General features: G+C 37.7%; 1 protein-coding gene across 2 annotated transcripts; it reads left to right on the top strand.

The window, feature by feature from the left end:
* Window positions 1–47,742: 47,742 nt before the first annotated feature.
* Window positions 47,743–102,089, top strand: GALNT3 (polypeptide N-acetylgalactosaminyltransferase 3). Of its 2 annotated transcripts, XM_053597914.1 has the most exons (12): window positions 47,743–47,879; window positions 64,565–64,621; window positions 77,668–78,290; window positions 82,989–83,161; window positions 87,328–87,477; window positions 90,148–90,382; window positions 90,854–90,971; window positions 92,459–92,659; window positions 95,158–95,289; window positions 95,495–95,596; window positions 100,082–100,234; window positions 100,970–102,089. In XM_053597914.1, exons 3-12 carry the CDS (start codon window positions 77,776–77,778, stop codon window positions 101,090–101,092), a joined length of 1,902 nt encoding a protein of 633 aa, XP_053453889.1. In that variant the 5' UTR covers window positions 47,743–47,879; window positions 64,565–64,621; window positions 77,668–77,775; the 3' UTR covers window positions 101,093–102,089. The 2 variants fall into 2 exon arrangements, with proteins under 2 accessions (XP_053453889.1, XP_053453890.1); XM_053597915.1 differs by lacking the exons at window positions 64,565–64,621; window positions 77,668–78,290 and having other exon boundaries at window positions 47,754–47,879.
* The last annotated feature ends 27,480 nt before the right edge of the window (window positions 102,090–129,569 follow it).

The following is a 129,569-nucleotide window of genomic DNA, read 5'->3' as shown; positions in this document are numbered from 1 at the left end:
TCTCTGAAAATTCTGAAGTTAGAAGAGAGAAAAGAACAAAGAATCTTCTTTTGAACTCACTAGTAAAAGCCAGCACCTGCAAAATAAAACAGGTCCTGGGAATTCTCTCTGGGGCTTCTGGTGGATGACCTTGTAGAATGGAGTGAACTACAAACCCCAAGTGGAACACATAGAACCATTAGTAGGCAGGAAAATCCTAAGAAAAACCTTGATGCTTTACTTAAAATAATTTTGAACAGAAGGATTCCTTACTCGGAGTATCATTGAGTTTTGGGGAGTTCCCTTGGAGTAGATACATATACCCTGAAGTAAGGAGGAAGTAACTTATCTACATGGTTTTCATCAAACACCTGGGTGTTTTTTGCCCACAGAAAAGGACATGACTGTGGTAGGCATGGAAGGCATGAGGATAGCCAAAAGAACAATTATGGTAAAAAGAAGTAGAGAAACAGAGAAAAAAATACCAATAAAAGGCAGACCAGGTTTCTAAATATGTGGAAGTTCAGGGTTATTTGCATAATGCCAGGGCCTCCTGCTACAGTGACCCTTGTAGACATTACTGTTTTGTGGCCCATTACAATAGTTAATGGCTACCTGGGGATTTTATGTCTAGTTGCTTCCTAATGGCTAGATAAACTAGAAAATTCTATTGAAAGCATTTGAATAATTTTAAAGAGGGGATGGACTAAAAAGAAGTAGCCACCAGGCTAAGGGATGAATCACTTACCATGTGTATGAAATACCTCATCAACCTTCAAAAGTACTGATAGATCACTCACCTTGTAATTTTTTTCATTTTCCTCCATCTATCTGACACTTATTAAAATAGACAAAATTCATTTTCAGCCAAATGAAACACTTATTATTGGACATACTTCCTCAAATTTTGTAGTCAAGAGTGATAATTACTTTAGGGTCAGGGCCTGTGCCCTAGAGTTTCTGCTTTGTTTGGCTTGCTTTCATTTGTTTATTTATTTATTCATTTATTTCTGTATAATTTACAACTTCCTAAGTGAGCTCTAAAACACCGGACTGAAAATATATACCAGACCCCATGTCTAAAAATGTTCAAGCTATGTGATTATTTGGAGAAGGAATATGCCAGCTATTCCTAGTAATTTCTTCTTTGTGAAATCAAACTGACCAGGGTAAAAGAACGATTCCTCTGGTGTACTTGCCGTGTTGAGATCAAGGTCCCCGTCCACTGGAGTGTGCAGGTGCCGCAGCTCTTGGTTAGCGAGTGTAAAGAAGGATCCGGGTCCGAACCCAGGCAGACAGGCTCTTTTTGGCTGTTTATGCATAGCATGATGATCTACCACAAGATTTTTCTACTCAAATGCAAAGATTTTGTCAAATGGACTCTCTTCCATTAAGACAAACCTATTGCACAGTTCTAACACGTAGCCAAAACATTTGCCATTGTGCTTTCTCCAAGTACAAATCTAAGAAATTAATTATTTTATTTTATTTATTTATTTATTTTGCAGTTTTTGGCCGGGGCTGGGTTTAAAGCCGCCACCTCCCGCATATGGGGCCAGCACCCTACTCCTTTGAGCCACATGCGCCGCCCAATTAATTCTTTTATTACTAGAAAAAGTTTTTCTATGTTCCCCCCAGCATTTTAGAGTGCATTTGCATAAAATAGCTTTGTTTCCCAATAAAAAATTTGGTACATGTATATTTTCTTAATTCAAGTATTTCAGGTCAGCCTAAGCTCTTTAGTGAATAACAATAGAGCTTCATTCGCAGCATTATCAGTTATATTTGGGGAGACTTCAAGTGCCAAAAGATGAATTAGTCACACTTTTCTAATTCTAAGCAGTCTCTAGACCACTCTTTTAGGAAGACAGAGCAAAACTCTTTAATTCTCTATGCTTCAGTTCCTTCATCTGTAAAATGGGTTGGGATTGATGATCTCTAATCATTAATCAATGAGTCTATAAGATTGGCCAACGATTTCTAATCATTAACCAATGAAAGCTATAAGTCTATAGGATTGAGAATAGCTTGTCATGTTAACAAAAATAGTGCTGCTGTAAAACACTTCAGATGAGATCCCAGTCTAGTCTGTTAGCCAGTCCAGGCAAGACCCCTCCCCCCCAACAAGGCTTTTATCTGAATTATAAAAAGGCCCCCTCTTGGTAGACACATCATAAAAAAGACATTCCTCATTCAAGGCAAAAAGCTTTTCAAGAGCTGTGCTGGATTGGTTTCAGGTTCCCAGATGCCCTTGTACAGAGCAGAAAAAAAGTACCTGATGGTGCGGAAGTCAGTGTTATTTCTTGTCCATTTGTGACCATTCACGTTTTCAGCTTCATAAGAAACCAGACATGTTCTAGCAGAGGACCAGGTGATGATTTTTCCACTGTAACTACTACCTAAAATGAATGCAAATTTCTGAACACTCCACGTTAGGAAATAAGGTGCTCTTGGATTTTTTTTTAACACCATTTACCAGGGCTCCTAACATTTTTGAAGGCAGAGTTGTGTTTGAATAAAAAAATAAAAATCTATTTAGACGTTTTCCTTATCCAGTATTTCTTCAGGCTTTGGTATAACTACATTTAAGATGCTTTGAAAGGGCAAAATGATCAGATGTACAGGTGAAGGCCATTGTCTACCAATGTAGATTTACTACTTGACCCTTCTGGGTGAAGGCTTCTGCTGACAGCATTTCCTTCCCTTCTTGGGACCCCACATATCCGTCTTCATTCCTCCCAAGGGCTTACTACTCCCCACCAAACCCTGTGATTCATCTTCCGGTGGGTGGAGGACACCACTGGTTACCTGCTGGCTGTTTAGGACTCATTATAGCTATTTAAATCCCTACTGGTTTCAAAGGCTCCAAGAAGATGAGTTCCTCCCATTGGCAGTCTTTCTTTCTGATAGAGCTAATTTAGGCTCTTAAATGCCCTAGAAGCTAAATACCTCCTTGGTGCTGCCTTGCTAGCAGATAGATAAATGTCTGTGTTATTTGTCCAGTTTTGGCACTGACCTGGGTAATCATGGGCCGAGCAGATACTGGAGAGAACCACCTGTGTCTGACAGTCCTTCCAGGACCCAGCACCCACCTCCACCATATGACGGATCTCATGTGGGGACTTTCAAGTGAAAGAATGAAATTGAGACTTGTATATATATTGTGTAAATATGAATATATAAGAAACTACTTCTCTAACAACAACAAAAACCCTTATTGATACTGAGCCCAGAGAGATAGTCAAATTTAATCATCATTACCAAAATCAAAGTGGTTAGATTTTATTTATTAATTATTCACTCCAGGACAAGCTTTCACAAAACATTTTCCTGAATTATTTAATTAAATTCTCACAATTCTCAGTTATTATCTACTATTATTTTACTTTCGGGGCTGACTCCTTTATTTTACAAAGAATTTCACAATAATTAATTAGTAAAAATATTTAAATGACTTCCTAGAAGGTAAAAAATGAGATCGATGAATATGTATTTACAAGGAAAGTGTCCAGGGGATATTTTAAATTGAGAAATAAACCAAACCCATGCAACAACAACAACAAAAGCTATTGCAAATGTTTCTTTTTGTTAGTTTTGAACTTTCGGTAAAAATGATCCTTTTTTTGTTCTTTGAAAAGAGAAAAGACATATTATACATTTATATAACTCATTACAAAAAGTACCTTATTAATACATTCATGAGTTGATGGGGACTTGGCTTGATTCCACCTTGGACTGATTCCATTCCATCTTTGTAATGCTGCAATAAGCACTGAAGTGCAAGTGTGTTTTTGATAGAAAGACTTCATTTTCCTCTGGGTAAATACCAAGTAATGGGATTGGTGGATCGTATGGTAGGTTTACTTTTAGTTCTGTAAGGAATGTCCAGACTGTTTTCCATAGAGTTGTACTGATTTGCAGTCTCACCAGCAGTGTCTAAGTGTGCCTTCCTCTTTGAATCCATGCCTTTTGGGACTTTTCAATAAAAGCCATTCTAACTCGATAGTGTGATATTTCATTGTGGTTTTAATTTGCATTTCTCTGATGATTAGTGATGTTGAGCATTTTAAAAAATTTATTGGCTATTTGTCTATCTTGTTTTGAAGAGCTTCAGTTTGTGTATTTTGCCCACTTTTTAATGGGTTTGTTTCTTTATGATTTGCTTGAGTTCTTTGTGGATTCTTGTTTTTAGCCCTTTATCAGATGTATAGCTTGCAAATATTTTCCCTTATTCTGTAGGTTGTCTATTTGCTCTATTAGTTGTTTTCCTTAGCTGTGCAGAGGTTTTTAGTGGTATATGTATATCATGGAATACTATTCAGCCATAAAAGATGAATTATTATCTTTTGTAACAATTTGGATGTAACTGAAGACGGTTCTCCTAGGCAGCAGTTCTCAACCTGTGGGTCGCAACCCCTTTGTTCAACTGGTAACAACGCAGGCATTAGGAAGGTTGAGAACCACTGTCCTAAGGGAAGTATCTCAAGATTGGAAGAAAAACGCCGCATATACTCATGATTAAATTGGGACTAACTGAGGAGCACACAGATGCACAGAGGGAAGGAAAACTCCGTGGAAATCAAGCCGAGGTGAGGGGAGGAAGAGTAGTCACCTCCCTCATGTGTACAGTGAACACTATGGGTGACGGGCACACCTATAGCCATGACTCCAGCATGACAAAAGTGATCCATGTAACCGAAAACATTTGTACCCCCTTACTATTTTGAAACTTAGAAGCTATTTACATTCAATGAATTATTCATTATATTGTTAATACAGTTAATTAAATTGTTAATATGATTAAATGTAAAGAATGAGATGGAATAGAAAAGAAAATGGATAAACTCCCCTCTTTGACTCAAGTCTTTATAATTATTATTTATTAATTGATTGATTGATTGAGACAGAGTCTAACTCTACTGTCCTGGCTGGCATGCAGGGCGCCATCATAGCTCACTGTCCTGCCTCAGTCCTCTCTCGTAACTATGACTATAGGGTGTGCCACCACACCCAAGTGATTTTTCTTATTTTTTGTTGAAATGAGAGCTTATTATGCTGCTCAGGTTCATCTTGACTGCCTTCAAGCAATCCTCCTGGGGTGGCTTTCCAAAGCGCTGGGATTACAGATATCATCCCGGTGAGTTACCCCACCCAGCCAATTATAGTTTATTTTAACTACAAACACTACATCGATTTTTGTAATAAAGAATTTTTTAAGGTGAAGGTAAATGAATAACAGATGTCCTAGCCTCATCAAGTACTAAGCATTTTCTTTATATTGATCAAATGAGTGCTTCACCTAGCTTTAAAGCATCAATGTCATGACAAGCCTACGAACATCCAGAGTTGACGAAAGCTATGTAAACCTAGAAAATAAAGCCATCTATAGCTATGTTTTAATTAACCTAAATAGATTAATCCAAGTAGAATATGATGGCAGTTAGCTTACTCCTTATAACAATTGAATGATGGTGATAATGATGGCCAACATTCACATAGTGATTTTCAGATTTACAGATTAAGAAGCGTGCTCACTTAGAGTTTCTATTGGACCCTCATCATAATAGTAAGCCCCTGCATTCCCATATGCCAGGCACTATACCAAGTACACTACCCGTGCTATACAATTTAATCCTTAAAACAATCCCATGGAATAAGCATGTATTACAATCAGCAGCAAATTACAGAAAGTAAACAACAATGGCTCAAACAAAGGAGAAATGCATTTCTCTTTTCTCCAAAAGTCTAAGTAAATGACATAGGGCTTTTTTTTTTTTTCTGCAGTTTTTGGCAGGGGCCAGATTTGAACCCACCACCTCCAGTATATGGGGCCGGTGCCCTACTCCTTTGAGACATAGGCACCGCCTGGTGTAGGGCTTTTATGGCAATTTTAGATCATGAAGGACCTGCTCCCGCTCTGCTGCTGTCCTCACGCTTTGCATCTCATAGTTCTGGTGGCTGCTCCAGCTGCACTGTCATAGTTGAATTCCAGCTACCATGCAGGAGAAAAAAGGAAAAAAATGGCATCGTCCCTCCCTCTTTCATGAGTACATTCTGGAAGTTGCAGGTACCACTTCTGTTTTTACCCCTGTGGCCAGAAATTAACCACAAAACACACCTAGCAGCCTGGAAGCCTGGAAACAGGGAGTTTTTTCTGGGCATCTGTATCTTGCTAAATTTTAAGGGTATTTTACTGCCAAAGAAGGGGAGAATAGCTAATGGGGCAAAACTAGTAGTCTTGGTCATAATGCTATGATCCTTATTCTACAAGTGAGAAGTTAAACATGTCGGTGTTATATCACTAATAAGTAGCCGTGTTAATGTTTGTTTGACTCTGAAGCTCATGCCTTTTCCACGGTAGTAAATTGTTTTCTGCCCTCTTCATCTCTTTCCTTAGATAGTTATAGTTCACCTAACAGATACGAAACACTTTTTAACCGAAAGCCTAAATAGCAAAGTTGCTTTCAGGCTGAGTATCTGTTTGCTGCTTTATCTGTTCTGCTACTAGAAATAAACAGACATCCCCTGTATGTGTACTTTTTGGTCAATACATAATTTTTTTTTCTTTTTTTGTAGAGACAGAATCTCACTGTACTGCCCTCGGGTAGAGTGCCATGATGTACTTTTTGGTCAATACATAATTTTTTTTTTTTCTGTAGAGACAGAGTCTCACTGTACGGCCCTTGGGTAGAGTGCCATGACGTCACAGGACTCACAGCAACCTCTAACTCCTGGGCTTAGGCGATTCTCTTGCCTCAGCCTCCCGAGCAGCTGGAACTACAGGGGCCCTCCACAACGCCCTGCTATTTTTTTTGTTGTAGTTTGGTGGGGGCTGGGTTTGAACCTGCCACCCTCGGCATATGGGGCTGGCACCCTACTCACTGAGCCACAGGCACCGCCCTATCAAAGAAGTATTTTCTAGGACTAATTACAATATTTCCACAATTATTAGTTAATTTAGTTAAAACTCTTTGAAAAACCATCCCATTCCCTTTTAAAAGGAGGGGAGAGAAGGAAGGCCAGAGAAAAACTTCTGATACTAATTTGATTTCTTAGCTCATCCCGTAGAGGAAGGCACATCCGGGGGAAGAGACAAATGCACTGTGGTTATTGGGAGGAGTATGTCCCGCTGGAAGTAAACACATTGATCTTGAATCAATTGTTATACTTCTTTAGCTGCAATTAACAGAAAAACTGGCTTAAACAATGAGGAAACATATTGTTTCAACATTAATGCAGAGATAAAGCAGGTTTCTGCTTTATTTCTCTGCAGGTTTGTCAAGCTCAGCTTTGGTGGTTGGGGGTGGGTGTTATTTACCTTATTTTCAAATTATGTTTAATAACAGTGAATTAGTGGCTTCATTTCTTCGTATTATTCTGTATAATTCTTACCACATTCTTCATCATTAAAACTTCCCCAAATGTAAGCCCAGAAATCATTTCACAGACTTTTGTTGGCATTCGTTTATTACTTCTTCATGAAAATATTTCTTAAGCACCTACGGTTTGACGGACACATCCAAGTTCTTGCCCTTGTGGAGAGGTTGTCTCTCTTTTCTAAGGTACAATAGGCAAATGCATACAAATTATATCTTCAAGTTTCTCAAAATGCTAAGGCTCCTCAACAGACCTAAGGTCTACCTGTGACGAAGTGCATCTCTGAACGCTTATGTTTTCAGACCCAGTGGCCAGCTTGTGAGGGAGAGCCAGCCTGGTCAGTCCACGTCGTGCCTGACAACAGACTTGTGCCAACAGGTTTTTGTGTTCTTCAGCAATGTAGATCCTTCAATGACTAACTCTTACGGAATGATATGATAATTCTTGTCTTTATTAAAGGAGAAAGAATAGGCATTAATTTTCTGTGAAATTCTGTTTTTCTTTTTGCTCAAGAGAAATGCTAAGGGGGCTTTCTAGGGATTTCCAGAGAGAAGGCCACTGTCTTTTATGGCCATGAACCATTTCTCAAAACACACGTATAGATTCTTGAGTACTCAGGGGTCAAGGAAGAAACAAATCAATCCTTCATTTGAAGGGTAAAGTTTTTGACCCACTGAGATGGCACTTTAGATCCCTTACAGAACGCACCAGAAGGTTTTTGTTTCCAGTTTCTGACTTAGTAGTTTTGTATGTGTTATCTCACAATCTCACAAGCAATGATCAGGTTCCTTGTATCTGAACAGAAACAGGTTCAGATTCATTGCAGATGGGTTCAGTATTATCCAAGGTTTCAGACATCCACTGGGGGTCTTGGAAAAATGCCCTGTGGATAAGGAGGGACTAGTGTAATAGTGCATATTAAGTAAGATAATGTGTGTTATCTTATTTAACAAAATTAAGATTAATGTAAAAAATAAAGATAGTAAAGATTATCATGATAATAGCTACAATGATAACTCCAACTATGTGGTAATCATGATGTATGGTAACATTTTTTACTTGACAGATGCTAGTTTATATTTTACCCTTTCAGTTACTGTATTGATAGTCAAAAAAGTCCCTCCAAGATCCCTGAGTAAAGACATCTGGGATGACATGGTAACAAAATGCTTAAACATTAATATCTTTTGACTCAGTGAGATAAATCCAAGTCCACACATGTTTTGTACGACTAAAGACGCTCATACAGGCTTTGAGATCTTGTTCACTCTACGTAAATCAACAACCACACCCTGTGTTACCTACTTCTTCAGTAGTCTGTGAGGCACTTGACTTTCATCCTGGTTACTTTTCTGGCCTGTGTTTTCTTTTGGAATCTCAGTCATTTCCATGGAATCAACTCACAGTGAATCCTTAACTTGTGTCTATATACCAAACCGCCTCTTGGTGTTCTCCATCTGAAAGCTCCTCACCGGCCCACCCTTGGCTGCACAGAGCCTTTGGAATTCTGTTTAGGTCTCATCTCTCCTAGGAAATCTCCTTTCCCTCCTGGTTTCGGAGCCTCCTTTCTGAGCACTTGCTGCATTCCACTGTACACTCTGTGTGATGTGTCTATTCATCACCTTACATGCCCCAGTAATAATTAGTGCATCATGAACAGTTAATATGACTTGGTCCTTTCAGCCCTTCTATCTGTATTCACACCCACATGCTCCACTTCCCTTATTTATGTTGAACATGTCTTTTAGGTTACTAATTTACTTACTTATGCTTAATTCACTTTCTGAGTTTTGCCCATCCTGTTTTTCTTGTCTTCTATGGCCGAATTAACTATTCTCAAACAATACGGCAGACACACATTAAAGAGTCTATAATTTTAGCATCCAGTGCCACCAATTTGAAATACTGTCTTCTTTCTTCTCAAAAGAGAACTATGATCTGACATCCTTGACAGTTGACCCTTTGTACCTAGTCCAAGTATTAAGGATTTCCATTCAAAAGGATAAGCAATCTCCTTTTCATATTTGTTTATTTGTTTGTTTACTCTCAAGGTGGTTTACAGAACTCAAGTTAAATGACACCTGGGTTATATAATTTAGCCTCCTTTGACTTCATATAAGTCCAAACATATCTGAATGCTGCCCTCTAAACGTCATAGGGACAATGTTTAAAATGTGTTGTTTTAGGCCTGACATCCTTGGGTGCTTGATGCAGGTGTGGGTGGGGGGAGGTGTTCACTCAGGCTTAGCCCCGCCCCTGACTGATGTTGCTAACAGAACAGAACAGACAACTTTGCGGGTGCATCTTACAAGGGTATATGCGAAACTTGGTAAATGTAGAATGTAAATGTCTTGGCACAGTAACTGAGATAATGCCAGGAAGGCTATGTTAACCAGTGTGATGAAAATGTGTCAAACGGTCTATGAAGCTAGTGTATGATGCCCCATGATCATATCAATGTACACAGCTATGATTTAATAAATAAATAAATAAAGATAAAATGTGTTGTTTTAACAGTTCATACAAAATGGGCATCTCTCAGATCTAAGGATGGGCGGCAGGGGGTTGAATATGTAAGTCAGCACTCAGAAAAACACCCCAGAACAGAGAAAAAATGCCAGCACATTTTGCAAGCACAATGTGGTGCTTGCAAGCTTCCCGTGCAGCAGGCCTGGCCAGGCCCTCACAGCCATTTATAGCTGATTGTTTCACTGCTGCAGGGGCGACCCACTGTCCTTGTGTCCCAGGATTAACCTGATGTTGGTAGTAAAAGTTCCACCACCTGAGAAACCTGTAAGTCCAGGGAAAATCAGGAGATGGTTGTTCACCCTTTTTCTTAGCCTGTGCAAGCATCAGTTTTCTCAAATGGAGAAGGCAGATATAGACACACTTATCACGACATTGCTAAAAGATCTCAAGGAGACAAAGTGAAAAGGGTGCTTAACAACAGGGCCTTTACCGTGAAGGCCATTCTTCCCATGTTTCTAGACTGCCCATCTCACTTGGGGTTTATTATCTCTGAGTGAGCTTGTGCTCATTTTTGTTTTATTTCACGCTATCTTGGTTTTTGTGGAAACACATATAAACTATCAGAGAATGCAAGTAGTTGTCCCTAAAACTGTTGGTGCTGCTGTTTGTTTGCGTGTCTTTGAAAACACTCATCATTTCCGGCTCATCACTACGATTATGATGCCAGTATCCAGTGGTTCTCAAAGTGTGGTCCCTGGGCAAGCAGCGTCAGCATCACCTTATTATGGGACCTTATTCAAAGTGTAAAGTATCAGACTCTATTCTGGATGGTCTGCATCAAAATTTGTGGGGGGTGAGACCCAGAAAACTGTGTGTCATACAGTTCTCCCAGGTATTTTTGATACATGTTTAAGGTTCAGAACCACTGCTCTATTTCAGACCACCTAGACACAGTCTGTGATCCAGAACCACTTCACAAAAAAGGTGATCTATTGACAGAGTGGCTGCATTATTATTATTATTATTATTTTGCAGTTTTTGGCTGGGGCTGGGTTTGAACCCACCACCTCTGGTATACGGGGCCAGCGCCCTACTCCTTTGAGCCACAGGTGCCACCCTATTTTTGACACATTATAAAATTGTGAAAGGCGTGAACCTTTTCCCCTTTAAGCATAGCTTAAATAATAGATTTTTCCTCCTGTGTATTTTCATCCACACAGCATTTGACTGCTTAGGGTTAAGGTTCATCCTGTCCATGGCATTGAGGGTAGTTTCAGTAAATATCTCCCAGGAAACTTATATTAACTTCCCCATATTTCACTGTAATTTAAAAATGTTAGAATAGGTAAAATTTCCCCTGCTCACTCAGTATGATGTTCACCCTTAACTTGGCATTTTGAAACAATTCAAATGAATTCAGAGTAAAATTTTCAGTAAGTGTAGCCAAATTGGACAGTTACAGTGTGACTGGCTGATTACATGGTTCATAGCTGCTTAAATTTAAGAGTTTCAATTTGAAGGCTCCCTGTGGGAGATCTCCTTGGCTACTCTCTGTTTTTATCCTTCTTTGTAGTCCGGCCTTCTTTGAGGGAAGTCTAATCTCATCCTCAGTGGCAGTGAGCAGTGAAATGTGAACGACATCTATTGATTTGAAATAAATGTGTTTAGACCCAAGGTCTCTGTCAAGATGTTCAAAGGTCACAAAACCTATTCACAATGTAGTACTTGTGTCACGTTTTAAAATAAATGTAGTCTTAGTAATTATGTTGCACCTCATTAAATACTGAATTATCTGCTTCTAAAAATCCAGCCTTAACGTTTGCGGGCATGTCAGAGGATCGTTTTAGCTTCTGAAAAGGCTACGCTGGTACTCTTATTTCACTTTCATTTTTTCTTCGAAAAACTTTTCTGTTTTTGTTGTTGTTTGTTTGTTTGTTTTACTAAGCAGATTCTTGAGTTTGCAGAGGAATTTCTTCCTGGAGGTTCAGTATGTGGCATAGAAGTGAATTTAGATGAGTGAGGGAATTGATACTCAAAGAGAAAAGAGTGATTTAACCAGGTAACAACCACACTGTGTCCATCCTCAGTGGTTTCTCACTATACATCATCTCACTGCTTAAAAAACAGGTCATTACTACGCCTTCGAAGATCATCTTCTCCTATACAGAGAATCCATGAGGGTTCTTCCTATTAGATTTTAAAGGAATGGAGATGGAAAGGCTGTGTCTGGACAACTGACTGAAACTTGTAAGTCTTAAGATGGGGGCGGGAAGGAAAAGCAGAGAGAGGGAAGGAGGGTGGGGGTGGGGCCTTGATGTGTGCCACACCTTCTGGGGGCAAGACATGATTGCAAGAGGGACTTAACCTAACAAATGCAATCAGTGTAACCTGGCTTATTGTACCCTCAATGAATCCCCAACAATAAAAAAAAAAAGATCAGATAGGAGGTGGGACTTTAGCTCACTGTGGGACCCGTTCTCCTCAGCATTAGTCACCTGTTGTTCTATGACCAAATGTGTAAATCAACAGCAATAAGTTACTGTTATTGTTATGACTTCTCATGATTTGGGGACCGACTGAGCTCAGAAAGGTGGTTCTCACTCGAGGAGTCTCACGTGGTTGCAGGTGGTGGTTGCAACTCCTTGAGCAGCTCTGTCTGTCATCGCCTGGTCTCTCCAGCAGATTTAGGGTACTGGGTTTCCCACATGGCACCTCAGGGGTTCAGAGGCACACGGAGACTTTCTAGTCTGCTTTTTAGGTCCTCATTCTTAAACGAACAAAGCAAGGGTCACCAGGCATTTGAGGAAAGTGTCTAACACACATGACAAAGACTAAAATAAAACAAAGCAGAGGGAGGAGGAGAAGCATTGATACCATAATGTATCATATAGGCTAACTCTACTCTGGATACTGTTCAATACTTGGTGCATTTTAATCTCGTTTGTACCTCACAGCAATGCTATGTAATGAGAGCCTTACTGGTTCTGATTTTACTAAAAAAATTGATGAACTGAGGTCAGCTAACTTGCTCCAGAGATAGGCACAGTTGGTGCTGGTACTCCTGGTGTTTGAACTGGCCGTAGAGTCTAAGCTTCTAACCATTGTTTCATGTACTAGAAACCATTCATGGAACAACAGGAAAAGTTTCTATAAGTAACATCCTCAGAGACAAAAGTAGAGTTTTTACCCATGAAAAAGAACAGAATGTTATCTAAAAGGAAAAATTTAGTGCAGCGGATGGGGGGACTTTTTAAAATTAAAAAAAAAATTCAGTAGCACAAATAAAAACAAAATTTGAAACACAAAATCCAAGAAGTCTTTCAGAAAATGAATCAAAAGCAAAGAGATGAAAATAGGGAAGAAAGACAAGCATTAGAGGCCTCCTATCTAATTAACAGGAATTCCACAAACAGGGACAAGATATTACAGAGGGTATGACATTATCAAAGAAATAGTAGAATAAAAATTATTAGAACCAAAGGACACATTTTCAGATCAAAAGGACTGATTAATAACATAGCACAGTGAATAAAGACAGACCCACATCAAGGCTCATCACCAGAAAGCCAGATCAAAACAAAACAAAATAAAACAAACAAACAAAACCCTTAAATGTTGCCCAGAAAGAAAAATCAGCTCTTATTATAAAGATTCAGGATCAGGATCAGATTGCATTGGGCTTCTCAACAGCAACAGGGACCATGTTCCGGTTGGAGAATCACCTTTAACATCATGAGAGAAAATGATTTTTGAATTCTGTACAGCTCTAAAGCACAATCAAGTGCAAGGAAAGAATAAAGATATTTTGTGACACATGATGCCTCAACATATTTACCTCTCAAGTCTCCAATCCTGAGGAACTACTGAACCATTTGCTTCTTCAAAATAAGAGAGTAAATAACAATGAAGAAGACATGCAATCCAAACTGCAAGGGGTTGATTACAAATTAGAAAGCAGGAGAAGGCTCAGGATGAGGGCAGATACAATCTCCAGTACCACCCCAAAGCAGCAGGCCTGGGGAGGAATCGGACAGGCAGCCCCAGGAAGACTGTCCCCGTGTTGAGTCGGGACCATAGTTCACCTAATGTGTCTGATTGAGTAAGAGTTTAGCAACAGTATCAAAAGATTTTAGGGTGGATGAATGATAGGTACATTAGAAAACAAAACAGTGAAATGCTATTTCAAAGACCAGGGAAAATGAAGATTAATACAAGAAAGGAATGTAAATTCCAAAGCATGGTGTGGTTCTGCTGTGAGCGATAGGCACACTTACAGCCATGTAAACATTAAATATGGATTTAACTCTAACATCTGCTATAAACAGAGTGGGAGTATGGGAAGAAGGACACGTCTTTGTGGTGTGCAGTGGGAAGCTACGTCAGGTGGCTAATCTTCATTTTTCATACAGGGAAATCATTTAATAACATCTGAAACTAAAAAGTCAATAGAGTGAGTAGGTAGTTTAAAAGTTTAGAAATACATACACATAAATTAAATGTTGAAGATCCTCCTTTTTAAGTAGGGCAGTAGAGATGGCAAGCTAATTTTGTCAAAAGTTCAAAAGTGCTATTTTACTTTTTAAAAGTATGCATATGTATATTATTTTGATAAAATTAAAAATTAAATAAAATTGAAGCTCCATTGAAATAGTATTTACCAGTATCTCTCTATGGTTGTGAACAGAGACTAACAGAAATGTTGCCCCACTTGGTATGATTGCTCATTTGGTAAGAAACCTGAACTCCCCAGATTTCTTTTTATTGAGGCAATAAAGGCCACTTTTAACTTACTCTTGTTACCTGCAGTAGTAATGCACTGTTCTGCCATCAGTGGTCAATTTTCAAAATAGTTCATCAGATAAGTGAGCATTACTTACAAGTGTCCTAAGGAAATAAAGTCTGACTAAGCCTGTGGAGGGTGCAGAGAATGAGGTAAGTCTGGTCTTTGGGCCCTCACCTGGAATTCTCTCAGAGAGGTGGAACTGACTGGAGGAGGAAAGGCTTGTAGGGTGTAGCAAGCCACTTGGAAAGGCTGTGCAACCAAGAAAATGCATGGAAAACTGGACAATAGTGTACAGAAAATACATTTTTCTATTTTACTGGTTGGCCATTGGCTTATTTTACAGAACTAAAGACCTACATGATTTTAGCCATTTAACAAACATAACCTACATTTAAATATCTGTAGATATGTAGAAATTATCTTAATTCACTTTTAGAAGATTGCAAAACAATAACTTTTTCTCTCTAAATGTACTTTCCTCTAGAGTTGTTTGTTAATCAGATCTAACCCATGAGGTCTTGGTACAAATGGAAAAATCTGAGGGAGAAGAAAACAGTGCATTTTTTAACTGTAGTGGGAAACAGTTCCGCTTCTTATATCCCCTTGAAAAATTTGTAACATTATATTTGGAAACAGATCTAAGCAAGATCTATTGCTGCCTTTTCCAATCTTCTGAGCAAGACATTAGCATTACAACTCATTCCTACAAACACTTTTGGATTTTTCTCTTACAGGTAACTATTAGCTGAGCTGTATTCATTTTTCTGCCTTCTGTCAACTCAAAAGATAGGAGTTCACAAGTTTGGAGAGGAGAGATCACAATCTGCAGGTAGGAGAGCCCAGCCTCTGCCTGGAAATGAAAACAGGCACTTGAGGGAGGGAAAATGTGACAGGAATTTATGTGGAAAGAGTCGGCCAAGAATACACAGTCAGCAGGTGATAGAGGACGTATGACTATTCACAAAGTAGGTGCACACATATGTAGTAAGCACACATGCGTGTTACATACATCTTATGTCCCTTTGTGGTGGAAACAACATTTAAATGCATCACAGTTAGGCCCTATGCATCAAAATGTGAAGCAGAGGACAGGATGGCACTCAATGTGCAGCCTCTAGGAATCACCCAGAACCAGTCACCGTCAGTCGGCTCGTGTCAGGGGAGGGTTACTGAACTCAGTCTCTCCTCCCATCAAGGCTGTAGTGATGGCTGTGCAACAAGGGGTCAATTAGTGTCCGAAGATCAGTGAGCTGCAATTATTATTTTAAGATCACTTATCTCAAGACTAGTGCTTGTTTACCTGCTAGAGAAAAAGAAAAACATTGTGACACACAGTCAATTAAGTTTGCAGACTGCCCCCATGAGCTTACGCTGGCAACAGTCTATAGGAAACACATAATCTTGGTATGTTAGCATCTCACACTTGTGTTCATGTTGGCATGTGGTAGCGCCTTGCTGAGTGGTGTTCATTATTGTTGTATGTTTTGGGTGCCTTTGCAAGAATGCTGGAGCTTGAAGTAGAGCCATGAACAAACATTAAATTTCTTGTTCATCGTGGCAAAAGTGGAAATGAAATCAGGAACATGTTAGTCCAGTTTATGGGGGATTATGCCATGAAGAAAATGGCAGTGTACAAATGGAGTAAACATTTTTCTGAGGGGAGAGAAAGAGTCACTGAAGGAGAGAGGTCAGGGTGGCCAGGAATGAGCAGAACTGATAAAAACATGGCAAAAATTCATTGAAGTGTGTGCCAAAATTGTCAGTTGACTACGAGAAGAACAGACCAGGTAAACATGAATAGAGAAACTGTTAGGAAAATCTTAACTGAAAATCTTGGCCAACAACTCATGGCTCTTGCATCATGACAATGCACCAGGTCACAGGGCACTGTTTTTAGCCAGTAAACAAATAACTGTCTTGGAACACCCTATTCACCTGATCTGGACCCCACTGCCTTTTCTCTTTACCCAAAGATAAAGGAACTATTGAAAGGAAGACTTTTTGACTTTTCAGGACAATCAAGGGTAATATGATGGCTTTTGATAGCCATTCCAAAAATAGAGTTCCAAAATTGCTTTGAAGGGAAGACTAGGCTCTGGTGTCAGTGCATAGCTTACCAAGGGGAGTACTTCAAATGTGACTATAGTGACATTTAGCTATGAGCTATGTAGCACTTTTTCTGATCTTCACAAACTTAACTGTCAGACCTTGTATTCTTTAAGTGTAGGAGTGCATTTATTAACCTTTGTTTGGTATAGTCCCAGGTTGCCTTGTTTATGATTTAGTATCTTATTGCTACAAAGAGTCCGTTCTGTCAGTCTTCTGATCTCTATTTTAACATTTCTCATATATTTTCTTCCTTAAGAAATATGCCTATTGTTAACCTTTATATCTTAATCCTCCATCCCTCCTAACAAGTTTCTTCACCCTAAAGCTCTTTCCAAATAACTTTTGTGTAAAGCAGAAACAACTGTTTAGGGGTATGAAAATGAAAACCATGGCATGAGTTTTAACATATTTCAAAAATTTCTTAATATTTATAGTCCCTTTTGGAAATAAAACCTAAGGAGAAAATCAGACAAATGCACATGGACATTTTGCTATAGTGTTATTTAAAATCGAATTGAAATTAGGTAAGTGTCCATCCGCGGTGATAACACATGTGATAGAAGAGATATGACCTTGTAAGTGGTGAGATGGAGCTAGATCTAGCTATCTACCTATCTAATTATGTACGTATCTTTATAGACTATACAGTTTTCCAGGGTGCTTTGTGAATTGGAAAAGAGTACAGAATTGTAGGGGAAGAAAATTTTATCTTCTGACAGTTTGACTTAGATTCTCTAACTGGGCCTAAAAATTAAACTGACGGGAGACAGATAAACAGGAGAAAAGCACGCAATTTTATTAGAATTTTACATGGACATGGAAATCCTCACAAGAAAATGAAGACCTCAAGAAGCAATGGGAGCAGAAAGTTTATGTATTTTTAGATAAAGAAATGATGAACTTGTAAAGAAACATTAAGATAAAGGTGTTTGGGCTGGGACAGTTAATTTGGGGGAAGCGACTAAGAGATATATGGATGAACACCAGTGGATAATAAGTTATTTTAGTAAGTTTATACAGATTCATTTCTAAAAGACATAATTCTTTTGTAAAATACACATTTTTATCCGTGTGTGAATTTTATATATTCATTTATTACCTGTGAATACTGTGTGTGCAGAGAATATTTCTGAAAAGATAAGCAAGGGTGTGTAAATGGTGTTTACTTCTGATGGGAGTCTGGGCTAAGCAGTGTGCACACTTGCTCATCCCCAGTCCCTGGTGAAAGGGTGTTTTTCTCTTCCTGGTATAGGGAGGGCACCTTTCCCATGAGAAATTTTATGGCCTTTTTTTTAGGTAGAAAAGGGAGGCATCAGAAAGTCCTTTTGCACCTTCTATTTTTCAAGTACTTTCAGCTCAAAATAATTAATATGGTAAAGGGGAATATTTGGGGGGGGGCATGTCTTAAAAGCCTTCACTATGATGCCATTTATCTTAAAAAATGTATGTGTTCTTAACATCCATCTACATAAACTTCTGAGAAAATGTGTATGGAAATTTTTATGGTGGTTTTCTTTGGGTGCCTAGGAATATTGGTGGGGTTTATTGTATTTTTTTTTAATTTTAATGAATTGCCTGATTGTGTTTTATTACACATAAGCATTATTTTTTGATCAGAAAGAAAGACTAAGCTATTTCATTTAAAATACATATAATAAAAATTAACTACTCTTTGATTTTCTTTCTTTTTTTTTTTTAATTAAATCATAGCTGCATACATTAATGTGATCATGGGGCACCATACACTGGTTTTATAGACCGTTTGACACATTTTCATCACACTGGTTAGCATAGCCTTCCTGGCATTTTCTTAGTTATTGTGCTAAGACATTTACATTCTACATTTACTAAGTTTCACATATACCCTTGTAAGATGCACCGCAGGTGTAATCCCACCAATGACCGGCCCTCTGCCCACCTCCCCCCTCCCTACCCTCCCTTTCCCCCTTCCCCCTGTTCTTAGGTTATAACTGGGTTATAGCTTTCATATTAAAGCCATAAATTAGTTTCATAGTAGGGCTGAGTACATTGGGTACTTTTTCTTCCATTCTTGAGATACTTTACTAAGAAGAATATGTTCCAGCTCCATCCATGTAAACATGAAAGAGGTAAAGTCTCCATCTTTCTTTAAGGCTGCATAGTATTCCATGGTGTACATATAACACAGTTTATTAATCCATTTGTGGATCGATGGGCACTGGGCTTTTTCCATGACTTAGCAATTATGAATTGGGCTGCAATAAACATTCTGGTACAAATATCTTTGTTATGATGTGATTTTTGGTTTTCTGGGTATATGCCTGGCAGAGGAATTATAGGATTGAATGGCAAATCTATTTTTAGAGCTCTAAGTGTTCTCCAAACATCTTTCCAAAAGGAATGTATTAATTTGCATTCCCACCAGCAGTGTAGAAGTGTTCCCTTTTCTCCACATCCATGCCAATATCTCTGGTCTTGGGATTTTGTGATATGGGTAAGACATGAAACTATAAAGGGGATTGGTGGGATTACACCAGCGGTGCATCTTATAAGGGTATATGTGAAACTTGGTAAACGGTCTGTGAAGCTAGTGAATGATGCCCCATGATCATATCAATGTACACAGCTATGATTTAATAAAAAAAAAAGAAAAAAAAGACATGAAACTATAAAAATACTAGAAGAGAGTGCAGGGAAAACCCTTGAAAAAATCGGTCTGGGTGAGTATTTTATGAGGACTCCCAGGCAATTGAAGCAACTTCAAAAATACACTACTGGGACCTGATCAAACTAAAAAGCTTCTGCACAGCCAAGAACACAGTAAGTAAAGCAAGCAGACAGCCATCAGAATGGGAGAAGATATTTGCAGGTTATGTTTCTGACAAAGGTTTAATAACCAGAATTCACAGAGAACTGAAACATATAAGCAAGAAAAGAACAAGTGATCCCATCGCAGGCTGGACAAGGAACTTGAAGAGAAACTTCTCTGAAGAAGACAGGCACACGGCCTACAGACATATGAAAAAATACTCATCATCTTTAATCATCAGAGAAATGCAAATCAAAACTACTTTGAGATATCATCTAACTCCAGTAAGATTAGCCCAAATTACTCTTTGATTTTCATTCTTTACAGTCCTTCCAACAAAAGGTTTATTCCTTTTTTTTTTTTTTAATTTTAAAAGTACACAGCCAGATCTGGCTTTTTAATAATCTTTCAACTCCCTTCCCTCCTTTCTAACTCTGCTCCTGTTTTCTGTTTCCTCTCTTCCTTCTTTCCCTTCTTCCTGCATTTTAAAATAAATACTTATGAGAAGTTTATTATATGCCGGACATGGTGATGGAAACATAAGGATAAATAAAAAAATGGGTCTGAATACAATGGATTTGGCACGGTTCTCAATGTATCTAAATTAACTATTGGAAAAAATTGCTAAACAGACTTTGAATAATAAGACAATACTTCTGAAAGCAAGTCCAAGAAATTGTCCTTATGTTTGAGCAAAATAATAGTTAATTGAAATACTTTTATATATTTTTCAAGGGAATATATTTAAGGTCAGTTTTGGGAGTATAATTAAAAGGCCAACCATTAATCTTAGATGAGAACAGCAATGCCTTTTGGGCAGAAGAAGTAACTGCTTTCACAAACTGAGTAAATATCACTGATGAGAACATTTTATTACAAGTGGACAACAGAAATCAAAACTGCTCCATGAAAAAATTGTAAAGTAAAGTATGCTAACTTGTCAGAAATCCAAGGAATACAAATGTGAGTTTTTAAGTTTCTTAAGTAAAGACAGAGGTCTACGCAGAAGTTTTGATTGTACCGCACAAATATTTTCATCAGCAGAAGGCAGCGTAACTTGATTAGGAAGATTGGCCACAGAGAAACAGGATCCTAAAGACGGGTTGCATTGACCTGCCAGGCTCAGCCTCACTGAAATGAAATGGACAGAGTGTCTGTCATTACTCTAAAAGTCCCCGGTGTCAGTGTCCAGCTTTAACCACATTTCCTTTTCTGATAGTAGATATGTATTACTTTTGCAAACATTTTTACTTTTATACTTGGGTTCATTGTTATTGATCTTATTAATGAGGACAAGTAGCTTGGGATAGGTCCAATTTAAGGTCTGTGGAAATTAGTTTGGTTTCCTTCCAGACCAAGTCAATGAGAATAACTGGTTCCATTCATTTATTAGTCCAGATAAACAGAGCCAGTTTTATTCTGGGCATAATGCTTATCTGTGTGACTGACCCGCACTGGAGCAGAGGGGAAGACAGAAACCATGGAAAGCACAAACTGAAAAGTTAGCCTCTTTTCCCAAGAGCTGATTGTGTTCCAGAGCAAAGAGAAATATTACTCAAATGAGTTGAAATTGAGAGCAATAGGCTCTCTGGTGTTTTGACCTTCGAATCTAGGAAAATTATAGCAATTTTACAGTGTACTCCACCAGAACTATTTTTCTAAGTGTATCCTCAGCTTAAAGAAACACAGGAATGTAAATGGGATTGTTCATTAAGACACTGTTCCCTTTTTGAAAACAATATTTCTTTTTCTCAAAGCACATGAAACATGTACAAGTACATTACCATTTATTATTTTTTATCTTACGATATTTAAAATAATTATGCATGCTCTGGAGTTATTCAGAAATGCCCTTGCGATAAAACCAGGGCTGGGATATATTGGTTTATTAATGTGGGCATTAAGGTTAATATTGAATATTACTTAGAATCTAACTAGCTGTATGGAATTGACCAAAAATGGCTTATCTGCATTAGTGGCTTGCTTTGTTTAATTAGACTTTAAAAAATTTTTAAGTCACCACCACAGGAGGATAATTACATAATTTTTAGTAAAAAAAAAAAAGACATAAGCATGGTAAAAATTAAAGAATACAAAGTATATGTAATGAAAAGTATGCATGGTGCTTAGTCTAGATTCCCACCCAGAAGTAAACACCATTTATCCTTTCTTGCTTATCTTCAGAAATGTGCTCTGCACACCCAGTATTCACGTGTAATAAATGAATATACAAAATACACACATGGATACATATTTATATATTTTACAAATGGAAACTGTTTCCCTTATATCCCTCTGTACCTTGATTTCTCTCTTTCTTTTGTTTGTGTGTGCACCTGCATGTGTGTTTCACGTCCTGGAGGTCATTCCAAATGAGCCCAAAATAGATCTACGTTATTCTTTCTAATGACTACGTGACATTTCATTGTATGGATATTTTGTAATTTATTGAGTTACTTCTCTGTCAGAGGGTGGTTGGGTCAATACCTGCTTCTTTTATTTTTCCCCTATAAACGGGGCTTCAGTAAACAATTAGCAAGCAGATGTATGTCTTTGCGCATACGTGTAAGTATGAGTAAGCAGGGTGAGGTTCTAGAAGTGGAATTGCTAGGTCAAATTCTCTCCCTTATGTAATGGGGAGTTGACAAAGATTACTCTTTTAATTTGAATAATTTTGCGCTGAAAATATGAAAGAAAAAAAAACAACAAGGAATTTGCTGTGTAAAATACAAACAGTTGATAGGCACTGATTTAAGGTCAATGAAATACTCATTTTGGAATGTTCAGTGCCCAAAAAATTTAGAAGCCATTAAACCAAAAAGAAAGGAAATATGCAACATTCTGTTCTTGAAGGAATTTGCCACCAAGTTGTGAAGTTTATGCATCGCAAGGCTGTGCAACCTCCAGCCTGTGGGCTGCATCGGGGTTTTGTGGGGACTGTTTTGCTTATCTGTGGTTTGGGATACCTTAAAAATTATCCACAGACATTTTTTGGGCTCATCAACTTTTGTTAGTGTTTGTGTATTTAATGTGAAGCCTATTACAACTGTTACTCTTCCAATGTGTGGCAGAAAAGAAAAATGATTGGATGTCTCCGTTAGAGCATTTCAGACCAAATTCTCCAGCAAGTCAATTAAATTCTGTAAGTATCTATTGCCTACCGACTGTTTACTAAGCCTGCATAGATTGAAAAAAGATGAATTCTGTACTGTCTGTGCTTTCCAGGGATAAGTGAATGAGAGAAGGCTACTGAACAGACAAGGTGCTTAGCAAAAGATCCTTATTTGGGACCCGTTTTTGTTACATCTCTGAAAAAATAGTTCTATCACTTCTGACATGACATAACTTTGTTTGATGTGAGGGCCTTTCTATTACATCACTTCTCATTTGACAAAACTATATAAGAAGTGATGTAATGGGAAACACATTTCTCTAGCATATCATAGGTATCATTAATTACATCCTGAAGGAAAAAAGGAGGGAGGAAGAAAGGAAGGCAAGGAAGGAAGAACACAAAAACCAAAAACAGTTTCCGGCATAGGTCATCATAAAATATCTTTGTGTCCCTGTCTGACATAGGATGTCCACAAGTATGCATCTTATGATCCATCTATCTCGAGTGTTTTGCTTTTCTTTGCAGCATACACACATACTAACACAGCCTTCTCCTGCCTCTGTGCCTTTGAAGCCATTGTTGGCTGTGTCGAGATTGCCTTCCCTACATTAGTCTACCCAGCAACAGCCTCCCTGTCCCTGCATTGCTGACTTTACTCTGAAAGATATGCCAACTCCTTCCTATAGAATCCCACCCTCAGGGCATATCTTCATTTTAGTATTTCTTATTTTTCTTCCTGATCTCTTATTCTTCTGAATTATTAATATTAATAGGGCACATCTGTTCTTTCTTGCAATATTTATCACATACCATCTTTATTATGGTTCCTTGTGACTATTACTTATGACGAGGCTGGAATTTTTTTCATGTTTTTCCTAAAAAACTAAAGCTTATATTTCTCACAAATGTATAGCACAGTATTACAATATTTAATAAAAAGTTTATTGGGCATCTACAATCCAGGCAATGTATTGATTTAATGGTTTTATTGCATCATTAAGTACCTGAGAATAAGAGCCCATGGTTATAGGACTTGCCCTGAATAGGCACTTTTTAAAGTACTTTACACAATTAACTTACTTAATTCTCACACAAGAGAGCTCACTTTGCCGTTATTGTCATTTCTATTTTCACATGTGGAAACTGAGGCACTGATCAGCTCAATTTTATCCAAGTTTAAGAGCAAAGTGTTGGCACCAGACTTCAAACTCAGGCAGTCTGGCTTCAGAGTCCATGCTCTGGGCTATTGCCTGGGACTGCTTCAAGGAATGAGCAGACATAGCTATACATCAACACTTTGGTGTGGGCTGGGAGTGGTGGCTCAAGCCTGTAATCCTAGCACCATGGGAGGCCCGGGCAGGTGAATAGCCTGAGTTCAGGAGTTTGAGACCAGCCTGAGAAACCTGGTTTCTAAAAATAGCCAGGTGTTGTGGTGGTGCCTCTAGTCCCAGCTACTTGGGAAGCTGAGGCAAGAGGATTACTTAAGCCCAAAAGTTTAAAGTTGCTGTGAACTACAAGGCCATGGCGTTCTACCCAGTGTGACTGAGTGAGACTCTCCCAAAAAACTCAAACAAACAAACAAAAAACATTTTGGGTAAGCATCAACAATTTCTATTTTAGAGAGGAGGCTCAGAAAGTTAAAAAACTTATTCAGGGTCACACAATTCATTGGCAAAGATGGGTTCAAAATTACATTTAACTCCCAAATCCATACATTTTTTACTGACTATGTTTCAACTAGAATAAAAGTTCTACCTCTCCCTAGAACATGACTCAAGTCTCAGTGTGTGTTTTTTCAGCAGAAATTCTTGCCTGCTTGGCTTCTATTTCCTCCTAGTTCACAGATATTTCTTTGAGGATCTATTCTCTCTCAGTCCACAGAGGGAACACATATGCTGGATTGCCCCTGTGCTTTCATGTCTACTCCCCAGGAAGATTTGAAGCTCCTAAGAATGTGGATTCCTCCTCCCCTTCCCCCTTCTAGGTGAATATCTCTTACGCATGATACCCAGTAGGAGCTGAAAGGACTCATTGACTGAATCCTTTGAACATGGTCCTTGCTTACTCACTACTTCTGAGATTGAGCATTTTGTTGAATGACATACAAATAAAATGGGTCTCACTGAAGTGTTAGAATGCCAATAAGGCAGAGAAAGGCAAGTATCATCTATGCCCAGGTGTATTCTACTTCCTTGTACCGTTCAAAGACAAAGGTATTTGAGCTGCACGATGTTTCAGAGGTAGTTTTTATGGGAGAGGCCGTGTCAAATACTTAAGCATAACCTGACTTATTAGTCATAAGGGAGTGAGGATACTGACAAATTCCACATCTTAAAGAGGGGGGAAAAATCAACATTCTTCAGAATGTTGGTAAAATGGTAAAGGGATCATGATACCTATCTTAATGGCAAAAATCAAGTAATCCCTATGTAGTATTAGACTAAGCTAGTTTAAGACACTTAACATTTCTAAACAGTAAAAAACATTATAATGTCTATCCCTCACCCTTCCAAAAATGTGGTTAAAAAATAAGCATAAAAGCATTTTCTAAACCAAAAATAATTGTATCAAATTCCTTTGAAATTCCATTTTCCCACTGATGACTTTAAAAGAATGAAATATTAATTTTCTTTCCCCCAAAGTGCTTGTAGGAGCCTTCTCTGCTGTGTCCTAAGCATGTTTTTGTTTGTTTTTTGGCCTTTTGGTTCTGATAGTTGTTTGCTAGGTCATGTTAAGTGCTGACAGAATAAGAGAGCTTCTCTGCACGGTAACCCTCAGTTGGGACTTACTGGTCTAGTGGATTCCCTTTTTCGTATTCAATACTTTGACATTCATTTTCCCTGTGAATAAACCCTCACTTATTTCTCATTACCCACAGGAGCACTGCCCTGAGTATTTTTCAAAGAAAGCAGTCATGATTTTCCTAATATTTTGCATCTGCAGTGCAAAATGGGCTCTGAGGGCACTCTCACATGGGTCATGTATATTGTTTGTTAGGAATATCATATTACACTTCTTATTATCATATAAGAACTGAATGGGAAAAGAAGATGAAGATGGTGGTAATATTGTAGCCCCAAACAGCTGTCATTGAAATATCATAGAACAAGTAAAGGAGGCTAGGATAAATAGGGAAGGTAGACAAGATGCAAATTGGGTTACCATTCTTCTTAACAGCACACTCTATTTCCACATTTGACTAAAGACCTCATATGTCAATCAGTTACTTTTCAGACTGTTGAGTGTAGGTTAGGATGGTTATATTTTTCACTCTACATAACATAAAATTGTAGGAGTGGCGGTGCAAAGTTCAGAGAGGGGTGGTATGAAAAAGGAAGTGTTTTCTAAGAGAAAATTTAACATAGGTCTGTATTACTTCCTTGAGCAGTCATTGATATTTTTCCTTTTGCTGGTTTTGGTCTAAATTTCCCATTTTCTGTCTCTTTTTATTGAAAGACAACATGAGGAGAGCTGTGCTTGGAAAGCAGACAGCCCACAGGTAGTTTTCATAATGACTAATATTTTCTAAGTGGTGACAATGTGCAGTCGTGGTGCTAAGACTTTGACCATCTCATTAAACCCAGTGTCCAAGATCCAGTACTTGTTAACCTAAGTTTGCAAATGAAGAAATGGAAACATAGACTGGATTAAAAAAAAACGTTCTCAGCTGTATTTTAATCACTATCCTAAAATGAGTGGAATAACCTGAGATGAGGCAGTGGTTCAGTGAAAAGCAGCTTGATCTAGGATAAAAAGCCTCAGAGTGAAGTCTCATCTTCTGGTAAACGTTATGGACGTCATTTCTTCATCTGCTTATGTTATGGGGTTACTGTGAAAATCAGCTGAGATACATTTACTTTAAGGCCGCTGTAAATGTACCCAAGCCATATAAACATAATGCATTACTCGATTTCACATAAAGCAGAATGGGTTGAGAATTTGGGAGTTTCTATCTGAAAACATAAATTGAGGGAATCTACTCTTAATATTAGAGAGAGAAAGATGGCCATGTGATGAGGTATTCAAATAAATTGTGAAGCTGGGGCAGATAGTGGAGGATGGGCCCAAGACGCCTTCTGGAAAAGCAAAGAGGAAGTACCAAATGAAGCTGCATAGGTGATGGTGGCATGGGCCGGGGACATTTAAAACAAAACAAAACAACAACAACAAAAAAAAAAAACAAGAAGAAGAAGGAGATGGCAGCTAGGGCAACCTAAAGCTAGAATAGTGTGGGAGAAAGAAAAAAGTGAGTTTTCCTCTGTCTGCTGATTGTCCACTTTTGCTACTGTGGTTGCTGAAACAAAGGCTAACCTACTCTTACAAAGAGACAGCTGTGCCCTTTCTCTTCTGCATATTTGTTTTGGGGATGCATGGGCTATGTAGGTTATTTTTATGAGATTGGTCTCCCCTTCCTTTTGTTCCTTGAGGGAAAGCTCTATAAAGTTGAATTTGAGATTTTTACCAAATACATTGGACCACTGGTTCGCAAATTTAGGAAGCATCAGAATCCCTGGGATTGGTTTGTCAAGGTTAGTGATTAAAAATACAGGATACACAGTTAAATTTGAGTTTCAAATAAATAATTAATAGTTTTGAGTATTAATATATTCCAAATATTTCATAGGACATACATGCTAAAAAATTTTTTGTTCTTTATCTGAAATTTGAATTTAACTGAATTTCCTATATTATATCTGGCAACATACCTAGGGTGAGCTTGCTAAAAATGCAGATTTATCAGTTTGGTATTTTAATTCTGTCAGTTAGTCGGAAAGGGTGCATATGAGCCTTCAGGAGATTCCAGGGCGTCTTGTTCTAAAGACAACACTTTGAGTGATACTAGTCAAGCTTGGATAATGCTGACTAGAGAATGAAACATTTCAGGACTGTGGGGTGTGTACAGTCCTGGTAAGCCCAGGGGATGAAAGAGGACCTGGTCTTTAAGTAGCAACAGAGACAGCTCTGAGTGCTAGGACCCCAGTGTGCTAACAAAAGAAGTCACTGACTAAGCCCCAGTGTTGCCCCAAGAATTTAGCTGTCCCAAGAATCATGTGAGGAAGATGATTATTTCCATCTCACCAGATGAGGAAGTAAAAGCTCAGGATTAACTAACTTGCCAAATGTCATACAGAATATAGGTAGTGTTTAAAGGACTCAGGGTTTGATCTAAGACCAATTGTTTTCAAAGTTCACATTCTGACCCAGTCCTAGACAACAATAGGAGGTTTGAGGAAATTGCCAATACAGCTATTTTTTTTTTTTCCAAAAACTTCTTCAAATTGCTAAATTACCTCAAGTCATGAATGTGTTTTCTATCCTCTGGTAGGGTTCTAAACTCTAATGAGTAATAGGAGAAGGGCCTGGGTGCTTGTGAAAAGCCTAAAGATTTGAGTTGCCAAAAATTTGCAGCCCTATTAGATAAGGTATTTAGGAAAGGCTTTTTGGGGGGAGGGTGGGGAAGTCCAGAAAGCTCAGTCGCAGCCAAACCCATCATCCTGAAGGGAAATATTTCAAGGAATACCCTTCTTTGAAGAATAGATCAGCAATCTTCTCACCAGATGACCCCAGACTGCTGACTAGTCTCTGCTGAGGATCTTAAGTGAGACCATTAATTATAGGAAGTGAACTGATAAAATAATTGGAGTTGCTTAGACTGAAATAGAGAAACCTCAAGGAAAATCTGGTAGAGGTTTTCTAACATCTACAGAGCTAACAGACATAAAGGCCATGAGCAAGGACAGAGATGCATTGGAGAAGAATTTGATTCAATAAACACGGGGTAGATTGTATCATTATCCCACATATTCACTGCCTTTCTCTGGGTCGTCTTGCTTTTTGCTTCGTCCTTCCCTGTGGACGGTTCCGTGTGACTATGTTGGCCAAGGAGATGGGGAAACTCTACCGGCCTGTGTGTGATTCACCATCACCTCTTTCCCTCTGTGGTGAGACTAGAAATGTCCCAGGGAGTGGCTTCTCCCTCAGCCAGGGTCTCCACAGGAAACCAGTGTACAAGCAGGACCATGCTGATCTGTGAGAGACACACTATGTAAGCAAGAAAGAAAGCCTGACAGCTTCCTCAGTTACTTAGTAGTCCTGACTAATAAAACAAGAAGGCCCTTCTAAACATGGGAATTGTGCAAGAATGGGAAGGAACTACTTGAAGAAGTACCAAGTTCCCTGGACTGGACATATTCAAACAGAGAAGAGGGCTGCAAGGCCACTGTGGGGATTTTTTTTTTTTTCTTTTTTTTAAGTCAGGGAGAGTAGCAGATTAAAATCTTGACTGAGTCGCTGGGCCCTCATCTCCTTTCCATAACTGAGATTCTATGCTATATTAATAGGAAGTAAAACAAATTGCAAAACGAGCAAGGCCAATTTTGTATAGCAATGCTTGAAATTCACTTGATGGGAAGGAACTCAGTGCCATCAGGGTAGATTAATCCCAGACTGTGGTTACTGAAACCTAACATATTAACTTATACCGGTCTGAGAACAGGCTTCTGAAATGTAACTAAAAGGAGAGTTAAATATTTATACGGTTTGAGATTAACCATAAAAGACCTACAGGGGAGGATCAGAACGCAAGAATAGCAAGAGAAAGTGTAATTCGGTCACTACTGCGAGCCTCTCCCCAGAACTCTTCTTTTAGATGTGCGGTGCCAAGCCACACTCTTGGCCAGTGATCAGAGAAGGCAGAGTGGGACACCACATTCCATCCGACCCACAGTACCCAGAGAAATACCCAGTCCGCTTCCCTGCCTTCTTCTCCTTCCTGTTTACTATTTATTCCCTTCATAATCCTAAGATTTTCCCTTTTCTACTCTTCCATTCACTTCAAACTCTTAATTTTATCTCTTTAAATAAACTGATTTCTCATAGTTTTATCTTCTCCTAGTAATCTGATCTTGTTTCCAACTACTCATTTACATAAATTGCCAGTAAGAAAGTTTAGAATGAAAAAGGGTAAAAACATACCAGAATTATAAAATGAGGGAAGATTTTCTATAGGAAATGAATTAATCAGCATGTAGTGGCTTGTGTACTATGTGCAAACATGGCTTAGGGAAAAAAGGCATCTAGTCAAAACTTCAGCTCCATTGCTTGACTTGAGTGACCTTGAACAAACTACTTAACCTCTCAGGCTTCTTGGTTTCTTAATCTTTAAAAATGAAGCTAATAACTACCTAGCAGTGGTATTGTAGAGATGAATTAACGTAAAATATGTTATAGTGCTAATACATAATGGGCACCAGGTAAAATGTCAATATTATATGGATTGTGTAACATTTTAGTTTAGTTTCTTTTTTTTTTTTTCATTTTAGTTTAGTTTTAATCTCCATTTATAATTTTATCTCAGCTTAGATGCACTAAAGCTGGGACCATTTTTTCTTGGTATTTTTTTAGTGCCTACAATTTTGCTGGGCAAAGGAATGTATAATAAATACTCTAAGACATAGAACCACAATCTATTCCCAGTCATATTCTATATTATTTTTTAACATATGATCTATGGCATGGTCTAAATGTTTGTGTCCACCCTCACCCCCAATTCACATGTAGAAGCTTTAATTCTCAGGATGATGTTATTTAGATACAGAGTCTTTGGGGGTGGTTACGTATAGATTGGGACATGAGGGTGAGGCCCCTGTATGGGGATTAGTGTCCTTATGAGAAAAAAAAAAAAAAAAAAAAAGACCAGAGGATTCTATCTCCACCATGTGAAGACAAGAAAGGTGCTTCAAGCTAAGAAGAGGGCTCTGATCAAGAACTGAATCTATTGGCACCTTGAGTTTGAACTTCCCAGCCACTAGAATTGTGTGAAAAAAATTCTGTCATTTAAGCCACCTAGTCGAGGATACTGTGTGATAGAGACCTGAGCTGACTAAGACTACATATATTTATAATCACCCTGTAGTCTTATACTCAGATACCACTTCACATATTAGGACAACAGTGAAATTCAAAGATAGTGCCTTAGTATCTATCTATTTGTAGGATCCTACAAATATAGGATTTGTATTGAGAAGAATTTTTATTATGACCTAAATTTTACACAGAGAATAGACATAATCTATTCTAGGGCATTTAGGCAGATGCTTTCTGCTGCCCACCAAATATTCATTTCCCCATCTTGCTAATAGAATTTAAGATTATTTGAACTCTCAATGGACCCATCCCTAGGCAATGTCTAAGGCAATCACAAGGATCTTGTTTTCTGCTTTTCTTGTCTCCTTTGAAGTTTGTGGTGGCCTGAAGATGTGAGGAGGAATCACTAAGGGAGTGTCTGGGAAAGCTTTTGCTTTTCTGACAAAAAAAGACAGAGATGACTGGCAGCCTCTGCCTCCATCCTGTTCATGAAAGTATAGCTGGCCAATAGCAGCCATTGTGTGACCCAGTTGTGACAACCTTGAGAAAGGAAAACCAACATGCTGAAAAAAGTGGAACAGAAATAGAAAAAGGGAAGAAAGTTATTGATTATTCTGCTGAATAACTTCTAGACTTGTTACATGACAAAAATAAATCACTCTTTAAAATGATTAGTAGTAATATTTTTTTAATAAATTGAAGCCAAGTACATTTCTAGTAAATACCAGATGAAGATACAATATATAGCAGAATTTATGCTGCTGTGAAATTTCACAACAAGAAAGCAGGAAGGTGAAATATGGGTATGGAAAAAAAACAGAAAAGAAGTTTTCTGAGAAGCTATTTCTCAGAAGAATACAATTTATTTAGGCAAATAAACTCTTTACATTGCTAAGAAATGATAAGCAAAGAATAGCTGTCAGTGGGACTTCACAGGAAAACATTTTGATTTTCAATATTTAGAATATTCTTAAAGTAGACATGTTAGGGAAAAAACTTTATATTTTAATAGTGAAAGGAGAAAATAATCAATAACTTTCTTCCCTTTTTCTATTTCCGTTCCACTTTTTTCAGCATGCTGGTTTTCCTTTCTCATGGTTGTCACAATTGGGTCACACAATGGCCAATACTGGCCAGTGATATTTTCATGAACAGGATGGAGGCATGTATAATATATATATGTCTTAACACAATAACTAAGAAAATGTCATGAAGGCCATGTTAACCAGTTTGATGAAAATATTTTAAATTGTATATTAAGCCAGCACATGGTACCCCATGATTGCATTAATGTACACAGCTATGATTGAATAAAAAAAGAAAAAATATATATATACATTTCAAACACAAACGGAGAATTCTAGATCTGTATGACTCTCTGATAATAAAAAACTTATATGGGTTAAATTTTTATAGTAAATAGTGGTTTTACAATGTTGTTAATTAATACATACACATACAGTTTCACCAGCTGTCTTTCTATTTGTCAATACCATGTGTTGAGATGCTTAAAGGAAATGAAGCATCACCATATTCCATTCAAATTGTTCTAAACTCTGACTGCAGTCTGATTTCTTATCCCTGACTCATCACATTCCCTCCTCCCAAAGCATTTTGTTTTCCCATGCTAATTTGATTGTTTTGGAGATTTAACTTACTGTTAATTTCTCCTAAGACATTATTTCTCTCAGGATTAAATCGGCAATCTTCTTTACTTTTTATCTTCATAAATCTCTGAATTTTATGCTTCTTTTTTGTTTGTTTGTTTTTTTGATTTTTTTTTTTTTTTATTGTTGCAGTTTGGCCGGGGTTGGGTTTGAACTCCCACCCTCAGCATATGGGGCCAGCACCCTACTCACTGAGCCACAGGCACCACCCTGAATTTTATGCTTCTAAGCCCATGACAAACTTCTAACACAAGCAAGTCTTACGTACAGAATTTTTTTCATGGAGGTGTTCAATCACTGTTGGTAGTTTGTGCACCATTTCTGTTGACTTCTTTGCAAACTAGTCTCCTTACGTTTGTAATACTTAAAATAACATGACGTGATTCGCTGTATTCAGAGGTGTCAGAGCCAAAGGCAGATGGCTCTGACATTTCTTTCACATGTGTGTCTACTGAGTCACAATAGTAGTTTGGATTGTGCAACTCACCAATGTATATATGCATTAGTCTTTTTGAAATTTGTCCCAGAGTCTGACATAGAATGATATGCCTTAAATGACCAAATAGCCATTTTAATAGTGACGGACATGAATTTTCTAAGTCACCATTACTGAAAACGATTTTCAACAAAATCTTTTGCATATCTGTGAAATAATAAAGTTCAGTTTCAATATGCATGATCTTCTTTTAAAAAATAAAGAAAGATCATTATAAAGTACCATTTTAAAGTAAATATAAAATGAAAATAAAATCTAAAATTATTCTAAAATAAAATGTTTATTTTTTATTATTTTTTTAATATTGGGGATTCATTGAGGGTACACAGAACCAGGTTATGCTGATTGATTTTGTTAGATAAAGATCCTCTTATATTTGTTTCCCACCCCCAAAAGGTGAACCCCATCCTGACCCTCCTTCCCTTTCTCAGCTCTCCCTGTCCCCCACCCCCACTGTGTACTAGGACCTTAATTGTCCTCATATCAGAATTGACCACATAGGATTCTTTCTCCATTCTTGTGATGCTTTACTAAGAATAATATGTTCCACATTCATCCAGGTTAGTACAAAGGATGTGAAGTCTCCGTCTTTTTTAGTGGCGGAGTAGTATTCCATGGTATACAAATACTGCAGCTTGTTAATCCATTCTTGAGTTGGTGGGCACATTTTGGCGATTGTTTAAAAACTGCAGATGCAGGCATAGATGTGGAGAGAAGGGAACACTTTTACACTTCTGGTAGGACAGCAAACTAGTACAACCTTTTTGGAAGGCAGTGTGGAGAACCCTCAAAGAACTCAAGCTAGACCTCCCATTTGACCCTGCAATCCCACTGCTGGGCATCTACCCATAAAAACAAAAAAAAATCCTTTCATCACAAGGACATTTGTACTATACTATTTATTGCAGATAAAGTGTTTATTTTTAAAAAGGTGAGAGAGGAAACATAAACCAAAGCATCAAAATTTTTTTGGCTCCTGTTTCGTGCACACCCATTATTTTTATCAGTCTTAGTGCAAATTAGCTTCTTCTCTCTCATTAGCCAGGCGTAGGAGCTATGGGAGCAGGGAATAGACTGGTCTTATTCACCCCAGTATTCCCAGCATCTAGCACAGTGCCTGGTGCATACTAACACCCTACAAATACTTGAATCAATGAGTTCACGCTCTGCTTCAAGACCTACAGTGGTTCCCCATTGTCTAATAACTTAGCACAAATTCCTCATCCCAGCATCTAGGTCTTTATACATACTCTCTCTTAGCCCAATCAGAATAAATAATCATGCCTACAACAGACATTAAGTTTTGGGGGTATCTATCAAGCATGTTTTGTGTAAAATCCTAACTTTCCACTTTACCCTTCCCCAAAAGAGTCACATTACCTTCCTTAAAAAGACTTTTTCTTTCTCTAGCCAACAAGATTTCTTTCTTTTGAGCCTTGCCATAATATCTCTTATGACACTTGACATATTTTGCTTTTGATTATAGGTACAGTGTATTTGTATTCATGTCTTATCCTCCATCTAAGACAGATCTTACAGGGTCCACTGTAAGATCCTTAGGGGAAAGACTAAGTCCTTATATTACTTTCCACAGCACAGCACACAAGTGGGCATTTCATACAGAGTCAGGAGGATGTATACCTGGTATTTATATATGTCTGGACCATCGGCATTCACAGATGTGGAAGAAAGGTACTATTGGAAGAAATCTTACTAAAGATGCATGGGGTGGTAAGGACACAGCCTCTACATCAGCCTGCATGAGTTGAATCTTCACTCTGCTGCTCACTAGCTTTGCAGCCTTGAGTGACCCACATAATCATTGAAGTCTCAATTTCCTCACTTGTAACATGGTAGTTACATTACTTGCCTCAAAGGGCTTTTGTACAAATTAAGTGAAATTAGGTATACAAAATTCTTCATACACATATGAAGCAGTCATTAATGTTCACTTTATATCATTATTATTTGAACTGAAGATGTTTAATTTTTTTGAATGGCTGATATGTTTGCTTTGTGATATTGGATTGTAGATAAAAAAGCACCTTTGCCCTGAGTAGCTCTCTGTCACCAATGCAATAATAACAATACCAAAATCATTTAGGGTCCAATATATTTTCCTTGGAAAACTCAGAACATTATTGCAATTCTACATTCAATTTGCAATAAAGATCTATGATAGGTTTCTTATCATAGTATTTAATTTCCACTAAATTCATCTTTAGGTTATCATCGATGATTGCTTATAAATACTTCTGGTTACTCATTTGGTACTTATACATATTATTAATGAATTACCACCCCCCCTGAAATGAACATATAATAAAATAGTTAAACTACTGTACCACGTTTAAACCATTTAATTGCAAGATAGGGTCATGCAGCTGTCTGGCCCCCATGCAGGAGACCATCAGAAGTGCACATATTAATTAGCAGAGCACAAAAGCTGGGAGGGTGCCACGCAAGGAACTTCCAATGTAATACTGCTATTTGTTTGATTCTGTTTAAATAATTTGAAGTTTTTATAATATTGGGTAACTTTCAATAGTAAGAGTATGATGTTTATACTGGGGTGGGGGTGGGGGTAAAAGAAATCTTTTTTTTTTTTTTTTCATTTTGGAAAATGTTCTTATAGGCCTGCACTGATTAAGAAATGTTATTAGATATAAATGAGAAACATATGCTTCTGGGCATTTTATACAGAAAGGATTCTAGTTAAGTAAAATACAAACTTTCAGAGCATTTGAAATATACCCAACTGGGCAGTTAAATGGATCCTCTTCAACTTAAAGTGGAGAAATGTTACGAGAGAAAGAAATGTACAAAAAGGGTTACAGAAGTGACAAAAACATATGAAACTCTTCCCCAGTTCTTATTCTGATGATTTTTAGGAGTTGTAGCTGAAGAAGTATGGCCCATCCCTGGAATTGGTTTCTTGCACAATACATTATTTTGTATGTTACCAATCAGCCTTTGGATTTCTTTTCTTTTTTTTTTTTATTTCTTTTTTTTTTATTGTTAAATCATAGCTGTGTACATTAGTGCAATCGCCTGTACCCATTCTAAGATGCACCATAGATGTGGCCCCACCCATTACCCAAAGACCAAGATTGGAAATGGAGTGAATGCTTATTTCAGACCTAGAAATGAAGACATCAGCAGTGTACTCGAAGGCAAGTGAAAGATAAATACATTTGTTTTTCCATCTGTTAAGACACAACTAAAACATTCTTCCAATTTTTTCCTTATTTTATGTTTCCTGGCAACAAGTGACAAAAATTCCCAAACAACCACATCTTTCATAGTTCTTACTTCTTTGAAAATACAGCACTAATTCTGTTATTTAGACTTTTAGCATCTAAAATTATTTTCAAGAGAGGAGTTATATGTATATAAAATAAAAGCCTATACATGTACATGTATATCATATATACAGAGGTGCCAAAAATCTATGCACATTTAAGAAAGGAAAAAACAGCATTCAAATTGTAATATTCACTATATACTAATAACAAAAGATGAACACAAGTCATGTTTGAGCACTGGTAATGGCAGAAGTCAAACATGACTTGAGTATGAAAATTTAAATACAGTTTTTTCCTTTCTTAAAATGTGTATACATCTGGGGGTACCCTCTCTGTGTGTGTGCATATAAATATAATTGATAAAGAAGCATGAAATGAAAACCATAAGGATGTCTTATATAGCCACTCTGGAAAATAATTAGGCATTATCTGGCAAATTAGCTATAAACCAGCTATTTAACTCCTTTTTCTAAGAGGTGCTCTTTCACATGCTTCTTAACAAGAAATAAGTGTAAGAACCTACTGGGTAGTATTGTTCATTATTGTTCCTAACACACACCCCTGGAGAGTTTTCTGCAGTTTTTGGCTAGGACTGGGTTTGAACTTGCCACCTCTAGCATATGGGGCAGTGCCCTACTCCTTTGAGCCACAGGCACCACCCTACCCCTGGAGAGTTTTCAAATGTTCATCAAGAGCAGAATGGACTAATACATTACAGTGTGAATATGTATTAACCTCAGTTACACACATGAATAAATCTCATGTACATAATGAATGTTGAGCAAAAAACTCATGTAGCAAAATAATACACATATAATACATCTCATTAACATAAACAGCAGAAAGTGGATGAAATTAGCCAGTGTTTTATTTAAGCATAGAAGTGTGTGTGGCAAAACTCAAAAGAAGAACAAAGAAATGGTGAACAGGAGAATTCAAAATTAGAATCTGAGTAGAGCCCAGGGGAGATAATCAAAATAAAATTTTCTTTCTTTAAGTAGGTGGCAGGTAACATGGTTGTTGATTACATTGTGATTCTTTCTATATTGCACGTATTTAATAAGTCTTTGTTTTAACCTGTTCAGTATTTGGTAAAAACTGTCAAACAAAGAATGCTAAATAATCATTGCAAACATTCTAAGCAAAATATTTAAAAAGTAATATAATCTTTTTCAGTCCTTCATAACTCATCCACTTGTGTATGGTCTGAAACATGATTTCTTGACTGTTATGATATTATGGCAGTGTCTAATTGGTATAAAAAAATGTATATGTGAGACGACAAAACTGGTAAGTCCAGTTTGTTGTGGTCTATGATGATACAAAGGTCAAATTCCATAAAGCACATGACAGGCCTCTTGTGTCTGACAACGTTTAGAAATGAAAAGTTATTGTGAAAACTCTCCCATCGATTTATTGTAAAATAAATTTACGTATGAGGATTCCTTTCTTATTTTGATCTTTCATTTCATGAAATAGTTTATATTATATACTCGTGGAAGGATTCTCTAAATAAAATGTGGCCTCTGAAATCCTACACGTATTTAGTATGTTTGCCTGTGCTCCAATACAATGAAATAATAAAGCTCACACTTTCATCAGATATTCATACAATTTATTGTATCTTCTCATTTCACATTTTTGTTTCTGTCAAGAAATTTATTTAGAGAATTACTGGTCCAAAATTTTTTCACTAATTATTTAGGTAATTATTGGTCCAAAAGTTTACAAATCAGTTATGAGAGACTCTTATTTTTACATCAAACTATCAGTTTGGAGGCACTTTATGCGTATTTTTATAATTATAACTAAATAGGAAAAAATGCACTATTAAATACTATTAAGTATACTTTTGAGTATTTTGTTTTAAAATACCACATACCAACTTATTCTAAAATTATACAAAAATGGTAACAATCCTTATTTTTTTTTATTCTTATTATATTTATAATATATAATATATTAGAGTTAGTTATATTTAAAATATACTAGAGTTATATTTTAAATATCCAAATGAACAAATAGCTTGCTCTCATTAAATGAAGCACCGTACTGACATAATTTTGCACTCCCTTAATCCCTTTGAGTCTATAGATTCTTTTCCTCCATTTCATGATCGTACAAATCAATGCTTTTGCTTTGACATGACGTTCTATTTGATAGCATCTTATATTTAAAGGAATCTCTATATGAAGTGAAATTAATCATTTTGACTTTAATTTATTTGAAGACATTGTAAAATTCATATGTGGAAACAAAACCTTATGTCACTTACATTTTTTTCTCTGTTACCCCTATGTGAATGAAATAAAAACTGAGAAAGTAGAAATTGTCAATGAATTGGTAAGAACAAGCTGAACATGACCTATCAATCACCCGTGGACTCAGGGCAAAACTATTTTGCAATTTCCGTGATGTAGTTTATAGAGGTTGTTTTGTTTTGTGTTTTCAGGCTGCCAGACCTGCTGTCACATTTCAGCTTTTGACTCAACGCATCTTTCAGTTTGTCACTGAGGTGTCCTCACCACCAAGAATAGGGAGGCATTTTGTGGAGACTGAGATGACATAGGAATAATTCCTGGCACAGAGTTAGTACTCATGTCAATGTTCTCCCTGCTCCCATACCCCAGCTCAAAGTGGAAGTAAAATTTTCTTAATACAAGAACATTAGGTCATTGGAAAGGATAACAAGTGACTTCCTTATCATTGAAAGCACTTGCCAGGGGTTTCTGTGAGATAAACCACAGGCCTCAGGGGCCCTGCCCACTGTCTTCTCCCACTCACTTCATAGATGTTTTTCTATCCACCTCTTTTATCCTTGGGGTTTAGGACAAGAGAAGGAAATAGTTGTCTCAGAAAATAGAATCATTTACACGGAGGCAGGAGCTGGACATTAGTAAGAATCATCACCATCATAAAAAGCTTTTATAAAACATGAGTTGTGAATACCAGGCTTCCCATAGGAAGTGGAAATGCCATGGTGCAGTTGTGTAAGAGACCAACGGAAACCTCAGTCACCTGAACATTTAGCCTTTTCTACCAATTTTGTGCTTATCACTGTGAAAGTCCTTATAGTGGGTATAGCTTCTGAAGACAGAAAGAGATAAAAAGGAAACTTAATATAAATCTATTTGTCCAGGTTTATACCTAATGTTAATTTCTCTCTCAAATCCCTATTACACTATTTAGTAACAACTAAATATCAGTAAAATCAGGGATCTCCCCTATTTCACTAGGGATACAGTTACAATCCACAGCCACTTCCTAGTACAAGGTATAGGATGCGAGGGTGGGTGTGTTTGTGTGAGACAATTGGTGTTGGATCATCACAGGTATCCAGACTGTTGTGCACTGACACTACATTCTGGGCCCAGTGGGCCCTTTGAATATGACCTACACAGTTTATTTTTGTTTTGTGTTAACACACAGGTTTAAATTTTCCCAGGGCTTCATCCAAAAAAAAAAAAAAAAAATACAATAGATGTAAAGTCTCTATCTTTTTATTCCAATACTATGTATACCATAGTATTCCATGGTATACATATACCACAACTTGTTAGTCCATTCCTGAGTTGGTGGGCATTTAGGATAATTCCACATTTTGGTGATTATAAATTAAGGGGCACAATGTTACAGTGTATGGCACACCTTTTAGGGGTGGGGGGCAAACAGTGTAATCTAATTCTTTGTACCCTTAATTAACCTGAAACAATAAAAAAAAATGGGAGGTATTTAAAGCTACAAAGAATAAAGGAGAGATCCTGAAAATAAAATAAATAAAATGATTTTTTTAAATAAATGTGCAGATTAACACTTTGGTTTTGGAGACCACGTGGTCTTTTTCACAACTACTCACCTCTCCTATAATAGCATCAAAGCAGCTGCAGACAATAGGTAAAGAAGTGGGCACGTCTCTCTTCCAGTAATACTTACTAAAACATATGGAAACCATTCTCGCTGGCATTGAAGAACTTTCGTTTGGCCCTTTAAGTCTTCCTGGGACAAATGGGGGCTCTGGACTCCAATACTGTCTGTATCATGACCCTATTTAGAAATGTTTTCTGTTCTTCCCATACATTGGGCAAAGAATAACCCTGGGTTTTTATGCTCTCCAGAGTAGGGCCTGCGAGCCCAGCCTCTCTGTCTCTCTGAGTCCTCTCACTAGTCTGATTTTAAAGGTTAAATTCACATTACTCAATGTCTTACTGTATATGAATGGTAGATTTTGTGGTTGTGCACTATGGCCTCCCGCACAACCTATTGTCAATGTCCACCCCACCACCCTACCCTAACTCTCTCCTCATTCTCCATTCTGTACAAAAATTATCAAGACTTGGGGGTGGAAATAGAAAAATAGCTTAGACTGAAAACTAATTCTTCAAATGATATGGTATGTGGCATATATTTTGTGTAGGGTCCTTCAAGGCTTAGACTTGTAAAGTTTTAATAAATTCATGTTTATTCACTGCAATAGTTCTCTTTCCCTAAAATAGGGAGAGAATGAAGGTAACAAATGTAGTAAGACCAAACTTAGATGAAATAGTTAAGTAAAAAACTACCCCAAACGGAGTGGCTTCAAACAACAAATTAGTATTTTTTATCATTTTGTGGATTGACCAGATGGTTCTTCTGCCGGTATTTGCTTTAATCACATAACAAGGCTGTGTTTTGCTGGCAGTTGGCTGCAGTCTGAGCTCAGCAAGCACATCTGGGACAGCGAGCTAGGAGTTGAAAAATCTTTTAATGCCTAGTCTTGGAAGTCATCCAGCATCACTTCTGCCATATTCTGTTGGTCAAAGCAAGTCACATACCTACTCTAGATTAAAATGTTAAGGAAAAAAGACTTTACCCTTGATGTAAGAGCAGCAAGTCACATTGCAAGAGGACATGCTTACTGAGGTGGGAGGAATTTCTTGCCATTTTCTACAATCTATTGCATACACAAGAGCAAAGTTGTAGCTGAAGGTGACATTTTCATGTGCCATCCTAATGTTCATCTGATAGTAGGTGGCTATATAAGGACAGGGTTGACACCCTAGGTTGACAAATAGGACAGGACAGCAGGTATAGGTTGTGCCCTAAAGGTGTCATATAAAAAGGGAGGTAGGGCTGAAATGCAGCTGAGGTTCTATTCAGCTAGCTGGAGGCCCCCAAGGAGATTTGCTTGTATGAGGAGAAACGGGTCATCCACTTGCCAAGCCACATGCTTGTGTACTCTCTGTCCAGTGCTGATGTTTTCTAATTTACACAAAGCACTATGTAGGCCAGCGGTGGCCCTGCAGGATACCAACTTTCTGTGAGTTCAAATACACAATGGATCTTGATGAAGGCTGTGATTTGTCCTGCAAAGTTTAGGTAGTTATGCCAATGCTGTGCAGAATTTGCAGTGAGGAGAAGGTTAGAAAGAAATTAGATTGGATATTGTCCTAGTATCTCCCTTCTGCTCCCTACACGTTCTCAGAAATGAAGCTCCTTCCTCAGACCTGGGTGAGTGTGTCCCCAAAGAGTCCCCTGAGGCCTTCAGAGGATGGCCCACATGGATGGTGTTTCTTTGCCCTATCCTCTTCCCTTTCTTTATTATTCCATAAGCCCTTTAACCCCTTTCTCATTACAATATTCCCGTTCCCACTCCCCTTTTATCTAGTCCTTCCAATATAAATACATTCCTTTCTCTAGAAGTGACTTTGTGGATGCACTCCCAACATCAGCAGCATGTCACAGACCTTAGGGTTCATTAACCTGTTTGGGAATGCAGAACAGGAGCACTCTGATTTTGTCATTAGTTGTAGGGAAGGAAGTATGGCAAAGTGATCCTCTTTGGGACAGCAAATGACTTTTCTCCTGGTAAATTAAAAGTAAGTTTAATTTCCTTCAAAATTCTCCTTCGGGCATACATGAAAACTCAGTATTTCTCTTTTTAATTTAATTACAATGATGCTATTTATTTTGGTCTAACACCTTAACCCTGTTTAGCTAAAACAGCACCTTCATCCTCTATGGCTTGCATTCCTTTCCAAATTATCAGAACTTATCTGGCAGTGAATGATACCACGTCCAGGCAGCATCTCTCTGCAATTCTCACTTCATGTTATTGGAACCAGGAGAGGGGCGAGGACTAAGGGAGGACTAAAACTTACTTTATGCCTCTACATTGTTAATAAATGTCAGGTGATTTGAACTTATCCAGGAGTCTTAGTTGGCTGGAAGGGATCTATAGAGGCGAAGAGAGGGAAGAAAATCATATTAAGAGATACATAGATTTTCAGAGAAAGTAAGTGTGGTATCATCCGGGAACAGTAAGAAACGTGAGTTTTCTGAAATAAGTGGGGTATTCTATTTCCATATTTCTAAAGTTATGAAGTTTTAATTGTAATAGCATACTTTACATAAAGGTTTGGTAACTATAATTAATATTCTTATTTATTTAGAGACAGAGTCTCTAATAGGACTCTAGGCGCCCATCACAAAGCCTGGCTATTTTTGTTGTAGTTGTCATTGTTGTTTGGCAGGTCTGGGCTAGATTTGAACCCGCCAGCTCTGGTGTATGTGGCTGGTGCCTTAGCTGCTGAGCTACAGGTGCCAGCCAATATTCTTAGTATTTTTATTCTTACAAATAAAAGATGGTAAATTGCTATTTTTTTTTTTTGAGACAGTCTCACTTTGTTGCCCTTGGTAGAGTGCCATGGTGTCATAGCTCACAGCAGCCTCCAAATCTTGGTCTCAAGGGAGTCTCTTGCCTCAGCCTCCTGAGTAGCTGGGACTACAGCCTCCCCCCCACCCCACCCACCCACACACACACACACACAGTGCCTGGCTATTTTTAGATGAGGTCTCACTCTGGCTCAGGCTGGTCTCAAACCTATGAGCTCAGGCAATCCACTTGCCTTGGTCTCCACGAGTGCTAGGCACATGAGCCACCGCGCTGGCCTTGTTCATTTGTTTTATACTGCTTGTTTTTGTGATATGATGGCTCTAATGATATTGTAATGCTTTGGGATCTGGATAATTGACATAAGGTTGCTTAGGGAAAGTCAGAAGAAAATATTATAAATATTTCAACAGATAAAGAGTATGAGCATGACAACATTCTTTGCAAGAGCAAAATTTGAAAGCAATATTTATTGCCCAAAAATAAAAAACTATTTACATATATTCATACAAAGAGATACTACTACTACGTAGCCCTTAAAAATAATGCTGTAAAATGAATCTGTTGACATGGAATGATATGTTAAGTAGAAAACTCTGGCTACAAAACCAGTCTCAAAAATCATCTAGTTTTTATTCTGTGAAGGTGTCCCCATCTTCCTCTGTAGTCCCCATTACATTCCCCAGCTTTTTCAATAAAAGAAATCTGGAAAGGTATGTGATAGAAAGGGACCAATAACACTGATTCGTTTTGGTACGAGTGGTTCTGGATACTTCAAAGCTAATTCCTTTCAGTTTTCTGTATTTTCTGACTTTTCAGTAATGAATATTAAATTGCTTTGCAATGTAAAACAATCATTTCACAGAAAAACAGAAATCAATTCAGAGAAAAAATTTGAGTCCGGGTTACCTGGAGTGTCTCTCTGAGGTCAACATAATGCAGGACTATCATATTTTCCCAAAATGTTCTTTGGTGCCTGTCAGAATTTAGGGCTAGATTGAATATTAGTCTGACTCAGCACGGCATTTCCTTTTGCTCTTTTGCTAATGCTTAAAAGCTTGAAACTCTGCACTCTATTCAATACATTTCATCAAATATTTATTGAGTACCTACTATGTGCCAAGCATTAAGGACACAAGATTAACAAGACATCGTTCTGTTGCAATTTAGGTCAATACGTGCCTTCATTGTAATGTGTTCTGCTTTGAAATTCTGAGATGTTTGTTCTGATAATATTCTACGGGGTTAAGAAAAAAATCATACAAAGCAATAACCAAGAAAATTTATAATGAAACCATACGGAAATAATCTATCTTCTCACTGTTTTAACTCTTGTCATATATTAAACATAGCATAGAATTTTGCTGAGTCATTATTTAAAAAATACTCACATACTTGTGGGTCTTCACTATAATACCACCTCCATTCTCCATTGAATCAACAGCATTTCAATTCTTTTATATCTTTTAGTAGAAATTATTTCAATCTGTTTAGCCTTTGTGCCAAATCTCCCAATTTGACTGTGAGATCCTAAGACTCCAATTCCCTCATAAGGCAAAACTGTTTTTAAAGGCTAACTCAGGAAGTATGTTTCAAACTAAAGTTGCTAAGCCCTGGGTAACCAACAATTAAACAATTAACAGACTGAAACTGTTTTAACTTGAGCTTAGTAAGTCTGTACAAATATACTCATTACATCATATAGTACAATTACTTTTTATCTTTTTGCCCACTAATTATAATTGCTATATCCAGAAGGTTGTTTTGTTTTTGTTTTTGGGGCTTATTTCCCCCCAAACAATTCCCTTGGCATGGAGTTTTCGTGAATTTGAGTGGAAAGGAAACTGGAGATCATCTTATACCACTATTTTATTTACCAGAAGACAAAATTTAAGCCAGAAGTAAAGTAACTTATACGACTGTAAGTTGCTTTTCATAACCATGACAAAACTGGTAGCTATTACTGTTAGAATATGTCCTTCAGATAACCTTCAGATAACCAGTCCATTACTCTTACTTTTCCTGGGTTATTTGTCTCTGCCTGTGAGTCAAATCATTCTTTAGAACTGTAATTTGCTCAACATACTATGCATATTGGTTTTTTTCTAATGGTAATTTGCAGATCATTTAACATATATGTATTGAGTAGCCATTCAGTGCTAGGTACAGGTCTTGACATTACTTCAAAGGGTAACAGAAATTATTAAATAGTGAGTATTATTTCAAAGCCACATAAATGAATATTTTGTGGCTAGCTTGTGTTTCTGTGCACGTGTATATGTGTGCGTGTATGTATCAATATCTGTTTATTTATGAAGAGACAGAGGGGAGAAGGAAGAGTGTGCTCTTTGCTTTCCTGTGTAAAATATGCCCAATTTTCTATCTTAACTGCTCTTATATTTACTGTTATTTAATAGTTATGCCAAACATTTACTATTAAAGGTAGCTTGTTTATGAGAAGCATGGTTAAACTGAAGTAACTGAGTTTTATTTTATGAATGAAATGCTAATTTTTGTTTTATAAGACAAATTGCTTCGTAATTTTGAATAGAATGGTACTTTCAGAAATTCTGCATCTGATTAGATTTGGAGCATTAAAGCATAATAATATTTTTTAGGAACCTGTAGCATTTTATTATTAAGTAGAAAAACTTTCATTAGTAAATCTTAAGACTTTGCTTTCAGAATGATGTGAAATAGTAAAAGTAACATTGTATGAAATAGTACAGGTTGAGCATCCCTAATCTGAAGATCTAAAATCCAAAATGCTCCAAAGTCCACAACTTTTTGAGTGCCAACATGATACCACAAGTAGAAAAATTCAGATAGAAGTACTTAACACAAACTTTGTTTTATGCACAAAATTATTAAAAATATTACATAAAATTACCTTCAGGTTATGTATATAAAGTGTTCATGAAACACAAATTTTGTTTTAGACTTGGGTTCTATCCCTAAGATAGCTTACTATGTATATGTAAATATTCCAAAATCTGAGGGGGGAAAATCAAAATCCCAAACACTTTTGGGCCCAAGATTTCAAATAAGGAATACTCAACTCAGACAAGTAATGCCAAACTCAGACATACTTCTTCCTTCTTTAAATTATGTCTCCATTGTCAAACTGACAGTCAATTTTTGTTAACTCCTGGTCATTTTTATATTTTTCTATTCTTTTTTCACTCCTCATATGGAATTTTGGTCCTATATCTTTGCTCTCTCTTTTTATAGGTCTGCCCTAGCTTCTCTTTTCAGTTGTTATTTGATGTTACTAGTCTTTCTGTCAGTGTATCTCGGTCTTTGGATTCCAGATTGCTATTCTATATCCATCTGCTCTGTCCTGATTGTCAGAGAAAATTGCTGCTCTTCGCCTGATGGAACATCAAAACTCTGACAATCTTCGGCTCCTGCCTCATTCAGAGATAGGCGGTATATGACAAAAGATACAGCATTTTTGGTTATTCATCTAGTATATCTCCCCAGATTTCCAATTTTCCTCCATCTAGAGGCAAACACCAAAGAAAGTCAAAGGACTTCAAAAAAAAAAAAAAAACAAGGGGGTTTGGAGAGTTAGTGTTCTCAGCTCTAGACTCACAGACAAACATGGTAATATTCACAAGTAACTCCTGACTATTTCCGGAGGGGAGAGTGAGCTTGTAGGTATGGATATTAAAATGGTATAAACACAGTGTTTTTGACATTTGCAAAATAAACACAAAATACGAATAAAAAAATTACCTAACTGATGTCTTTAAACCTAAGTCACAGGTATCATAGCAAAAAATAGTATGTAGTACTATGGATACTAAAATCAACATCTTAGACTACCCAAGTCCTAAAGCTACACTTATTGATATTCTACTAACCAGTATTTCAAACCTTATTTTTAGGTCACACAGAGCACTAATAACTCAGTGATTAAGCACAATAAGAGAAAACTGTAGGAGGAAGGCCAAGGCTAAACTTTGTAGAAAAAAACCTGCAACCATATAATTAAACATATCACCTAAAAGTTTTTAGCTATTTTTCTGTTTCTATTCCTATATATATATATATATATGAGATAAAGCCAAATATATGAGTGCACAGACAGGTATCCAGGCCATTTTCAGTCCCAGTGTTTGTCATAGCAGCCGAGGGAGCATGAAGCAGGAAGTTGTAAATATCATAAAAGGAAAAATACTGTTTTTTTTTCTTTTAAAAACAACGGCAAAATCTATCACGTTCCTACAGTGTGTGTCATCGCCTTCCAGAATAGGTGTTGATCTTTTAAGTAAACTTGCAGCGGAAGTAGAAGCAAGTCCTCTCCCAAGGAGGACAGCGAGATTCTTTCTTCTGTCGCCGTTTTCCCTTCTCTTTGGGGAATTGGTTTGCCTTCTGATAGCCGCCCAGACAGGGGAGGTGTGCCCCGAACTGGCGAGACTCTGCCAAATACCAGAGGCTCTTCTCTGGGAGAGGGAGGCTCCTCCTTTGGACATGAGGCGCCCCTGCCCGAGCGCCCGCTTACAGAAACGGAAACCACTAGCTGCGCTGAAGTGAGTCAAGTGATGAAATCAAGACTACATTGGAAGGAAGCTCACAACCCAGCCGGGGACAGACGCTGCTGAACCCTGTTCCAGGAAACCACACGCGCCGACAGTTGCTGCCCTCATCGAGGGGTCCCCGCGGGCACTGAGCCTCTCGGTCCCGGGCAGCGCACCCTTCGTTTTGGCGAACCGAGGAGGAAAGGAAGTGTGTGCGAGCAATCTAGATCTTCTGATTCCCCCCAAGGACCCAGACTGTGTGTTCTGGATACAAGGTGGCCACTGCCAGCAGGTCGGCGCAGGATTCCTAAACGTAGACGGGGCGGGAGGCGCGACTCCCTCGGAGGAGCAGCTGGCGGCGGGCGCAGAGGGAAGCCGCGCGCCCGGGACGCACGGCTGGACCGCACCCCCGCCCCGCGCGCCGCCCCGGGTTCGCACCTGGAGCGCTCAGGTAGGGCTGGGGCGGGGCGGGAGGCTGCGCGCAGGCGCGGGGCCGGGGCCTCGCCCCTGCCGACGTCGCCGGCTGAAGCTCACCTGGGAGACTGCGAGAGGAAGCCGCGCTGAGTTCGGCCTCTCCTGGCAACGCCGGAGACCCAGCGGGAAGGCAGGAGGCGGCGGGGGCGGAGGAGCTCGACTGAGCGGCAACTGTAGCGACAGCAACCGGAGTCGCCGGCGCCACCACCTGCACCCGGCACCCAGCCCACGTCCAGCGCCCGCCGGCCGCCGCTTCCCGCCGCCCTGCCCACCTGCCAGGTAAGCGGGCGGGCCGATGGCGGGGGACCGGGCACCCGGGGAGGCGTCGGAGGGGTGGGAGGAGAGCCGCAGGGGTTCGTGTGTTGCGGAGAAGGCTCTCTACAGCCCAGGTGGCTGGTTGGAGACGGTCTCGAGAGCAGTGTTCAGTTGCCCCTCGGGAGAGGCGGAAAGGAGCGCCGGAGGCCGGGTGGGGGAGGCGTCCCGGGGGACACTCGGGCACCCCTCTTGCCTGCGATGCTCCCTGTCAGTCCCCATAGGGTGGCCTCAGAGGAGTCAGACTGGGACCAAACCCTGGTGGCCCCGGACTTGTCTTGGAGAGGGTCGCAGAGTGGGGGCCCGGGTAGCAGGTTGCCCAGCCCTGCGCCGGAGAGGACAGTCCGCGAACGGGAAGGGCACGGCTTCGCCATCCAACTTTCCCCGCCGGCCCCCAGACAGTTCGAGGCTGGAAACCGCGGCCGCCGAGCCATTGAAATGGTTTCCGAATGGTTTGGAAAGCGCTCTGTGGTCGGGACGCGGGCATCTCTCTCTGTTTGGACTCTACACTTTTCCGGGTGCGCTTCCCAAGCTAGAGCTGCACCCACTTTCCGGTTTGATCGGGGAGAGTTCTTTTCTTCGTGGCAGAAGGAAATTCAACTGCCACGCACCAACCCACACCATCTCGTCGGAGGACCTGTTGACTTAAGGACCTGTGTATCGAAGTTACGGTTTGCCTGTGGCATATGACTCAAAGGTTCAAAAAAACATTGTTTCAGGATCCTGCCACGTCTGAACTTGGGTGTGCCAGGCCCAAATTCCTCTCCCTGCCTAATTAAGCTTTTCTGAAGCCTAAGAATCGAGGATGAAATTGGCACTTACCTCAAGACGTATTTCCTTCTTTCTCGAACTCATCAAAGAACTGTTTTGTTTTTATAACTCCAATGAGTTACTCGTTTTTCCGATTTTTAGAAAACGTTAAGCTAACATAACTTGCTATAAAAGTTCCACTACATAGTGAAGACACACTCAAATTCTATGGTCAAAAAATTAAGATTGAGAATTTCTGGTTATGGTAAAATCTGACACTGTATAAATTTTTCTTTGAGTTTGTGGCTAAAGCACAAGAGGTTAAAGTCACGGGCTACACTAAATTCATTTAAATTTATTTTTTAATATCTGAATTATAACTTCTAGCATACATGTTATTTTAAACATTCTGAGAAGTTTTATTTGTATCAAGTATCTTTCTTTTTATATTGCTTGAAGCAACATTTTAACATAGAAATATCTAACAATACATAACAGTTTCATTCCCTGGATTTGTTAAGTTCTACCTTTGCTAATTAAAAAAAATATATTTTAAATTGCATATTTAACTTAAAATGCCTTAGGCAATACCTACAGTTTTCTTTTTTGTAAAGGGTGCAATTAAAAGGTTAAAGTCAACCACAGCATAACAGGACATAATTATTAATTCAACCTGGGCTTTTCTGTTTTTCGCAAAAGACCCTCATCTTCCCTCTTAATCTTGTTTCCATACACAGAAATAAATTTGCTAAATACCGTTTAAATATTAGATACACAAATTCCCTGAATTTTGCATGTTAGGTTAATCTTCATTGGTTATTGAACACATGCTATCAGACTCCCTTTACTCTTATCTCTTGGAAGAAATGCAACCTGTTTTCATTACATGCATGTATTGAAACATTGCGCCTTACTTAATCTATGTGTAAAATAGGAAAATTAATGCTGCGCTAGATTAAGATAACAAGGCCTTAAAAATCAGGAATATTCTCTAGCTCTCTCATTGTCAGAATGTCCTCCCCCTTTGGAGACTCAATTAGACCATGTAGTTTGTGATAAACTGAAGCTGACTTTCTAATGTCTTCTGAGATGGCCTTATCAATGGTTTGACTCATTGCTCCTGTATCTGACTTGTCACCACTGACCTTCTCACATAACATACGTTGTTATCTTTTTCTTTCATATAGTTTGTATGATATGCAGATAGTCACTTATTCTTTCTGCATTTCTGATTTACCCTCATTTCTACTTGTTCAGATGATGTCTGACTCCATGGATCCTACTCAGTGAGGCCATCATGTTCCTCCTCTTGTTGTGGAACACATGTGTCTTAAAAATTCCATACCTAGTAAGACTTTTTAAGCCCTTCTTGGTATTTCAGAAATATAGTTAATTTTTTTACTTAACATTGACCACATTTATGTAGTCTTCTGATCTTTTATTATATTGGCTTAAAATATATTTTATGAGGCAGCAAACCCATGTCTTTCTTTCCTCCACTTGCAACACTTTAGCATGGTGCATGTTTCCATAACACCAATTTTATTTTATTTTAAAGAGACAGAGTCTTACTTTGTCGCCCTCAGTAGAGTGCTATTGCGTCACAGCTCACAGAAACCTCCAGCTCTTGGGCTTAGGCGATTCTCTTGCCTCACCCTCCAGAGTACCTGGGCCTACACTGGCTACCACAACACTGGCTATTTTTTTGTTGTTGCAGTTTGGCCAGGGCCGAGTTCAAACTCGCCACTCTCGGTATATGGGGCCGGCACCCAACTCACTGAGCCACAGGCGCCACTCAACACCATGTTTTTTAAACATTTTTTCTTTTACTGTAGTCCTCAGTAACTAACGTATTCTGTGCTTCAGTACACTCTAGTGTGAGTTTATATAAATGAAACAAGTTTCACAAAACAATCTTATAGCAAATATTTATAATTTTATTTTAAATATTGGTTTCAACAAACAAGATTGCTTTTATGATTGCTAATGTGCTTGAGCTCACAATGTGAAAATAGCACTATCCTATTAAATTTACATTTTTTAAAAGCTGATTTTTTGACAAGTTTACTGTCTCATACACGTATATTAAAGAAAATCAGATAAGTATTTTATAAAACCATGCTGTAATTTTATTTCAACATTTATTGGAGGGCTTGAAGCTCTAGGACTTTGGTACTAGATCAGTGTTTTTCAATCTTTTTTATCCCAAGGCACACTGAAATTATGTTGATCAAAAAAAGTGTTAAAAAAAGAATATACTTAATTACTTTGAAATTCTTTCAAAATAATTTAAGTAGTGATCTTTAAAAATTTTCATGTCAAGGTGACACCTGTGGCTCAAAGGAGTAGGGCACCAGCCCCATATGCCAGAGGTGGCGGGTTCAAACCCAGCCCTGGCCAAAAACTGCAAAAAAAAAAAAAAAAAAAAAATTTTTTTTTTTTCATGGTACACCTAAGATCCTCTCAGGGCACACTGGTGTGCCAAGGCATACCAGTTAAAAATCACTGTGCTAGATTGAAGTCTTTTAATCATTAGGAACTACATGATCCTTATGGTACATTATTGTGTTTTAAATGTATTCTTAGCATGCTGTAGGATGTTTGCTAACAGGAAAAACCGGAAGTATTTTTCTGGAGGGATTTTCATATAGAAACAATTACCAAAAAATGTTTGAGACAGAAAAATAATTCTGTTCAGCTCTATTCTAAACTCTAAGTTTTATGACTGAGTTATGCTTCTGGAAAAAGTCTGAAAGAATTAGAGAAAACACAGTCCATTTTCATTCAGTGTTGGTTTGAATTCTGTTAATATTTTATATTTTCTCTTTTATTATAAAACAAGTTTAAGAGAGATTTTAGAAAGCACATCCTCTATCCCCCCCACCAAAAAAGACTAGATTGAAAGATTAGAGTAGATCCCCTCATGACTTTTAGGCATATAGCCTTGGAAGCTTTGATTGGATAATTACACCTTCAAGAGAGGCTTTCAATTTAACCTGCATTCCAGCTTTCTTCTTCATTCCTGGAGGAAGAAATTTTTCCTTTAAAGAAAATATTATCATATTTAGTATTTTGTAGATGATCGATGCCTGAATCATCTTCAGATGTATTCAGTTCTCTGGTCCATAGAGTATAAAAGTACATTTGGAATGACATCTATTATAGGTATAAAGAATTGATTGAGAAAGAAGGAAGTATTTTCGGGCGGCGCCTGTGGCTCAGTGAGTAGGGCGCCAGCCCCATATGCCGAGGGTGGCGGGTTCAAACCCAGCCCTGGCCAAACTGCAACAAAAAAATAGTCGGGCGTTGTGGCGGGCACCTGTGGTCCCAGCTGCTCGGGAGGCTGAGGCAAGAGAATCGCATAAGCCCAAGAGTTAGAGGTTGCTGTGAGCCGTGTGACGCCACGGCACTCTACCGGAGGGCGGTACAGTGAGACTCTGTCTCTACAAAAAAAAAAAAAAAGGAAGTATTTTCAGTTACCTGTTCAATCATGTATACAGTTAGTATCAGAATAATTAGTATTATAAAATTTGGGTGAATTTAATACAACTAGTATACTTTCAGTGGCAATATTGAATTCAAACTGATTCCAGCAATGGTAAGAGACCAAAGTGTGTTGAGTCGTGGCAAAGCAAAGACAGGGAGCTCTGGGGTGCCAGGTCATTAGGGACTGCTGATGACTAGGTGAAGCTTCCTTGAGTCACTCTCTGATTTGGCCTCCTTGGGCTCTAAACAACTACCTGATTGCCTTCTGGACTTCTTTAAGGTGTCAGAATCACTGGAGATTATATATATGTGTAAACCAGAACCTTTATCCTATCAAAAAACAAACGCACAACCAACCTGTTTCACTTCCTGTGTTCTACCTATAGGTATTAGTACATTTGTCATTTCTCATATACGATCCCAAAGTCAGCCTCTGAAAACCAAAAAACTTTGGTCATTCATTTGTTAGCAAAATTTAAACTCATTTGGAACAAAGTTTAAGTGAACTGTCAGGAGGCTCTCGTGTATCTCACTTGGTGAGATGTGTCTTGCTGAAGAACTAGTGCTGTGCTTGATTATATAACCCTCACCCAGGCCCTGCTGGTGTACACTATTTTGTTGGGTACATGAGCCACCTTTCTCACATCCAAAAAATTCTAACTTTCTTTTTTTTTTTTTTAAGAGACAGGTTCTCTTTATTTTGAGGAAGGAGGTTTTTAACTCCTAGGCTCAAGGGATCCTCCTGCCTCAGCCTCCCAAGTCGCTGAGACGACAGGCTTATGCCTGGTAAATTCTGAATTTTGAAACATTTGGCTTTAGTGATTTGGGGGAATAAATAATAGATCCAGGTGTCATGTCAGAAATCTGAGGCCATGTTAACTCTTTTTCTTAGATTTTTTTGCATCACAGCTCACAGCAACCTCAAACTCTTAGGCTTAAGCAATTCTCTTGCCTCAGCCTCCCAAGTCAGTGGAACTATAGGTGCCCACCACAACGCCTGGCTATTTTTTTGTTTTGTTTTGTTTTGTTGCAGTTGTCATTGTTGTTTAGCTGGCCCAGGCTGGGTATGTGGCTGGCGCCGTAACCACTGTGCTACAGGTCTGAATATTTGTGTCCCTCTAAAATTCATAGCTGAAATCTAATCCCAATGTGTGGCATTAAGAGGTAGAGCCTTTGGGAGGTGATCAGGTCAAGGAGTGTGGCCTCTGTCCTTGGAAAAGATTATAAAAGTGCCTTGAGGAAGCTTGCTAACTGTATTGCTAACTCTATATAACTTCTATTATACTTTTGGCCTTCCTTTACGAGGGGACACATAGAAGGCTGTCTCTAAGGAATGGAGGTCTCACCAGATACTGAATCTGCCATCACCTTGATCTGACTTCCCAGCCTCCAGACTGTGTTGTTTATAAATTACACAGTGTAAGGTATTTTATTATAGCATTGATTAAGACAATAGCCATCAGATCGCTGCAGCTGATTTACATATGACACATCTTCTGTCACCTAGGGTCTTACTTGCTTTTGACTAGAGTACTATAGCCATCTCCTTCCTGATATCTCAGTAGTTAGTCTTGTCATCTCGGATCTTTCCGCTGGAGGATGAGGGTGATAACCTTTTAAAAAAAATACCAATTCTCTGTCCAGGGTAAAATCCTTCAACAACTTTCCCTTGCCCACAGGATAGAATGCCCAACCTTAACGTGGTCCCACAGGATCTGACCTTGGATTAACTTCGGATTGATAACTCTATGAATGAAAATTTTACATCCTGGCAACCAACTTCCTTATTTTTTCCTGCGTGCTTTTAATTTGTACTCCCCCTGCTGACAGTATTTTCCCTTCTATCTTTACTTTTGTCTGTAACTTTTTCTTTTATTTTTTATTATTTTTTTTGGGGTGTGTGTTTTCTTCTTCACTTTTTGCTGAGCAGGGAATGGATACCTCTGCAAGGCTTGCTTTCCCTCCTGCTTCCGAAGCCGATAGAGCACTAGTTGCTCTCCAGACGAGAGCCCAGACTAGTTGCTTTCCAGATGTGATTCCATTATAACTCTTAATGGTTCTTAAGAATCAGTGACGATCTTGCTTCATTTAGGAGGCCCCCTCCGCCCATCCACACTTCCCCATACCTGAGGGGGGAGTGAGGTGTTCTGGTTATACTTCTATTATTCCCTTTACACATGTGGTACAAATATAGTCTGCTTTTGATTCTTTCTGTGTGTACTTATATACACACACATATTTTAGTTTACTTTCAAGGCATGCAAACCTTGTCTTTCTAGTAAGCCTTTTGTGGAATAAAAATCTTAGAGTAAAAGTGTCACAGAAAGGGGAGAGGTATCAGTAGGCAGGATAAGTCAATCTGCTTTTTTTTTTTTTATAGGAAGCAACCAAAGAAATCGGGAAGGAGGAACCTTGTTTCCCTGTACTTAACTAGTCTATTTAATTTGGGTTTCTGTTATTTCCATCTCCTTCCTTTGAATTTCACCTTATTTTGTGGTCTTTGGTTCTGCTCCAAGATGTGGGTTTTACCATTTAGAAGTGAAACATTAACTTTGTGATTGAAACATCTTGTAGCTTTTGCTTATATAAAGATTCTAAAATTGAGTACATTGCTATTGTTGAGGAGCTGAGTGGGGAAAGCTTTACTTAATCTAGTTAGACTGGACCAAAACCAAACCAAAAAAAAAAACAAAAAAGAAAGCAAAATAAAATGAGGAAAACTATTCCCTGGACTCAGCCATCCTTCTTTTATTTCACCATCTTGTCCTTTGTCAAGTTCTGTCAATTTTATCCCCTCAATGTTTCTCAAATCCACCCAGGTTTTTTTTGCCACAGCCTCCCTATTTGTATATCTAACCCCCTTTCTGGATTCTTTCTTGCTGGTTTCTCACAGTCTACTCAGAACGATCTTTCAGAGCATCTGCTCCTATTTACCCCTGCTTCAGCCCTTCATTGCCCTTAGGATATGACAAAGTCCCTAACATGCCTTGAGGCCTGGCATGATCTGGCTCCTGTCAGGGACACACCACACATTCTCACTCTGCTCCTTTAGCCTTTTCTATACCATCTTCCTCCTGCCCCGAGATCTCTGCAAGTAGTGTTCTCCCTTCCTGGAAGGCTCTTCCCTCCACTCTTGGCCGATCTGGTTAATGTTCACTTTCCGAGTATAGTTTGAGCACGTATTTCTTTTTAGCACTAATAACATGGAATCTTTCAACAGTCTCTCCTGCCCCATTCCTGTCCCTATTTATGGGTTAGACTGAGTGTGAAGCCTGTAGCCTAAAGAAATAAAGTCCTTAGTAACTGGGAGTATTAACTTTTAAAAATTAAACTTTCCACATAAAGGGGGAAGACTTTAAGATATGGCCCATATTTTAAAATTGGATTTTAGTTAGGAATGCCTTTTTCTTTTAACAAGTAATGATTATTCCTATTTATTGTTATAAAAGCAATGGTCCCTGTTTACTATTTTACTGTTGCATCTTACAAGGTGAAACTTGGTAAACGGTCTATGAAGCTAGTGAATGATGCCCCAGGATTATATCAATGTACACAGCTATGATTTAATAATAAAAAAAATCTTACTATTGAATAATATGTGCTAGGCATATTTCTAGCAATTTACATGGGCTAACTTATTCTTCAGAGCAACCCTATGAGTCCCATATTATTTTCTCCCTATTTTAGAGACAGAAAAATTGAGAAATTAAGTAATGTGCTTCCATCTACAAGGTTAGTAAAATGTCAGAGCCAAGATTCAAATCTGAACAATATGATTCCGTGTGAGGGTATATAGCACACCCCCTGGGTGTGGGACACAACTACAATGGGGACTCTCTAATAAATGCAAATGTTGTAACCTAATGCTTTGTACCCTCACATTAATTTAAAATTTAAAAAAGAAGAAAAAGAAATAACTCAATAATAAACAGTATGCTTCTAAATCCCGTAGAATTGTCTTCTATTTGCACAAGTTCTGCATCTGCAGATTCAACTAACCTCAGACTGGAAATAGTCAGAGAAAAATACAACAATAGAGAATAATATAAATTTAAAAAAATACAGTATAACAACAATTTAAATATAATTTGCATTGTATTAGCTATTATAAATAATCTAGAGGTGATTTAAAGTCACCAGGAGGATATACACAGGTTATATGCAAATACCATGCCATTTTATGTAAGAAACTTGAGAATTCTTGGATTTTGGTGTCCAAAGGGGTGTCCCTGCTGATGCCAAAGAATGATTATATGTCTATCCTACTTATATGTAAGTAAATTAAATATGAATATTAAAAGACTTAATCCAGTCAACCCTGGCCCTCCCCTCCTGGCTTCCCAGTCCTTCTGCCTAAAAGCGACCCTTTTCATTTCTTTTAGATGTTTGTTCCAGGACCAACCTTTTGAAATAATGTGATTATACTGCTTTTTTTCTTTCTTTCTTTTTTTTTTTTTGCTTAAGAAAGGGTCTCACTCTGTGCCCTGGGTAGAGTGCTATTGTGTCATAGCTCACAACACCCTCAAATTCTTGGGTTCAAGAGATCCTTTTGCCTCAGCCTCCCGAGTAGCTGGGACTACAGGCACCCACCACAAGGCCCGACTAGTTTTTTCTAATTTTGGTAGAGACAGGGTTCTCACTCTTGCTCAGGCTGGTTTCAAATTCCTGAGCTCAGGCAATGCTCTGGCCTTGGCCTCCCAGAGTGCCAGGATTACAGGCATGAGCCATTGCGCTTGGCCTCACGCTGCTGTTTCTTAATGTTTCAATATTTGGCATTGTTTAGTGGTAAATAAATGTTCAGCTCTTCTCACACACACCTCTGCTCCCCCTTCCCTGACCTCCCAATGTAATTCTTACTTTCTTTTGTTTACATTTTGGTTATTTATTCACTATCATATGTAAGTATTATTTACTGCTGAGCCAAGGCAAGATTACTATGATTCCTTAGAAAACTTTTTAAAATCCTAGAGTTAATAATTAACTCATTTAAGAAAAACAATTTGGTTAGTTTTTTCCATATATCTATTGGAGTACAATTTCTAGGTTTGTAGATATTTCTCAGTTTGACTGTCCACATAGTCTAACATAACAGACTTACTAGTCTCTTCCTAGAGCTGCTTTCTTGTCCCAGTTTGGACTATTGCTCTCTAAGCCTCCTTTATGACTGTTTGGGATTTCTCTTTGCTGACATTCTGATGGAATCTCTACTCCTTAGATACTGTGACTTATGTGACTTATTCATTCCCTCATTTGGATGGAGTACATCCTCCAGTAGGTTCCTGAAAAAGGGTGCATGGAATTCACAAATTCAAGATATTGCATGTCTTAAAATTGCATGTCTAAAATCTTCTGCCTTCACACATTTTCATTTTTGTTTCGCTTAGTTTTTAAAATTCGTTAGTAGTTGCTCTATTCATGGAGTTCACAATTTTCAAAAGGTAGGAAGTACATAAGAAATTTTCTCTATGCCTTTGTGGAAGTATGCCTTCCTCATGCTTTGTGGAAGTAACCAATGCTACCTTTTTAAGATGCAAAAATAATACATGTGTATTTTCCCTCTTTTCGAAATACAAATGAATCTTGCTCTCTCCCCCCATTTAACTATATTGTAGATATTTCATATCAGCTTATCAACCAGCTGTGTATTTTTGCTCTGCATAATGTTCTATCATTTATTTAGTTCCCTATTGGCAGGGTTGTGGGTTTTTCAGCCTTCTGATAATAAAACAATGTGTTAATGTGCAAGTTTGCAGGTATATCATTTTACTTGTGTATTAGCTTATCTATGAGATACATTTTTGGAAGTTATCCTCACATCCAGTGGATACTTTGGTAGAGACTAGAGCAGCGGTTCTCAACCTGTGGGACGGGACCCATAGGAACCATTAAAGAGCCGTGGCATTAGGAAAGTTGAGAACCACTGGACTAGGGTAATACAAGACCTTGTTTGATGGTTCTGAGTTAAATGGGGTAAGGATAAAGGGAAAAGCACCTGGTAGTAAAGACTTGGTGGCAGGGTGGGCTCTTTTCTGGAGGACAACTAATAATACAGACAGGATTTTTAATTCAAGTTATTGGAGTTTGTTTTTATTTGAGATTTTTGATACTGAACTTTGTTTTTCATTTTGAATGGGATAAGACTTGTTTTTGTTGTTTGTTTCTGTTGTACTCTTACTAACACCTCTGTTGGTGTTCACTGGCCTCTGGTCCCTTATTTTTGGGTGCTAGGACCATCTCTTCAGGTAATTCAGAACAGAGACCACTCCATTGGGTAGCACCATTCAACAAGCCAAGGACTCATCCTTTATACACATCGCAACTTAGCAACCTCCCCAGCTTCCACACTGATTCATTTCTTGAGTTCAACTCTGCCTTCCAAATTTCTTTCCAAACCTCCAAACCCCTTCTCTTCTTGCCTGGGTTACTTTTAATAGTCTACTAATTGCTTCCAGCCTCCTGTCTGGTTCTCCTGGTTCATATTGGAGATCCATATTCAGAACAGCTTCAAAGATAATCTTTATAAATTTCAGTTCTGATTAGGTTATTACCTTACTTAAAATACATCAAGGCCTCTCCCCTTTGACTAAAGAATTAAGTTGTAAATGCCACAGAATTCGGTACTCCTCCCTTCCTCATTAGAGCCTATGTCTAATGGGCCTCGCTGCAAATACAATAATTCACTATGTACGGTCCTGAGGAAAATTAACCTACTTGAGACCAGCTGATAAAAGACCACTTAAAGGTTAGGCTGAGATTGGTTTATTTCCAACTGAAACTTGCGTATCAAAAGAGGCTTTTCAAACCTTAACCCTGGGAAGTGGACAATGCAGGAGTTTCAGATGATAGTTGGAGAAGTAGAGGAATATTGTGTGCTTCAAATTAAGTACATATATATCCATATATGTCCTAATCTTAAAGGCAGAAACTGATTTTATACATAATAAAACAATGATGTTATAGATAATTTGTGAAGAATTTATTTCGTTTTATATCTGGAGAGGTTGCAGCTAATAGAGAAAGGAAAAGTGGGGAGATTTATAAATGTTGAGGTTCATGTCTTTTAGAATTTCTAGAGCAGAGGCTAGCAACCTACAATCCTTCAGTCTACCACCTGGTTTTGAAAACGTTTACTTGGGACACAGCTATGCTTTTTCATTTACATATTGTCTTTTTCTGTGGTATGACAATAGAATTACATAGTTGCAATAGAGACCATATAGTCTCCAAAGCAAAAAAAAAAAAATTACTGTCTGGTCCTTTGCAGAACATTTGCTGGCGCTATCTAGAAGGGAGGTGTAACCTTTTATTTTCTCCACTGCATATTAGAAGAATAAGAGTTGTTTTGGGCCACACGTTAAATAGACAAACACCAACAAAAATTGATTAGCAAAAAGATGGTCCCTGCATACTTTCTGTAATATCTGACATCACAGATAAGTCAAAATAGTCATCACAAAGTCAGCATACAGCCCATGGGCCACAGGTTGGACATTCCTGATCTAGAGGATAATGGAAGTTAAGAGGTGGAGGATGAGGATCTACTGAGTTGTCAGTAAACCTGTAGAAGGTGATTGCAGAGTAGTGGCAGTTGACCAAGCCATCTTCACTCCTTTGCTCCTCACTTTCCTATTCCTGGGACCTCAAAGGGTGAATGAGTTGAGAAAAATTGCCTACTACTTATGAGGTTTTGAACTCTTTTTAAAAAAGAATGTTTAATTGGATTTATGAAGTGCAACCTACATGCCCATCCTCCAACTTCATTCCCTAAGAAGACCCAGTAGATACTCCCTTCACTGAAATACGTTAGTCAGAAGAGCTCTTGGACTCATGAAAATTCTGTGCCTGCTCTCCTTTGTAAACCATGGAAATTGGCTCCCTGATATCAACAGAGTTAGTGGAATCCCAAAGTAGCAAAATCCAAGTGGCTATAAGCTTCAAGCCACCAGACACAAAGTGGACACATCTTCAAAGGGGAAAGCAAGAACACAGTGTAGCAGAGTACAATGGCTTGCAGGTGATTCTGATAGCTGATTTAATGCAATTGGCATATGCCCAGTGATAGCTAATGAATGAAATTAATGGGCAGTACTACAGCATCACTGCATCTGTATTACAGGAAAAACTATAGTTCTGGTAGCAAAAAGTTGATTTTAATTGCTACAATTGAGAGTCACGGTATCTCATCCAGTTTCCAGACCTATGTCAATTTACAGACACAGAGCTTTTCTTCAAGTGGACTGGTAGCTGTTTACTAGATACTATGCTTTGGGGGAAAAGCAATACTTAGACTTTTCATACTAATTATTAGGGGCCCAAAATACTGTGGCTCACCAGACATAAGGGACTTAGGGTGGTCATGTAATAGATGCAGTCCTAGCACTAATCAGACTCACATTGGGCCATTGTGGGTCTGATCTGGTCAGCAAATCACCCTGTGCTTATGTCTGCAGTTCCATAATGTACAATTGGAATAGACATACTGGATAATTGGCAGAATCCCTGTATTAACTCTGTCAGCCATGGACTGAGGACCTGGGGATGGGAGAGCTGAGAAGAAGACTTTACAACTTCCCTTCTCTTCAAAAATAGTAAATTGGTAGTAATCCTGTAGCCCTGAGAGAACTGTTGGGATTGATACTACAATTGGAGATTTAAAGTAAGAATTTTGACATCTATCACATTCATGTTTAACTAATAGTTTTGGTTGGAGCAGCAGTTGAATGGATCTTAGGAAATGACTGTAAACTATCATAAACTTGATCATTAGGGAACTGCAAATGTTGTGCTGACCTAGATGTAATTTTCTTTCTTTCTTTCTTCCTTTCTTCCTTCCTTCCTTTCCTTCCTTTCTTCCTTCCTTCCTTCTTTCTTTCCTTTCTTTCGACAGAGTCTTGCTATGTTGCCCTTGGTAGAGTGCGGTGGAGTCACAGCTCACAGCAACCTCAAACTCTTGGGCTTAAGCAATTCTCTTGCCTCAGCCTCCTAAGTAGCTGGGACTACAGGTGCCTGCCACAATGCCTGGCTGTTTTTTTGTTGCAGTTGTTTAGCTGGCCCAGGGTGGGTTTAACCTGCCACACTCAACGTATGTGGCTGGCACCGTAACCACTATGCTACAGGTGCTGAGCCCCTAGATGTAATATTCTTATCAAACCACTCAGTCTCTGGCATTTTGATGTGTGTCTATGGACTTAGTTAATAACTTTTCCTGCCAAGTTATAAGGACTACCAAAATTAATTTGTTTTTATCTAGCAGGACCAACAATATACCTTCATATCTTGCCTCAGGCCTCGCTCAATTTTCCTGTCCTGTAGATCTTCGTCATTCTAATATGCCACAAATCTTCACATTGGTCCACTACATTGATGATATTATGTTGATTGTATTTGCTGAGCAGAAAGTAACAAGTATTTTAGATGTCTTAGTAAAGCATCTGAGAACTAGAGGATGATAAGTCAACCCCACAAAAATGCAAGGGCCCAGAACTTTAGTAACCTTTCTGGGCATTACCTCACTAGTCCTTTTTTGATTTTTGAGGCAACATATGTCACATTTGACTGTGCCACTTCAGCCTATCTACAGAGTAACTCATAAGGCTATCAGTTTTGAACATAAAGCTAACAATTTTGAATGACAGCCAAAGCAAAAGTAGGTTATGTAGCAAATACAAGACACGGTACAAGCTGTGCCACCACGGTGGCTCTATGGTCTAACAAGTCCAGTGATTCTGGAGTGTCTGACAAAGGAGCATGCTGTCTGGAGCCTCTGGAAAGTGCCAATGGCAGAATCACAGTGGAGAGCTCCAGGGTTTTGCATTTCTTCTTCAGGTAACTACCCTTTGATAAACAGCTTCTGGCTTGGTACTAGGTAGATACTAAATGTGTAATAACCATGGGGCATCAGATTTCCATGCAGACTGAGCTTCCTATCATTAACTGAATATAGTCTCACCTGTCTAGTCATGAGATTGACCATGGACATAAGAAATATATCATCTAATGGAAATGGTGCAAATCGCATGAGCAAGTGACCGGGACCCTTTTCATACCCACTCTGGTTATATTGCCTTGTCTTCTTTAAAACATGCCTGTGGATTTTGATGGACCGTTTTAGTCCAGTTCCTAAAGGAAGAAAAAAATCTCAAAGCTTGTTTACAGATGAATCTGCACAATATAGTGATACCACCGAAGAATAAACACTGTAACCCCACCCATGATTAATCATGAAGGACCGAGGAGAAGGGAAATTCTCCCAGTAGGCAAGAATTTTGAACAGTAAATATGGTTGGCCACTGTGATCAGGAAGATGGTGAGAAGTACAGATCTATACTGGTTGATGGATAGTAACTAATGGTTGGTGGGCAGGGCCCTGGAAGGAACAAGATTAAAAGATTGGTTGTTTGACAGGGAAGTATGTGGAAGGGCTTTTCAAAATGAAAAAATTAGTGCCCTACCTGAATGCTCACCAAAAGACATTTGTTGCAGAGGAGGTACTTAATCAAGTGGACAAAGTGACACACTCTGGATGTCAATCAGCCTGTCTCCAGCTATTCTCCCATATCTGTTCAGTGGACACACGAGCAGTGACCTTGGTGGCAGGAATGGAAGCCACATGTACCTGGACTCAGCAACATGGACCTCCCCTTTCTAAAGATGACCTGGCTGGCGTTACTACTGAGCTCCTAATCTGCAAGAACCCACATTGAGTCCGTGGGGGGACCACCCTGCCCCTGGGTGCCAGGTTCATTATGTTGGATTTCTTTCATCATTGAGGATGTAGAGATTTGTCCTCATTAGATGAATAAACACATATCCTATATATGAATTTGCTCATCCTGACAGCACCAGCATGTGTGGATTTCTCAAGTGACCGAGGACAGACAAAATACAAAGTAGGTATTTGAAGAAAGAAGCTATAGGTATTCATCATGTACTCATAGCCAATTAGACAATGGAGGATTTTAGGAGGCCTGCACATTTTTTCTTTGCTTGTTATTTGTGTTTATTTGTATATACTAACCATTTTCTTCTTCTCAATTTTATTTTTTTTTTTCAAATGATACATAAAAGCTGTTGAAGATTAACTTTACAGTTTAGTTTTTAGGTAACAGAATATTTGGTGGGACTGTGGCAGAATTTGAGCAGTAATTCAGGGTCACAGCCCTGGATACAGGAGGTATTGTGTATCTCCTTGTTTTTGAGGAGACAGAACTTCTTGTAAAAAGAACACATGTATCTTGTCAAGCAAAATGTAAAGTTGTATTATTACTGCACAGGAGTCTAAATGAGTGGACGGCGTGTATGTGGAAAGTGAGTAGGGGACAGTAGACTGTGCTGCTTATCAGTTTATCCGCTCAGCTCCACATGTGCTCTTTTCGCCTGCTCTGTGATAGTGTAGCTGGGCCTTGTAGACACTGCTCTTCTGCTAGCTGGCGTGATGTTAATCCCTGCTGGTAGTGTCCACTGAAGGTAGAAGAGACTTCCCTCTGGTGTCATTGTAGCTCACTGGACAGGCTTTTTCTGGGCATAGTTCCCCTCCACTGCCCAGTTCCTCATGGGCTTTCTCCGTCCTATGTACTTTCAGGGCACAGATTTCTCTAGAGTTGGCATCCCCCACTTTATCCAGAACTTGACTTGGGCAGCAGTGGGACACACTGCAGCCACAGACACCATCACCTGCTCCCTAGTCTGGGTCACTTTTCCCCAAACTCTTTCTTCAGACCCACATGTGCACACTGGGGGTCCCACAAGGTAGGGTACCTAGGGAACTGGTCTTTGTGCCAGGCAACCAGCCCGGAGCCATCTTTGTTAGTGCAGCAGGTGGAAGTGCACGAGACTCCTGTAGGGGACAGCCTCTGTGACTCCAGATGTGAACAGCCCCCAGAAGTTTTCCTCAGTGCCTAGCTAGTTTCAGGTTCAGACCTCCTGAAAACTCTCTGGAACTCTCAAGGGCAGATTTCTGGCAAGGTCTACCGGAGAAGCACCTCTGTGACTGTATCCTCCCTAGCCAAGGCTATGCCCTCCCCATCGAGGTCTCTGGCTCTCAGCCCTGGTGAGAGGGGGCTCATTCTTGGTGCTTGTCTTAGCCCTAGAGGGAGTGGTTGCCCCTTACACTTATCTATAACTCCTGTGTTCTTTAGAATTATCTAACTCTCACTAGCCAATTTCTATTATTCAAATCCTCTCTTAATACTAGATTATAATGCTCTCTATTCAAATTACTACAGTTTCTAGCTCCTTATTAATCCAAAAGCCATCAGCTATGTTTACAAGATGGGGAAATGTTCCATAATGGAGAGGTTTTGCCTGGGAGAAAATATCAGTTGAGGTCCACCCCATCACTCCTCAAAATCCCTGTACTCTCTAATATGCCATAATCAATATGTCTCTTTAACGTGTAACATGACATTCATTCACAGGTGCAGATGTGGCAGGAGAGATCATGCGAACACCTGAGCTTGTGACTCCTGCGACAGGTAGTGTAGCTCTATAATTACTTGTTTACTTCAGACTGTAGAGGTAGAGGCAAATCTGCTGTCCCTGCAGTCGAGATTCTATCAGCCTCCCGTTCACACTCCGAGATAACATTGATGGAGATACCCATCTGACCTGGGGAAGTTGAGAGGCTGGATATCAGATCTTTTCTTTCTCAGTTGCTGGTGTTCAACTCTGCCACTTTACCTTTTGTCTCATAACCTGCAGATACCACTGTCCGGAAAGCCACCCTGCTTTGTAACGTCCTGCTTTGCACATACTTTGTCATCCACTGGCGTTTTCTAGCCGTCCACATCAAGTCTTTGCCCTTAGCTGGGCTCCTTGAGCTGTGTTTGGTGCTGCTGTCTCTGTGCACTTTGCTTGGCATCAGTGTTTGTCTGTTGTTGTGCGTCCACAAGTCACTTCCTGCTCCGAAGAACTATTGGCAAGAATGCAATCCTGGACTTAACGTAATCAAAGCTAACAAACCACAGCCAGCAGCTCGCCATGAAATTTGATTCCTCCAGTAAATGCAAGCGGAAATGACTTCTCTTCCATTCCCTAACACTTTCACTAGCAGAGGGGGGTGGGGGGAGGCACTTAATAAAACTTCTGCCAGACCAAGCACTTAAGAGTATTTATGATTAGGGCAAGAGTTTTTTTTTTTTTTTTTTTAATTCATTTAATTTTCTTTGGTTTTAAATTCAATTAGGAAATCCAGAGGGTAATATGTGGCAAAGATCCGACAAGTATTAATTCACGAAATTGTACTTTTCTTACTCTATAATCTCTATTAGAATTTTAGGATATAATTTTGTATTTTCTTGTTTAGTGTGGTTACAAGTTTTATATATCAATCAGGCTTTGTGCCAGTTAAATTAATCTGGAACCAGACCTTAAATCCCTGGCGTTTATTGCCACAAACACAGAGACAAGAAACGGAAAGAACCACTGTCCTCCTGTTGTATTAAATGTTACTTTCCTGTGCAGTTATAAAGTTCTACTTGTCACTACTTTTGAAAATTGCTTCAGTTGGAATTTTATTAACAACTAGCATTCCTGCAATGTGTGTTTCTGTGTGCTTTGCCTGGAGGGACAAGTGTGATGATAAAGATGGACCTCGATATTTTCCCTTTTCAATCTTCACTTAAACAAAGTCTCCAGGTGGTGTATAGTCACTTTAAGGTTTGAGAACTTGTAGTCTTGTAGTCTGGATAAATGGAAGCACAGTGTTTTAGTTTGATTATTTTAAATTTGTAAAACCTTCAGGTCTTTCTATTCAAAGGGAAGCATATTTTTACCCCTGAGGATAATCCATTGATTTTAACTCATGATCACAACCTGTTAAAATTGTGTATATTGTTTTACATTTTCATTTTCTGGATATTTGTATTTGTTAATAATGCCTTTTCATAATATGTTACATATTATCCTAGGATACAGATTAGTATTTTTTTTTTAAACCAGGTCTCTGAATTTCTATCCACTTTTAGACACGTATAGGAATTTAGGATTTAGAAGATCTCTGAATTTTATTTTTGTTCTAGTTTTTAAAAACAATTTTATGGTTTTCACTCCTCTTCCTCTGTAAATCTGATCTTTGATAATTAGCAAATAACCTATTTGGATTGGTGTATTTAAAGGTTTTTAGAAAGAGTGCACGAACAAACCCTTCATCTGCTAATCATTTCTAATATGAAAGTATGACATGTCCTAAGTTTGCTGTAGTGCTAATTCTTTTTCTTAGTAATTCTCAAACTTTTGAGTACAATTGGAGATGAACTGTAGGAGATACTTGTTTCATTAGCTGTTTTCACATAGGTCTTCAACTTTGGTAGGTAGTATTGATAAAGTGTTACTGAAAGTTCAGCACTTGCCCCTAAGGATGCATCAGAAGAATGAGGGCAAGTGGTTCGAGGAGAAGGAAAGAGAAGTTTATTAATTTGCCAGCAAATGAGGAGGCCCACAGACTCCTATCTTAAAGTATCAATGTCTTGCCTCTGAGCTGAAATACAGAGATTTTAAAGGGGATGTTCTCAGCTTCAGGCTATTGTTGTTCAACAATACTGATGGTTGTGATTCATCCCATCTTTGGCTAGTTTGGCTAAGAAAATCTTGTGACCTCTGCCTGGACAATTCTATTGAGCCATCTCTTACAGTATAAAGAAAAAAGGATATCCCCACCTCTGGCCCTCCTGAGGCAAGAATGTAGGTTTTAATTCCCAGAAAGAATTGGGGGAGGTTTTAGAGAGGTTGAAAACATTTTTACCCTTTTTATGACCATTCCGTTTATTACAAAAGAACATGGCATTATTCCACAAAAAAGGAATTAAGAATTCTGGTTTTATTTTACTAATTCACTTTTTGTGTGTGTCTTTTGGATTATATGTTTATTGATCAAGTACAAATTTTCTTATTTTTATGATTGGAATAAAATATTTTCAAAGATATTTTATAGAATCATAATTTATAATAACGCCTCATTGCTTTATTTATATCAATTTTAGTTCCTAAGCTCTTGCAGAAAACTTTGGGTCATTCTTGCTTTGAATTTTATCTTATCTCTCCATGTCTAAATAAATTTTTTGCAATTTACATCAAAACCCATTTTTTAAAAACTGTCTTTGGCATATTAGAAATTTCTAATGTGGTTGCCTTTGGATAGATATAGCCCCTTCCTTATCATGAGCTAGTTTTGTTTTGCCAAAAGCCTTTGTGATTCTTAACTCTTGCACCTTGTTAGAAGTATCTGGAGATCTTAAAACGAAATAAAGCAGGGTATAGGCTCTCCCCTAGACCAATTAAATCAGACTCTTCAGAGGGGAGCCTATTTTTAACTTTATTTTTTAAAAGATTTCAATTACTGTATATCCAAAGTCGAGAACAGCTGGTGGGGATGCTTAATGTTGTGAGTCAGTTGTCATTAATGGAAACCTAGTGTTGCATATTTACAGCAGATGACAGAAAAGTCATAATGAAAATTCCTGGAGGGTCTACGTTGAAATAGTCAGGTATTTAGGAATTGATGAAACTGATCTCTTCAGAAAGAGGCTAAAAATAGCAAAGTATCATCTTTCTACTTCTAGACTCTGCCTCTAAAATGTTCTGGACCTCTTATCTTCCATTGTCAGGATCTATAATCTGTCCTCAATTTTTATTTCTAAACACATGCTGTGAAAACAGTTGGAGAAAACAACTTATTTGTCTGTATAAAACAGTACCCCAAATTACATGAGTATATTTGTAGTTTCTGTGATTTTTCCACGCAATTTTTCCCTTATTGTCTTACATTCAGGATATCAATTCTTGACTCTTACATGCTTTACTTCAGATTACTTTATTTAAAAGCTCAGCATTTTACGTCAAATTTGCACACACAGAAATGCTGTTCGTAAACTGACTAGGCTTGGCCAAGCCATTTAACCTGTTTGACTCTGGATCTGTTCTTAACTTCCAATATCAGTTCTTGACCCTTACATACTTTGTTTCAGATTATTTCAGTTAAAAGCTCAGCATTTTACATCAAGTTTGAACACAATTAGGAAAATGCTGTTCATAATCTGACGGGGCTTGACCAGGTCACTATTTGACTCTGAGTCTGTCAGTAAAATTGGAAAAACATAATACTTTACAACAGTGCTGGGAAAACTTATGAATTACGTGTTAAAGTACCAGGGATCTAATCAACATTTAACAGAAGTTAACGGTTGTTTCTGTTGAAATTTTGGTTTTCTTTCTTCCCATGGTCAAGTTATAAATATTTGTTGAGCGCTCACCAACAAGTGCCAGAGAAACAGCCATGAATAAGAGAAGCATTATCCATGTGTTTTAGGAGCTTCCCTTGAGTCTCTCATTAGAAGCATCCTAAACTAAAAATCTATTAATTGACTGACTCCTTAGGCAGATATACATACACACACAATGAAAGAATTATTACCTTATTGATGAAGAATTCCTCTAGTTCAGTGGTTCTCAACCTTCCTAATGCTATGACCCTTTAATACAGTTCCTCATGTTGTGGTGACCCCCAACCATAAAATTATTTTTGTTGCTACTTCCTAACTGTAATTTTGCTACTGTTATGAATCGGAATGTAAATATCTAATATGCAGGAGACCCCCAAAGGTGTCGTGACCCACACCTTTGTTTATGATTTATTTCTAAAAAAGAACTCTTCTAGCTGCCTCATTAGTTCTATCCTTCTTGCAAATTCCCCAGTCTACTCACAAATATGATTTCTGGTATAAAATATTTTGGGATAACCATCACCGCTGTACAAGGATCTAGTTCCATCATCTCCTACTCTATGATTTCCCTCAATTCTTTCTTGTTCCATGTTCTGTTCTAACATCTCAGGAAGACCACCTCAGTTGCCAAATTCTTAATCTAGCCTTTCTATAGCTACTGAAGAATCTACTATAGCCAGATAGCACTGGGAAGGGGATTTGGGGTTGTTCTCTTAGGGACATAAAGGAGGGTGAACATGGATTGATTAATATCTATCTTTTGTCAAACTGTAGTTAGAAAAAAAGTGATCAGATGATATTTCATATGCTGGGAACCACCGTTCTATGAGACTCCAAAATTTTGTTAATTCTTTTCTTCCTGGGAGCCTAGATCGTGTTGCTATTCTATTAGGCTTAGAGTATCCTGCGACCTAAGCCTTAGGATCTTGGAGACATGAATACGACTATTTTGTTGGATTCTCTGCCACAGTTCATTTCTGATCTTGCACTAAAGCCCATTAGACTAGGTCAAATGAGTTTACTTTTAAAGATCAACTAACTGTCAAATAACATTTCTCAGGGATGTGATGTAAACTGTAAAATTACCTCCACTTAACGGAGATAATTTGTCTGTCATTCTATATGTCTGGTCTTCTTATCCAACTCTTCCCCTGTATTATCAGAAAGACTGGTCTTTCTTTCCAGTTTCTCCCCCCACCCACAAATGTAGCTATTTCTCTGTCTTCTTTTCTTTACATTCTCTAGGTGGAATCTTCTATACCACAAGGTTAGCTCTCAAATTTTCATCTTTAGCACGGGGATTTTTCCTGATTCTCAGTCCCATACATCTTTCTGATTATTCAAATGGGCTTTGAAAATTCCATCAGCATCTGAAACTTAACTATGTCCAAAATGGAACAGATTATCTCCCTGATTTTTACCCCGAATCTGTCCTTCTTCCTGTATTTCCCTCCTTTCTTAATGTCATTACTTAAGCCATCCTTTCCCCATCTTCCCTTTCTCCCAACAAGTCCTGTTGTTCAATTTTATTTCCTGGACACTCTTGAATCAATCCTCTCCATCCATCTGGTCCTTTCATCTCTTTAGTATCCATCACCTGTACTAGAGCTGACAAACCTGTGGTTTTTCTAAAACATAAATTTGATTATTCTTTTTTTTTTTATTGTTGGGAATTCATTCAGGGTACAATAAGCCAGGTTACACTGATTGCAATTGTTAGGTAAAATACCTCTTGCAATCATGTCTTGCCCCCATAAAGTGTGACACACACCAAGGCCCCACCCCCTCCCTCCGTCCCTCTTTCTGCTTCCCCCCATAACCTTAATTGTCATTAATTGTCCTCATATCAAAATTGAGTACATAGGATTCATGCTTCTCCATTCTTGTGATGCTTTACTAAGAATAATGTCTTCCACTTCCATCAAGGTTAATATGAAGGATGTAAAGTATCCATTTTTTTAATGGCTGAATAGTATTCCATGGTATACATATACCACAGCTTGTTAATCCATTCCTGGGTTGGTGGGCATTTAGGCTGTTTCCACATTTTGGCGATTGTAAATTGAGCTGCAATAAACAGTCTAGTACAAGTGTTCTTATGATAAAAGGATTTTTTTTCTTCTGGGTAGATGCCCAGTAATGGGATTGCAGGATCAAATGGGAGGTCTAGCTTGAGTGCTTTGAGGTTTCTCCATACTTCCTTTCAGAAAGGTTGTACTAGTTTGCAGTCCCACCAGCAGTGTCAAAGTGTTCCCTTCTCTCCACATCCACGCCAGCATCTGCAGTTTTGAGATTTTGTGATGTGGGCCATTCTCACTGGGGTTAGATGATATCTCAGGGTTGTTTTGATTTGTATTTCTCTACTATATAGAGATGATGAACATTTTTTCATGTGTTTGTTAGCCATTCATCTGTCATCTTTAGAAAAAGTTCTATTCATGTCTCTTGCCCATTGATATATGGGATTGTTGGCTTTTTTCATGTGGATTAATTTGAGTTCTCTGTAGATCCTAGTAATCAAGCTTTTGTCTGATTGAAAATATGCAAATATCCTTTCCCATTGTGTAGGTTGTCTCTTTCCTTTGGTTATTGTCTCCTTAGCTGTACAGAAGCTTTTCAGTTTAACGAAGTCCCATTTGTTTATTTTTCTTGTTGCAATTGCCATGGCAGTCTCCTTAATGAAGTCTTTCCCCAGGCCAATATCTTCCAGTGTTTTTCCTATGCTTTCCTGGAGGATTTTTATTGTTTCATGCCTTAAATTTAAGTCCTTTATCCATCTTGAATCAATTTTTGTGAGTGGGGAAAGGTGTGGGTCCAGTTTCAGTCTTTTACATGTAGACGTCCAGTTCTCCCAACACCATTTATTGAATAGGGAGTCTTTCCCCCAAGGTATGTTCTGGTTTGGTTTATCGAAGATTAGGTGGTGGTAAGATGTTAGTTTCATTTCTTGGTTTTCAATTCGATTCCAAGTGTCTATGTCTCTATTTTTGTGCCAGTACCATGCTGTCTTGAGCACTATGGCTTTGTAGTACAGACTAAAATCTGGTATACTGATGGCCCCAGCTTTATTTTTGTTACAAAGAACTGCCTTAACTATACGGGGTTTCTTCCAGTTCCATACAAAACGCAGAATCATTTTTTCCAAATCTTGAAAGTACGATGTTGGTATTTTGATAGGAATGGCATTGAATAGGTAGATTGCTTTGGGAAGTATAGACATTTTAACAACGTTGATTCTTCCCATCCATGAGCATGGTATGTTCTTCCATTTGTTAATATCCTCTGCTATTTCCTTTCTGAGGATTTCATAGTTTTCTTTATAGAGGTCCTTCACCTCCTTCGTTAGGTATATTCCTAGGTATTTCATTTTCTTTCAAACTATGGTGAAGGGAGTTGTGTCCTTAATTAGCTTCTCATCTTGACTGTTATTGGTGTACACAAAGGCTACTGACTTGTGGACATTGATTTTATATCCTGAAACATTACTATATTTTTTGATGACTTCTAGGAGTCTTGTGGTTGAGTCTTTGGGGTTCTCTAAGTATAAGATCATGTCGTCAGCAAAGAGGGAGAGTTTGACCTCCTGTGCTCCCATTTGGATTCCCTTTATTTCCTTGTCTTGCCTAATTGTATTGGCTAGAACTTCCAGCACTATGTTGAATAGTAAAGGTGACAGAGGACAACCTTGTCTGGTTCCAGTTCTAAGAGGAAAAGCTTTCAGTTTTACTCCATTCAGTAAAATATTGGCTGTGGGTTTGTCATAGACAGCTTCAATCAGTTTTAGAAATGTGCCACCTATGCCTATACTCTTCAGTGTTCTATTAGAAAAGGATGCTGGATTTTATCAAATGCTTTTTCTGCATCTATTGAGAGGATCATGTGATCTTTATTTTTGCCTCTGTTAATATGGTGGATAACGTTTATGGACTTGCGTATGTTAAACCAGCTTTGCATCCCTGGGATGAAGCCTACTTGATCATCACGATGAATGACTTTTTTGATGATAAGCTGTAATCTATTGGCTAGGATTTTGTTGAGAATTTTTGCATCTATATTCATGAGTGAGATTGGTCTGAAATTCTCCTTTCTGTTTGGGTCTTTTCCTGGTTTTGGTATCAGGGTGATGTTTGCTTCATAGAATGTGTTGGGGAAGATTCCTTCTTCCTCAGTTTTTTGGAATAATTTCTGCAGTACAGGAATAAGCTCTTCCTTGAAGGTTTGATAGAATTCTGGATTGAAGCCATCTGGACCAGGGCATTTTTTGGTTGGAAGATTTTTTATTGTTTCTTTGATCTCAGTGCTTGAAATTGGTCTGTTCAGGAGCTCTATTTCTTCCTGGCTGAGTCTAGGGAGAGGGTGTGATTCCAAATATTGTCAAATTTCTGGGCATAGAGTTTCTGGTAGTATTCAGAGATGATCTCTTGTATCTCTGTGGGATCAGTTGTTATTTCCCCTTTATCATTTCTGATTGAGGTTACTAGAGATTTTACTTTTCTATTTCTAGTTAGTCTGGCCAATGGTTTATCTATTTTATTTATTTTTTCAAAAAACCAACTCCTTGTTTCATTAATTTTCTGAATGATTCTTTTGTTTTCAATTTCATTGATCTCTGATTTGATTTTGGAGATTTCTTTTCTTCTACTGAGTTTAGGCTAAGATTGTTCTTCTTTTTCCAGTTCCAGAAGATGGCTTGTGAGATTGTTGATGTACTCTCTTTCTGTTTTTCGAATGTAGGCATCTAAAGCGATGAATTTTCCTCTCAAAACTGCTTTTGCAGTATCCCACAGGTTTTGGTAGCTTGTGTCTTCATTGTTGTTATGCTCAAGGAAGTTAATGATTTCCTGTTTTATTTCTTCCTTCACCCATCTGTTATTCAACAGAAGATTGTTTAATTTCCATGCCTTTGGGTGAGGTCGAGCATTTTTGTTAGAGTTGAGTTCCACCTTTAGTGCCTTATGGTCTGAAAAGATACAAGGTAAAATTTCAATTCTTTTGATTCTGTTGATATTTGTTTTGTGTCCCAGGATGTGATCAATTTTGGAGAATGTTCCATGGGGTGATGAGAAGAATGTATATTCTTTATCTTTGGGGTGGAGTGTTCTATATGCATCTATCAAGCACAGTTGTTCTAGGGTCTCATTTAAATCTCTTATATCTTTGTTTAATTTCTATTTAGAGGATCTGTCCAGCTCTGTAAGAGGAGTGTTAAAGTCCCCTGTTATGATGGTATTATCAGATATCATATTGCTCAGACTGAGTTAGGTCTGCTTCAAGAATCTGGGAGCATTTAAATTGGGTGCATAAATATTTAGAATTGAAATGTCTTCTTGTTGTAGTTTTCCCTTGACCAATATAAAGTGACCATCTTTGTCTTTTTTGACTTTAGTTGCTTTAAATATCCACATGTATCTGAAAATAAGATCGCAACTCCTCTTTTCTTCTGAATTCCATTTGCCTGAAAAATTGTCTTCCAACCCTTGACTCGGAGCTTAATTTGTTTTTTGAAGCCAGGTGTGTTTCTTGCAGACGGCTTGTGTTTTTTAATCCAGTCAGCCAATCTTGTCTCTTCAGTGGGGAATTCAAGCCATTAACATTTATTGAGATAATTGATAAGTGTGGTAGTATTCTATTTGTCTTATTTGGTAAGAGTCTATTGCTTAGTTTTATCTTTTGCATCAGTGTGAAGGTTAGGTTCTGTCCTTTGATTTCTGAGTTCTTACTTTGCTGCTGATCCATTGTGATGGTCAGTGTGCAGAACAGGTTGAAGTATTTCCTGTAGAGCTGGTCTTGTTGTGGCGAATTTCCTCAATGTTTGTATATCTGTAAAGGATTTGATTTCTCCATCAATTTTGAAGCTTAGCTTAGCAGGGTACAGCATTCTGGGCTGGAAATTGTTCTGTTTAAATAGATTAAAGGTAGATGACCATTGTCTTCTTGATTGGAAAGTTTCATTAGAGAAGTCTGCGGTCACTCTGATGGATTTGCCCCTGTAGGTCAACTGGCGCTTACTCCTGGCAGCTTGCAGTATCTTTTCTTTTGTCTTGACTTTGGACAGGTTCATCACAATGTGTCTTGGAGAAGCTCGGTTAGAGTTGAGGCAACCTGGGGTCCGGTATCTTTCTGAAAGCAGTGTGTCAGAATCTTTGGTGATATTTGGGAAACTTTCTTTTATAATATTCTCTAGTATGGTCCATTCCTCTGGGGCATTCTTCTTCCCCTTCTGGAATTCCTATAACTTGTATGTTGGAATGCTTCATAAAGTCCCATAATTCTGGCAGTGAACGTTCTGCTTTCTCCCTCTTCCTTTCTGTCTCTTTTACTATCTGAGTTATCTCAAGAACTTTGTCTTCTACCTCTGAAATTCTTTCTTCTGCATAGTCTAACCTGTTGCTGATACTTTCCATTGCATCTTTAAGTTCCCTAATTGACTGTTTCAGTTCCTTCAGCTCTGCTATATCCTTTTTATATTCTTCATATCGTTCATCTCTTATTTGATTCTGTTTTTGGATTTCCTTTTGGTTATTTTCCACTTTATTAGCAGTTTCCTTCATTGTTTCCATCATTTCTTTCATTGTTTTCAACATGTGTATTCTAAATTCCTTTTCTTTCATTCCTAACATTTCTTTTTTTTTTTTTTTTTTATTGTTGGGGATTCATTGAGGGTACAATAAGCCAGGTTACACTGATTGCAATTGTTAGGTAAAGTCCCTCTTGCAATCATGTCTTGCTCCCATAAAGTGTGACACACACCAAGGCCCCACCCACCTCCCTCCTTCCCTCTTTCTGTTTCCCCCCCCATAACCATAATTGTCATTAATTGTCCTCATATCAAAATTGAGTACATAGGATTCATGCTTCTCCATTCTTGTGATGCTTTACTAAGAATAATGTCTTCCACTTCCATCCAGGTTAATACGAAGGATGTAAAGTCTCCATTTTTTTTAATGACTGAATAGTATTCCATGGTATACATATACCACAGCTTGTTAATCCATTCCTGGGTTGGTGGGCATTTAGGCTCTTTCCACATTTTGGCGATTGTAAATTGAGCTGCAATAAACAGTCTAGTACAAGTGTCCTTATGATAAAAGGATTTCTTTCCTTCTGGGTAGATGCCCAGTAATGGTATTGCAGGATCAAATGGGAGGTCTAGCTTGAGTGCTTTGAGGTTTCTCCATACTTCTAGGTGGAATCATCTGCAGTAGCTACCTCATGGTCCCTTTGGCGGGGTTGTTCTGGACTGGTTCTTCATGTTGCCTGAAGTTTTCTGCTGATTCTTCCTCATGAGTGATTTCTTTTATCTGTTTCCTTGCCCTAATTTTCCTTTCACTTTGTCTTGCTCTTTAAGTTCTCGTGCCTGTGGAAGCCATGGAGGAGCAAGGGAGGGGCCGGATCCCTTGGAAATCTGCTCTCTGTGAAGTTTAAGACCACCCCTGTCTTCACATAGCAAGGATGGTTACAGATTAGGGGAGGCTGAAACTGATTCAGGAAGCCAAATTTGATTATTCTTAACGACATCCTTTTCCTTTCCATTGTATAAGACAAATTTGGTAAATTTAAAACACTGAAAGATAGATGAGGCTTTTTGTGAACTGATCTTTAATTAACCTCACTCATCAGTTGTGATTCTCTTCTCTTTCCACTTCTACTGTCCTCAAAGACTGACCATGTGTTTGCTTTGATACCTTTGCATGTGGCATTACTTCTCTCTTTTCCCTATTCTGTACCTCCCTAAAATTTTCTTACTTTTCAAGATTCTCCTCAACAGTCATCTCTAGGAAATTTCCCCCAACATTTCTCCTTCCCGGCCATGTTGGTTTCATCATCTCCTGTCATAGCACATATCACATGGCTTTGTGGTTGGCTGCTGACTTACTATATTTCAACTCAGTGTTTTGAAGGTAAGAGCTATCCTTAATTTTGTAGCCACAGCCTAGCACAACATTTGACACATCATAAATTACACCACTATAACTATGTGATTCTGCAACTCTTAATTCAGGCTTCAAACAAAAATCGTAAGGGGTCATCATATTCTTTACATGACAATCTTAAAGCAACCAAGTCTTAAAAATATTGGAAACTCATTTTTATGGGCAATATACATCATAATTGAGGTATCCTTTGGAGCCAGTGTGTCTATTCCACCTTGAAAAAAATGTAGGATATTAAAAAATAAAAAAGAAATAGGACTAAGTTCTGCCTATTTTGTTTATTCAGATTAAAATTTCCTGCCAAAAGCCAGAGAGAATCCATCTTTAACTCGGTTTTCTTATTTTAAATTTAGTGAGAACTTTGGAAGAGAAGTTGAATAAAGTGTCAAAGTTAATTGTCACTTCTATAAATGACATTTTCTTTAAAATATGTTTAGACTTTGGAAAGAACAGGCACTTTCCCTCCCCTTTGCCCCTGCATATTACGTGACTGGCTGTAATGGCACATGCCGTATAATTGTGTACTGAAATGTCTTATTTCCCTTTTCCTTTCTTTTGCTCCTGTCGGCCCATATTAGGGTTTAGTCAACTTGCTGCCCTGTGTTTAGGGTCAGTGGCAGCCAGTATTTCCTCAAACCAAATTCTGCTTTTCTAACTCATTGCTCTCTTTAGATTCTCCAGAAACACTTTGAGGAAAACTAATTAATTTTCCTTTTACTATTAGATTTTGTATTTAAGTGAGATACTGAAAATAGTAGTTATATAACAACAAATTAAATGCCCTTGATTTTCTTGTCTTTTTATGTTCTTTCAGAATTCACAAAACTATGAAGCAAGCAAATCTGGGAGCATGCTAGCTTACTTACTGATGAAGCCACTTCCCTGTCCTAATTGGTTTAGCTGGAGTAATGGTTCTCGTTTAAGGGCAAACTGCCTAAAATAAAGGCCACCAGTTCAGATGGATGCCTGAGAGCAGCCATTAGTACACCCTTATTTTCTTATGGATCCCTGTTTTTGGAATCCATTTAATGAAGTCCTTTGATTCCTTCATTATCAAGTTAAGATTTCTTTTTTTCATTTCAAAATGTATTTATAAAATGATTTTATGCATGTCATATAGTAGACATGTTAGAGTTAATGAAGAATGTATAAAGAAATCCCCAATATTCCGCAGCCCCAATAGATTGTAGTTAATTGTAGCAGTTGTTTCCTTCCAAAAAATGTCATTTTCTTTACAGCAAAATATCTTTTTTTGTTGACAATAAAAGTATGTTGTTTGTAGCTTCTGTTGAGTGTTTGAATGAATGAATTGAAACATGCCTGTAGGATTGAATACTTATTAATACCATCTATCATTTCTGTTTATAGGTATTACCATTTAAAGAACTTTCTTGCCAACAAATCTATGATAAAAAATATAAGTAACAGAGGAAGTCCTAACTGTTATTTGTCAAGTGACAAGCTTTTAATGTCAGAATGGCTCACCTAAAGCGACTAGTGAAATTACATATTAAAAGACATTACCACAAAACGTTCTGGAAGCTTGGTGCAGTTATTTTTTTCTTTATAGTAGTTTTGATTTTAATGCAAAGAGAAGTAAGTGTTCAATATTCCAAAGAGGAATCAAGGATGGAAAGAAACATGAAAAACAAAAACAAGGTGCTTGATTTAATGCTAGAAGCTGTAAACAATATTAAGGATGCAATGCCAAAAATGCAAATAGGAGCACCTGTCAGGCAAAGCATTGATTCTCGTGAGCGACCCTGTTTGCAAGGATACTATACAGCTGCTGAATTGAAGCCTGTGCTTGACCGCCCACCTCAGGACTCTAACGCACCTGGTGCTTCTGGTAAAGGATTCAAGACCAACAATTTAAGTGTTGAAGAACAAAAGGAAAAAGAACGTGGGGAAGCAAAACACTGTTTTAATGCTTTTGCAAGTGACAGGATTTCTTTACACCGAGATCTTGGACCAGACACTCGACCTCCTGAGTATGTTGAAGAATGATCATTGTTTATTATTTATCAACAAGGTTTGCAGGGGAGAAGCAATAGCTAATGAAGTTGCTTGTTCTTTATCCACTCTAGGCAGAAAATCAGCAAATACTGTTTATTTATTATATTTTTTGCAGTTAGATGTACCTATTTTTGTTTAGTGAGGCAGTACAGATAGAAAGTCATTAACTTGGGAATTATAAAGCTAAATTCTGGATCTGACTTCTACCCACAAAAAAATCCTTCATTTCTAAATGTTCTAGTTTTCCAATCTATTTAGGAGGGAATGTTGGACAGTTGCTATGGGACATGCAGGAGGTGGGGAGTTGTTTTCACTGCTCTGTGTATTGCTATGAAATAGAAATGTTTGAAAATACACCAAGATGTTGGAGCTATTGGATAATAGTTTAGGGATTTATAAACTAAGTCATAGACTTTGTGGTTACTTGCAGTGCCTAATTATATTTCAGGATGCCCTGTGTTCTGTAAGTATTCTTTTAGGGGAAAATATTATTATAGTTATTATTTCGATTATGCTTCTTTCTCTAGAATTTTGTTGATTAAGTTCTCCTATCTGTAGGTTAAATCCCTTTGACTACTGAGAAGCCAACATTCCTTTCTGGTTATGAGTCACTTTGTTTACATGTTTGAAATACACAGCATTTTGTCTAAGATTTCCCTCAGAGGTTTTAATATGCTGTCTCTTTGTCCTTTGTTAACCACTTTTTAAAAAAATCTCTGAAGTAAAGTTTGAATGCTGTATTTGAACTGATATGTCTAAAATGAGTTCCAGCATCTGCAAGCCATCAGTAGACTTTTGAGAGATAAGATAGGCAAACTGTAAGCAAAACATGTCTATGTGTTTTGCTTTCTGGTTATTGCAGAATTAGATTTGGTAGCGAAACTGAAGAAAGGAATTTTGTAGGCCTTGGTCTATTGTTTCCCTCAGGTTTTTCTAGGTTTATGATTATAAATATCTCATCCAACTATTATAGGTCTCTTAATGTTGAAATTGTGTAAGTTAGATTTCTGCCACACTATCTTAATCTCTGTTATCCTATTTTAAGTTGCTCATCATTTATAAGTGAATATGTAAAGAAACAAATCTCTGTAAAATATCCTGTTAGAATACAGTATTGTACTTCACTGATTTTGAGAGAGGTCTTGACTGAAAAGCAATTTACATCAAAAATCAATAAGCATGATTTTTATTCTTTTGATATGACTGTCAATATCAGCTTAAGATGAGCTTTTTTTCTAAGATAGCATTAAGAAGCTGCAATAATTTTCGTTAATGTTAATTGCCAAATGAAAAACATAGCACATTAAGAACATTTTTTGGTTAGGGTTGAAGGTTTAATTTTGTCTTGCTTTTTGAATAGTGATTTTTAGAGATGGTGAAGATTTGTTTTTTGCTTTTAATTTAACCCATATCAGCCAACAAGGAACACTTTTTCTGAAGAATTGCTGATCTTTCCTAGGCTTGTTGGAATTATAGATCTAGTTTCTTTCCAAGTCAGACAGTTGCGTGACTGATAATTTTAGCATGTTTCTAAATGCTGAATTTTTCAAATGGCTTGATTAGAAATATATAGTCACTTTTGCAAGTTATCATAATTGCATCATCTTAAATGGCATATGAAATAATTTTTAAAGCACAAATTTAGCGTGTCAATTTCAAGGGAGTTTATGAATCGTACTGTGAAATTTCATTGGTTGATATTAGTAATCAGTTAAGCAAATAAATCCTAGCTTAAACTAAGGGAAAACGTTGCAAGATTAAAGTGATAGCATTTTATTAATGTGACTTTTTGTGCAGGTTTATACTTTAAATCTTCAAAACCTTTTAAATTCTTGATCAATATTATATTAATTCACCACATAGCAAATAAAGGTAGGAAAAAAATATTTTAATCCCCAAACTTCACTTTCTCCTCACAATGCTTATAAGATAACAAGTCATAAGGTTCTTCTTTCCTTCTGAACAATAAATACTATATCATGGAGTTTTAAAATAATTTTTACAGTTTATGGTGGCTTTTAAGCATTTGTATGTTAAAAATACAAGCTTGATTGAAGCATGTATATGAGTAGTTAGTGTTTGAGCTTTATTTTTAATTTGTAGTTTATTCACCATCAAATTTAGATTAAATTATTTGCTTTTTTTCTATCAGTGAGCAATAATAATCCACATGTGATCATTTGGTTCTGACTATGCATTTGTATTGCCCTTTGAAATCATGAAGGCATTAGAGAACAAAACCACTTTTTCTTACAGAGCTCTCCTTTTTCTACTCTGTTGTTGACTCCTTCTCTGGATATTTGACCCCCAATCTAAATCCTTTTATATCACTGCAAAACCCTAAAGACTTGCTCTTAGGTAGTGTCTCAAAGACATTCCTTTTGAGGTCTGGTAATGAAAGTAGTTAATGAGAGAATGTGGGCATCCTTTTTTGCATCACACAGGGGTTGTGGTTTCCCCATTCCCCTGACAGAGCAACTGATGGGTGTGGGGCCCATATCACCACAGTGAATGATTAACTCTCTTATCTTTGGGTTTGAGCAGAACTGATTCATTGTTTACACACTGTATTTATGATGCCTTTTGACGATGTGGGAGGATTTTCTCATCCTTTGTCCAAAACTGGACAGCCATTTACAATTTTTAAGTGACCTTACAGACACAGTTGCTTTATTTGTTTATTTTTTTCCATAAACAAGTGGTTTATTTTATGTGCCAGTGAAATATTATTCTCCTGTGTGTTATTTCATTGGACTGTCAGCTCAGCAGGCGGGGAACTGTTGTCCTGTCCACATCTCCAGGCCTCAAAGACTGAAGATTTTATAGATTCACCCACATTCCAGCAGTTCAGTATAAAGATTACTTTCATTGAGTAAGACATTATTATAAAAATGAATTCAAGGCCGGGCACGATGGCTCATCCCTGTAAGTAATTCCAGCAGTCTGAGAGGCTGAGATAGAAGGATTGCTTGAGGGGAGTGTTACTTGAGGCTAGAAGTTCAAGACCATCATGAGCAACAGTGAGACTTGGTCTCTACAAAAAAATAGAAAAATTGGGCGGTGCCTGTGGTTCAAGGAGTAGGGCGCCGGCCCCCTATACTGGAGGTGGTGGGTTCAAACCCAGCCCTGGCCAAAAACTGCAAAAAAAAAAAAAAAAAAAAGAAAAATTGGTCAGGCATGGTGGCAAGTACTTATAGTCCCAGCTTCTCACTCAGGAGGCTGAGCCCAGTAGTTTGAGATTGCAGTGAGCTATGGCTACACCACTGCACTCTAGCTAGGAGACAGAGTAAGACTGTTTAAAAATCAAAAACAGAAAAAGAAAGAAAATTCGAGATCAATTTATGACCTTTTTTTTTTTTTTTAGAGGAAGGAAGCTTTAATTGCCAGGGAGAACTCAGGTGCCTCAAGGCATGAAATGCTGAGTTCCCCAGAAACAGTTTTTTCTAAACTCTTTTATACTTTTTTCTTCAGCTCAATATCAGCTGCATGGTTACAGTTACAATAAGGGGTACAAAAAGTTATATGGAGGGATAAGGATAGTACATGTACCACTAGTGAGCCTAGAGTACATAAAGTCTCTCTCTCTCTCTGTCATCAATAAATGTTTCAAATGGTGACAGAAACACAACGCTGCTAATGTGGTTTTAAGTCTTTATTTACATTTCTAAATATATTCTTCTAAATGGAAAATTTTAAATGCCAGGTCTTATTAACCAGTAGGTCAGATTTTTGGAACAAAATCTTTAATATAGATCATAGCAAATATAGATCATAGCAAAATCTTTAATATAAATCATAGGTAGTATTTGCTGACTGATGAGTATCATGTGTAAGAAGACGCCGTGGTAAAACTATTTTTTCCACGTTGGCTCCATATGTAGATTACGTAAATTGAGTAAATAAACTCGGAAAATACTTAGAAAACATGTATTCTATACTTAGGAAAGTATTTAAGATAATCTCTACAAGAAATGAGCATTCCATTTTTAAAGTTGCAAGTAAGAAAAATAGATGATTTCTGTAAGAAAAAAGAAAATTTTGTGTTTTATTGGAGAAATAACAAGGATTTGTCATTTTTACATGTTGTCTTGTATGTAGAATGTTTTCATTGTCTACAATGCTATTTATATTTAAAATTATATTGTTGAGAAATTTCACAATAATACATAACTCTTGACATGTTTTAATCCCTATCAGTGGGCGTGATATCTGGGTGAGTGATCTGCCTGTAAAAAATTCATTTATCGGGAGGCGCCTGTGGCTCAGTGAGTAGGGCGCTGGCCCCATATGCCGAGGGTGGCTGGTTCAGGCCCACTTCCGGCCAAACCGCAACAACAACAAAAAATAGCCGGGCGTTGTGGCGGGTGCCTGTAGTCCCAGCTGCTTGGGAGGCTGAGGCAAGAGAATCGCGTAAGCCCAAGAGTTAGAGGTTGCTGTGAGCCCTGTGACGCCACAGCACTCTACCCAAGGGCGGTACAGTGAGACTCTGTCTCTACAAAAAAAAAAAAAATTCATTTATCTTTGCGTAGTGTCAGTTATCTTACATAGAAACTGTTAATATTTGCTATAATGTTTTTGGTGATACAGATTATATAATGATAATTTTAGCAATGGTATAGCTGTGAAAAAATTAATATAATTCATAATTTTTCTACTTTTTTCACTTCTTCTAGATGTATTGAACAAAAATTTAAGCGCTGCCCTCCGCTGCCTACCACCAGTGTCATAATAGTTTTTCATAATGAAGCGTGGTCCACCCTGCTCAGAACTGTCCACAGTGTGCTTTATTCTTCACCGGCAATACTGCTGAAGGAAATCATTTTGGTGGATGATGCTAGTGTAGATGGTAAGAAAGCACATGCAAATTAGATTGTTTCCCAATTAAATGCATGTGATGGTGTCTAAAGTCTATTGGTCATAGTATGCTGTCCGTATATCATCTCAGAACTTGAATATAATAGTTCAGATGTATGTATAGTGAATGAAATTTGAATCCAAATATTCAAATCCTTTGGAGTACAGAAACATTATTTATTGTTCATAGCAACATAGTCCTCCATGTGAGACCTCATGGTAAGGCTTAGTGCCTAAGAGCACAGACTTGATCCTTGAGTCAGGCTCACTTGATTTAAATCCTAGCTTTTGCCCTAACTAGCTATGTAACATGGGCAAATTACTTAAGGCTTGGTTTCTTTATAGGTAAAATGGGAATCATATTATATTTTATCAGATTTATTATGAGATATGTCATTAGCTTATAAACCACACAAAGGAAGCAAACCAGCACTAATTAGACCCAACATGTCGTTGATTATAAGATGAAATACAGAAGTAGTATATAACTCTGGGTGTTGTTATGAAGATTAAATGAGCTAATATACATAAATATATCAATAATAAATAAGAGTCACCACATTCTGTTTTATTTTGGCTTTTTAAAATATGACAGTATCATTTACAAAGTTAGCCAGATTCTTTACTACATTTCTTCCTAAAATTAGAAAGGTACTAAATTACATCATTTAAATTGGAATCCTAAGTCTAATCTAACAAATGGTCTAATTTGTGAAATTTTAAAACATTACAAGTATTTTAAACACTGAACAGATACATATTATTTCAATGATTACAAAATTTAGTCCTGAACGAGTTTAGGTTCTTCAAGAACCTAATTTTGAAGGTCATATCTAATCATCTCTAGTTCTAATTGATTGTTCCCTCATCAGTAAAATGACAATAATACTTTCATTCAATCCACAACATTGTCTAATGTAACAAATAGTGTTATTTTATGTACCTAAGAAAGGAAGAAAAAACACTTCTTATTAGGTGACAGTTGTATCAATGATAAGATGTATCATTTCAGATGCCAGAAATGATAATAAATGAATAAAACGTGAAATTATTAATCTGGTTTATTACCTAATGATTATATATAATCATATAATTCTAGACATTTCCATGGTTTTAAAATTAAACGTCCTGAGTGAATTAGGGTTATGTTCTCCGAGATTAATATCTAGCTGGAATGTGTTTGCTTATCACCAGAGATTTTGACCTAGGTGTCAAACCTCAGGAGAGGTTTGATAATTCAAGTCCTGTGATCTATGATTTGAATCTCGGCCTTGGTTACTTCAGAACTCATTTGTAATCAGCTGGTTTATTTGTTGCTTGACCTGTTCTGAATTTTTTCTTATTCTTTCTGTGTAGTTGAACTGCTGTCCATGGAGTTTTAAGTGATATCTGGTTAAGTTCTGCATACTTCTTGTGTGTTTTACCTTAAAAAAAACCTTTACCTTAGAAATATTTCTCTCTTTAGTTTCTTAAAACTTTCCTGATTTTTATTTTGTTTGATTTCCAAGTAGTGAGATAATAGGGGCATTGTACGTTTACTTCTAGTAAACTTACAGTTCAAGGTATCATCTTCATTTAATTGGACAAAATTTTGGAATTGAAAGAACTCAGACTGCAAAGTGATAACCAATTATAGAAATCTCCCTGTTTCAACCATTTTAATGTTTTCCAGTTCTTTCCTAACCACTGTCTGAATAAACATAATGTTTTCTAATATCCATGTCAGATTTTTACCTAACATTGTTATTAATCTGTTTCTTTGACCTTAAATCCATTTTTAATGAATTTGAATCCATTAGATAGATGCATTTTACTTAAACATCCATCTTTTTTTCCAGCCGGTAGTGTTACTGTATGTTATACTGCAGTGACTATTTTTGTGTGTATGTCATTTTCCTTCTTTTGAATTATACCTTTAGGTAAGTTACAAGAAGTAAGACTATTTGGTCAAAGGATCTGAGTATTTTTATAATTCTGAAATTTGAATAATTTTATAAATCTGTCATAGTGATCAATGATAGTTTAGAATTTTTATGAACATCTTTGCTTATTGGTAGGGTTTGTCTTACTGAATCAGTCAAAGAGCTATCTGATAGGTACCCACTGTGGAAAATGTGTCCCTCATTGCTGTGAAGGAATAACTAGTCCCTGATTCCAATTTGCTTAGGGAAAGGCAGCATAAATCATGGATAACCAAGTGACAATGAAATAGTTAAATCTCAGCGGGAACAAAAGGCAGCATTTAGGAGCAGTGGCCACGTGATATGCCCTGTCTTAAATGCTCTATTTCCACAGTAATCTCTTATCTTATGCTCCTACCGGCTTTTTGTTATGAAAATCCTAATATTCTCATTTTATAAGCAACCGAGGAACAAAAAAGGTAAAGTAGCATGCCCCAGCTAAACATGATGGTGTCTTATGTTGAACCCAGGATATCTGAATTTACATGGCTGTGTCTCCTTAAATTCCCACAAGAGGGATGTACGGGGAAGCTAAATTTAGTGGACAGATAAAAATTGACAGGAAGTTCAGAAGTTGGGGGTAAATCAAAAATTTCTTAACAAATTCAAACAGTGAGCGAGTTTGTTGAAAGGACCTATGATACATTTATTTTTTAAAAATCAATTCCCATTCAGAACCCTGAAATTTTACAAGGCTCTTAAAGCAAAACATATGGATGATTGTATTTCTCAGACAAATTACAGTCCTACTTGTCTCTCAGAGAATTATTTCTGAGGTACTTACGTGTTAAAAAAGTTAATCTATTACTCTGTAAGATAACAATGTTTAGATATTTATTTTTCCACAAAGGTTATTCCTAGACTCTCACCTCCTTTATGAATGTTTAGGTCTAAATAAGCAACTCCCTTATCTGCGCCCCTGAAGGACTGAAGAACACCGGCCATCCCAGATAAAGTCAACTGCCTGTGCTTCTACAACCCCGCAGAAGCATTCACCCTGTAACATTCACTGCCTCTTTCAACATTCCCAAATCTTTCTGATGTTGTGCTATAGGCCCAAGAAGAGAACTGTCCTATATATTTAACAAGGAATCAAGAATTTTGTGGTGAAAAATCAGGCTTAAGAAGGTGTCTGAACAAATGAACAATTGACTGATTTGATTACTTTTCTTCAGCTGTTATCTCAACTTTTGCCTTTTGTGTATCACATCCAAATTGGATATTGAATATTTTAAATTACAGTCCCGTTACAAAAATCTGTCTGTTTTTACCCTTATTCTTGATTTACAGGCTCCCTTTTACTTTCATATTTTTACTGGAAAAAAATCTGTCAGGGGACTCCAAAGCCTTCGAAAATTTTCTGCTGACTCTTTGTACAAATATTCCCAGACTGGGGTAGCTCAGGACTTTCCTACATTTTTTTTTTTCTTAACATTTTTTTTTTTTTTTTGGTCTTAAAAAACTGAGAATCCTTTTGATAATTGGCATTGTTCTTCAAAATTTCCAGACTTAAATACTAATTTTAAAAGTTGAATATATTTTTGGTCAAATTCCATTTCCTTTCTTCCCATCAGCAGTCTTCTCAGACATCTAAGTCTTCTTTTTTTTTTTTTTTTTGTAGAGACAGAGTCTCACTTCATGGCCCTCGGTAGAGTGCCGTGGCCTCACCCAGCTCACAGCAACCTCCAACTCCTGGGCCCAAGCGATTCTCTTGCCTCAGCCTCCCCAGCAGCTGGGACCACAGGCGCCCGCCACAACGCCCGGCTATTTTTTGGTTGCAGTTTGGCCGGGGCCGGGTTCGAACCCGCCACCCTCGGTATATGGGGCCGGCGCCTTACCAACTGAGCCACAGGCGCCGCCCCATCTAAGTCTTCTTAACTGGTGGAATCCATGCCATTAAGTCTCTCGCTCCCTCCCAGGCATACTTATTGATAAGAAGTATACAGGATAAGTGTGCATTATGCTATAAATGTGTTACAAAGTTATCACTCACTATTTAACATTTTTATCCCGGAACAGAGTAAAAGAAGTAAAAATTAAACAAAAAATTTCTTCTTACTGAAGAACATGTATGAGTAGCCCTTAAGATTATGGATGTAGAAGGATCGTTACTCTGTGTGTGGTTTATTCGCTTTCATGTAGTATCTGTGAAAATAAATTTAGAAAGAGCTAATCCAGATTTTCTTTTCTCTTACAGAATACTTACATGATAAGCTAGAGGAATATATAAAACAATTTTCTATAGTAAAAATAGTCAGACAAAGGGAAAGAAAAGGTCTGATCACTGCCCGGTTGCTAGGAGCAACAGTAGCAACAGCTGAAACGCTCACATTTTTAGATGCTCACTGTAAGTATGTCTGTGTAGACCTAGTTGTAATGTTTTCCCTCCCCTGCCCAATTTGAAAGGTAAAGAAGTTTTCCCCTCTCTTTAACAGCACTTCCACCTGGTAATCACAGCAATGACAGGCCAAGCAGTTAACATCTTTGCATAGAGTTCTTACCTCCTTGGTGTTTAATCTCCTCAAATTTAATGTTTTGTTTTTTGTTTTGGGGGGGTTTTTTGTTTGTTTGTTTCTGGATAGAGTCTGTTGACCAGCTTCTCCATCAGGTTATCTTTGCCTGGAATTCTTTTTTTTCTTTCTTTCCTGTTAAAAAAAAAAAAAAAAGAACATTGTTTTTTCCTTGTCATTCCTGATTTCTGTACTTTAATGTGAGAGAAAGTTTATTTATTTAGGTAGAATAATCCTTTCATTAAATTTTGTCCTGGTACCACTTTTTTTTTTGTTTGTTTGTTTGTTTGTTTGAGAAGTCTCGTTTTACCACCCTGAGTAGAGCAACCTCAAACTCCTGGGCTCAAGCAACTCTCTTACCTCAGCCTCCCTAGTACCTGGGACTACAGGCTCCAGCCACAAAGCCCAGCTAGTTTTATTTTTATTTATTTATTTATTTATTTTGAGACAGAGTCTCACTTTTGCTCGGGCTGGTTTTGATCTGAGCTCAATTCATCCATCCTCCTCGGCTGCCAGAGTGCTCAGATTACAAGTGTGAGCCACCGTGTCTGGTGACTGCTTTTAATTTTTATTCCCCCAAATTTGCAGACTGCTTTTTGTGCCAAGTTAGCGGTGCCCCTCCCAATAGCTTCGGGCATGTCTTCTACCAATATTGCCAATTTTTATTTGTTTTTTGTTGCTGTGGGTTCTTTGTACTTTAACTTTTTTCAGCGTCCATGTTTTTAAAGTATTTGTAAAGTTTAGAGTTAATGTGTAATGTACTTATGAGATATTACTAAAATGTTACTTCAGCTGTAAGTGTAGTGGCTTTTATACTCTTTGTATGAGTGTCTAGTTTTGAATCGTCCAGCCCTTAGGTTATATTTAACACAACTGGTTTAGACCACATGCTTATTGTTACTGAATAGCTTTTGGATTTGCTTGAGTTGTTAACCTCTAGCTCTCTCTTAGCCCCAGGCAATTAGAAAATGAAGGGCTGTCTAAAGGTAATCCAAGAGAGGTGTTTTACAGGGGAAAATGCCATTCTCTAATATTCCTTCTCCTTGTCCAAAATTACCGTCAGATCAGACTGAGCATTCTTCCACTTCACTTCACTTCCACTTTGTCTGATGCCAAATTCCACTTCATAGGGAGCCCAGAATAGGTGTCTGTACCATCTGAACTCACCATGTGTTAGGTGAGACAGCCTGGCCTGGCCTGAGACTCCGTGGCCTTCACTTTTCCTTAGATCTGGAGCAGATCTGAATGGTCTTTCTTCACCAAAATCAGAGAAATGAAGATTTCAGTTACTGAACCTTACTCAGGGGGAGACAAGTTTAAATAAAAGTTTTAGGGCAAGGTGATATGGAATAATAAAAAATTATATTTGATTCATTGCTAATTTTAAAGGGAAATACATCATCTACACCTTAAATATACCAGTATCATTTTGCAACTTTTCTAAGAGAAGCAAAGATCATCATCTATAGGATAATTTTCCTAACTCTGCTGAATTCCATTTTATCTTTTTCATACTACCTTCATCTAATCACAAGAAACATTTAAGAAGTTTCCCCTCTGGCCAGGCACAGTGGCTCATACCTATAATCCTAGCACTCTAGGAGGCTGAGGCAGGTGAATTGCCTGAGCGCACAGATTCAAGACCAGTCCGAACAAGAACGAGACCCCATCTCTAAAAGTAGCCGGGCGTTGTGGCGGGCACCTGTAGTCCCAGCTACTTCGGAAGCTGAGGCAAGAGAATGGCTTGAGCCCAAGAGTTTGAGGTTACTGTGAGCTGTGACATCACAACACTCTACCAAGGATGACAAAATGAGACTGTCCAAGAAAAAAAAAAAACAAAAACAAAAAACTCCTCCCTGGAGATCTGTTGTGCTAATAGCATGATGATTATAGTTAATAATAGTGTGTCTACTTGAAAATTGCTAAGAGTAGATCTCAGACGTTCTCACCACACACACGTGCACAGAGATAAACATAGAAGTGATGGGCTATATATTTTTAAGGCAACATCTCACTCTGCTGCCTGGGTAGAGTGCTATGGCATCATCATAGCTCACAGCAACCTCAAACACCTGAGCTCAAGCGGTCATGTTGCTTCAGCCTCCCAAGTAGCTGGGACTAAAGGCACCCACTACAACACCCAGCCAGTTGTTCTCTTTTTAGTAGACTCTGGGTCTTGCTTTTGCTCATACTGGTCTGGAACTCCTCAGCTCAAGCAATCCACCTGCCTTGGCCTCCCAAAGTGCTAGGATTACCGGCAAGAGCCACCATGCCCAGATGGATATGTTAGTTTGGTTATTATAATCAGTTCACAATATATGAGTAAAACAATGCTGCATACCATAAATATATACAATTTTTGTCTGTGATACCTCAAGCCAGAAAAAAGAATGCCCCCTAAATGTTCAAAACATAAATCACTTTGTTATTCTCATTTCTTCATAAACCTTCACTCAAACATAAAGATAAAAGTTTTTGGTGTTTCTATTTATATTATGTTTCTCTAGGTGAGTGTTTCTATGGTTGGCTGGAACCTTTGTTGGCCAGAATAGCTGAGAACTACACTGCCGTTGTGAGTCCAGATATTGCCTCTATAGATCTGAACACCTTTGAATTCAATAAACCTTCTCCTTACGGCGGCAACCATAACCGTGGGAACTTTGACTGGAGTCTTTCATTTGGCTGGGAATCACTTCCTGATCATGAGAGGCAAAGAAGGAAAGATGAAACCTACCCAATTAAGTAAGATGAGTTCTCTCAAAGTTTATATTTACACCATATACCTCCCATTGAATATGTATGCACTTTTTGCTTTTACAGAAATTGCCTCTGAGGTAATTCATATAAACAAAATAAAAGACAAATATAATCTACAGAGAATAGGAAAGTTATTTATTTGTGCATTTGTACAAGATGTTGCTGAGTAAGAAGTAGAATCAAGTGCACTCTATGTCCTCCTCATAAATCATTCTTTAAGAATCATAAAGCAGGGCTAGAAGACAGTATTTAATTTTGTTTAGCAGGAAAAGGGCACCCAGCACTTCTTCCCAGTCTCCCCCCAAACACTTGATTGAAGATAGCATTTTACAATTAATCTACATAGAAGCTTTGAAATTGTGATATGTCTTCAATATGTGAATTGATGTAGTTCTTAAAATGTGCTATTTTGTCTTTAGTTTTTATAATAAAGTTTGACAATGGATTATTTTTCAGAACACCCACTTTTGCAGGAGGCCTTTTTTCCATATCAAAAAAATATTTTGAGTATATTGGAAGTTACGATGACGAAATGGAAATCTGGGGAGGTGAAAATATAGAGATGTCTTTCAGAGTAAGTTTTTGGAGATTAAATGTAGCACACATGTTAAACAATGAAATATATTTGTAGAAATGTCTTTCAGAGTAAGTTTTTGGAGAGTAAATGTAGCACACGTGTTAAAGAAATATATTGTGTTCTGATCGGCCGGCATAGCTTATTATAGATGTGTGCAGTCTTTTTGTGCTTTCTAAAATTTAATTGCTAGAAATTTTGGAACAAGAATATTTCCTTTTAACGTGTAACTTAAAGTATTTAAAGTAATTATTCATGTTGCCAATATAACAAGAGGAATCAGTTAAACTCCTGTGTCTGGTCAGTAACACCAATGAATGCAGTAGTAGCTACTGAATTTATAGCCAAGATAAACATTATTAAATCTAGTGCTTCAGGAAATGAGTTGATTTTCAAGAGAGTCAGAATGGAAAAACATTTATATATAATTTTCAAGGACACTGGACTTGACTGTTTAGATTAAATGAGCCGTTTTCCCCATATATATAGTAAAAGTTAGCATAAAAAACAAAACAAAGACTTTGGGTAGTCTTCACATGTATCTTATTTATTTGATTTCATTTTCTGCAATAATTTATTCATTTTTCACCTCTCAGGCTGAAAGGCAGTGGGAAAAGAATTGAACTAGGGGTTAGAAGATTTTAAGTTTTGGCTCTGGCTCCATCACGTGTAACAGTGATGATCTGAACCAAGTTTGTACTGCTTATGGTCAGGGGTCTTGTTTTATCCATTTCAGAATTTCCAACCCTTCACCCATGTTGACTCTCAAGCATAGTTTGTTGAATTGATCCTATCACTGAGATTTCTCATTTATTTAAAAAAGAAAAGGAGAAAAAGAGAATGTGATCACTTGCCCTAATATTAGAATGTTAATCATGAAATTTTTTCAGTGTTTTTTACATGGTGATTATTTTAAGATATTTAAATAAAAAGGTATTTTTCATTTTATTTAGAGTTAATGTAAATAAAACTTTTGTAGATAGGCATGAAGTTTTTATAATTACCTTCACAAATGTAATAGATTGTACTTTGGTAATATGGCTTTCTCAAATTGTTTCCTTGAAGGCAAGATTAAATATGCAAAGGGTAAACAGGGTCTGGGTGCATTTAATACTTAGGCTGCCAATTCTCTGAGAAGAGAAATCCTGTGATTTAGGTGAAGTACCCATCTAAGTCGTGTAAGATGGATGTCAAATCCATAAGAGCTTTTGCTTTTCTGTGCTCATTAGAGAACTTGTTTATAAAAGAAGAAATTTTGGAATTTTTTTTAATGAAAGATCTAGAAGAAATCTTTGTTAACTTTCTGAAAATATGCTTCTGTTATCTTTAGTCTTTATACCATTGAATAAAATCATCAGGGCACAGAGATTATTTATGAAATTACAATGAATCTCTATAATTTGATTTTAGTAAGTTAAAGGTGAACTTAAAAACACTTTGATTTTTCTAAAATATTGTAAATTTAAACAAATATCATTAATCATCAGGTATGGCAATGTGGTGGGCAGTTGGAGATTATGCCTTGCTCTGTTGTTGGACATGTTTTTCGCAGCAAAAGCCCTCATTCCTTTCCAAAAGGCACTCAGGTGATTGCTCGCAACCAAGTTCGCCTTGCAGAAGTCTGGATGGATGAATACAAGGAAATATTTTATAGGAGAAACACAGATGCAGCAAAAATTGTTAAACAAGTAAGTTACAACTAACTCATTAAATTACAGTAAAAATCTGTACCAAGATCACCGGTCCTTCTGCTTGGAGTCACCTCAAGTACTGAATGTTAAATTATTTTTGGGCGGCGCCTATGGCTCAGTCGGTAGGGCGCCGGCCCCATATACCTAGGGTGGCGGGTTCAAACCTGGCCCCGGCCAAACTGCAACCAAAAAATAGCCGGGCGTTGTGGCGGGCGCCTGTAGTCCCAGCTACTGGGGAGGCTGAGGCAAGAGAATCTCTTAAGCCCAGGAGTTGGAGGTTGCTGTGAGCTGTGTGAGGCCACGGCACTCTACTGAGGGCCATAAAGTGAGACTCTGTCTCTACAAAAAAAAAAAAAAAAAAGAATGTTAAATTATTTTTGAAACTATGTTCTTAAGTCTTAAAAATATTTAACTTTTGAGTGCCAGTTTTCTCTTTTTTAAAGAAAAATTAAACTGCTTTTTAAACATTTACATTGAAGTCTCTTTTAATATTTAGTATTTTGTTGTTGTAACTGTCTCCTTGGTTAATATTTTACTCAAAGAAAATAAAGTCAAGTAGAATTGCTTTCTATTTTCAGGAGATGTAATTAACACCGACATAAAGTTTCTAGGTGGATTTTTTGAACTAGAGATAGAGACAGTGTCTTGAGAATGAACCAGGAGGGTCAAGGCTTTTCTTCAAGCTCTAGATCAGGCGTCCTCAAACTGCGGCCCGCGGACCACATGAAGCGGTGCGAATTGTATTTGTTCCCATTTTGTTTTTTACTTCAAAATAAGATATGTGCCGTGTGCATAGGAATTTGTTCATAGTTTTTTTTAAACTATAGTCTGGCCTTCCAACGGTCTGAGGGACAGTGAATTGGCCCCCTGTTTAAAAAGTTTGAGGATGCCTGGTCTAGATCCACGACTCACTAGAGGTGCTACCTTGGCAAAGCCCCTCTGAAAACAGAGAGTGGGCATGGCATTTCTTAGGCTGGTTACAAGGTGGCTGGATGTGAGCAGGCACTCGACACATGCCTTCTCTCCTCTTTGTCTTGGGAGGTAAAGTGCATGTCGCCTTTCAGAGTAGCTATACAATGAGGGCGTGATAAATGCTAACACATGAATGCCACTTTTTCTTATTACCTTGTTACAATTTGGCTCTGTGGAATCATGACATCTAACATGTTAGAACTGAATTCCAACAGTCTTACCACTGGATAAGATAGATTAACTAGATAGTTTAAGGCTTCAGTGACTGGTGCCCATCTCTGTAGAGAACAGGTAATACTAATTTGAGGGAGAGTGTAGTACTTACCAGGAGTTAAAAGTATCAACATTTTGACTGTTGTGATAAGGGAAGATCTAGTTACCTCTTTCTGTCTTTTCTCTGGTATCTAGTATCTCCCTGTTGGGATACAAACTCAAAACATTCCTGAATTAGATTGATATCTTCTTCCTCAAGGTGACAGAGACAAATTGGGCAGCTTGTGCACTGCCTGGCAGTGCGTGGCTAGGCAGGGATGTGGGCCCTAAAGGAAGCTTATGCTCTGCTTGGCACCCACAGGGGTGAGTCAGCAAAGACCTTTTTTTACCTCAGGGCACATAGTTCTACCTGGACAAATGCATAAGCTTAGCCAGAAATCCTTAACAGTCATAGTTTTTGCTAAATCACGTGGGTTGAAGGAATTGATGTTTGCATAAGAAAATATATTCCTTAGTTGAACTAATGACCTTGATTATTTACCTTTTCATGCATTTGGTTAACAAATAGAATTTTTCTCTAAAATTTTGCCTATTTATAGATCAAATATTATTTCTGTTTAATAGAGCTTTTTTACAGAATTATTTTCTTAATCTTTTAAAATAAAGGAAAATAAGGGTGGCGCCTGTGGCTCAAAGGGGTAGAGCGCCGGTCCCATATGCCGGAGGTGGCGGGTTCAAACCCAGCCCCGGCCAAAAAATAAATAAATAAATAAATAAAGGAAAATAAAATGCTGTTAACTGAACCATTATTTTCTACTGAATGTTCAGTTGGAGATGTTGTTTATAGTAAGCAACGTCCTGCAACTAGAAAAAAGTTATTGCCAACTGTATTGTGTTTTGGTGATGGTTTTTGTGGTTGTGAGGAGATACAAATTGCATCATGTATTGGCACCGTTTACCTATGTCTGCTTCTCACACCTCACTTTATAGGTCACTTTAAAGTTGGGACCAATTCTAACGTCTCTACTAGTGTTCCCTTGCCCACAGAATTCCCCTAGAGACCTCTGTTCTGCAGGAAAAGCTTGTGGCACAAATGAGGAATAAAATAATACCACTTCATTCTTTTAATCAGCAGAAATGAATAGGCAGGCATGCTTGTTAGTTGAATGAATAGTGAATGCTGTTAAATTCCATCTTGTTGTATTTTGACCTGGAGTTTTTTAATACTAAATATAAATTTAAATATTTGCATTGGAAATATTTTATCGGTGCTGTTTTAAGCATTTTCTTTACTTCTCATTTTTCTCCAGAAATCGTTTGGAGATCTTTCAAAAAGATTTGAAATAAAACACCGTCTTCAATGTAAAAATTTTACATGGTATCTGAACAATATTTATCCAGAAGTATATGTGCCAGACCTTAATCCTGTTATATCTGGATATGTAAGTGTTTTCCTGTTCTTTTTTTACTTGATTATTCCTTGCCACAAACATTTATGTGGTTTGGAGAAAATTGCTAAAATACTTTCTGGTTTATTGGCTTCTGAGATCTCATATTATTGTTAACATTACTTCCTGAAATTATTTGGAAAAAATGTAAATTACATAGATTTAAAAAAAAAATTATAACTTCAAAATTTTTCTTCAGATTAAAAGTATTGGTAAGCCTCTATGTCTGGATGTTGGAGAAAATAATCAAGGTGGCAAACCATTAATTATGTACACATGTCATGGACTTGGGGGAAACCAGGTGAGCACTGCGTTAAAAATCCTTCCCTTGTAAAACACTTACAACACCAAATAAGATGGTGCATGTTTTTCAGAAGTCCTTCATCAGTTTTATACTCAGGTAAACTGGTGTGTGAAATATTGTTGGGATAAGCTTGGCAATGAGTATGGATGTTGTAGAATATTTTATTTTGGTTTTCACTCTGGCTCTGAAAACAATTTGAAGTTGTTTACCCATACAATGAAAAGGAAAACAAGAAAATAATAGAATAATGCCATATGAAATTTTTAGAAATGGAATCTTTTATGCCATCTTTGATGTTTGTGTGACTATTGGCATAGTATTTTAGCAAGATTATACATAAAAACTGTACTTTGCCAGATTTGATTGCAAATGACATCAAGTGTTAGTAACAAAAACATAGCATTGAAGATTATTTTTGTGGGCTACAATTTTATTTCTATATGCCCCCCCAAGAGAAAATATGCTCTCCTTTCTTATTACCACTTTTTGACTTTTACCAATTAAGGCTCAAATGTTACTAGGGTAGGAAACATTAAAATATTAATTTTCTGCATTTGTATCCTCCTTTCCTTTTACAAATTCACCTTGATTAGGCTCTATTTTTCTGATTTTTTCATTCAACAAAATTCACTGAGTGACTCCTGCACCCAGGTCCTCTGATGGGTTCAAGCAGTTTGGGGTCTAACTCCTTTAAGAGATCTGTATTTCAAAACCAGCAGGTACAGTCGGTATGATAAGGTCTCAGTTACAGCATTCAGAATGCTCTGGGGGATTAGAAGGGGCATGTGACTGAACTAGACTTAATGCCCATACATTTTCCTGGGAAAGATAACATTTGAAAACTTTTTTAAAACAAAGGTAAGTAGAAGCTAGTGAGGTGGCTGATGGGCAGGAGAACACAAGGAGAAGTATGAGGAAAGGTGGGCTAAGGGAAGGGCCCTGGTGTGAATCTTCCTGGGAACTGTGAGAAACTGTATTTCTAAATACTCATGATGCCCGATTTCAACAGCTATCGGTTTTTAGAAGAAAGGGTCAGTTTATCTCCTGGTCCATCCTCTTCCACGTTTCTCACTCATTAGGTCCCGCTCAGTCTAGTTCCCGTCTCTAGTCACCTAAACTAGTCAAGCTACCGAGAGTAGATGATGGACCTGTTGGCTGGACAAGGTGTAATTCTGATATGTGATTGGGATATTTATGGACATACATAGACGGTATGCATATGGACTTATTCCTAGATACATATGTATGTGTATATATGTACATATATCTTTTTTAAATGTCCTTTGACATATAGAAGAACAATAGTTATATAAATAATTGCATTCTTTTGGAAATAACACTGAACTATGCTAATAGAAATTAACTTTTTGGGCAAAGAGAAATATTTTATTTGTAAAAATCTTACTACTAAATATGAAAATGTATACATTTCCCTCAGGTTTCCCTTGGCATTACATTTACTTCAGTTTAAAAGTCAGAGATACATTTATATGTGTTGCTTTTTCCAATTATCTATTATAAGTGTTACAAAGATGCTTTCATAGTTCTGTATAAAAAATATTTTAAAATGCTAAATAGACATTTTCTAATTAGAAATTTGAAGATGGAGAGGCCGGGCATGGTGGCTCACGCTTGTAAGCCCAGCCCTTGGGAGGCCAAGGTGGGTGGGTTGCCTGAGCTCACAGGTTGGAGACCAGCCTGAGCCAGAGCAAGAGCTCATCTCTTAAAATAGCCAGGTGTTGTGGCGGCCGCCTGTAGTCCCAGCTACGTGGGTGACTGAGGCAAGAGAACTGCTAAGCCCAGGAGTCTGAGGCTGCTGTGAGCTATGACGCCACGAGGCACTCTACCAAGTATGACAAAGTGAGACTCAAAAAAAAAAAGAAAGAAAAAGAAATTTGGAGATGGAGGAAAATTTCACATATTCTTTCAACAAATATTTGCTAAGACTGTGTAATATACCTTGCACTGAAACAGCAGTGACAAAAAACAAAGCTTATCTTCCACAGGAACATCATTTTCCCCCACAGGAAAGAAAACGTAAATATGTAATGAGGAAAAATAAAATAAAGCATATAGGGGGATAACGTTTGGGGAGTGAGGTGGTTATTTTCAGAGGTTAGGGAAGAGCATTCTAGGAAAAGTGACCTTAAAGTGGAGGCCTGAATGGAGAGTCAGCACATTCCTAGAGAAGATGGGCAGCCGGGACGAGGGACTGGCAAGGTTGAAGGCCCTGTGGCAGGAACGTGGAGCAAGCAGAAAGGTGGTGGTGGCTAGAACAGAGCCACCAGCAAAGGAAGGGGGCAAATGAGGTCAGAAGATAAGGGGCCCGGTCACATAGGGCTTTGCAGGCCCCAGTAAGGAACTTGGATTTAATTCTGAATTTGACAGAGCTATTGGAGGCTTTTGAGCAAGAGGATAAAATTGCCTGGCTTACATTTTAAGAAGATGACTCTGGCCTCTGTTCCCCTAACACAATTACTGATTTTATTTTTGGTTTATTTCCTTTACATTTTATTTTCACCCAAGCATTGCATGTAAACTACTTTGCAAATTTTCCTTGAGTGTGAAAATTTTGAGATATAATGTAACTTGATTGCGTTTTCATGTTCCCTCTACTGTTTTGATCAGATAATATGTTTATAGCATAGAACTCCATTCCGGAGTTCTGGTATACCCAAAGTTAAAGTAAGCATGTCATGTATGTGACTTAATTGGCCGCTAACCGGTGCGGTGCAGTTTAAGCCGTTATCACTTTCTGACACTCAATGCTTTGCTTCATCTTCTCTTTCTTCAGGGTGTTTATCCTCATTCTAAGTTTACCAGTATTCTCAGTTATCTAATTACATACCCTTTAAAAAATGTTTTTTTGTTATGAAAGTATTTTCAATTTTCCACTTTTATGGTTTTCATTTTGACGGCTTTTGAACAGTGGGGTTTTTTTTGTTTGTTTGTTTTTACCATTTTTGAGATCTTAAGGTTCATCTGTTTTTGTCATCTAAACCCTGTTTCCTCCGCGTTTCCAACTGAAGAGCTACCAGTTGTAAAAATGACTGATGCTTTACTTATGGGAGGAAGTCAATGAAGCATGAGACTGAAACTAGAGGAACTCAGGATACTTGGTTCTGTTAAGTCAGCTCATATTTATAAAGTGCCTACTCTTAACACACAATAAAGGGTTTACACAGTACCTGCCTAACACATAATAAAAACTTAATAAATATTAGTGCTACTGATAATCATTTCACCATTAAAAATCAAATCAATTATGTTATTTTATCTTTAGAATGTCAACATTATGAAATATTTGATATGCAGTAGATGTTATTACTAGATATACAGCCTGACTTTGATGTATGGGGAAGCCAGCTAGCTAAATACACAATTCTAACTGACTGCTCTAAAAGCTATCTCTTATGTACTGTGGTAACCTTGAAAAGGGTGTAACTTTGTGCAGCAGAACAAATTCAGGGAAAGCCAAATAAGGAAGATAATATTTGAGTTGGCTCTTGAAGGACAGAAAGGAGTTAGCCAGGCAGAAAAGGGTCTAAAGGGCATTTCAGGCAGAGCACAGACAGTAAAGCAAAGCCTGAGTTGTGATACACATGTTCTGCGTCTGTAGAATTGTGTGAAAGAGGCATAATGTGTGCCTGGGACAGTACTTGATGGAAGATCAAAAATAGAAGATTTCACGTACCAACTAAGAAGTGCGGACCTTATCATAGCAACAGTACTTATTCACAGTAGGGGATGAAAGCAAATGCTATAAAAGACTAACTGGCAGCAGATTAGTCTTTGATGGATTAAAGCAACAGAAATTGGTGGTAGCTGGAAGTGTTGCAGTAAAAAATTCTGAGGGTCTGAATAAGAGAAGTGAGGCTAGGGGAGTAAGAATGGATGGGATGGTGACATCTGAGGGAAATTCAGTACAAACAAGGGATTAGGTAACTGCTATGTGGGGAGAGGGCAGCGGCATTATAGTTACAATAGCTAAAGCGATCCAATGCTTTCCACCTGCCAGTCAGTGTTCTGAGCATTTGGGGAATATTAAGCTATTTGTCTTCATGACCCTTAACCATTTTACAGGTGGGGAAACTGAGGTATGGAGTGCACCCTGAAGTTTCTAGTTTAATGAAATGGCTTTAACTTAAGAGAAGGAACACTTGTAGAAGAGAGGAAGTGACAGTTGGTGTGCTTTCTCAAACTCTGCTGGCCACCATTACCCTTGATATCTTTCAATTTCTGATACAGGGAAGAAAACAATCCCTTCTCAATTAACTGCCTGTTGATGGTAGGCCAAAGAAGGGTCATAGTATCTTCTGTTGTAAAAGCTCAAGTGTTCTTTCTGATAACTTCTTATTGTGTTATTTTGTCCAAGTAGAGATGACTTCATCATTCAGTGAATGGCTGACTTTTAAATTTATGTTATTTTACAACTGAGCATACAAGTTTCTTCTGTCAATAATAGCACTCTTCCTTTCACAGTACTTTGAATACTCTTCTCTACGTGAAATTCGGCACAATATCCAAAAGGAATTATGTCTTCATGCAGCTAAAGGTCCTGTTCAGCTGAAGGCCTGTGCCTACAAAGGTGGCAAAACAGTTGTCACCATAGAACAGATATGGGAGATCCAGAAGGTACCACAGTTTAATTAATCACCTTATTGTGTTATTTTGCTTAGCTCTAATGGCTTATGTGGGAAAATGATTGAATTTGCTTGATTGAAGCATGGCTTATGCAGATCAACACTTATGCAAGTTATTAATAATACTTGTTTATTTTTTAAGGTTTCTTATAATGCTTCACATGGCATTTTCTTTTTCTTGGCAGAGTGGAAAAATGTCATTATTTTTTCTCCTTTTTAAAGAGATGATTTTTTTCTACCCTGTTTTAATACTTTTTCATGAATCTGGAATTGAGCGAACACATGGCAAATCTCTTCTCTTTCTTAAACACACATTTTAAGGCTTCGCTGGCTCATAGTAGTTTTTACTGGAAAATTATTTGGTTCAATACTAGAAAACCCTAATATGGCTTTTATGATTTATGACTTTTTACAGAGTTTGTCACCTATGAATATATCAATGGAATGCTTCTTGTTTCAAAACGTGATTCAATCCTTGCTCTGTAAACCCCTCTTCATTTGTGTAATACCTTGTTAATGAAAAGTAGTGGCGTAAATTGTGGTGTTTATATCAGAAACCGACATGATTTTATTGGACGTAGTTGATCTTAGAAAGATTTAAAGTTAAGAATGGTGTAGGTTTGCAAGTCTCCCTTTAGCTTCAATGGGGCCATAAAGTTGTTTTCAGATCGGTCAGTTAATTATGAGTCTTAAAACTTAATGTTTGTTGTATTTCCTTTCGTTCTAGGATCAACTTCTATACAATCCACTCTTTAAAATGTGCCTTTCAGCAAATGGAGAGCATCCAAACTTAGTGTCATGCAATCCATCAGATCCACTCCAAAAATGGATATTTAGCCAAAATGATTAAGTGTTCCTTAAAAATTAAGGAGTTGAAAAAGGAGATATTCTTTCTCATAAAGCTGTGACTAGGCATACACTGTAGTCTTTGAAAATTATGCAAAAGCAGCTAATTGTAACTTATTCCAAGTGCATTTTTCTTATTTATGTCTTAAAATGTCTAGGTAGTACTGCTACGGAAATCCTGTTTCTATTTCAAAGCACAATAACTAGTAATACCAAAGACTATTTCCAAATATCCAGATGGAAGAGATGTTTACAGTATGATGAAAATAATTTTCCAAGTAAAGTGATGTTTGTGTGTTTTGTACACTTAAAAATATGTATAGCTACATTCACACACTCACAATTTAAAATATTTCCCCTACTTTTTTTGGGGGGGAAAGGAAGAAAGATTTGATACTGTATTTTTTTTAACTACATAGAAATGGATCAATGAAGGTCAAGCATTGGTCTTTGTGTTTAAACCAAGAAGTTTTTATAGATTTAGAATTTATTTTAAAATGCAGATAAAGGGTTTTTTATTTTTTTTGCCTTTGTTTACTTGTCTGTCAAATGTTTCCTTAAACTTGAAATTGAATAAGGAGAAGAATATTTTTAACACTTAAATATCTTGGCAAATTTTAAAATATATTTTTAGTCTGAACCCCTACTTCACTTGAAGCACTTAAGTCTTCCTGAAATGACTTTTCTTAAGCAACTGTACTATGTGTTTTCCCAAAGCACTTTAAAAAAAAAAAATTTATAAATCACTATATATTGTAAAGGTGTCCTTTTCTGTTATGCTGGTCTTTTTTTTCTTACCAAATGTCACTAATCTTGAATGTTTATGATATTGAATTTCAAAAGCAGAATACTTGACTCATCAAAAGCTAAATTGTATTTATTATTGATTCAATTATAATTGTAATAGAGTTTTGTATTTGTAATGAATTTTTTTCATCAAAAAGGCCTTAACGTTGTGTGGAAAACACAATAAAAAAAAATCCTCAACACTATTGTAATCATTTGATTAAGTTTTTTTCTCTTTGGGGTAAAAATTATAATTGATAACAGATGGGGAAAACGTGAATTTTGTGTAATGAATTTCTAAGCACCTATTGTTTATAAAGCCGTGATATGTTTGTTAAGGCACAAAAAAATGGGGAATGATGGAGATACTATGTTAGATATTTAGACAATTTTGTACCAATTTCTGGTAATTCTCCTTGAGCATTTAATAGAATGACTTTTTAAAAAATTGATTCTCACAGGATATTTAACATATTTTCCCTTCTGGTCATTTTGCATATAGATCTCGTGTATTATTCCAGAAATAAAATATGATTGGCTCCATATTTTAAACCTGAAAGAACCTCAGTTGTACAAAAGAAAACATTTCTTGATTATTGGCCCCATCTCCTCCTCATTTGTGACTTTGAACTTACATTAAAAAGCCTACATTCTCTAACTTGTTACAATTGATGCCAATTTTTATTTCAATTCACCCGACATGTATTGTGTGTCTAACTTTATATTAAAAATTATGGTAGGCAGGGAAAGACTTGTTGCCTTTAAGCTGTGGCTCATAGGGCAGAAAGACAGAGAAATTATTTTGAAATAGTGAAGGACAGTATGATTTTATAGTTTTGATGCTCATGACAGCTTCCTATTCATTGTTGTAATTTCTTTACTAAATGAAGATCTTTCTCTATTGCTATAGCTGATACTGTTATGTATGATTAAATATACACTAGTGCCCACTACATGCGATTTCTATTTCTCGATATGTTATTCTAGACATGAATATCCATGAGCAAATATTGTTCTTAGAGCTTGTTAAACCTCTAAAAACAAAACAAAATAATTTCTCAAAGATATTTTATAAATGAACGTGAGCATGCTTAATAAAAACAAACCAACCCGAGCGCCCTCCGTGTATCAGTCCCATGTTATCATATCATGATCCAGCTGACATCTATTTGGGCCAGTATTAGTGTGGCTGAGTTAAACGCATTCACGAGGAAAAGTCCTTCCCTGATTGGGGAGCCTCCGGCTGTTGCTCAGTGTTATACAAATCATTTCATGAAGCACTGGCCCTTTGGGATAGGTAGTGCTTTTTAAAACTCTGAGTTTTGGAACAATGCTAACAGTGAGTTATTTATGGTGCCTGGCTGCCATCCACCTGAGAGATTTGAATGTACCCAAGTGTGAAATTGTGGATCTTCCTGCTCAGTTTGAAGCTGCTGTGGCAAATGGTCTGGTTGTTCCAGAAGACCTGGCCTGCTGCCGTCACTCCAGAGGATCAAGTCCTCAGAACTCCAGGTTGTAAACTGCACTGCCAAACCTGCTAGGATCAGAAAACTGAGTCGTGACCACACAGTCAACTACGTGAGAAGATTGGCAGGACACTGAAGCTGCCGATTCCTATAACCAATGATGATGAGTTCTTATGTCCCTGTATCACCAGAGGGTGGCCCTGGTGATATTAAAAGACAATTTAATTAAATACTATGTACGCCATCAAAAGAGGAGTGAGGAAAGTTAGAGAGGTTTTTGTACTGGGAAAACAAGGTTGAATTTTTAGAAAAGACTAGAAAAAAGTCAAGTCATTTAAAAATGACTAATGTACCTCTGGATTGTAAAAGAGAGGGAAAACAAAAATCTAGAAAGATTGTGCCCTCAAATTGCTTTACAATTCCCTTTAAAGACAGTAAAACTAAGTATCTTTTCAGTATTCATTTTCAGAATGGTTTGTGCAGGAAGGATATTGTAGAACTCAAAACACAGTTTATACTTACAAAAAGCCTTGGACTTATAATAGTATAATTTGTCAAGGATTTAATATACATAAAAATGTGGGTGTGTTTGTATATGTTTTAAGCATTTTGTATGTATTTTTTTTATGGGTTTCTGTTTTGTTTTTTTTTTTTTATTGTTGGGGATTCATTGAGGGTACAATAAGCCAGGTTATACTGATTGCATTTGTTAGGCAAAGTCCCACTTGCAATCATGTCTTGCCCCCATAAAGTGTGACACACACCAAGGCCCCACCTCCCTCCCTCCATCCCTCTTTCTGCTTTTCCTCCCCCCCCATAACGTTAATTGTCATTAATTGTCCTCATATCAAAATTGAGTACATAGGATTCATGCTTCTCCATTCTTGTGATGCTTTACTAAGAATAATGTCTTCCACTTCCATCCAGGTTAATACGAAGGATGTAAAGTCTCCATTTTTTTTTTTTTTTTTTGTAGAGACAGAGTCTCACTTTATGGCCCTCAGTAGAGTGCCATGGCCTCACACAGCTCACGGCAACCTCCAACTCCTGGGCTTAAGCGATTCTCTTGCCTCAGCCTCCCGAGCAGCCGGGACTACAGGCGCCCGCCACAACGCCCGGCTATTTTTTGGTTGCAGTTTGGCCGGGGCCAGGTTTGAACCCGCCACCCTCGGCATATGGGGCAGGCGTCCTACCGACTGAGCCACAGGCACCGCCCAAGTCTCCATTTTTTTTAATGGCTGAATAGTATTCCATGGTATACATATACCACAGCTTGTTAATCCATGCCTGGGTTGGTGGGCATTGAGGCTGTTTCCACATTTTGGCGATTATAAATTGAGCTGCAATAAACAGTCTAGTACAAGTGTCCTTATGATAAAAGGATTTTTTTCCTTCTGGGTAGATGCCCAGTAATGGGATTGCAGGATCAAATGGGAGGTCTAGCTTGAGTGCTTCGAGGTTTCTCCATACTTCCTTCCAGAAAGGTTGTACTAGTTTGCAGTCCCACCAGCAGTGTAAAAGTGTTCCCCTCTCTCCACATCCACGCCAGCATCTGCAGTTTTGAGATTTTTGTGATGTGGACCATTCTCACTGGGGTTAGATGATATCTCAGGGTTGTTTTGATTTGCATTTCTCTAATATATAGAGATGATGAACATTTTTTCATGTGTTTGTTAGCCATTCGTCTGTCATCTTTAGAGAAGGTTCTATTCATGTCTCTTGCCCATTGATATAAGGGATTGTTGGCTTTTTTCATGTGGATTAATTTGAGTTCTCTATAGATCCTAGTTACCAAGCTTTTGTCTGATTGAAAATATGCAAATATCCTTTCCCATTGTGTAGGTTATCTCTTTGCTTTGGTTGTTGTCTCAGCTGTACAGAAGCTTTTCAGTTTAATGAAGTCCCATTTGTTTATTTTTGTTGTTGTTGCAATTGCCATGGCAGTCTTCTTCATGAAGTCTTTCCCCAGGCCAATATCTTCCAGTGCTTTTCCTATGCTTTCTTTGACAATTTTTATTGTTTCATGCCTTAAATTTAAGTCCTTTATCCATCTTGAATCAATTTTTGTGAGTGGGGAAAGGTGTGGGTCCCGTTTCAGTCTTTTACATGTAGACATCCAGTTCTCCCAACACCATTTATTGAATAGGGAGTCTTTCCCCCAAGGTATGTTCTTGTTTGGTTTATCAAAGATTAGGTGGTTGTAAGATGTTAGTTTCATTTCTTGGTTTTCAATTCGATTCCAAGTGTCTATGTCTCTGTTTTTGTGCCAGTACCGTGCTGTCTTGACTGCTATGGCTTTGTAGTACAGACTAAAATCTGGTGTGCTGATGCCCCCAGCTTTATTTTTATTACTAAGAACTGCTTTAGCTATACGGGGTTTTTTCTGGTTCCATACAAAATGTAGAATCATTTTTTCCAAATCTTGAAAGTACGATGTTGGTATTTTGATAGGAATGGCATTGAATAGGTAGATTGCTTTGGGAGGTATAGACATTTTAACAATGTTGATTCTTCCCATCCATGAGCATGGTATGTTCTTCCATTTGTTAATATCCTCTGCTATTTCCTTTCTGAGGATTTCATAGTTATCTTTATAGAGGTCCTTCACCTCCTTCATTAGGTATATTCCTAGGTATTTCATTTTCTTTGAGACTATGGTGAAGGGAGTTGTGTCCTTAATTAGCCTCTCATCTTGATTGTTATAGGTGTATACAAAGGCTACTGACTTGTGGACATTGATTTTATATCCTGAAACATTACTGTATTTTTTGATGACTTCTAGGATTCTTGTGGTGGAGTCTTTGGGGTTCTCTAAGTATAAGATCATGTCGTCAGCAAAGAGGGAGAGTTTGACCTCCTCTGCTCCCATTTGGATTCCCTTTACTTCCTTGTCTTGCCGAATTGTATTGGCTAGAACTTCCAGCACTATGTTGAATAGTAAAGGTGACAGAGGACAACCTTGTCTGGTTCCAGTTCTAAGAGGAAAAGCTTTCAGTTTTACTCCGTTCAGTAAAATATTGGCTGTGGGTTTGTCATAGATAGCTTCAATCAGTTTTAGAAATGTGCCACCTATGCCTATACTCTTCAGTGTTCTAATTAGAAAAGGATGCTGGATTTTATCAAATGCTTTTTCTGCATCTATTGAGAGGATCATGTGATCTTTATTTTTGCCTCTGTTAATATGGTGGATAATGTTTATGGACTTGAGTATGTTAAACCAGCCTTGCATCCCTGGGATGAAGCCTACTTGATCATGATGAATGACTTTTTTGATGATAAGCTGTAATCTATTGGCTAGGATTTTGTTGAGAATTTTTCCATCTATGTTCATGAGTGAGATTGGTCTGAAATTCTCCTTTTTGTTTGGGTCTTTTCCTGGTTTTGGTATCAGGGTGATGTTTGCTTCATAGAATGTGTTGGGGAAGATTCCTTCTTCCTCAATTTTTTGGAATAATTTCTGCATTACAGGAATAAGCTCTTCCTTGAAGGTTTGGTAGAATTCTGGTGTGAAGCCATCCGGACCAGGGCATTTTTTGGTTGGAAGATTTTTTATTGTTTCTTTGATCTCAGTGCTTGGAATTGGGCTGTTCAGGAGCTCTATTTCTTCCTGGCTAAGTCTAGGGGGAGGGTGTGATTCCAAATATTGATCTATTTCCTTCACATTGTCAAATTTCTGGGCATAGAGTTTCTGGTAGTATTCAGAGATGATCTCTTATATCTCTGTGGGATCAGTTGTTATTTCCCCTTTATCATTTCTGATTGAGGTTACTAGAGATTTTACTTTTCTATTTCTCGTTAGTCTGGCCAATGGTTTATCTATTTTATTTATTTTTTCAAAAAACCAACTCCTTGATTCATTAATTTTCTGAATGATTCTTTTGTTTTCAATTTCATTGATCTCTGATTTGATTTTGGATATTTCTTTTCTTCTACTGAGTTTAGGCTAAGATTGTTCTTCTTTTTCCAATTCCATAAGATGGCTTGTGAGATTGTTGATGTGCTCTCTTTCTGTTTTTCGAATGTAGGCATCTAAAGCGATGAATTTTCCTCTCAAAACTGCTTTTGCAGTATCGCACAGGTTTTGGTAGCTTGTGTCTTCATTTTTGTTATGCTCAAGGAAGTTAATGATTTCCTGTTTTATTTCTTCCTGCACCCATCTGTTATTCAACAGAAGACTGTTTAATTTCCATGCCTTTGTGTGGGGTCAAGCGTTTTTGTTAGAGTTGAGTTCCACCTTTAGTGCCTTATGGTCTGAGAAGATACAAGGTAAAATTTCAATTCTTTTGATTCTGTTGATATTTGTTTTGTGTCCCAGGATATGATCAATTTTGGAGAATGTTCCATGGGGTGATGAGAAGAATGTATATTCTTTATCTTTGGGATGGAGTGTTCTATATGCGTCTATCAAGCACAGTTGTTATAGGGTCTCATTTAAATCTCTTATATCTCTTATATCTTGTTTAATTTCTGTTTAGAGGATCTGTCCAGCTCTGTAAGAGGAGTGTTAAAGTCCCCTGTTATGATGGTATTATCAGATATCATATTGCTCAGACTGAGTAAGGTCTGCTTCAAGAATCTGGGAGCATTTAAATTGGGTGCATAAATATTTAGAATTGAAACATCTTCTTGTTGTATTTTTCCCTTGACCAATATAAAGTGACCATCTTTGTCGTTTTTGACTTTAGTTGCTTTAAATCCACATGTATCTGAAAATAAGATCGCAACTCCTCTTTTCTTCTGAATGCCATTTGCCTGAAAAATTGTCTTCCAACCCTTGACTCGGAGCTTTAATTTGTCTTTTGAAGCCAGGTGTGTTTCTTGCAGACAGCAGATGGATGGCTTGTGTTTTTTAATCCAGTCAACCAATCTATGTCTCTTCAGTGGGAAATTCAAGCCATTAACATTTATTGAGATAATTGATAAGTGTGGTATTATTCTATTCGTCTTATTTTGTTAGAGTCCATTGCTTAGTTTTATCTTTTGCATCAGTGTAGAGGTTAGGTTCTGTCCTTTAATATATGAGTTCTTTCTTTGCTGCTGATCCATTGTGATGGTCAGTGTGTAGAACAGTTTGAAGTATTTTCTGTAGAGCTGGTCTTGTGGCAAATTTCCTCAATGTTTGTATATCCGTAAATGATTTGATTTCTCCATCAATTTTAAAGCTTAGCTTAGCAGGGTACAGAATTCTCGGCTGGAAATTGTTCTGTTTAAGTAGATTAAAGGTAGATGACCATTTTCTTCTTGCTTGGAAAGTTTCATTAGAGAAGTCTGCAGTCACTCTGATGGATTTGCCCCTGTAGGTCAACTGGCGCTTACTCCTAGCAGCTTGCAGAATCTTTTCTTTTGTCTTGACTTTGGACAGGTTCATCAAAATGTGTCTTGGAGAAGCTCGGTTAGAGTTGAGGCGAGCTGGGGTCCGATATCCCTCTGAAAGCAGTGTGTCAGAATGTTTGGTGATATTTGGGAAATTTTCTTTTCTAATATTCTCTAGTATGGCTTCCATTCCTCTGGGGCATTCTTCTTCCCCTTCTGGGATTCCTATAACTTGTATGTTGGAACGCTTCATGAAGTCCCATAATTCTGACAGTGAACGTTCTGCTTTCTCTCTCTTCTTTTCTGCCTCTTTTACTATCTAAGTTATCTCAAGAACTTTGTCTTCTACCTCTGAAATTCTTTCTTCTGCATGGTCTAACCTGTTGCTGATACTTTCCATTGCATCTTTAAGTTCCTTATTTGACTGTTTCAGTTCCTTCAGCTCTGCTATATTTTTTCTATATTCTTCATATTGTTCATCTCTTATTTGATTCTGTTTTTGGATTTCCTTTTGGTTATTTTCCACTTTATTAGCAGTTTCCTTTATCGTTTCCATCATTTCTTTCAGTGTTTTCAACATGTGTATTCTAAATTCACTTTCTGTCATTCCTAACATTTCTTTATTGGTGGAATCCTCTGCAGTAACTACCTCATAGTCCCCTGGCAGGGTTGTTCTGGATTGGTTCTTCATGTTCCCTGGAGTTTTCTGCTGATTCTTCCTCATGAGTGATTTCTTTTATCTGTTTCCTTGCCCTAATTTTCCTTTCACTTCCTCTTGCTCTTTAAGTTCTCGTGCCTGTGAACTAAGGTTTTGATGAGTCCTTTTGGTACAGGACCAGAAGGATGAGAAGGTTGGAGAGCAAGAAAGGGATGAAAGAAAGGAGGAATGAGCGAAAAGAAAAAAAAGATAGAGAAAGGAGAGGGGGGTGGGTAAAAGGAATATTGACAAAAAGAAGATAGGCGCAGAAAGAGGGAGACAGAGCAATACAGGTGTACAGTAGGGTACTTTGACACAAAGTACTTACTTAAATAAAAACACACCTTCTGGGGGTGCCCAGTTGGGTGGTTCCCTTGTGGTCAGTGGCTCTTTGCTAACATGGTCAGACACAGTACCCCACCTTCACCAAGTAGAGAGGAAAGAGAAAAATGCTATAAATCAAACCAAAACAAGCAAACAGAAAACTTTCTGGGATAAAATTGGGTGAAAAAACAAATAATAGCGGTAGAAACACTAGCAAAAATGAAGTTATAGTTATTGAAAAAGGCAGCAATGGGAAATTATAAGTACACTAGAAAAATTGAGAAAGAAAAAAAATTTGTACCGAAAAGGTTGAAATTAAAAAAACAAAACAACATCAAAATAAACAGAAAAACAGCCAAACCAAAATAACAGAAACAAAAAAAAAACAAACCAAACACAAAGCAGTATATATATGTTGTTGAATATTGTGTGGGCAACCCGTGGTCTCCTGGGGTATGAATGTTAATCACAGTGCTGATACGACTGGAGGCTGCAGATTTCTCCAACCCCAGCAGGTAGACACCCTAAGTCTCTCTTCAGCTCTCTTAAAAGGCACTTTGAACTTGTAAACTCGCTGAGTAGAAGCTTTCCAAGGAAAGTGCTTGTCACTGGAATCACTGCTGAAGTGGCTATCCACTTACCCAGTGTGCCAAAACTGGTCTCACTCTGCCCCTGAGGGTTAGGGCTGTAAGGCGGCTCAGACCCTGCCCTTAGGCTACTCAGTCACTGGGTTACCAGCTCCCGCCCAATTCTTGCTCTGCAACCCTGAAGGCAGAGCTTGCCAGGGCAGATCACTCACAATGGCTCCCTGTGGCCCACAGCCAAACACCATTAGCTCCCTCTGGCTCAGCGGCTCAGACCGGGGCCCTAGACAATGACCAAAGTTCTCCACACTCCTGCTCAGGCTCTCCCCAAGGCAGTTCGACAGAGTGCCAAGTCCAAAGACACCAAAACAGTTCACAGATAAGGCCTTTCTGGTTTGCAGTCTCTTGAACACATGCGACCACTTGCCAGTTTTCCACTGTTTTAATCCTCCTCTTGGGGTCCAGAAGTCTCTCGCTGACTCCCTGTATTCTCACAAGGATGATTATAGGCAGGTCCCACCAGCCAGAGATGCCCGGAGTCCTATCTCCCCAGACTCACAGTGCCCAGATGCAAGGAAACTGCTACTCGGCCACCATCTTGCTCCAAAGCCCCACATGTTTATCATGGGTTTCTGTTTTAATGATCTTTTTAAAATCCATCTGCCCAACATTCCTTCTGCCCACATAGTCACTCTTGCTCTCTAGTCTTCACAAGTGTCTAGGAATTATTTTTTAGTGTGTATGTTTTAAGGATTATATTAGGTATCAGTGGATCATTTCAGACAAAATAGTTCCTGTCTTCAGGTAATGGTAATGTCATCAGTGAGGCCTTGTAACATAATGATGTTTTGGAGAGATACGGTCCCGTGACGAGGTCCCCGTCTTCAGCTTCTGGTGACTCCATTGCCAGAGCTGGAGGAGAAAACAGAGACCCCGTATTTCAGAGGTAAATAATTAGGGTAATACTTCTTAGAACTTGTACACACCTGGGGATTTTCTTAAACTGCAAATTCTCATTCACTAAGCCCAGAATAGAGCTTGTAAATTTATATTTCTAACAACTCTCAGGTGATGCCAAGGCTTCTGGCCCTAGTACCCCATTTTTGGTAGAAAGACTGCATGTTGAACAAATATCTAAGGTTCTCTGTGACTTAACATGATGACTTCCAACATGCCTCACCCCTCTCATTACTTTGGCATCACCAAAATGATTCTCTATGGTCCTTTATTGTCATTATGACTCCCTGTCTCCTCCTACATCTTTTATATATCCAGGAGTTGTTCAGTGCCCACCTTCTGATCACTCTCTACTTAGAAAATGTCTACTATTCTTTTTTTTTTTTTCCTTTTTTCTCTATTGTTGTTGCAGTTTGGCCAGGGCCAGGTTGGAACCCGCAACCCTTGGTACATGGGGCCGGCGCCCTACTCACTGAGCCACAGGCGCCGCCCTTTTCTTTTTTTTGTTTTGTATGTCTACTATTTTTTGATCAGAGAACTCTCTTATATCAACAACCTTGTCTCTGTAAGTTCTATTTATTGTCTTGTCTTAACTGAAACTAGAAATCTCCCAAGGATACCTCTTCCTATTCCAGTGAGGGCTATTGTTCTTCTGTTATCTATCATTCCTCTTGAGCTTCAAGGCAAGGATTTGGAATAGATATATCCCTTTTTCAGAAATGTCCCAGTTTATTTGAAGCCATGTCATGTGTCTGTATCTATAGGTCATTTCTCCAAACTGTTTTTCTATTCTCTATTGGTTTTCGTGTCTCCATTTCATCATAGCTGCTTTGTTCAAATGCCCAGTGATTCTTATTTACCTAGGAGCTCCTTGTAACTGAGGAGCATTACATGCTGTTAGAAAGCTCTGTAGTGTGGGGAGGAGACTGTGGCCTTTCCTGTAGGGTGGTCTTACTGGGGCCCTTGGGCTGGGAGACAAAGTGACAATGTAGATCCCCAGAGAAGAATCTTCTCATCAACTGCCTGGAGGTGTGAGCCTGACTGCCACTGGGGGAAGAAAGTGGAGGATGCATTTTCAATATTAAACTCCTGTCCTCAACTGTGCTGGTGGCCACTCTTCTAGAGACCATCATCTGTTTTATCCTTTGCAGAGATCATGCTAATCACGAGGCTTCTGCTGGATGTGGGAGAGAATCAGTCCTCCTCCAACCCTCCCCGTCCCTTCCAGAGGCAACTGGTGCCACCAGTTTCTGATCCTTTCTGTGGGTCTGCTATCTGCACCGTGGCTGTGGGTTGACTCCCTGCTGATTGACTTGCTTTCCAGGCTTCAAACCTCTTCTGCTCTTTCTCTCTATGGATTTATAATATTTTTCCTATATCCTCACCATTATTTTCATGGGATTCTATAAGGAAGCAGAAGAAAATAAGGGTAGCATCTGGCGTTCCAAAGAGAAACCCCCTATCTTTTGTCAGTAACAGCTTCCAAGTTGCCAAATCCAGGGGGGCTGCCCTCCTTGACTGACGCTCTGCAGGATTTGAAACAATTGACTCGTTTCTGAAATTCGTAAAACTCTCTCCCCTCTGGGCTTCTGTGGCACCACAGGCTTCTATCCCCAACCTCGCTGCCTTGTTCACATCATCAACATGATGTTGGTGGCACAGACTATTGCTCACTGTGGCAGAGCGGATTCTTACCTCCATGCAGGAAGGAATTTCCAGCACAGGGGCACGAGGAGAGAAGGGCTCAGACATGAGATAGAAGCAGAAGCAGAGAGGTTTATCGAAAAGGATGTAAACTCTGAAGGCAAAAGAACAAACTGATCCGAGGAGGAACAGTGGCACCCCCGGGTCAGGGTCTGTCTTTTCATGCTAATCCCTTATAATATGCTAAACTACAGGTGGGCTAGTCATGAATTTTCTGGAGAGATCCTAGAACCAGGAACTGCCATAGCTGGGGGGTGGGTATGATTTTTACTACGTTAATGAGGGTAGTTCAAGTAGGGACACTATTGCCTCCACTGTGCACTTGCCCCAGTTAAAGGAATTTCCCCTTTTATCTTAGATAAAAATGTCATGGCTAACGCAGAATAACTAAGGAGTCTCTTAGGGAAGTATATTCACATTCTTAGGATTTTCTTATCCTGGTGAGCAGCTTCTGACTGTTTCCCTAACTGCCTGCAGGGTATCTAACTCCTGGCTCAATTATATCTCACAGGGACTTAAACTAAGATGATCTCTTAACTAATTCCCTAGTTGTTAGTCATTCCTCTGGTTGATAATTTCCCAACTCCAGTTAACTTTTTAAATAAAAAAAACAGATTGCTTCTTCAATTTTGTAACGTTCTATTGTCTCCCAATTGTTCTTAGAATACAATTCCTGCTGCTGGTCATAGCCTCGGGGGCCTAGGCCTTGCGTGTCTCTCCTGCCCCATCCAGGACCTCTTTTCTCCTCTCACTGCGCTCCAGGCTCTGCGGTGCCTCCTGTATAGGTCTCATGTGGACATTTAGTCTTGCTTCAGAGCCTAAGTTTCCTTTGTCTGGATGCTCTTTATAACAGTATCTATCACATGTTTCATTTTTCAGAGCAAATAAAACATTGTCGGAAGTGACCGTCCTTTATAAAGTAGTCCAATCACTACTAAATCAAGTTGTTTTTAAAATTACATTTACCAGTACTTGAAGCTATTGTCTTAATGTGTGAACTTGTCTTTTGTCTCCACTAAAATAACATTTCATGAAAGTGAAATAAGAATTAATGAAATGAATATCACATTATGATTTAGGTTAATAAGTTCCCTACATCGTATATATAAAATGACTTTTTAAGGGATGCTTACTATATATCATTATATTTGCAAGCATCCACAGAAGGATGCCTCTGAGGAAGGGCTATGAGTATGGGAATGCAATGAAGAATGATGAGGAAAAATGGGCAAATGAGCAAAAAATAAAAAGCAAAACAAAAAAGACAAATTTTGCTTGGATTGAAGATCAACTTTAAAAAAATCTTGATTGGGTGGTGCCTGTGGCTCAAAGGAGTAGGGTGCCAGCTCCATATACTGGAGGTGGTGGGTTCAAATCTGGCCTGGCCAAAAACTGCCAAAAAAAAAAAAAAACTTGATTGGAAAAAAGTGAGTATATGTATTATTTATTCAAAATATATGTTACAGAGAGCATAAATATATTTATAAAATTCAGTACCACAAGAATAAAGGAAGCAAAAAGTACACGTACTAGTTCACATCGTAAAAATTAATCTATGAAATTCATCACCCAAAGAGTTTATGTAGGTGGAAATTTTAAATAGATAAACAGTAGACTCAGCAAAATTGATGGCTGACATATTCCCAGTCAGTAAGGGGAGGTAAAATGTTGAGCACGTTCTCTGAGCTTTTAGAGTCACACAGAAGGTAAGTGCATCGCTTAAAACATATCCTTTGAATACTGTCTGTCAGTCACAGACCACATGATCCCTTGAAAGTTAGTTATGAAAGTATTTGTTTCTATTTTAACATATCTTATTTGTAAGATATTTCTTAGAATCTCAGCCATCCATTGTGTAAATGATTATAGGAGAAGTCCAATTTTTTCCAGTGGTACTTTTGAAAATGCTTCTCCTTTAAAATATAATATTATTGAAGCTCAGAAGACTTGATACTAAAAATATAAAATGTAACATTAATTATGAATAATGCTTTTCTATGAAAGCCTGGGTAGAATTCGGGCACTCTAAGTTATTTTCATTGTTTGTTTGTTTTTTTTTCTTTTAATAAAAGGCCAAATAACAGCTAATTGTTTGGAAAATCCTTGTTAACTAGGAGAAGCATAATTTCTGTGATTCTGTGGTATTATTTTATTTTTCCATCAGACTTCCCCTTGCCAGCAATAGAAATGAACTCTGGATGATTTAAGAGGAAAGGGGGTTTGTTGAAAGGATGTTGAGTAGTTCACAGAGACGTTTGGAACAGTGGAGAAAAGGATTTAAAAAAAATGGTCAGACAGGATCAAGCAAAATGGATAGCTTTGAAGCTGAAATAACGCTGCAGAACTTGACTGGTGAAGTTATTCTTTCTGCTGCCAGCAAACACCAGCTAAATAGTTGGTACTTCTCATTCCCCAGGGCTGGCATTGCCTGATACTGACATTGGCTACTGGATGACCCCTCTGCTGTATCTGTGACTAGATGCTCGAAGTGACTGCTGGGATGGCTGCTGGCATAGGTTCTCCACTGACTGCTTCTTCACACAGTAGTTTCCATATCAACGTCACAGATTGAGCCCCATCATGTGCCTTACCCTCAAAGCAAAGGGGACTATGAAAGCAAGTCTCTGGCTTTGGAGCTTCTGCAGTTGAAGGGGGAAAATTCACAGGCACAGAAAGGGAATTCAGATGCCAGGCAGCTTAAAGAAAGGCAAATGACATGCATACAAACCTTAGGATTTGAAAACCATAGCATTCTTTTCTATTTTTTAAAATTGTAAAGGAGACTGATTTAAGTGATTATGAGTGTTAATTATCTAAAATGCTGTCCACTTAACCATATCGTAGGTATTTTCTTATTTGCCTTTTTTTTGTTTCGTTTTCCTTCCCCCCCCCCCCCCGCTTCTCAATAAGGTCAAAGGTATTTCCATAGTTTTTATTTCTATATTCTATGAAGTTAGATAGTATGTTGATCATTTGTATCCTCCCAGCAGCAATTTTTATTTTGTGTTTTTAAAAAAATCATCGAGACACAACTTATATGCGATAAAATGCACAACTCCTAAGGGTTCAGTTTGAGTTTTGGCTTGTAAATACTTGTAACTGCCACCCAAAACACGATAGAGAGTTATTTGCATCACACCAGAAAATCACCTGGTGTCTCCTTCCACTTAAACTTTCAACCCAGTAGGGAACCACTTTTTGGTTTCTATCCACATTCATTACTATCAGTTATTCTTTTGCTTCATTTAAAAGGAATCAAACAATTGATACTTTTTGTTTGCTCATTATAGTGTTTTCAAGATAAATCCATAAGGTTTTATTATCTGTAGATTTTTTAAAATTCCTGAGAAATAGTCCATGCATAGATATATGGATTTACCACAATTTGTCCACTCTTTCATTGATGTACTTTTGAATTGTTTTACATTTTTGTACAGTTTGAACAAGGATGCTACGATCATCCACATACAAACCTGTTTGTAATGTCATGTTTTCACTTTTTTTAAGGTAGGCACCTAGCAATGGACTCATAGATTCCATGTAGACCTTTAACGCTCAAATAGTATTTTTTTTTTTCTGATGGTTGTATTATTCCACATTCTCATCAGAAATATTTGGAAGTTCCTAGTGGTTACATTGCCAACTTTTGGTATTTTCAGGGTTGTTTCTTAATTTTAAACACCCTAATGGGTAATCTTGTGGTTTTGTTATTTCCCTGATAACTAATGATTCTGAACACTTTTTTCATGTTCATATTGAAAACATACGTCCTTTTTGTATAATTATTTTGTACCTATGTATTGATTTCTTTATTACTGATTTGTCTGTGTTTATATATTCTGAATATAAGCCTTTTGTTAGACACATTTGTATACATATTTTCCCATTCTGAAATTTCAGTGTTTATTTTTTTAATGTTTTTTAATTGCAGAAATACTTATTTTTTGATGAAGCGTAAATTATCAAGTTTTCTTTTTTGCGTGTGCTTTTTTATGCTCTTTCTAAGACATCTTTGTCTTAGAAGATACTCAAACATATGAAGTATATTTCTATGTTGCTTCTAGATGCTTTATTGTTTTAGCTTTTATTTTAGGGTGATAATTCATCTTGAAATAATTGTTTTATATGGAGTGGTACGTATAGGAGGTTGAGATCTTTTAAATTTAATTTTGCAGAAAGATATGCCATTGGGATATCCCAAAGCTATCCCAGATACCATTTAGGCACTTTTTTTCTCATAGGAATCGCATTGGTGTCCTTGCTAAAAATCAATGGCCTCTGTATTTCCGTGTGTCTATTTCTAAGTGTCTATTCTACTTTATTGATCTACATGTTTTTTCTTATGGCAGTACCATATCATCTTATTTACCCTCATTCTATAGAAGATGGTAAAATCCCCTCATGCAATTTAGCCAACTTTACTATTCTTTTTTCAGGATTGTTTTGACAACTCTAGATTTTTTGCATTTTCCATAAACTTGGAATGTCCTTGTTGATTTACTTTTCACCCCCCAATATTTCTGGTTTGTATTTCTTTTTCTTACTTTATTATATTCGCAGGGGTTTCCAATACAATGGCAAATAGAAGTGGCAAGAACGGACATCCTGGTCTTGCCCCTGTTCTTACAGGGAAAGTGTTCATTGTTTCAGCTATCGTGTTTGTGCTTATCAAGTTGAGGAAACCTCCTTCCACTCCTAGTATCACGAATGAATATTGAATTTTGTCAAATATGTTTCTGCTTCTTTTGAGTTGATGACGTGGTTTTTATTCTTTATTCTGTCCCCATGGTAAATTGCATTGCTTTTCATATGTTAAACCAATATAGCTGAGTTGGAATAAATTTCACATGGTCATGAGAGATTATCCTTTTTATAAAAGATAATTTTTTTAAAAAAATATGCTCTTCTGGTTCTAGAGATTTCCCTATTCTGGACATTTTATATAAATAGTCATAAAAATGTGGTCTTCTGGGGCTGGCTTGTTTCGTTTGGGTGCCGTGTTCTCCAGATTCCTTCATGCTATAGCACATATTAACATTCCATTTTTTCTTATGATCAAATAAAATTCCACCAGACAGATATACCACATTGGATTATTCATTCACCAGTTGATAGACATTGGCTTTTTTTAATCTCTTGGCTATTATGAATAATTCTGCTGTATATACACAAAAACATTTGAGTATAACTTTGAACATTTATTTTAAATTTTCTGGTGTATTTATCTGGGAGTGGAACCTCTGGGTCTTATGGTCACCTGTGTTAGTCCTTTGAGGAATTCTCTACTGCTTTCCAAAATTGGCTGCACCATTTTATAATTTTACCAGCAATATCTAAGTTTTCTGATTGTTTTCATCCTTACCAACATTTTTATTATTTGATTTTTTTGACTCTGTCTTGCTATCTGTGAATGAAATAATTTTATTTCTTCCTTTTTAATCTGGATGACTTTTATGTCTATTCTCGTGTTGTTGCCCCTGGCTAGAACCTCTGTTACAGTGTCATTTTTATATTTTAACTGATTTAATTTCTCAACATTTTGTTGACATGTATATTTTTGTGTCTATGTATATCATAGACATTAGTTTCCAATTTTCTTGTAATGTCTTTGTCAGATTTTATTATCAATGTGATGCTGGTACTATAAAACTACTTGGAAAGTTGTTTCTTCTGCACTCATTTTCAGAAAGGTAATGTGTAATATAAATGTGATTTCTTCCTGAAATGGTAAGATTTACCTGTGAAGTCACGTGAGTCTGGAATTTTTCATTAAAAGGTTAATTTAGAGGTCTTTATTCCAATATTTCTCGCATCAGTTTTGACTATTTCTATTTTTCAAGGAATTGATTTTATCTGAATTGTGAATTTATTGGTATAAATTTATATAAAATATCTCTTTGTCATCCTTTTAATTTCTAGAGGATTGTTAGTGATGTGCCTCTTTTATCCCTGATACTGGAAATTTGTTTTTTTTTTTTAATTTTTCTCTTTCTTTTGATTAGTCCAGCTACATGTTTATCAATTTTGTTAACTTATTTCAAAGAACTATTTTTACATTAGTTATTTCTTCTATTTGTGTATATTTTGTTCCACATATTTCTACTGATAATTTTTAATTTTGTTTCTTTTACTGACAATGGTTTTAATTAGTTCTCTCTCTCTCTCTCACTTGCTCACTCGAAGTTTGAGGTTTGAATGATCTCGATCTTCCTGTTTAAACTTATAAATTCCCCTATTATACTTTAGCTGCATCCCACAAATTATGGTATATTGTGTGTTTATTATCACTTAATTAAAATTAATTTCTAAGTTTTCTTTTTCAATCCATTAGTTCTTTACAAGGATGTTCCTTAATTTATAAGTATTTCAGGATATTCTAAATATTAGAATATCTGTTAAATCCTAGTTTAATTCCATTGTAATCAGATACCATTATACAATTTCAATCTTATGAAAATTATTGAGATATTTTATGCCTAGAAAATGATCTATTTTAGTCAATGCAATGTTCCATGTCTTCTTGAAAATACTATAGAGTTCTATAACTTAATTAGATCAAGTTGGTTAATATTGTTCAACTTTGCTACAATGTTACTGGTGTGTGTGTGTCTACTTTGTTTTCCTGTGTCTGTTCTGTCCAAAAATTCTTTATTTTGGATACCAATGTTTTAACTTTTAGCGTTTCCATTTGGAAATGGAAGTTTACAATTATTCATGAGCATTGTACACCCTTTTGACATATTTGTTGCAGCTGTATTGAAGTTTCTATTATTTCCAGTATCTGTGTATCCTCTGTGTCTACTTTTATTGACTAAGAGTGACATTTTTATGCTTGTCTTTCTTGTTATTTTTATGTTTTATACTGAGCCTTGTATAACATTGGAAACTGGTGATATGTACCTACAGAGAAGAGCATTCTCCTGCTGGAGTTAGGGATTGAGTCAATCTAATCTGTTATTAAACTGCATCTGAATTTTGTAACACCTTTAATAAGATTTAGTTCTCCTATATATAAAAATATTTTGAGGGCATAACTAGGGCCTTCCTTTCATCAGAGCTTGAGATTTGTGCATCAGTGAGATTTCAGAGATCTTTTCACAGACATTTGCTTTTTAAATTGTGAAGAGTTTTTTCTGCTTTATTACTAGGCTATCCACTCCTTAGGTCTCTGGGAAGTTCTATTTTCTCTCTAGCGTGGCCTCCCCTTTTCCACAACTTGGGCTGCTTCTCTTTAGTCTGCAGCCAGCCTTCAGCGGGCAGCTGGTGAAGGGCTAGTCTGCCTCAGAGGCTCTCTGAGCATGCCTGCTCTGCCTCCAGACTGATCCTTTGAGGTGACATCAGCGTATACCACCCTGCTCTGCTCCCCAGCTTCCAATCTTGGGTAGGTTGCTGCTAAGTGCTTAAGGAAGCACTGCTCTCCTTGGAGTGAAAAGTATGTTTCTGAGCTGTCCTTTACGCACCCAGCCTGTATTAGGCTATTTAGCAGCAAGTTTTTAGAAGGTTTAAAGTACCCATTTTTTTTCAGTACATAATTTTATTTAGAACTCCCAATTCTTCACTTTCTATACAAGTCACTTCTCCTCCTCGACCAGTGTCTTTGAGGAGAAGGCAAGACTCCAGTTTGATGAAAGAACAGGTGATGTCTGTCATACCAAAAATGCTAAGACCACTTAACCCAAGACGACTAAAGGTTCAGCTTGGTTTTTTTCAAGCCCTTGTAAATAATGGGAACTCAAACCCTAAACCTACTTTCACAAGAGACTATTTCTATTCCATCCATAACCAAAGCAGAGATTGTGGCCACAAAGCTTATATGCAATTTAAAATAGTGTGCAAATTAAAACGGCACACAAACTTTATGGCCATCCTATATATTAATATATATTCCCACTTTTTCCAGAGTAGGAATTGTATCCTTCTTCCACTGAGGTCTTAACCATTCGGTATACAATTCTGTATGTGAGTTGACTCTCACTCTGTTTCGGCTTCTGTTTCTAGAGCACCCTACCCATGGCTTCTTAAAGCCTATTCTTTAGGCCAGTGATTTTCAACCGGTGTGCCATGAGAAGATCTTAGGTCTGCTGTGAAAATTTTCAAAGATCATTAATGAAATTATTTTTTAAAGAAGTTCAAAGCACTGTTAGGTATATTCTTTTTTAAAATATTTTTTGACCAACATAATTTAAGTGTGCCGTGGAAGTTTAACTATAGGTTCTAGTGTGTCATGAAATTAAAAAAAAAGTTTGAGAAACTCTGCTTTAGGCTTTCGGAGATCAGCAGATACAATGGGACAAACGCCAGCTCCAGTAGTCACTTACCCCTCCTGATTCATGTTGTCTTGTTATTTCTGTACCCCAAGGAATTCCCTTTCTTTTCTGCCAGCTCTGAAACTACTTTTAAAACTTTAAAAGCTACTTTTAAAAAATATGTTTTATCCAGCACGTTTAGGGTTGCTCTGCTAAACACGGTTTCTCTAAACACCCCGTCAGCCATATCAGTTAGAACTAGAACACTCCCATCCAGAGAGTTACATGGGGACTGTGAACAGTATTATTACCCCCAGTAACAGGCAAAGAAGAGGCTTAATTTTAACCTCTAACATTGCCCTAATTTTTAACTATGTATACATTCTACTTTTACCTTAATAAATGCTACAATAGTTTTTTTTAAAAGCAAAAACTAACGTTTTCCATTTTGTACTACATACTAAGTAGATATTTGGGGGGCCACTTTTTAAAAACCACATCAGTTTTAAAGGGCTAAGACTCTGTGATCTTGGGGTACTCCCTGATGCTGAGCATGAAGACTGTTTACAGTTTCTTCTTATCTATGTTTATAACAGATTCTTTAATTAAGCACATTTTAATCTAATTCCATTGGAGATAATAGATTTTAAAATGTTTAATAAATAAGATGTTCCAGTAATTCTTTCTTTCTTTTTTCTTTTTTTTTTTTTTGAGAGAGAGTCTCACTATGTCACCCTCAGTAGAGTGCCATAGCATCATAGCTCACAGCAACCTCAAACTCTTGGCCTTGAGAGATTCTCTTGCCTCAGTCTCCCAAGTAGCTGGGACTACAGGCGCCCACCACCATGCCTGGCTATATTTTTGGTTGCGGTTATCATTGCTGGTTAGCAGGCCCAGACTGGGTTCGAACCCGTCAGCCTTGGTGTATGTGACCGGTGCCCTAACCACTGAGCAATGGGCGCCAAGCCAGGTAACTATTTCTTGAACTATATTTTCTTTCATGTACTTCAATATTTTAATTGCTTTTGATGACAACACACCATTTGCCTATTAAATACCTACAATGGTTTCCCACTCTTTGGCCAGATAATATCTGAACACTCCAGTGTGGAATGAAAAGATCTTTGTGATTTGGCCCCAAATTGTAAGTTCAGGCATTTCTTCCCCTCATTTTCTTCCTTCTAGCTACACAGATCAAAAGTACTGACTTCATTATTCCCTGAAAATACTATTATTATATAATATCATATTTTGTCTCTTTTTTTATTATTTTACTGTTTGAAATCTTTGCCCATTCTAATTATTTTGTGTAAAACTATTTTTTCTAGACATTGTTTATATTTTTAATTACCCCATAAAATGCAAGAATAACTATCATATTTCAAAATTCTTGGCTTCACATTATTTAATTTACAGTGATTATCTTTAATAGGCTTTGAAAATATATTTGTTGCATGAAAGTGCCTGCACATACATACACACACACACACACACACACGCATGATTCCTTATTTTTTTTTTTAATCATATTGGGATCAAATTTACAGACAAGCTATTCCATGAATCCTGGATACTCCATTGTGTATTTCATCCAAAGACCCTGTCCCCCATAATAGAGACACTAGCATCTAAAATCAAACAGTCCACACTGATAATAACACTAATATCTAACTCACTCCAAAGGCCTGATCAAATATGTCCAACTGTACCAAAAAAATGTCGTTTTTTCCTTCTTGTCCACATGCTAAAGCCAGTGGATAGGAGTTTGGTGAAGAAATATGTATTTGCATAGTCTTGAAGTATTGCTCCATAAAATACTTTTATCTATAAACAAAGAGAAACACTGATGACTTATGACATAGGTATTTCCCTGAAAATAACATTCTCTTATGTAATATCATATTTATCTCTTATTTTTTATTTTTGATGAGAGTCATGCATTGCATTTGGTTGTGTTTTCTTTTCCTTTCCTTTCCTTTTCTTTCTTTTCTTTTCTTTTTTCCTTTTTTTTTTTTTTTGTCTCCTTTGATCCAGAGCAGCAAAATGATCTCTCTCTGACTTTCACATAGTCAGTTTTAGAATATAAACAATGTCAATCAACTTAGAGCCATCTAATATTTTCTCAAGTCCAGATTCAGGCGATACATCCTTAGCAGTAACAGCCCAGAGATGGTATGGTTCTAAGAGCATTGCATCCGGAGTCCTTCAATGCCAATCCATCCTACACTGGATATGTCAACCTTGATGACGTCTTCAAAGGTTCCTACTTCATAAGTCATCATTTTTCTCTTTGTTTGTAGATAAAAGTATTTTGTGGAGAGATACTCCAAGACTATGCAAATGCATATTTCTTCACCAAACTCCTATCCACTGGCTTTAGCATCCACTGATGACTCCTGTTTGATTAGACTGCCTCTCTGACATGTATCACCATCACTGATATATTATTTTGCTGGCATTATACTCCAAAAAGAATTTCCTTCATTCATTGAATCATTCGTATGGCCTGATAGACTCCTACTTCATTCAATGCATTATAATCTGGTTACTGTCTTTGTTTTTGCTGATGCTCCAATTGTCCCAAATTTGATTACCAGCGCCACTTCAAGCTAACTCCTGTGGCTTTATTTTGCATGGTCCATTATTCTTTGAACACTTTCATACTTTCTGACTCATTCAGTACTTTCTCTGCCTCCACCATGGACTCAGTCATTTCTTCATGGAGTGCGGTTCCTGATCCCAGAAGCATTTATCCATCATGATCCAGGTACCTAGTGTGCTCAGTTCTACCCAGATATCATTGCTTTAGGCCCTCCTGGCAGACAAAGCTGCATTGATAAATACTCATCTGTTTCTATATATCTGAACCATCTATCCATCTATGCATATGTCTGTATCATCTAATTGTCCAATTTTATCTGTTTTGGCTATACTTGTCTTTCCCTTGTTCTCTCTTTTTCTCTCTCAATTGCAATCTAATACATTTGCTTTCTTCCTTTCCATCTTTATAATTGCCTTCTCTGACAGTGAGAAACTGTACTCTCATTATCTTCAGTATATAACTTACTTGCTTAATGCCCCTGTATGTAACCAATCTGCTGACCTCACCATCAGCCTTATTGGCCCCTGGCCATACCATTTTCTCCTTGACCTTCTAACTTCCTCAGCCACCAACCACCTTCAAGAAAAAGGAAATGATATAAAGAGAAGTAAAAAGAAAGAAAAAAAGTAAACAACTTCCTGTGACTTTTAAAAAATATATATAACCACTTCCTAAAATAGAAAATTAAAGTAGAAACTGAGCTACACAAGCTGTATTTTCCGTCAAATTTTATCTGCTTCATTGTAGTTGAAAATAGAAGAGATATATTGAGTGCATATTGAAGAACACAGATCATAAAGGATGTTCGACAGCATTGTAAAGATTCTGGGGTTGGGTGTGGTGACACATGCCTATAATCCCAGCAACTCTTTGAGAGGACAATTGAGCCCGGGAGTTCAAAGCTGCAGTGAACTATGATTGTATCACAGTACTCCAGCCTCACTGACAGAATGAGACCTTATCCCTGAATAAAAGAAAATTTAAAAAATATATTCTGTACATAAAAATCCGGAAAATGTTTGCAACACATATATCAATTTCTCATTGCTGCTGTAACAAATAGTCATGTACTTTGTGGTTTAAAATGATGGAAATTTATTTATCTTACAGTTGTGGAGATCAGAAGTCCAAAATGAGACACAGTAGACAAAAATCAAGATATACCAAGATATTGGCAGACCTCTGTTCCTTCTGGAAGCTCTATAGGAAAATCTATTTTCTTACCTCTTCCAGCTTCTAGAGCTCCATTCTGCCGTCTTCAAAGGTAGTGGTGTAGCGTCTTCAAATCCCTCCCTGACTCTTCTTCCTCACCTGCTTGTCTTCCACCTCTAAGAACCTTCTAATTTACATTTAGTCCATCACATAACTCAGAATAATATCCCTATTATAAAGCCATTTGATTAGCCACCTTAATTCCATCTGAGACCTTAATTTCCTTTCATCATGTAACATAACATTTTCAGAAGGTTTTAGGAGGACTACCATGTGAACATTTTTGGCCGCCTTATTTTGGCTACAACACTGAGAAATAGACAAAAAAAAGTTTGACTCCTGAAAATCAATAAGCATGATAAAACTCTAATAGAAAAATAAAGAATATTATTACACAAATAATAAAAGTTAGAAAATAGTAGAAACTTTTAAATGGTTTAGTAACCCTAGGATCAAAGAAATTCAAATCAGATAAAATATGAAACACAAGTTTTCACTAACAAATTGGCAGAGTTACTCTTTTCTTCTTAATTAGGCTCAGCTTTGGCAAGGACAGAGAGAAAATAACACTCACTCATTGCTAGTGGTAATAAAATTGACATTACTTTTCTGGATAGCAGTTTAGCAATATGTACTAATGGCCTTAAAATTGTGCAAACCATTTGGCTCAGCAATTCTATTTTTAAAAATGTATCCTAGGATAAAAAGGATATTTGCAACATTTTAATGTAAGAATGTTCATCAGAATTTTGTTTACTGAGAGCTTGGAAAAATATAAATGCTTATTGGAATGAGATTGCTTTAATGTGTTTGATACGTTTTGAAATTATATAATATTCATATGGAAATTTTTATATATAAAACATATGGTATAAAAATAATAAAAATATTCCTGTTTGAAATCATGTCTAGAGCTTTAACGACCCAATTCTTCCATCAAAAACAGCCCACTCTTCTAAATTTTGTGTTTATTTTTATTTGTTTGACATTATGTTTTTACTACATACATATAGATTCATATACAGACATTAAACATTATAGCTTTAGAAGTGTATGTATCAAGATCAGAAGATGTTCAAAATATACTGAACAAAACAATCAGGTTAAAAACAGAAAATTCAGAATTATTTCATTTTTTAAAAAATATGTCTAGGAAAATACATGGCAATCTACCATGGTTAATTCTGGATGGTGGAGTAACGTCTGATATTGGAATATCTTCTTTTTCCTAACTTCTATTTTATGGCGTAGTTCAAAACAATAAAAGTACTTCAAAGAAAGCTAGACTTGAAAAGGTTAACCAAAAGGTAGTAGATTTTTCTGTTAATAATTGGTTTACCTGCCATTCAGGTAGGTAATTATAAAAGAAGAACCAATTTCCAGTTGTGTTATAAAAGGTAGAAAGAGATGATCAGATCATGTTTTTACTTTATTTAGTACCATGAATATGCATTTCTTTTTAGGCACAAATCAAAGTGAAAAATATTTTTTAAACTTTTTTTATTGTTTCAGGTTAATTGAGCATACAAAGGATTAGGTTACACTATTTGCATAGGTAAAGTTACGTAAAGTCCCTCTAATAATTGTGTCCCACCCCCAAAAGGTGTGCTATACACCGAAACCCCTTAAGTGGGAGCACACCCATCTCCCACCCTCTTTTCTCCTCTCCGCTCCCTCATTCCCCCAACCCCCACCTTAAATTGAGTTGAGTCTTTCTCTTACATGGACGTGTATTTACATCATCTACCGGCTTCATATTAGAGTTGAGTACATTGGATTCTTGCTTATTCATTCTTGTGACACTTTTATTTGTGATAACATCTCTATTTTTTGTGGATCACTGTGAAAAGGTGCCCTTACCTGTGCAAATGACACAGCAATGTAATGTTGAGGTGGTCATGCCTGAAGCTGGAAGGATGCCAGGAGAACTCAGCGAAGCCCTGTGATGGAAGAGAGACACGAGACTCTTGGTTCCTAATAAATTCAGGATAGCAAGAATATATATTCTGCCTTCTGATTTGTAAATGTTGGAATTCGATGTTAATGAGGTTCATACACATGCATAAATTAAAATAAATATTAGATGACTTATTAAAATCAATAAGATGTAATCTATTCCCTCAAGGAATGTCTAGTTTAATGAGGAAGAAGTGTAACTGAAGGGAGATGACAGTAGGGGGAGAGCTCTGCACAGTGGTTAGCACAGGGTGCACGGGGGGTCGTGGCATTGGGTGTACGGGTGGCAGGAGGGAAGGTTTTACAAAAAGCTGAGCTGTTCTTCCAGGACAAATTAGACTCAGCCTGGTTGACTGCCCTTTAGCTTCCTAGCCATAATCTGGAATTTATTCTTCAGATGGGGTGAGAGAAAGTGGTCTTCCACCTGCTCTCTCGAGAGCACAGGTGGCCCTGGGAGTGTGGAAGCGGACCAGGCAGGGCGGCCCCCTCCCGACCTGTGGCTTTCAGCTCAGCGCAGACTCCACACATCAGACCTGCCCAAGGCCCACCTGACGCCCCGGCTCTGGGAGTCCTGACTCCCCTACTAGTAACGTCTGTAGACACCCACACCACAGAAAGCCTCTGCTGACTCATTTTCTTCTGGGACCTGTCCTGTCCCAGTGGCAGCATAGCCCTTTCTCTAGTTCTGCCAGGCTTGTGATCGCCCTGATATTTTCTCAAACTGAGTTAGGGATTGTTAGGCGTAAAATCATAGGTAGCAAAATTCTAAAGTATAGCCAAAGTCAATTAACGCAAAAGACAGTGATCAACACAAAAGCAGGGAGAGTGGTCACCTCAGAATGTGAAAGGGCAGGGATGGCGTGTGATTAGGAGACAGGCAAAGACCGTCTAAGTTACCTGTGTGCGCAGGTGTTAATTTTATTATTATTCTTTAAAGGGTACACATATAATTTTGATTGTCTTCTGTACATATAAAACGTTTATTTTTTGAGACAGAGTCTCTGTCACCTGATAGAGTGCTGTGCTATCATAGTTCACAGCAACTTCAAACTCTTGGGGCTAAGTGGTCCTCTTGCCTCAGCCTCCCAAGTAGCTGGGACTACAGGCATCTGCCACAATGTCTGGCTAGGTTTTCTATTTTTAGTAGAGATGGGGGTATCGCTTTTGCTCAGGGTGGTCTCTAACCGAGCTCAAACAATCCACCCACTCAGCCTCCCAAAGTGCTGGGATACAGGCATGAGCCACCATGCCTGGCCATATATGAAACATTTAATAATTAAAAGGAAAATGGTTAAATGAAGAAGGCAGAAAGAATATTTTATGTGGGGGGAACAAGTTCTTATCCGGAGAGTTACGGGCAGATTGGTGTTTGACTGAAGTTCAGGTGACGACGAGGAAAGGACCCAAGAAGGGAAGGGAAGGGAGAAGTGAGTGTACACAGCCCAGGGACAGCTGGCTTTCCTTACCATTATTTCATTCTTATTTTCTCTAAAATGCCCTTCTTGTCTCAATCCTAATGCATTAATGATAAATATTTGCTTAGTTGTATAAGAGGCTTTGCTAAGCAAAATGCTTTTTGAATTAGATGAGGAACTCAGGTAAGTTAGAAGGGGCTACTGGATATTAAGGCTATGCAGACAAAGCCACAAAGATTGAACAAATGTGGCATAAAAGAATTTGCATCGTGTTCCAACCAGAGAGCAACTGCATTTGATGGCGCGGTGGTGAACCGTGGGAGCTGCATGTTTATATATAGTCGAGTCGGAGGGAGCTGCATCTGTGTCAGTTAGGGGAAGCTCTGTAGAGGGGGCAGGATTGCCAGAGGCATTTGATAGAGGCAGGAGAGTTTGAACTGGTGGGAAGAAAGCCTTTTAGCCTTTGAATTATTTGTGGTCGTGTTGCTATTTTGACTATTACAGGGCGGGAGCTGCCTGCATGGTGATATCCAGGCCTGCAGTGGATTGTTCAGGAATGCGCCTCTGTGGCTTTCACCTCCTCTCCGGCAGTCCTTTCCCCAAACCACAAAACCCAAATGAATGTGTTTTTCTTCTAAATGGGCGTGGCCTTAAATATGAAACCAAAAATTTTGGTTTGAGAAGAGTCAACATGTTGGTGGCACTTGTATTTTTGGTCTTTATTTTTTAAGTGCAGCAGCAAAGATCAACTAACCTCCTCCAGGTGCACGCACGTCTCTCCAGGGTTAACCTGGAAGTGGACGTCACGGTGTTCATAATATTCCTCGACCATTCTTGTCTGCTTGGTACTTATTTTTAGATCCATTTCTCTCAACAGTGAGCGTGTGCCTGCCCTTTGGCATCCAGACTTACTTTGTGATGGGAAAAGAGAAAAAAGTTACCAAAGGCCTTATGAGTCAATGTTCAGGAAAGATGATTTCAGCGTCTTCTCACCTCCCTGTTTTCTGCTTACGTTTCTGTTTTTTAATGTCCTTGTTTATTTTCATTGTCCTTTCTCCCCCACATCCTAAGCTCTTCTTGTTTTCTACCCTCATTCTAATAAAAGGTTCCACATTTGGAAAAACTCCGATAGTTTCTCCAAGAGAAGACTTGACGTAAAATATCCTACCGCTCCCCCCATCCCATTGTTGATTACAGGAAAATTTTGCCTGCACTGCCA

This window comes from Nycticebus coucang, chromosome 7 (genome assembly GCF_027406575.1).
Source record: "Nycticebus coucang isolate mNycCou1 chromosome 7, mNycCou1.pri, whole genome shotgun sequence".
NCBI classification, from domain to species: Eukaryota; Metazoa; Chordata; class Mammalia; order Primates; family Lorisidae; genus Nycticebus; species Nycticebus coucang.
Note: the sequence above shows the minus strand (reverse complement) of the source record. Positions and strands in the feature narration are given on the sequence as shown.

Coding starts and splice junctions, on each gene's coding strand:
- GALNT3 (XM_053597914.1), top strand. CDS start 77,776: ATGGCTCACCTAAAGCGACTAGTGAAATTACATATTAAAAGACATTAC. Junction 90,972..92,458: donor ATATAGAGATGTCTTTCAGA/GTAAGTTTTTGG, acceptor ATTAATCATCAG/GTATGGCAATGTGGTGGGCA. Junction 95,597..100,081: donor ATGGACTTGGGGGAAACCAG/GTGAGCACTGCG, acceptor TTCCTTTCACAG/TACTTTGAATACTCTTCTCT.